The sequence below is a fragment of the Mesoplodon densirostris genome, chromosome 1 (genome assembly GCF_025265405.1).
Source record: "Mesoplodon densirostris isolate mMesDen1 chromosome 1, mMesDen1 primary haplotype, whole genome shotgun sequence".
Lineage (NCBI taxonomy): Eukaryota > Metazoa > Chordata > Mammalia > Artiodactyla > Ziphiidae > Mesoplodon > Mesoplodon densirostris.
In genome coordinates this window covers 226,842,003-226,986,181 of record NC_082661.1, presented here as the reverse complement: position 1 = coordinate 226,986,181, position 144,179 = coordinate 226,842,003, and the positions used below count along the sequence as shown (strand labels likewise).

The 144,179-nt window shown below is 38.2% G+C and overlaps 1 protein-coding gene and 1 pseudogene across 1 annotated transcript; both read right to left on the bottom strand.

The window, feature by feature from the left end:
• Positions 1-55,273: 55,273 nt before the first annotated feature.
• On the bottom strand, positions 55,274-89,595 carry USP38 (ubiquitin specific peptidase 38). Its single transcript, XM_060115739.1, has 10 exons — positions 88,404-89,595; positions 86,732-86,867; positions 80,977-81,106; positions 78,936-79,037; positions 73,929-74,087; positions 71,888-72,081; positions 69,246-69,339; positions 66,253-66,359; positions 63,480-64,839; positions 55,274-55,561 (listed from the first exon to the last, which is right to left on the bottom strand). The coding sequence occupies exons 1-10, from the start codon at positions 89,083-89,085 to the stop codon at positions 55,400-55,402; spliced, it is 3,126 nt and encodes a 1,041-aa protein (XP_059971722.1). The 5' UTR covers positions 89,086-89,595; the 3' UTR covers positions 55,274-55,399.
• Positions 89,383-107,814, bottom strand: LOC132489194 (uncharacterized; annotated as a pseudogene).
• Positions 107,815-144,179: the final 36,365 nt, after the last annotated feature.

Below are 144,179 nucleotides of genomic sequence, written 5' to 3'. Positions count from 1 at the left end.
CAATGCAGGGGGCCCAGGTTTGATCCCTGGTCAGGGAACTAGGTCCCACATGCATGCTGAAACTAAGAGTTCACATGCTACAACTGAGGAGCCTGCATGCTGCAACTAAGACCTGGTGCAACCAAATAAATAAATAATAAAAGTAATAATAAATAGAATTAAGAATGCTGCATTTTTCAGATGAAAAATAAATGTATAATGAAGCCTAGTACTCATATGGTGGTGGATACATATGATGGCTAATGAAATAGGAGTCAGATACTCTTTTGTCTTTGTCTCCATATTCAGTCATTTCCTATCATGTGGACAAATATTATCTGAGTTTTTAAGTTTGTTTTGGATGTTTAGCTGCTCCTAGAATTTTGTTTGGCATATCATTTTTTTTCGTAGCCTTCCAGTTTCTTAGCTATGGATAAGTCTAGAAATAATGCTTAAAGCTTTTATTACTTCCTCAAATTACAGTGATAAGTAAGAAAAGAAGTAATTAAAATTTAAAATTCTTTCTGAATTAAAAAAAATGACCGCTATGCAAAATGTCATCACTCTACAGTGTCAATATTTCTGATTCTTCTTACTACTGAGATAATTAAGAAATAACTAGTTACCTGAAAATAAAAAAAGTTTAAAAACAGTAAAAGTAATTGTCAAATAAAGCTAGCAAAGGCAAAATATAATATAGATGTGTGTGTGTGTATATATATGTATATATATGTATACTATATACATATGTAAATATATAAATACATATGTATATATATGTTTTCTCCAAATCCTGTATTCATGACAGAATGCTATTAATCTTGTGGCAAATTGCTCATGGGAATTATTTTAAGAGCCAATTCCTACTCTATTTCCCTGAGTAAGTGTCTGAAAAGCCAGAAAGGTTGACTCAGCCAGGGCTGGATGCAAGCATCACCAACCCATCAAATTCACTATCTAAAATAGTCTGGACAAGTTAAGTAATTTTGGCCTGAGTGCTAATGAGCTAGAGCATCCTCTGCTTGGACCACTCCCTGGTGTTAGGCTCAACGTTTAGAGTGGTCAGAAGTCACAGTGTCCTGCCTCTATGTGATGACAACCCTGGTGGTCTGCCCTCATGGAGGCCTGAGCCTCGGGTGTCTTTCTAGCAGTGAAGAGGTTTCTCCCCAGTTCCTCATATTCCTAGGTCGACCCCCTTGGGATATATGCTGTGTATTTGGGAGGCATAACTAGTGGTCAGGGAGATGTTTTGTTCCTTGCAAACCTACCTGGCCTAAAATTGAGGACACAGAAATGGTAATTTTAAAATATAACCTTAGAGATCTAAATCAAATGTGGATTCCCCCAAAGCACCTCTCTTTCTGTTCAGAGAATCTAACATAATGAAATAAAATTGTCGACACCAGATCTGCAACTTCACTGTTTTATTTTCCTTCTTCTCCAACTTTCTTTTTTTATTTTATTTTATTTTTTAAATTTGTTTTTGGCTGTGTTGTGTCTTCGTTGCTGTGCATGGGCTTTCTCTAGTTGCGGCGAGCGGGGGCTACTTTTCGTTGTGGTGCATGAGCTTCTCATTGCGGTGGCTTCTCCTGCTGCGGAGCACGGGCTCTAGGCGGGCAGGCTCAATAGTTGTGGCATGTGGGCTTCAGTAGTTGTGTCTCACAGGCTCTAGAGGGCAGGCTCAGTAGTTGTGGGGAAGGGGCCTAGTTGCTCCAAGGCATGTGGGATCTTCCCGGGCCAGGGCTCGAACCTGTGTCCCCTGCACTGGCAGGCGGATTCTATACCACTGCACCACCAGGGAAGTCCCTTCTCCAACTTCCTGTTTTAAGAATTTTCAATCCCATAGAAAAGTTGAAACAATAGGACAGCAAACACTTATTTACCCTCTCTCTAGATTCAAACATTGATACATTTTGCCTCGCTGGACCATTTGAAAGTAAGTTTCAGACATCATGACCACAATTCTTCAACATGCACCTCCTGAGAACCATGGACATTCTTCCATCATATCATTATCATGCCTAAGACAATTAACAGTAGCTCCATAATATAATCTAATATCTAGTTCATTTTCAAATTTCCTCAGTTGCCACCCAAAATGGCTTTTATAGCTGTTTTTTAAAGTATCCAACAAGTTTTATGAATTGAAATTGGTGGTTAGTCTTCAGTCTTTCAAAATCTAGACCAGTACCCTCCCTAAATCCTTTATTACTCATAACATTTATTTTTATAATGGTGCAAAACTGTATCTTTCTGGCAAAAAGATCTGCAGTACCTACATTACTTTTTAAAAGAAATTCATATTTACTCAAATATATATTTACTATACCTTTTAAATCATATTTGTCTTTGTTTATACTATGTTATTTTATATTCTCATAAGTAGCTTTATAATAGCCTTTAGTTGTTTTATGCTAATGTATTCTTCCCCTATTTTATGACTCATTTAAAACCTTATTTTTCAGGTATTCTCATGTATAGTTGCAGGTAGTATATATTGAAGTCATCTTTTTGGAGGGCAATTTTGAAAGCGTCTATCAACATTTAAAATATACATATATACCCTTGACTAACAATTCTGTACCTAGGAATTTATCCAAAAGAAATATTTGTACAAATGAATAAGGATCTATGTATAAGAATAATCATGGTAACAGTCTTTGTAATAGCCCCAAATTATCAACAATATAAAGGTAGGTTCAGAAGATGCTGATTGAATCTTGGTAAATCCATAATATGGAAAACTCCTCAGCTGAGTAAAATGAAGTAGATCTCAAAATACCCATAATGATAGTTCATATTATAGTATAGTTCATATTCATGAACTATTAAGTGGCATATTGCCTAATCCTATTTTGTTTAAAATGTTTTATATATGCATATATATTTTGCATGTTTGATGGGTACATAGATATGCATTTATGTATGTTATATACATTTGTATATGTATGGGAAAATGACTTGAAGGTAAAAATAATAGTAAAAGTAATTTTGTATACTCCAGATTAAGTTTTCTTTAAGAAACTTAAAATTTGTTTTTTTAGCTGTGGGTTTTGAGAGATGGGAAAAGGAGAATTCTTCTCTTTTTACTTTGTAAACTTCTTAATATGTTATATTTTGCAACGAGGGTATATTGTTTTTATAACAAAAAATATAACAAAGGTTTTAAACTTTCATCATATCAAAAAAATTATATCATATGTCAAAATAATTTTCAGAGAATTTAGAGATAAATGTAAAACTCCAATCTTTAAAAAAAAAATAGAGACTTTTTATAAATTCTATACTTCCATATGTAAACCACTAGCCCCTCTAAATAAAAACTCTGTGCTTATTTATATAGTTTTCAATGTTTGGTTAAGAAGTTTGTCTAATGCAAATTAAGCAATAGTTAGTTTTTAAAAGAATTTCAAAAACAACATGAAAAAGTGCTGATGACTCGTTGTATCATAAGAACATCTTTGCTAATGTTTTAAAAAGTCGAGAAGAAGGAAAGGAGGTTCTTGTTTTCCATTAGAACATCCTAAAGCTGGAAAGATGTAGAAGAGAGCCACTGTCAGGGAGACTGGGGCTGGGGGAAAGGCAGAAGGAAATATTTGGAATGCAGGTTATTGTGCTACCAAGTGGTTTCTTCCTTTTTCTGTCTGGGCACGTGCAAGAGCCTCAAGGGAGATGTGAATAGAATAGAAGTTAAAAGGAACATCTGGTAGACCAGCCACCTTCTCAGGCTTGCCAGCCTATATCACAGGGTAAAGGAAAGAGGCCATGGATGGGAGGAAAGTGCTGTGGCTTTTGCCACCACCCTGACATTGAAAAGTCCTGAGAGGGCCTAATGTGAAAAGAAAACTCAAGGTCAGTTAGGGAGAAACAAACCTGGAAAAGGTAATTAGATTTCAGCCAAGCAGTTATTAACAAGGAAGGAAAACTGAGAAAAGATCTTGGTTGCCCACATTCTTTAACTGTTATGCTGATTTTGCTTTCAATATAAATTTGGCATTTGGAAAACATAGTTCATCTTTATCCCTAGATTTTTTTTTTTCCTAAATGAAGATCTCTATTTTGTTATGGTGATGGTTTTTAGAAACATAATTGAGAGGAAGAATATACTAAGATCTTCATCCCAGTAACCACACCTGTGAATGGCCTCATCTTGAAAACCATGAGATCACAGTCCAACCATAATTCCTATCACAGATGATCTGGCTTAGGGTGGGCCAAAGGCATTCCCTCTGATTTCTAATTTCCTCTTAAACTGTACCAGGCTGATTGAATGAAGTAGCCAACACCCAAACTGTTCTGATCACACCTATATTTTGGGCAAAGCAATCAAAAGATGTGTAGATTACCCTCCCATTCTATTTCTTCCAATTCTCCTGGGCCCCATGTACACACATAATCAGGACTCTTCCTGCAATCAGGCAGCAGGAGATGGAGTGGTGAGGGGAGGCTCTGAATCAACAGGCAGTAGAGCTGCACCCAGTCTGGTTGCTATTTGCAGGAGGGACAAGAAGCAGAGTTAATTCTAGGCAAAGATTGCCATGTGCAGAGCCTGGTGTGTCTAAGTCAGCCTGCAACTTGCTTGGCTCCCACTGTATGTGTTCTCTGTGTGTTCGTGTGTGTGTGTGTGGTGTGTACAGTTACTAAACGTCTCAAGAAATTACAGAGTACTAATCATTTACAAATAGAGATTGTATAAGGTAGACTCGGTTTTATCACTGCCTCTTTTACTTTCTAAAGTTTGCACCAGCCTTCCTTAGGTCTGCCCTCTGTTAGTTTGTTGCAGTTTCCCAAAGGTTGGCTGCTGCTGAGTGGACTGTCCAGTTCAAACTGTAGGAATCCCTCGTGCTCTCTAGGCCACTCAGTCTCCAGCTGACCTCTGACCTAGGCTATGTATTCTCTCCCAAAGTGGTACACCCTGCCCCCTCTGCCTGAGAGTATGGTACTAACTCCTAGGTTATGTTCAAAATTCACATGTTGTATTCTGCACCTTTTTTTCAGTCAGTTTTTGTTTTCCTGAACACTTGAGCAGCTTTTTGTACTGCAGTGCAGCTTGGTTAAAGAAAGGTGTCATTCTTTAGCTTTATTCCCTCCTGGTCTGGCTGACAGGATTGGGAGAAGATTAATTCCTGCTTCTGCTTGTAAACCAGCACTTTTTTCTGTAGCTGAGGCCTCCAATCAGCATATTAACAATACTCCCTAAATTTACGTAATGTATGCATGATCCCGTTTCTCCATATCCTTGTCAGCATTTGATGTTGTCACTATTTTTTATTTTAGTTGTTCTGGTAGCTATGTAGTGATAGCTCATTGTGGTTTTAACTCATGTTCCCCTAATACCTAATGATGTTGAGCCTCTTTTCATGTGTGTATTTGCCATCTATATATCCTCTTCAGTGAAATGTCTGTTCTTGTTTTTTGTCCATTTCCTAGTGGGGTGTTTTTTTTTTCCTGTTGAGTTTTGAGAATTCCTTATGTATCCTAGATACGAGTCCTTTGTTGCATATGTACTTTCCAAATATTTTTCCAACTCTATAACTTGTCTGTTCATCTTCTTCAAATGGGTTTTCACAGAACAAATTTTTAAATTTCATTAGGTCCACAGAAAACTACTAGAGCTAATCAATAAATTTGGTAAAGTAGCAGGATACAAAATTAATGCACAGAAATCTCTTGCATTCCTATACACTAATGATGAAACATCTGAAAGAGAAATTAAGGAAACACTCCCATTTACCATTGCAACAAAAAGAATAAAATACCTAGGAATAAACCTACCTAAAGAGACAAAAGACCTGTATGCAGAAAACTATAAGACACTGATGAAAGAAATTAAAGACGATACAAACAGATGGAGAGATATACCATGTTCTTGGATTGGAAGAAACAACACTGTGAAAATGACTATACTACCCAAAGCAATCTACAGATTCAAAGCAATCCCTCTCAAACTACCAATGGCATTTTTCACAGAACTAGAATAAAAAATTTCACAATTTGTATGGAAACATAAAAGACCCTGAATAGCCAAAGCAATCTTGAGAGAGAAAAATGGCTGTGGAGGAAACAGGCTCCCTGACTTTAGACTATACTACAAAGCTACAGTAATCGAGACAGCATGGTACTGGCACAAAAATAGAAATATAGGTAAATGGAACAGGATAGAAAGCCCAGAGATAAACCCATGCACATAGGGTCACCTTATCTTTGATAAAGGAGGCAAAAATTTACAATGGAGAAAAGACAGCCTCTTCCATAAGTGATGCTGGGAAAACTGGACAGCTACATGTAAAAGAATGAAACTAGAACACTCCCTAACACCATATACAAAAATAAACTCAAAATGGATTAAAGACTTAAATGTAAGGCCAGACACTATAAAAGTCTTAGAGAAAAACATAGGTAGAACACTCTATGACATAAATCACAGCAAGATCCTTTTTGACCCACCTCCTAGAGAAATGGAAATAAAGACAAAAATAAACAAATGGGAGCTAATGAAACTGAAAAGCTTTTGCACAGCAAAGGAAACCATAAACAAGGTGAAAAGACAGTGCTCAAAATGGGAGAAAATATTTACAAATGAAGCAACTGACAAAGGATTAATCTCCAAAATATACAAGCAGCTCATGCAGCTCAATATCACAAAAACAAATAACCCAATCCAAAAAAGGGCAGAAGACCTAAATAGACATTTCTCCAAAGAAGATATACAGATTGCCAACAAACACATGAAAGGATGCTCAACATCATTAATCATTAGAGAAATGCAAATCAAAACTACAATGAGGTATCACTTCACACCGATCAGAATGGCCGTCATCAAAAAATCTACAAACAATAAATGCTGGAGAGGGTGTGGAGAAAAGGGAACCCTCTTGCACTGTTGGTGGGAATGTAAATTGATACAGCCACTATGGAGAACAGTATGGAGGTTCCTTAAAAAACTAAAAATAGAACTACCATACGACACAGCAATCCCACTACTGGGCATATACCCTGAGAAAACCATAATTCAAGAAGAGTCAAGCACCACAATGTTCATTGCAGTACTATTTACAATAGCCAGGACATGGAAGCAACCTAATTGTCCATCAGCAGATGAATGGGTAAAGGAGATGTGGCACATATACACAATGGAATATTACTCAACCATAAAAAGAAATGAAATTGAGCTATTTGTAATGAGGTGGGTGTACCTAGAGTCTGTCATACAGAGTGAAGTAAGTCAGAAAGAGAAAAACATACCGTATGCTAACACATATATATGGAATCTAAAAAAAAAAAAAAGGTTCTGATGAACCTAGGGCAGGACAGAAATAAAGATACAGACGTAGAGAATGGACTTGAGGACACAGGGAGGGGGAAGGGTAAGCTGGGATGAAGCGAGAGAGTGTCATTGACATATATACACTACCAAATGTAAAATAGCTAGTGGGAAGCAGCTGCATAGCGCAGATCAGCTTGGTGCTTTGTGACCACCTAGAGGGGTGGGATAGGGAGGGTGGGAGGGAGATGCAAGAGGGAGGGGATATGAGGATATATGTATACATATATATGATATACATATATATATGTATACATATATATGATTCACTTTGTTATACAGCAGAAATTAACACAACATTGTAAAGCAGTTATATTCCAATAAAGATGTTAAAAAGTTTTTTCATGAGGTCCAGCTTACCAGTTTTTTTCTATATTGGATTGTGCTTTTGGTGTCAAATCTAAGAACTGTTGGCTTAGCCCTACATCCTGAAGATTTTCCTCTGTGTAGACTTGCATTTTTCACCAAATTTGGGACTTTTTCAGCCATTATTTCTTCAAATGCTCTTTCAGCTCTACAATCTTTCTCTGGTCCCTATGGAAATACAATAGTAAGAATGTTGATTTTTTTGTTATTGTCCCACAGGCAGTTGTCTCAAGTTCACTGATTCTGTCCTTTGTCATCTTTATTCTACTATTGAGCACATACAGTGGGTATTTAAATTTGTATTTTTCAGTTCTATAATTTCTATTTGTTTTTTTAAAATAACTTCTGTTTCTTTGCTGAGGTTTTCTTTTTTTTATTTATTTCAAGAGAATTTGTTATTGATTTTTTATGATTCTGTTTTAAAATCCTTGTCAGATAATTCCTACCTTTGATTTGCCTTGGTGTTGGCATCAGCTGACTGGCTTTTCTTACTTGAGTTGTAACTTTCTTCGTTCTTGGTACGATGGTGATTCTCAATTGTATTCTGGACATTTTGCCAATTATGTTGGCAATACTCTGGGTCCCATTTAAAGCTTTTATTTTAGCAGGCATTCACCCTCTTCAGGTTTGGCATGCAGCTCCTGACCTACTTTTATGGCTGTGATTCCAATGGCAGTTTAATTCCTAAAGCCTTTGTGGTGTTATGTTAGTGGGTTTGGTTTATCAGTGCCTGGGGCTCCCTGTGCTCCCTGCTGGTTCTGGCGAAGCAGGTGGAGGCTGGTCCCCAGGCCTGGGTGTTTGGGCGAGACTTGGTGAGGAGGGGTGTGGTAGGATGCCCCTGTCAGTGTCCCCTGGCTGCTTCTGGGCGAAGGAGAGTTTTGGGCCCATGGGAACAAAGAGGCTTCTTGGACTAGGCAGCTCGCTGTCGCTGGCTCTTTTCTCCTATTTCTGCCCACTCACCTCAGTTTCTCTTGGCAGAAAAGATGTCTCAGGCCCTGCAGGAAGGAAAGTGTGTCCCCTAGCTCAGGGCTCCCAATTCATCCCCTTTGCCTGTGGAGTTGGGTTTGCCTGATGCTGTCAGAGGGATTCCTGTTCAATATGGGAGAAGAGTGAGCCCACCTGTGCTGCCTTCCTTTCGTAGGTGGGGAGCTGGGAAACAACATGTCTAGTGACCTTCTGTTGGGTAGATGGCTGGTGCAAGATGCCCTACCACTGTGCCATTCCTCTCCTCCTGGGGTCCCAGACCAGCTCACCTTCTTCTCACCACTTCTCAGAGTTCTCCTCTGGATGCCTTGCGTGCCGTTTCCAGAGTGCATAGTTGACCAGGAAAAAAATGACTCTATGCCAATGGGTCCAGACTGGAAGTCCGTGTATGTGTGTTTTATGACTTCTGTTGTCTTCCTTCAAGATGCTAGGCTGGGATATGGAGGGAAGAAAGCTGTTTGATGCAGCAAACACACATTAATTAAAGTAAGGGAAGAGTTACTTCTCATTGGCTTAGAATTTAATAATTCTTATACATTTATTTCCTGAAGATTGTCCCTTCATTTGCCTCAAAACATTATTTTCCCCAAGCAACCTTTTTTTGGTCCTTGCCTAGGTTTGTACAACTGGCAGCATACTCTTTCTGCTCACAATATCCTAGAAAACTACAGGATGTGCTGAGCAGTGAGAATTTGCCTTTCTGTCTTGTCCAACTTTACCTTTATCCAAGCTGCAGACAAAGTTTCTAGGAAGCAACAGCAACCTCAGGACTTACCAGATTTAACTGTCCCCAAACTCTGAAGTAACTACAGATCTCATAGTTATAAGATAATATACATGTAATAGGTCATCCAATAACTATTAGCTGAATGAATGATTCATAATTTCAATTTACATTTTTATTTTCTTAGATTCTCATCTGAATCCCCATTTTTCTTAAGATAATCATTTATTCATAATTTGACTGAATGTGTGTTGAAACTAGGTTGAATGCTCTGGTTGTGTGTTTCCATAGTTTCCTGCACTTCCCTTCATGCAAGAGATATCTTCTGGTCCCATTCATCGAGCTCCTCATCAATGTTGGAGCTTATACTCATGTTCACATAAGCAAACAATTGACTTTATGAATATGTAGAAAGACATTCATTAAAAGGAACAATCAGCAAAGGTGGGGATTTGGGGAGCTAGAGTTCCCTCCTCCTCACCCCAAAGCCTTGAGATATCTTCAGGGGCCCCTTCAGTTTAGTACATGTATAGTCTGGATGTGAGGCTCACGTGATTCTTCTCAATGACTAGGAACTGACATCTGAACTTACTCAGCTTCCCAAGAATTCATATTCAACGTCCAGTGGAATGCTACTGAACAAACTACACTTCATTTTACCTGTGGAATACCACCCTTGGGGCATTCATGATGCAGGCATCGAAATGAACCCTCTCTGGACACTTCAAGTCCAATCACAGGATGCATGGCATTTTGCTGTTATTGCTTATTCAATCATATCTCATATCCATCTAGACTCTAAGCAATGGGTGAAGAGAACTGTGCTAATTTTGTTATCCATTTTCTCTCCAGTAGCTAACACAATGCCTGACACACAGTGGGTGTTCTTATTTAATAATTAACTATTCCACTGTGGGTTCTCTACTGTGTACTCTTCTAATAGTGAGTAAACCAAGTTCCTTCTCTTACGAAGCTTACTTTCTAGTGGGAAAATAGGCCATAAACAAGCAAACTATGAGGTATAAAATAAGCTACAAGGATGTATTGTACAGCACGGGGAATATAGCAAATATTTTATAAGACCCTTAAATGGAGTATAACCTTTAAAAATTGTGAATCACTATATTGTACACCTATAACATATATTATTATACATCAACTATACTTCAATTTAAAAAAGTAAATAAATAATAAAAAAGTAAAAAAAAAAAAAAATTAACTATTCCAGACACTGGTAGGGGTGAGAAGGAGTCCAAAATGTGGAAGAACTGGTTGTTTCCCCAAGAACTTAGAACTTTGGTGAGGAAGATTCATGGGGAAATAACTAACGGTGGTATAAGTCATTCAAATAAATGCTAGGAAGAGATTAAAATGATCAGCCCTGATAGTCACCATCACAGGGAAGTTAATTACTGATTTATGGGATCAAGGAAGGCTTTACACAGGAAGTGGTTTTCAGTTCATCTGGAAATAATGTAGTCTGGTAGATGTAAATTCCTTCTCCAGAGTGCATCCCCCTTTTCCTGACTTCTATTCTTTTTCCTCAAAGGAGAAAATTCCACAAAGTCTTCCTGTTACTAAGGGTCTACTTCCTGTGGAAAGTCCTGAATAGCATTCAGTGATTTAAAAAGAACCTCTGTGGGATAATAGTAGATCCAGATCTGGGTGCTAAGTCTGGAGGGAAAATATTAACCAAATTTTCAACCCAAATACTATTCCAGGGCCGTTGGGAGTCACTTTATTTTGGTTTAAGCAGTTTGGTTTCGGCTCATAAGTAATCTCAGATGGTAACAGCCTTCTAATTATGTCTTAGTCCTGCTGACTGTAATTTATTTAAGGGTGTGAATTTTTTTTTCTTAATTGGATTCATAGTATTACTGACTTCTCCAATGACCAAGAGAAATTGTATAAACTTTGGTAATTGGATTTTCCAACCAAAGGGCTATTAACTCTCTCAAGAAGAGAGAATATATAACAAATCCAATTCAACTCTGTTATTTTCTTATAAAAAGACTGCACATTTTCATAAAATATTTTGCTAAAATATCACCAAATGTTTTGGGGCTGCCTCACTGATTTTTCACCAGGAACTTGATTGAAAAGGTGGGAAAGAGGCAAATCATATTGCTTTTCTTTAAATGATTTCTTCAACACAGAAAGGTTAGGTGACTTGCTGTTTATCACACAGCAGACCAGGAGCAGAGTCGTTGACTGTATCTTATATGATGTGCTTATTTTGTGGCTAGAAAAAAGATTTTAAAATCTTTGCCCCTAATAATAGTTAGGGTGTTCACTAATGACTCAGAAAATGAGGGTGTGGGACTAGGAATGAAGGAGTTAAAAATGAACGTCTTGAGGACTTCTCTGGCAGTCCAGTGGTTTAGATTCTGTGCTTCAAATGCAGGGGGCACGGGTTCAAAACTAAGCCCACATGCCTTGTGGCACAAACCAAAAAAAAAAAAAAAGGAAAAAAAATGAACACCTTGAGGAAAGCAGGAGAAGGTGGAGAAGTTGTAGTTGAAGGCTGTCTGAGGAAGCTGGATTTCTGGATGCAATCTCTAAGGCCACACGATTGGCCCTTGCCACCAGAATGGTGGGATATAAACATCGGAAGAGGCTGTGACCCTGGGGTCAGGGATGGCCAAGAAAGAGCTGTGGCAGAGCTGACTACATGAAGTTTGGTTGGATGAATTAAACATTTCCAGGCCTTTCCTTCCTCTATGTGAAGTAGCTTATATCCCGTTATCTTCAACAAAGCTTATTGGGGTCAAAACATTTATTGTCTCTACCTCACAATTAGCTCTCATCTTCTCCCCATCGTGCTGTTTGCACGGGCTTCTCTTCAAATAGATTATAGTCTCTTCAGGGGCGAGGACCAAAGCTTATAGATTGTATTCCTGCAGGGTCCTGTACAATTCCTTCTACAAGTTAGGAAGTCAGTAAATACCTTTTGATGGTATTTCATTTAACGTAGATGTAAGGGATGTCCATCGTGTTTATCTCCAGGTCAAGACAATTCCCATTTTTTTTGAGGACTGATGTTCTCCTCTTTTGCACCTGGGAATCATCAGAGGTGGCACCAGAGCTGTGCCTTCACTTTGAGATTCTCCCTAATAGGCCAAGCAGAGCCAATGGGTCTTTCTCTTAGACCTTTGGCATTTGAGAGAAGGAGGAAAAAGACATTAGAGTTTCCTGCCAATGGAAACCCATTATCAGAAGAAAGCAAGGTCCACAAACTCCCTGGTCCCTGTATGAGGCACACACTCTGGCCGTTCATCAAGAGGCATAAATTTCCATTCTTATCCATGATCAAACATCACAATTTCTCTCCGGTGTCAGCTGACGATTCCTCGAGCTCATGAAAAATGAGATTCCAGTCTAGCAATGATCATAAACCTATTAATGCTGTTCTATCCAATGATAATCATAAACTCAGTTCTGTCTAATGAGACATAGTAGGAAGTCTGCTGAGGGTCTTCTATAAAATACTTATTGTTACTTGAGAAAAAGAGAAAGAATAATAAGTTTCTCTCTGCCCTTGCCACCATCCTCACCCCCTGCTTCCTGCCTTTAAACCAAGAGCCTGGTGTTAAGGCAGCTATCTTGTGACCATGAGGCAACCAAGTACAAGAATGACTGGCACACGGAGGCTGGTAAAATGAAAGGATGGAAAGGATCTGGCTCCTTGATGACATTGTTAAGTGGCAGAACCAGCCCTGGAATATCTGGAATGTTATTTTGTCAGAGAATTAAATGTCTTTTTTTCTAAAGCCACTCAGTCATATTTTGGTTATTTGCAAAAAAAATGTATCCTAAGGTTAAACCATCTGACCCAGATCTTCCTTGAATTTCATTAGATTCACTAGTATACTTCCTATTGATTCTTTTCCCCCTTTGGGTAACCAGAGTAAATTTCTATTTTGTGAAACCAAAGAAGCATTAACTTCTTATGTCGGCTTATTAACTAATTACATAGGCTTTTCACAAAATATTTGAGGGTTTTTTTTTATATCATAGGAGGAAATCAGGAAAAATGATTGTCTAAATGTAGAGAGTATTTGTTTCCTCTGCTTCCTTGAGTATTTTCCTCTGCATTTTGACCTAACTCTGGATGAAAGCAGCAATCAACTCAAAAACTACCGTTGCTATTATACTCTTAGCTTTGAGAAAGAATTGCAAAAGAGAGATGAGAGAATTTGAGCATGGCTTAATCAAAGGTAGATGCTCTTGCTGGTAACCTAGAGAATGTAATTCGAACTTAGCATTTTATGTCACCTGCGGTGAGAGTAAAGTTTATATAAAAATTTGTAGTGAAGAGCATTTCAAATTGGCATATCTCCTTTTTAAAGAGATGAGATAACATTTAGTGAAAGCTGCAAATATATTCATGTCCTTTGACCAAGTAATTCTACACTAGAGAATTTTTCCTAAGGAAATATTTTGACAGATGTAGGACAGATGTTTCTATCTGTAATATGAAAAAAAAACCACTGAAAAAGAAAAACATTAAATATTCAACAATAAGAAGATAAGGTAGTTAATTATAATATATCAACTAGAGGGCTTACAATCCAACCATTAGATATAATAATGATGTAAGCAAGGTAAGAATATAGAAAGTGAAAAATATAGAGTAATCTGAGTGATGGAGAACTCTTGAGGAGTCTGTAGCTGAGAACTGACAGGACCACCATCACAAGGGACATGAATGTTCAGAAAAAGTTCTCCAAGGCCTTAGCAGGATCGATGATGTCTGGTCTAAGGGGTATCAGAGTGGCCTACATTCTTCCTGATCCATAATTTCTCCCTGTGGTCTACTGGGTGGCTCTTGATCTCTTATCCTTGGCAAGTTTCCTGAGCCTAAGAAGTTCTCTCCTAGGCCTTCTGAAGTTCATTCATGTGGCTGAGGTTTTTTTCAAGGCCATACCACATATATTGCCCGGAAAAGATCTCAATAAAATAGTTCCTCCTACTAGAATTTAAGTCATTCTTCCTACCAGAATTTAATAGGCCTTTTCTTGAAAAGAATGTAATTGGTAGAATAGCAACACCTAGAAAATCATTTCATTTGTCCTTTCTGATAGGAAGTACTGACATATAATGAGTGTGGGCAGGGCAGGGCTGGGCTGAGATGACCTGGGAGTGAACACATTAAATTCTACTTCCATATTTATTTGTGTCTCTAAATAAGATAAGAAAACACTGCATAACAACGGCCATGTTCAGTGATAAGAATGGACCCCTGTTAGAAGGAACCATGCCTTCAGCAGAGATGAATACAACCCTGGAGAGAAACCTTGGTCTTATGAGTAAGAAGTCTGGCGTCCCAGCCACAAGAAAGTAAATTGCCTTTGTGGGCTGTGAGACAGAGCAGTGTCCATAGAGAAACATATGTCTGAGGTATAGTGGTTCTTGGTGTTTGGAAATGTGAGGGAGAATTTGTGATGTCAGAATAACTGGGAGATATTACTCCATTTAGTGAACAAGGGCAAAGAATACTAATCTCCTATAGTGTTGTAGACTTGTCTGGAACACTGAAGAATCGTCCTCCATAAAATTTCAATAATGCTTCTGTAGGAAAACACTAGAAATTTAAAGCTGGGAAGAATTGTGAAGTTATCATCAAAAATGGAAAGAGTAGGGGGACTACAGAAGAAAAACATATTTCTCTGAGTGTTGAGTTTTGTTTTGATGGTAATGATTCAATGATTCAGGAATGCATCTAGTATATTAGGAAAGGCTTTATTGAATATCCTTATACATCATTGTCCCAGGAAAAACCAGCTGCTTTGGAATTCTCCAGTTAGGTGCTTTAGGAAGGTGGTGACATTGAGAGATTTATTTGAGAGAGAAGCTTAAAAATCAGGTTTTGAAAATATACCTGCTGGAATTTTTACCAACCTTTTTCATTTTTCTAGGTTTTATAATTTCATCTAGGCTTCTGGGATGGAAAATCTGATGACAGAGAATATTCATCAATGAGATAAAGGAAAAATATTTTTACTTACATCTTTCATTTTGAGCCTAACTCTTACTGAAAATAATCCAATAGTTTTTTGGCCTCATATATATTTTTTCTAATCTGGGGATAGGTCAGTTTGTGCCAATATGTTTACCATGCAGCATGATAGATTTTTAATTAAAACTATCACATGGTGAGCTGATTGAGCATAGGAAGTCTCTGTAACACATTCATCTATAAGCTTCATGCAAAGGTCTTCCTGCAGTCACACAACTGCAGTTATGTTTGGTTAACCTGTAGTTTTAGGGTTTAACTAAGCCTTTTAATTTTAATAGCCATTTCCCTATGACTGGTTATTCATTATTATAAAGGATTAATATAAGGAAAGGATTAGCCTAGTAGTGATCCTTCCTTAATTGCATTCTATATAATGGGGAAAAGTATAAATTGAAGCCCACCACCCATCAAGCTGAGGACAAGTGAACACACAGAAAAGAGAAATACTATCAATTTATTTTCAGTCTTTTCTATATGCTACTAATGTATTTGAAAGTGTTTGCAACCCTAAATCTCGTCTTTCTCACATTAGAGATTTCAGTTTCCCTTAAAGAAAAATGAAACCCCCACCCCCCACCCCCGCTTCCCTCTCCCTCCCTTGTAAAAAGGATTCTAGTGCTTTGGCTGGTTCTCAATGTACTTTTGTTCTCTGAGTGCTTTATCTTTACCCATCTTGAGTAATGGAACCCAGTGAAGAAGAAGTAACTTTAAAATCTTAATATGCTTTCTCACCCCTTCTCTTCTCTCCTTGAACAACTTGTGCCATGTTGATTTTAGCTGAGGTCCCAGGACAGTTACTGCTAAGTTACAGCAGAGAAGGAGTATGGATCTTGGGTTGGCCATGGGTCATCTTCCTAGGTGGCTTTTTAGCGCCTGAACTTCCACTGCACTTACAGAAGAAAAACTCTCTAGGGACTGGAGGGAAAAAGATAAAAGAGTGTTTTTCTTAGTTTCCAGATCAAAATGGGAACCTGATACTTGGTCTTATTTTTCAGCACTCTCTAACCAAGGAAAACGGTCAGAAGAGGGAAGGCAGGGTGTTTCTCTCCACTTAGGAAGCCATAATCCTGGTCCCAGAGGCATTCCTTCCGGAGCAGAACATTGCTCACAGCCTGGGTGGCCAGGGAAGCTTCCTCCTGGAGAGATGCAGTGAGAACAAGGGAGTGGCCAGAGCATGAGGGCAGGTGAGCAATTTGGGCTCATTCTTCCTTATGCCACCCAGGAGGCCTCAGTTGGGAGCTCCAGTTGGGAGGGCTGATGGAAACAATTTTCTGTTTTGTGTTGTTTTAAATAAGAGGAATATGATTATATTATTCCACTCTTGATCTTCACTTTAGCCCTACCTCTTTTTTAAATATTTTTTTATTAGTTTCTGCTTTATAACAAAGTGAATCAGTCATACATATACATCTGTTCCCATATCCCTTCCCTCTTGCGTCTCCCTCCCTCCCACCCTCCCTATCCCACCCCTCCAGGTGGTCACAAAGCACCGAGCTGATCTTCCTGTGCTATGCGGCTGCTTCCCACTATCTATCTACCTTACATTTGGTAGTGTATATATGTCCATGCCTCTCTCTCGCTTTGTCACAGCTTACTCTTCCCCCTCCCCATATCCTCAAGTCCATTCTCAAGTAGGTCTGTGTCTTTATTCCTGTTTTACCCCTAGGTTCTTCATGACATTTTTTTTCTTAAATTCCATATTTATGTGTTAGCATACAGTATTTGTCTTTCTCTTTCTGACTTACTTCACTCTGTATGACAGACTCTAGGTCTATCCACCCCATTACAAATAGCTCAATTTCGTTTCCTTTTATGGCTGAGTAATATTCCATTGTATATATGTGCCACATCTTCTTTATCCATTCATCTGATGATGGACACTTAGGTTGTTTCCATCTCCGGGCTATTGTAAATAGAGCTGCTATGAACATTTTGGTACATGACTCTTTTTGGATTATAGTTTTCTCAGGGTATATGCCCAGTAGTGGGATTGCTGGGTCATATGGTAGTTCTATTTCTAGTTTTTTAAGGAACCTCCATACTGTTCTCCATAGTGGCTGTACCAATTCACATTCCCACCAGCAGTGCAAGAGTGTTCCCTTTTCTCCACACCCTCTCCAGCATTTATTGTTTCTAGATTTTTTGATGATTAGCCCTACTTCTTGAGTATGCCATTTTTCTCAACAGATATCACTCGCTTAAAAAGGGTTTGTAATGAAAGTCTCTTGAGTGGATACAAGAAAACATGCGACGCAGTCAGGAGAGTCGCATTTTCCCCCTTCTGTTAAATTCTAGTAGAGGCTTATCACAAGCTGTTTCTGTTGCCTTGAATGCCCACTGCTTTCTCTGCTGTTGAGAGAAACGTCACTAAATTTTCAACCCTCCTGGGCAGAGCCTTCCCTGAAAGCATCCGCCCTTTCCTCCCTAGCTTTTATGCCCTCTCACTGCATCAAGTAACACAACCTGGTGGAAATGAAGCTTTATTAAAACATCATTCTCTAAGCAGTCCACAGGCAAGCTGCTCACCAGGCTTAGTCCTTTCTGCGACAGAACAAATAGGCAGTAAGGTCTATCTCATCCACATATCTTTCTGTGACGGTATCTAGAGGGATTCTTGAACTTGAAATTTTTAGGAAGATGACAATGACAACAACAACAGCTCTTCGAAAGAAGAACTTAGTCTACATGAAAACCATTTACATTTGACTAAATCTTTGTGCTGGCTTTTCTGTTGGGATTGTAGCAACCATCCAATTCCCATCTATTCCACCCACCCAGCTATTATAGGGTCTGGAAGCCTGGAAACTACATTTTCCAAACTGCTTTGTCATCAGGTGTCTAGTTTAGGTTCCAGGAATGGGAGCCCCCCTTGAGATTTAGAACAGAATAAAAAGAGAAGCTATTATTGATTCAGCAGTTGTGGACAAGCATGTAAGCTTTGGCAAAGCACAGACATGAGGTTTTACCAGAAGTTTCTAGGTACAGTACTCTTTTGAAAATCACCCACTTTGGTGCTATAGGAAGCTGAGATCACTGGCTCAGGTTTGTTCTGATCCTCAAACTTCCTGATTTTCTGAATACTATGAGGAGCTGCCCAGACCTTTATTCTCCTCCCCCCTACAGTAGTTTTGTATAAGGGCTCTCATTCTCTGTATTAAATCCCTTCCTGCTTGAAATACCTATAGTGGTTTCTGTTTTCTTGACCAGACTCTGCCTGATACAATCTATATAATCAATTACAAAAGTTAAAGGGTGGATCTTTGATATGAGATTTTAGTTCCTGTTCATCAAGGCTCAGATGATTAAAACAGGCGTCATTTTTTTTCCTCATGCTCTCCAAACACTGCTCATCCTCTTTTGTGTGTTTCATTCCTGTTTTGTCTCGTATTGTGATTTGCTTTCCATGCAAGAGCTCTTACTCTTATATGTTACAACAGTCTGGACACAGTAGGTCTACAATATTTATTTGTTGAATTAAAAACAAAATGAACTATACTTATGCCCTTGCTTTACATTCATCTTAGATACAATAATTTGTAGCTAAATGGCAAATAAAGGAGGCTACTATACTTGTAAAACATTCTGCAAAATGTCTAATGATTACATACGCCAAGGAATAGTTTATCCTTCAGTGTGAGTGATGTTGAATCATTGCCCATTCATTCTTGCATAGAGTCATTTACTCAGTAAATATTTATTGATCACCTACTACGTGTCAAGAATCATTATAAGTACTGGGACACATCAGGAAACAAAACAAGCAGAAATCTCTGCGCTATTCATCTCACTGTTTTGATTTGATCTTGAAATCTGAGACCGGTTGCTCTTTCCTTTGTTTCTTTGTGTTAAGTGTCTCATTGTGCCTAAGGCAATTATTCTTGGTGGGATAATAAGTGTCCTGATGGCAGATCCAAACAGAAACCTGATTCTACATATTAGGAAAGAGCATAGAGTCCAAGGCCTTGTCTGGGAACCTCATCTTCCTGGGACCCTTAATATAGGGATGACACTCTCTGTCTTCCTTGCTAATTGGTGTCACACGCATATGTGGATACACTTTCTTCCTGTGTGAAAATCCAAACTTCCCCCTCTTTATTAGTAGCAGTAGAAGTTAAGCACAGTTTCTCTTCCAGCCTTGGCAAGTCGTTGTTTTACTGGGATTGATAACATTTAGTAATACTCTCATTCAAGTGTCTTCTTGCCAATGGTTTATCATATTTCTCTTATTGTTTAGATTTAGACATAAAATGGTCTGGAGAGGTTTCTTATTCTCTTTGTTGTTTTTGGCATATTTCCACGAAGAAGTCCACATTATCTTTGCTCATATGCTACCTCTGAATGATTTCTGGGATGAGACTGACTCATTGCTTATGACTAAGTTTGGTAGCAATTTCCTTTAAAAAGGATAATTCTACAGTTTATTCTAATACATTATATAAATATTCTGAAATATTAAGTAATATACTTGTGGGTAAATGATGGAAATGTATGACTTCATGTATATATTTTGCCTTCTTAATAAATGGGGAGAGAGAATTCACCCAGATATCACTGAGGGTAATTTTACTTCTATTCACAAATAAAGGAGGCAGAAGCCTTCACTGTATTCATGGTGGTCCCAAAGAGTGGCCAGAAGGAAATGAGGGACCACTAGTGGTTCTGGTTGATGGAGAGTCTCAGGCCATTGAGACATGACTTCTAACTTCATTCAAGCTCTATTTCCTGCCTTACACTGAAAGGGTGGTACTCTGACCACTGCTGAGAAGGGCAGGGCTAGGAGTGGGCGTGGTCAGATCTCCTGACTGGGGGCCAGAAAAGTAATCCAGGAGGGTCCAAAAGGATCCAGGCAACAGCACTGCCTATTTCCAGCTTAAAAGGCATTTGGGCAGCTGGGATTTGGCTCTAATCAAAAGAACCTGTGATTCATCTTGGTCCATGCCCAGTTTTCACCACTAAGTGAAAATGGAATTTTATTGTTTTAATCTCCATTTCTGTAATTATGAATAAAATTGGGAATATACCTACTCACACACACATACAAAAAGAAGCTGTGATTAACCTCCTAGCATAGGGCAGCGGAACTCACATTTTTAAGATTTAGGACAATCAGTACAGCATGGATTATTTTTTTCAGAAGATGGAAAACCTATGCTTCCAGATTTTTATTCTCTATGTCCAAACATGAAGATAGAAAACAGCAAGTCAGGCCAAATGGATTCTACAGTGTGTATCTTGTTGGCTGTCTGCATACAGAAGCAGACTGAGCTGGATTGAAGAAAGAAAAAATTGCACAGGGAGTGGACGGAGAAAAAATGAGAAAAAAATGAGTGGGGAAGACTTTCAGATCAGTTATCAAAAAAATATGAAGAAAGGAAATACTGGATCCCTACTTTTAAATAATGCCTATGAGTTTTCTTAAATCAACAAAAAAACCTAGGAAATTAAGAACTCATTTTAATATCTTTTCCACCCAAGCCTATTTAAAGTGTTCCGAAAACCCCAAACCAACAAACAAAGCTCATAGGGCAGTACCCCAAGAAAAAAGTTAATTTTACTGTATGTCAAATAAAAATTATAATAATAATTTTTTTTTAAAACCTAGGGAAAAAAATTGTTCCAAGCCTGAGGCACAGCTGGGGAGAAGCAGAAAGATGATGCTTAATGGTTGTTCTCTCCCTTGCAGTGTATTTCTACTTTAATCCAGCCTGTTAACATCCTGCATGTTATTTATTTAAATGGAAGACAGTATGTAAATACACTAAATATAGGAGGGCAAAGCTGGAGATGTTCCAGCTTTGCAAATGTGGTAGGGGAAATGGCCGTGGAGCGTCCTGGCCAGCACATTCCAGCTCTGTTGGCTAACCCAGGGGCTGTCCTGCAAAGACAGCCTAAGCAAATATTTTTTCAGTTAATGGGCACAATTACTGAAATTTCACACGACACTTCAATCTTGCTCTGCAGTTCAATTTCCCTTCCACGTTCAACATCCAACCTTTTAAAAGACACATTTCCAGAGCTAAATTGGTTTTAGCATGCTTTGAAAAGTTCTACCAAATGATTGGAAACAGGCTGTGAATTTCTTCTCTTTCCCCTTTCTTTTTCTCCAGGTCCTCCTGTCCTAGTTTAGGGAATGTGTAGGGTCAGGGAAGCAGGTGGGGTCTGGTGGCAGGAAGAGGAAAGGGGGTCCATATATACTATCAGGGATATCTTTTTTTTTAAGGATGAAATCTCATCAGGGAGCAGCCACAACTTTTTACTCAATACATACCTCTTGACATAGCTTTAGTGTCTTTATCAAAATTATCATCTTTATTTCTACCAAGATTATTTCTACCAAAATTACTTCTACCAAGAAAGATTTGAGGAGATTACAATTAAAACCATATACAATGAACAGGGTAACAAGATTAGGAAGTAAATTTAAAAGTCATATATGCAGGCAAAAGAAACCCACCTCATAATGGACCTTTAATTTATATTTGAATCTTTACATAACCAAAACAAAAGAAGAAAAATAAGCCTTTATTTATGGAGTGAGTTCTTGCAATTTGCCCAGCTCTGGATTTGAACACAGAAAAGCACTAATAATAATGCATCATAATGTCCAGTGATAGCATCTTTGGTGTCTTCACCCTGGAGAAAATTTGGTGATAATTAGCTTTATTCTGACTAGGGTTGACTGTAATCAAAATATGCCTTAAGCAGAAGTCATGTCTAGAGAATTATAGACTATTTGTAAACAGTTCTAGGGATATGCAAAGGTGCTGTTACCATATGTAATTGAGGAGTCTGGCTGCAGGCCAAAATCCCATGTGTGATCTCTCAAGCCCGACCATAGGCAATTGTAAAGGCTTTAACTGGCAGGTTTTTGTGGGAAAGCTGCGCTCGGCCACACTTGGTGCACAGTCTGGGGTTAGTTATAGTCAGACTCACTTCCCCACAGGGCGGCCAGGCTCACATACAACTGCATTCCTAGTCCAAATACCTCCGTTCAGAGGCCTCCTTATCAAGGGGCCTTCCAGTTGCTTCTCTACACTCTGACACAGTACTTTTCCACTCCTTGCCCTGTCCCCACCCCCATTCCCATCCCAGGGCTTCCCTGGCAGGGAGACAATCCCCCAATCTGTGCTAATACATCTGACCCTTGCCTGGAGCTGCTCTTGGGAGGGAGAATGGAACACTGGGAGCCAGTGCTTTTTCCTGTTTTGCCTTTTGATTATACCATTGCGGTAAGTGAATAAAGGCTTAATTGTTACTCTCTGTTTGGCTTGTTGTCTTAATTGACCGCCTTAACACCTGGCAGCTCAGCTTTCTCCAGTTCAGCTCCTGACAGTAATTAGATATCAAATTTGGGAATAGAGACACAATTTACAGTTCTTACTCAGGGTTGAATGGATATTTATCCAGAACAATCAGGCATCTTCCTTGAATTCCAGAGTCCGTCAGCCCCTTGAGGGGAATTGAAAAGCATCATGGTTTCATGGACAGGACACAGAATGAAATGCCGGAAGTCTTGGGCTCTAAAGTATACCTTGCTGTATAATTTGGACTTACAACATCATCCAAATTTTCTGAGTTTTAGTTTTCTCATCTGTGAAATGAGGAACTCTGGACAAATGGGTATTGAAGATGCCTTTCACTCTATGGTGCTCATCTGAGCCATCACCTCTTCATTCCTTGATGTAGGTCAGAGTATCTCTCACTCACTTTTGCTAGGACGTGGGAGTGATGGAGGGAGGAAGCTGGGGCAAGAGCATAGTCCTCAGTGTCTTTAGGAGCAATTACCTCATCCTAGGTCGTCTACTGGGCAGCTCTAGGCCTTAGATAAGAATTTGGGCTTTCTCTGAGGACAAGCGTGGTTTGGAATGTTATAAGTTTATGCATATTTTCTAGAGCAGTTAAGCCCATGTTTTAGTTTTAGAGCATCCTCAGGTGAGTGTCTAGACACTTGGTAAAGGATACTTTTCTCTGTTTATAGACATAGGGGAGTACTTATTGTAGTATTTACTAAATAGATTTTGAATAAACATGGGTGTCGTGAGCTGAATATGTGTCCTTCCAAAATTCATATATTGAAACCCTAACCCCCAATGTGATTGTATTTGGAAATGGAGTCTTTAAGAAGGTAATTAAGGTTAAATGAGGTCCTAAAGATGGGGCCCTAGTCCTATAGGACTGGTGTCCTCCTAAGAAGAGCAAGATCTCATCAGCGGTCTTTCTCTCTCCACCTATGCACAGAGGAAAGGCCGTGTGAGGACACAGTGAGAAGGTGGCTGTCTACAAGCTAGGAGGAAAGATCTTACCAGAAGTCAACCCTGCTGACACCTTGATCTTGGATTTCCAGCCTCCAGAACCGTGAGAAAATCAGTGTCTATTGTTTAAGCCTCTCAGTCTGTGGTGTTTTGTTATGGAAGCCCAAACGGACTAATATAATGGGATAAAACAATCATCTGTATAAAACTCACTGTCTAAAAATAAAGCCAACAAAAAATGTGGCATGATATTGAGCAACTGATGGAATGTAAGAAAAGAATAGCCATTTGACCTTGACATTGGAAAAGGTTCCTTCAAGCAGCACAGCTTATCGGCATAGGATTACTTTTCACTTGTTGTGGGTCCGAAGACCCCCTCTGTTCTGCTGAGAACAGCATTTCCTTTATGATAATATTTTATATATTCAAGTTTTCCATTTTTCAGTTTTCAAGTTTCAGCCTTTAGACAAATCTTAGTACATTTAATTATAATAATTGCATGTATGCACATGTATGTAAATTACATAAAATAAAAATATTATAAATTTTAAAAGTGTAAAAATTAAAGGTAGAGCTGGTAAGCTGGAAGGTGGTAGAGGAGGAGAGTTGGAACAAAATGGAGGGAGTTAATTCCTCATTTTATAAATTGGAGAGTTGAGCAGTACGATCTGAAGTAGATGGATTAAGGAACAGAAGACACAGTTCTTTAAAGTTACAAAAATCCCCAGTAGTAGAGTTAACATAAAAAAAAGGTTAACAAGTTCTTGGAGGGAAAGGAGCTAAGTTATGAGCTAGATCCCTCATTATTTATGAAATAAGATCAACAGCTACTCGGAAAACTGACACATCAGGAAACAGAAGTGTAAGTATATTTTTTGGAACTAATCGCAGTCAAAAGAAGGTGATGTTGAACTACCAATCAGTGGAACCCCTCTTTCCCATCCAGTTTCTGAATGAATCGGGGAATAAGGCAAGGAGTAAGGCTGGTGGGAGATTCAAAGGTTACTTATTAGTAGTAAAGGCCAACTTGGAGTAGATGGCTTGCTCTGAGAGCTGAAAGCCTTGTTTAATGCACTCCAGGAAGAGGAACTTTTTCCATCAATTATAAAAGTTCTGGACCAGGGCAGCCCTTCCCACATTGCAGGAAGAGCCCACACCTGGAAGAGCAGCAGGGGAAAGCCATTCCCACTGAAGCTCCAACCCCAGGAGAAAGAAAGGAAGGAGCTGAGCCAGGCATGCACAGTTCATCTTTCTCAAATTTCCCACTCAGATTAAGCCATTCTTTAAATGAATTCCATGGTAGAATGGAGAGAGGCCAGGACTGGCACATATGGAAGGAAACTTCAGGATGAGGGAGTTTCCCCCTTCACAGTTGCCTCTAGGGAGTTGAATGTGTATTGAGTGTAGGGTGGACTGGAGAAGAATGTTGCTTGTCATTGTATGGGAAGAATAGCAGTCGAAAGTGGGAGGTGAATGAGGGCTTGGTCTGTGCCTTGCCTTCACTTTGGCCTGTTTTGGTTGCTACCTTGCCCTTCCTTCATCCCCCTGGAGATTTTGGTTGGACCACCTGAGCAGAGTCAAGGATGACAAAGTCAAAGAAGAAAGGAGCAAATGCTGGCTCAATACCATAAGTCAGTTCTCCTGAATGTTTATCTTCAACCCTCATCCTCTCTAACATGGAAGCCACATTTCAATCTACTTCCGTTGAATTACCTTTATTTTGTTCACTAAGACGTGGGCCTGAGATGACATCTCAGTCACCCTCTCCTGCTTTTGGGATGCACAATAGCCTTTTCTTTTCTTCCAGGTGAATAAATTCTAACTCAATGAGAATTCAGGGAGGACCCTTAGGCCCTGAGATCAGACTGAGGTGGGCTACTCCCATGTATACTTGTTTGACTCTTGTCCATCGACCTTCGTTCTGTTTCCTCCTCCCACTCTGTTGTGCTAAGGACACATTTCTCTAACCCTCAGATCTAAGCATCTCTTCTTCCTCCATTAGCCAGGTGATCGAGAACTTGGCATTCATGGTATCTTGATCTGGGTGGTAGTTACACAGGAAATATATGTGTGTGAGAATTTATTGAACTGTATACTTAAGGCTGGTGCACTTTATCCAATCTACTCTACGTGTGTTATAGATCAACTGGAAAAAAACCCTAGTCTTCAGTTACTTGACAGTTTCTATCCCTGCCCAAAACTGGCACAAGAAAAGGCGTGGCCCTTCCCCTAGACTTTTATTATGGCAACCCTTTGAAGGTGGGACTTTCTGAATTCCCCATAATCTGCCAGTATTTCTTAGTCTTTTAAATATTTCTTTTCCTCAAGACTTACTGAACGTTTTCAAGGCACAGTCAATTTTCTTCTTCACCAGCTCTTCTTAACCGAGACACAAAACCTACAAGCCATAGAAAAATATTGTTACATTTTGCTGCATTTAAAAAATAAACATGTGCATGACAAAAACACCATGAGTAAGATAAAAATATGGATGAAAAGATGAATATGGGAAAAATGATTACAACTCAAATCACAAACGACTGTGTCCCTAATAGAAGAGTTCCAACCAGTTTATAAAGAACCCAATAGAAAAATGGGCAAAAAATGTGAACAAAACATTCCATAATACATAAGCCACCAAGCACATTGAACAGATGCTTAACCTCACTCACATTAAGAGCAATGAAAATGGAAATTACACCAAGACACCATTTTACAAGCTATCAGATAGGATAGAATAAAAAAGTTAGATACCACATGATGCTGGCAAGCCTGGGGGAAACAGGCCCTGACATACAGTGGTTGGGAGGGCAAATTTTCTAGCTTTCATAGAGGGTCATTGACTAGTACCTATCACAATGACAAATGCATATGCCCTTTGAGCCCATAGTTCCAATTTTAGGAATTTATATGGCAGGTACACTTATGACAGGCAAAATGGTGCCTGTTCAAGGTATTGTCACTGTTTGTGCTAGCAGACTATTGAAAATAACCTAAATGTTAATGAATAGAGGTCTAGTTAAATAAATTATGATATATGCTTACAATAGAATACTAGGCAGCTATAAAAAATAAGAAAGCATTTTTCATTTTAATATTTAAAACATCTGAGTTAAAAAACCAATGATAGAACAATGTGCAGGGTGTGCTAATAGTCGTGTAAAGAAGGAGGGGATGCATGCATGAATGAATGAATGAATGAGGGGGCAGGTCCAGATCTGCCTAGAATGTGTGTTTGGGGGATCAGGGAGGTCAAGGTTAATAGGGAGAGACTCTGCAGTAGTCACGACTTGTCTTGTGTAGCCTCCCTCCCACCCTAACCCTTTTCTGGTTCTTAGTTCTTCATTTGTTTTCTTAGCCCTGCCCTTCAGTGCCAGTGCTCAGAGTCCTGCTCTAGCTCTCAGCAAGGCCAATCTCTCTGTAAACACAGTCCCATTTCATTGTTAGTGGATTGTTGTAGAAATCCTGGTTGTAAGTGAATTTCAGAGGAGGACCCACAAGATGCAAATACCTCCCATCTTTTCCATAGCAGGACCTTTGAAGTGTGGTGGTGCCTTTGGTACTTATTGGAGGGCTGTGGCTAGAAAAGTTTGAAATGAGAATGCTTAGTGATTTATGTTCTCAGAAACCAGGAAGTGCTGGAACCAAGGGTTTTATTTTGTGAGGAGGTTTTCTCCACAGTGACACTGCCTGAATGCCCACTCATTTTATCAAAATAATAAGGTTTCTGAAGGAACATAAAGAGCTCCTTCAACCTTCTACCAAGAGAGAAAGGAGGAGACATAAGGTCCTTGAAGATATTACAGAGAATGGTTCCCCCGCCCCAGAGTGAAGTGAGGACGATACAGAACAAGAGAGGGTAGGAGAACAGAGGAGGAGAAAGCCTTCCACAGAGGAAGGAGAAAGCTGAGAAATAAGAGGCCAGCTGAGAAGGCATGACAGCAGTCAGAAGCCCTGCCAGCCCTCTGGTCTTCGTGGAAAGACAGTGGAACCCGACACCCTCCGCAGTGCGCATGACCATGAGCAGGTTAACACTTCACAACCGGGCAGCGGGCAAGCGACTCAGTGTCCACCCGTGAGGACTAATGAGCCATTGTCCATCCACAAAATGGGATGATTCTAGGTCTAAAAGAGAGACAGGACTAGTTCTCCCTACCACTATAGAGTGATCTCCAGGATATAGGTACCTTAAAAAAAAATTAGGTGAATAAAATCAGGTACAGTGTGCTATCATTTATCTAAGGAATGGATACAAATATATATACAGCTTTAAAAATCAACAACAGGAGGATAAACTATGAAGTTAAACAAAATGGTTACTAATGGGGGAAGTAGTAGGAAGGGGAAAGGGGTAGAAGTTGATCTTCTTTGTGTATACCTTATTTTGTAGTTTTGATTTTGAAATCATGTATATACTTTACATAATTATAAAATAAAAATTAAATTTAAAAACAATTCCTAAAAATAGAAATTAAAAAAAAGACACATGAACTTAACTCTGTATGAAGTTAGAGGCATAACCATACAGTAAGTAACTATTCTAAGTGCCTTTAAAATGGTAATTTGATTGTAGCCCCTAGAAGGATATTCTCTATGGGAAATTATAGAACAAAGCTGTTGGTTTAGTCAACAATGAAAACAACAAAATTTGCAAGGAAAATAAGAGGAAGAGATGAGAGGGAAACCCATAGACTTAAAAAGTCTGAGGAGGCACATCTAAGTCAATTGAAATGTATGGACCATATTTAGATTCTGATTAAAACATTCTAACAGAAATTGTTCTAAGTGATGTAAAAAACAAAACATTCTAAGACAATTCCAGAAATCTGGATGCTGACTGAAATTTCATGATGTTAAGAAACTATTGTTAATTTTTTAGGTGTGACCATTTTATTCTGGTTAAGTTTATTTTAAAAAGAATTCTTAGGATTTAGTGGTACAAATGGATATATTTAAGCATGAAACGATACCTGGGATTGATTCAAAATAATCCCAAGGGGGAGGGAAAGTGAGTGACAGGTATATGGAGATTCATTATACATCTTATCTTTTTGTATCTTTGAAATTTTCCAGTCTTAAAAATAAGTTTTGTACAGGGCAGCAGGAGAGAGAAAATTCTCATTAGCAAGTTATATTAGTAGGGTATTCTTCACACAATTGGGGCTTTTTCTTAAGAGTATCTGTGACTCTGTGAGATTCAAACCTCTAAAGATAATGTACCCTTTCAGGCCACAAGAGAATGACGATGCCTTTAAGGATGTCAGAATTCAGTTTCAAGGGCCAGCTGATTTTAAAACTGACCTCAATACTCATTTTCCTCATTTATTTCCTTTTTTCTGTTGCCAGTTCCAATTCAGCCTGATACCATTGTTTTGCCAATTCATGCCAAGGCTATTATAGTAACTACTTTATTATTTCTTCCCTTAGCATAAGGCTAATAGAACAGAATTATCTCTATTGTAAACACACTTAAGACCTCCCTAAACATTGATGTTTTTAAAAGGTCTAACCAGAAAGTCATAGAATGGAGAGGCACTATTGATTAAAAACACTTTACCAGTGATCAGAATGTATTTACACTTATTGTCTGGTTAGATAAATGGCTATTTCTTTAGAAAAAATTGAAAAAATACAATTACATGATACAAAATTCAAAAAAATACCAAAAAATACTGTAAAAAACAAGTCTTCCTTCTATCTCTACCCACCCCCCTGCCCAGTGCTCTTCCTGGAAACATTAATGCTAACAGTTTATTGTGTATTCCTCCAGAGATATTGTAAATATATTTGCAGAAAACCTAATTATATATCACAAATGGTAGTAAATTAAATATAGTTATTGAGTAATCCTTAACTTTCCCTAATCTGTGATTTTTCAGGGCTCCTTTTTACTTCTGGACTATCATTTACACAGTCAGCACAGACAATTCTGAAAAGATCTTTGCCTCACGTTTATTTTTTTCTTTGGTTTTGAAAAATTCTTTCTTGATCTTGACAACTGGAGCATTTCATTTTTTCCAGATAAATAATCACAGGCCAGTGTAAATAAGAATTAAAACTATCATATGCTTAAATCCACTGATGGATTTCCATGAACATTTTGCTTTGGGTTCTAGCAGTGTCCTAAAATTGACAGTTAAAAACAGTGATAAAACTAGACAATCCTGCTTTTGCCTCTTGTCTCCCTAGTTTCAGAATTGTGAGCTCTTAGGAAGACCAAAACCATGGGGATTTTTAATAAAAAGTATCTTGACTTAAGAGACAGTGTGTTAGATCCACCACTGCAAGATGGGGAAGGCCAGAGATTGGGGAATAGGTAGGAAAGAGAGAATGGCAAAGGAGGGCGTCACTCCCTTTGCAAGCCTATCCTTCTCGGATCCTGGATTCTAGCTTCTCTTCTTAACATCTGTCCTTGGAGACAGGACTATACTGCCCACAGCCCTGCCTCACAACAGCCCTTTGAGGTTGTAGCTGCAGCAGTGCCCTCAGCAGTGGCAGCTGCTTAAAGAAATACTAATTGTTCAAGTTTTCAAGTTGGTCGATTTAGGTTCCTACCACATGCATAATACAAGATATTTATATCAACCAATAATTATGTATATCATTAGATCAATTCTCAATTATCATTAAAACTATTAAATAATATTTTGCATAAAACTGCACCTTAAGGTATGAAGTAAAATCATAAAAATCCTGCAGCAATTCTCAAGCCTGCCACTCCAATCTCTTGTTCCTTCCTTATTTCCTTTTCCTCTCCCCACTCCCTTTTTCTTTCTTCTCAGCAGTTCAGCTAGTCCCTAAGAAATTGTCATTCCATCCTCAAGCACAGGGAAGATGTAAAACTGGCCTCAGGCCCAGCCTACTCCACATTGTCTCTTTCTATGTGGAAGACCAGGTTACACTTACTAAAGAAAGTAGTTGTACCTACTCAGAAAATTCATGGGCAGAACATCTAAGCAAATTAAATAGGGGCTACAACAATGCATGATTCTAAAAGTCAAGGAGTCCAAGAATCAAATAAATGCCAAACAGAAGGCACACGAGTTTAAAGATAACTAAAATGGCTAAAAAATTACTACTCTTTCCCTATGGATTTTGACTCTGCCTTGTAATTAAACAGATTAAGGTACAACTGAGCCAAATACTTTTTCCCCATTTAATAAAAAATCTGGTGCCTACACTACCCAAATGGAAATTTTTTCACATTATCTTACTCTGTCATTTGAAGTGCTATATATAGCCTTATAAATTCTAATAGGATACAATATAATACAGTATAATATAATAGATATACATTAGTATAGTATTACTATTATCTATAAGTCCTAATTCCAAATTTCTAGGAAGGAAGTCTAATTTGTTCACCTTGGGTGGGATGTCAATTCTTGGCCCAGTTATGCCCAGGGTCTTGGTAGGGTGCACATCCCCCAAAGCATGAAGTACTTCCATCCGCTTATCCTCATGCATGCTTTCTCCTTGACATACCATCCAGACACTTCTTGACCAATTAGGTCTCTCAACTTCTCCAAGATTCATAATTCTCAGCTCTCAGAAAATGAGCCTGCCTAACACGACCTCATGTTCAGTTTCCTGTGCATCTATTTAGTGCCTACTAAATGTCAGATGATACGGTAGACATTGGGATGCAAAGGTGAAGGCATCATTTTAGAGGGAATTCAATCGATTTGCAGACAGTCATATCCCCAAATATACAAAATTAACAATAGGCTGTCTTCACGTACTTGACACTTTAACGAAGACTGTGTTAAACATACCCTTTTGTTGGAAACTGAAATGGCAAAAAATTACGTCAATCAATTTATTTAAAGTATGAAAATTAAAACCACCTCTCCACTTAGAAATGGTGTATCAGAGGAGAATAGTCATGTGGCTCCTTTTAGCAGCTCTCTTAAATTTCTATGGAGAGAGTAAAATAATTGAATAATGTGAGGCTTGGGGTTATCACTGAAGTCTTGACAACTGTAATCATACTTTTTTTTTAAAAATGAAGATCCTCTTTATAAAAAATACTATTACTCTTACTGTTCTTCTTCAAAACCACGCCTCCAGGGTACTAGGTGTTGTTAACTGACACTGCGTTGCCTAGAAAATAGAGATGTGGATTGTTTAAGGAACTTATTCTGAGTCAATAGTAGATCTGGGAAGAGAATTTATTTGCCAGATGGCAGCCAATCTATTATTTTGTCTCTAGTATTTAACACAAACTCAGCCCTTTGCATACTTATAAATGTCTACCCATGATGTTCCAACAAGGGATAGTGGAATATTCAAAAACTGTTCCAGACAATTGCTGACCCGTTTATATCGGCAGCCAGTGTCCTGGCTGAAGACACAATAGAATATTCTGGGCAGTCAGTTCCCAAAACAAGATTCTTAGTTTAGCTTGGAATTTTTCCCTAATACTATTTTGTCGGGATTCAGGGGAGGGCAGTAGAGATTGAGAGGACAGTTTTGTGTTATTACCATTATTATTACTTTTCTTTTGTGTTCATCTTAGCCATGGGTGAAGAAAGTAATAAACTTGTTTCTGACCATTGGCTGGTTTGATTGTGCAGTTGCTTCTATTATTACTGAAAGCTGAGAGGGTAGAAATTATACAGGGGAAGAAACTATTCAGCAGAGACATATAGGAGTGTACCATCAATTACAACAGCAAATTACTTTTCATGTTTTGAACCTAGATTTTAATATTTTCCTCATTAACTCTGGACCATATTTAAGAACAAACTGCTCCAGACAGAACCAAATTAAGGTCAAACCTGTCCTTCACCCCTGAAAATGATGAAGTTCTCAGGAAATATAAGCTGTCAAAATTACAGCATGAATAGTATTTATAAACATGTGCCTGGGAATTAGCCAAGTATAGGTGATCCTGTAGAAACTGAATGGCCGCAGTGCGCTCTACTGGAATATTGTGAGGTAGCAAGGTCACATACCACAAGGCAGACATCCTGAAAAATATTCACTTCTATTATTGTCTGTTTAAAGAAACTAGGGTCAGTGCTAGGAAGTAGAGGACAGACTATAACCCAAAACCCGAGGAGTAAAAATAAACTTAAAAAGAAGACAAGATGTTCTAAAAGGGCAAGTAAACATTATGAGTTGTTTCCTTTCTTATAGCCATGGACAGACTGGTTAATAAGTGGTCAACAGGAGCAGCATTAAAATAAGTCTATTGCTCTGTTGCCTTAATAATGGGGAAGTCTTTAATATTGTTACAAGTTCCCCTTTCAGAAGTCAGAACTGAGCCTGAAATTTCCAGGAAGATGGATACCCAGAAGGTTTTTCTTAAACATTTTCATTTATTTCATAGAGAATAGACATGTATTTAATTTTTTATAAGGGTATCCAGATGATGGTTAGTTAGGATGGGAAGGAAGCATAAAATTATAAGAGGTAATTTACCACCAGTATGGTTCATCACTATTTTTTAGGGTTGTACTGTTCGTTATGGTAGCCACTGACCACTTAAAATGAGGCCACTGACCATGTAAAATGTGGTTAGTGTACCTGAGGAACTGACTTTTTAATTTAATTTAAAATTTAAAATAGATACTCGATTTAGATGTATGCAAACAGTTCATTCTCATCCTCTCCAGTTTTCTTCAACTCTCTTAAGTCCATCATCCATCCTTGGGGCTCTCAGAGTAGCTTCTTAACTGCTTTCTGGCCTTTAGTTTTACACTCTGCTAGGCCAGTCTCAAAAAAATGCCAGTTATAATGAAATTTTTCAATGTTTTTTTGAAGTATAAAAGACATACAGAAAAGTACAAAATTATAAGTATGCAGTTTGATATGTTATCATATAGTGAACACAACTGATAAATGAACAACTAGGTAAGACATAGAACATGAATTATACCACAGAAGTCCCCATTCGTGATTCTTTGTGATCACTTCCCCCTCCCCTTCTCCAAAGGTAACATCCATACTTCTTACATCCACAGACTGCCTGCTTTATATTCGTGGTTTGTTTTCCTTAAATTATGCTTGTGGAATTCATCCATGTTGTGATGTATATCTGGAGTTCATTCATTTTCACTGCTGTATAGGTATTTAACATACGATATACCACAATTTATTTATCTATTCTACTCTTCATAAACACTTTGATTAGTACAAGTTTTAGGTCATTATGATTTATATTACATTAAACCTTTTAAAATGTGTTTTGTGAACACATTTCTGTAGAATCTATTCCTAGCAGTGAGTTACTGGGTAATAGAGGACTCATAGGTTCAGTTTTTGAAGATACTGCTGGTTTTCCAAAATGGTTTTATCAATCCATACTCCCGTAAGTATGAGACTTTACATTCTACATCCTCATCAGTATTTGATATTGTCAATCTTTTTAAATTGATTCATTTTATGAGCATTTAATGGTGTACCACTGTGGTTTTATTTACATTTTCTGATGATTAATGAAGATCAGTATCTTTTTGTATGTTTCTTAGAAATTTTTTGTCTTTTGAAGTTCCTGCTTCTCTTTTCCTCATTTTTCTGTGGATTGTCTTTTTTTTTAAATTTGTAGTTCTTTATATATTCACTTATGAGTTGCAAATATCTTCCACTCCACGGCTTTTTCATCCTGAATGGCGTCGTTGAGGATCAGAAGTTTTTCATTTTATGTTATCCATTTTATCATTGTTTTTCTTCATGACAGGGCTTTTTGGGTCCTTTTAAAGAAATCATTCCATATTCCTAGGTTTTGAAGATATTCTAAGTAATCTTTAAGAAGTGTTATTTTGCCCTTCAGTTTAGATTTATAATCCATCTGAAATATATTTTTGTATATAGTGTGAGGTAAGGGTTAAGTCTCTTTTATTTTATATGATTATCCAATTGCGCCACTATAATTTATTGAAAAGGCCATCCTTTCCTCACTGCTCTGAAGTGCCACCTTTGTCTGTGGTGACCAACTTATACTAATTTTCCTTGTTTTAGCTCTGAAAGTTCTATATCCTGGGAACAGCCTCAGGCTCAGGCAAACTAGGATGGATGGTTATCTTACTATTGTCATAAATCATGTGTGCATAAGTATGGGTCTATTTCTGGATTCTCTTTTCTGAACAGAATAATAAGCCCATTATGTCTTAATTAGTTTTATAATAAACCTTGTTATCCTATAAAGAAAGTCATCCTATCTTGTTCATTTCCAAGAGAGTCTTAGCTATTTTTAGAATCTTTTCATTTCTATTTTAGAATCAGCTTTTTAATTAATATAAATAAAAATTCTAAGATTGGGAGTGCATCGATTCTATAGGTCAGTGTGAGGAAAATTAGGTATTTATAATACTGAGTTTTCCAAAGCCATGAATTGTTTAGGTCTTCTTTAATTTCCTAAGTAATGTGTTTTAGCATTCTGTGTGAAGGTCTTGTGTATCTACTGTTAAGTGTTAAAAAACTGATTTTTTATATTGTTGTATGTATCATTATTTGATTTCATATTCTAATACTTATTCCTGATATATAAATATACATTTGAATTTGGTATATTGGCTTTATATTCAGGTAACTTGCTAAACTCGCTTATTAATTTTAAAATTTTATATGTAAGTTAAACGTTCTTAATTATTTTGGATTTTCTACATGAACAGATGGCTGGCTCATAGGCTGTAGTTTGCCAATTGTGCTTTAGTCCATGTTTATACTTCTTTTCCTGGAAGGGAGTCTCGTCTGTCTGTACGGTATGTTGGATGCATGGTGGATGCAGCAGGAGGTCCAAATTGCTGCTCATGGGCACAGGGTGAGTCTTGAGCTTTCCAAAGCTGTCCCTCCTTTCCTGGATATTGAGTCAATTGTGCCAACTCTATTTCAGCACCTTTTATTTCTTTGTGTAAATCCAAGTTTCCATCTAGTATCATTTTCCTTCAGCCTGAAGAATTTTCTTTCTTTCTTTCTTTTTCAATACATTTATTTATTTACTTTTTTGGCTGCATTGGGTCTTCGTTGCTATGCAGGCTTTCTCTAGTTGCGGCGAGCAGGGGTTACTCTTCATTGTGGTGCACTAGCTTCTCATTGCAGTGGCTTCTCGTTGCAGAGCACGGGCTCTAGGCACGCAGGCTTCAGTAGTTGTAGCACGCAGGTTCAGTAGTTGTGGCTCTCGGGCTCTAGAGCACAGGCTCAGTAGTTGGCGGCACATGGGCTTAGTTGCTCCACGGCATGTGGGAACTTCCCAGACCAGGGATCGAACCCATGTCCCCTGCATTGGCAGGTGGATTCTCAACCACTGCGCCACCAGGGAAGCCAAGAATTTTCTTTAACATATCATGTAGTGCAAATACTAAGAAAAAAAAATTCTCAGCTTTTGTCTAAAAACATCAATTTTACCTTCATTTTGAATGACATTTTCACTGGTATAATATAGCAAATATTCACTAGGCAGTTTTTCTTTCTGCACTTTTTAGATGATTCCATTGCTCTCCAGCTTGCATATTTTCTTGTAAGAAGACTGCTGTCTTTCTGCTGTTTTTCTATATCAGGTATCACAGACTTCTTCTGTAAAGTACTTTAATAACTATTTTTGGCTTTCCAGGATAAATGGTCTCTGTCACAACTACTCAGCTCTGCCATTGTAGTGTAAAAACTGCCATAGACAATAGGTAAACAAATAGGTGTGTCAGTGTTCCAATAAAATTTTATTTATGGAAAACAGGAGGCATGATAGATTTGGCTATATAGTGTGCTAACCTCTGTTCCATATGTAATGTGTTCTTTTTCTCCAGTTGCTTTTATGAATTTCTCTTTATCACTGTTTTTAACAAATTTGATTATAGTGTGCCTTAGTGTAGTTTCTTTTCTTCTTCTTTTAATGATTATTTTCTTTGGCTGGTTAGGTCTTTGTTGCTGTGCACGGGCTTTCTCTAGTTGCAATGATCGGGGGCTACTCTTTGTTGTGGTGCATGGTCTTCTCATTGCGGTGGCTTCTCTTGTTGTGGAGCATGGGCTCTAGGCACATGGGCTTCAGTAGTTGTGGCATGCAGGCTCAGTAGTTGTGGTGCACAGGCTTAGTTGCTCCACAGCATGTGGGATCTTCTCGGACCAGGGCTCAAACCAATGTCCCCTGCATTGGCAGGCAGATTCCTAACCACTGAGCCACCAGGGAAGCCCAGTGTAGTTTCTTCTGTGTTTATTCTGCTGACGGTTTGTTGAGCTTTTTGGATTTCCCATTTCTTTATTCATATTTTTTGTTCATTTTGTTCATATTTTTCTTTACATTCTTTTAAGCTCCTAGTTTGTCAATTCCTTCCTTTCCATAATTTCTGAGTCTGTTTCTATTGATTGGTTTTTCTTCTTGGTATGAGTCATATTTTCCTCCTTTGAATGCCTAATAATTTTTTATCAGATCCTGAATATTGTGAATTTTATTTTCTTAAGTACTGAGTTTGTCGTATTACTTTAAAGAGTGTTGGATTTTGTTCTGCATGCAGTTAAATTACTTACAGATGAGTTTGATCCTTTGAAAGTCAGCTTTTTTTCCTTCCCCAAAATTTAAGTGTTTATTAAGAGTTAAATATAAACATCAACCTATTTTTTTATAGAAAAATAGGGTCTTTGAGGAAATGTTTGTACCTGGATTATAGTTATATGTTTGTGTAACATGATTTAGTGAGGGTGCAGGGTCTTTTGCAGGAAGAGTAGAAGAAGGAGATTGGAAAGAACATCTTGTAATTGTAACAGGGAAATGATAAAAGAAAATTTCACATATTGAGATATAAGGAAGTCATTCTGGCTTATACATGAGTTAACTTGAATTTTATGCTAACTAAAATAGCCTGTTTATGTTAAGACCTGCTTTTAATCTTTGTTGCTATAGAGGATCAGCCTTTAAGGCTAATTTAGCTCCATTACTAAGCCATGGTCTTTCAAGGAGAAACACAAGACACAACCCAGGAAAAAAGGGGAGACTAGTCAGTTTGGGAGGTTTTTATGAGAAGACTTGAGCATATTGACAGGTGAGCAGGAATTAGTCAAATGAAAACAGGGAAGGAAAAGTGGGGTGAGGGGCATGGTGTGCTATACTGAGACTTGCATGTGTAAAAGCCTAGAGATGGCAAGTATATAATGTTGTCTGAATAAGAACTATGCAAGGTCCAATATGACTTGGGTGGGGGGACAGAAAAGGAGGAATGGAAAAAATAAGGCTAGTAAACAGAGATTAAACAGGTGTAGCAAATGAGTTTGCTCAGAACCATGTTTCTCAACCATACAAGTTTTAACAAAGCAGGTCTCACTTTATTGTTTTTGAATAATGTTTGGAGTGCAAAAGAATAATTGATACAGATTATAGAGATTTTATTTCATTACGTTTATTGCAAACCCTTATTAATATGTAATTTGCTTAAGTCTTTTGCTCACATTTTTCTCCTACTTGTTACTGTCCCTCTGTCAGAGCATTGACTTTGGAGTTCTGAAGACCTGGATTAAAATCTCAATTATGATTTTTAAAAATCTCAGTTTCTGATTTTTTAGCTGCAAAATTTTGAGCAAGTTCCTTAATCTGAGTCTTCACTTTCTTTACCCATAAAAGAGTAAGGGAGGGTAAAGGTATGAACTCACTTACAGAGCTGATGTAAGTTAACAAGACATATAAATATCTATCAGTATCCAGCACATGATAGACACTCAACATGTTAGTGTCCTTGGATAAAAGCCATAGAGAAAACAACTCCTTTTCTAACCCAGAAGTTCTCAACCAAGGTTGCACATTTAAATCATGTGAGGAACTTCAAAAAATATTGGTGCCCAGTCCCCATGTAATTTAATAGGCCTGGGGCAGGGCCAGGGCCAGGCATGGTATTATTTTTTAAAAGCTTTCCAAGTGTCACTAACATAATACAAGGTTGAAAACTGGTGATCTAGCCAGGAAAGATCACCTGAAATCCCTCTGAAATCAAGATGTGTGTGTGTGTGTGTGTGTGTGTGTGTGTGTGTGTGTGTGTGTCTAGCATACAAAGCAAAACTTGAAAACATGAGATTTATTAAGAGCAAAATGACTGCAGGCCATAACTGACACTGATGAGAGCTGGCTACACACTTGGCTGACTTCTTAGATTCTATTTTTAATTTTAAATCCACATTGGTTATGTAACACTGTGGCTAAAGGTTTTACATAACAAATCCCTTTGATTTTGTAAAACCCAGATAGTTAATTTGTTGAATAAAACTCTTTATTTCTTTAAAATTATTTCTATAGCAAAATTTCTCTTCATACAAGAAACCTGCAGTTTCTTTATAAGCTAAATTTTTCCTTTTTATTATTTTTTTTAAAGAACTGTTTACTTTGAATCCTTGCTTTTTAAAATCCCTCATTCATTTTGAGGCTCATTCACTTCCAAAAAGGACTCTGTAAGAAAATTAACTTAGTAAAACAAAAATAAGGCTAACATTATAATGATATGACAGTTTGGTAAATGCTTAAGAATATATATATATATATGGAAGAATTTATATTTTAGAGTTCTTTTTTAAGCTCCATTGGGTTAAATTTTTTGGCTTATCTTTTTCTTTATTTTTAAATTTTCTTTATTTTTTAAATTGAAGTATAGTTGATTTACAATGTTGTGTTAGTTTCAGGTGTACAGCAAAGCAATTCAGTTTTTCAGATTATTTTCCAATATATGTTATTATAAAATACTGAGTATAGTTCCTTATGCAATACAGTAGGTCCTTGTTGGTTATCTATTTTATATATATACAGTAGTGTGTATATGTTACTCCCAAACTCCTAATTTATCCCTCCCTCCACCTTTCCACTTTGGTTACCATAAGTTTGTTTCCTTTGTCTGCAAGTCTCTTTCTGTTTTGTAAATAAGTTCATTTGTATCATTTTTTTAGATTCTGCATATAAGTGATATCATATTTGTCTTTCTCTGACTTATTTCACTTAGTATGATAAACTCTAGGTCCATCCACATTGTTGTAAATAGCAATATTTCATTCTTTTTTATGGCTTTTTTTATACAATGGAGTGATATTCCATTGTATTGATAAATATATACCACATCTTCTTTATCCATTCATCTGTCGATGCACACTTAGGTTGCTTCCATGTCTTGGCTATTGCAAATAGTGCTGCTATTAACATTGGGGTGCATGCATATTTTCGAATTATGGTTTTCTCCAGATATATGCCCAGGAGTGGGATTACAGGGTCATATGGTAGCTCCATTTTTAGTTTTTTTTTTTTTTTTGGTGGTACTCGGGCCTCTCACTGTTGTGGCCTCTCCCATTGTGGAGCACAGGCTCCAGACACGCAGGCTCAGTGGCCATGGCTCACGGGCCTAGCCACTCCGTGGCATGTGGGATCTTCCTGGATCGGGGCATGAACCAGTGTCCCCTGCATTGGCAGGCGGACTCTCAACCACTGTGCCACCAGGGAAGCCCCATTTTTAGTTTTTAAAGGAACCTCCACACCATTTTCCATAGTGGTTCTACTAATTTACATTCCCACCAGCAGTGTAGTGTTCCCTTTTCTCCACACCCTCTCCAGCATTTATTATTTGTAGACTTTTTGGTGATAGCCATCCTGACTGGTGTGAGATGATACCCCATTGTGGTTTTGACTTGCATTTCTCTAATAATTAGCAGTATTGAGCATCTTTTCATGTGATTGACCATCTGTGTGTCTTCTTTGGAGAAATATCTATTTAGATCTTCTGCCCATTTTTTTGATTGGGTTTTTTTTCTTTTTTTTTTTGATATTGAGCTGTATGAGCTATCTGTATATTTTGGAGATTAATCCCTTGTCAGTCACACTGTTTGCAGATATTATCTCGCATTCTGTAGGTTGTCTTTTTCATTTTGTTTATGGTTTCCTTTGCTGTGCAAACACTTTTAAGTTTAATTAGGTCACATCTGTTTATTTTTGTTTTTATTTCCATTACTCTAGGAGATGGATCAAAAAGATATTGCTGTGATTTTTGTCTAAGAGTGTTCTGCCTATGTTATCCTCTAAGAGTTTTATAGTATCTGGCCTTACATTTAGGTCTTTAATCCATTTTGAGTTTATTTTTGTTTATGGTGTTAGAGAATTTTCTAATTGCATTCTTTACATGTAGCTGTCCAGTTTTCCCAGCACCACTTATTGAAGAGACTGTCTTTTCTCCATTGTATGTTCTTGCCTCCTTTGTTGTAGGTGTGTGGGTTTGTTTCTGGGCTTCCTATCCTGTTCCATTGATCTATAAGTCTGTTTTTGTGCCAGTACCATACTGTTTTGATGACTGTAGCTTTGTAGTGTAGTCTGATGCCAGGGAGCCTGATTCCTCCAGCTCCATTTTTCTTTCTCAAGACTGTTTGGTGATTCGGGGTCTTTTGTGTTTCCATACAAATTTTAAGATTTTTTTTTTTTTTTTTTTTTGCTCTAGAGCTGTGAAAAATGCCATTGGTAATTTGACAAGGATTGCATTGAATCTGTAGATTGCCTTGGGCAGTATGGTCATTTTAACAATATTGATTCTTCCAATTCAAGAACACAGTATATCTTTCAATCTGTTTGTGTCATCTTTGATTTCTTTCATCAGCATCTTATAGTTTTTACAGTATAGGTCTTTTGCCTCCTTCGGGAGGTTTATTCCTAAGTATTTTATTCTTTTTGATGCAATGGTAAATGGGTTTGTCTCCTTAATTTCTCTTTCTGATCTTTCATTGTTAGTTTATAGAAATGCAGCTGATTTCTCTGTGTTAATTTTGTATCCTGCAACTTTACAGAATTCACTGATAAGCTCTAGTAGTTTTCTGATAGCATATTTAGGATTTTCTATGTATCTGTCATCTGCAAACAGTGACACTTTTACTGTCATAAATGGATGTTGAGTTTTATCAAAAGCTTCTCTTGCATCTATCGAGATGATCATATGGTTTTTATTCTTCAACTTGTTAATATGGTGTATCAAACTGCTTGATTTGCAGAAGTTGAAAACTCCTTGTATCTCTGTGATAAATTCCACTTGATCATGGTGTATGATCCTTTTAACGTTTGTTGGATTCAGTTTGATAGTATTTTGTTGAGGATTTTTGCATCTAAGTTCATCAGTGATATTGGCGTGTAATTTTCTTTCTTTGTGGTAGCTTTGTCTGGTTTTGGTATCAGGGTAATGCTGGCCTCATAGAATGAGCCTGGAAGTGTTCCTTTCTGTACAATTTTTAGTAATAGTTCAGAAGGATAGATGTTAACTCTTCTCTAAATGTTTGATAGAATTTGCCTGTGAAGCCATCTGGTCCTGGGTTTTTGTTTGTTGGGAGTTTTAAAATCACAGATTAAATTTCAGTACTTGTAATTGGTCTGTTCATATTTTCTATTTCTTCCTGGTTCAGTCTTGGGAGATTGTACCTTTCTAAGAATTTGTCCATTTCTTCTATGTCCATTTTATTGGCATACAGTTGCTTGTAGTAGTCTCTTATTGTCCTTTGTACTTCTGTGGTGTCTGTTGTTAACTTCTTTTTCATTTCTAATTTTGTTGATTCAGTCCCTCTCCCTGTTTTTTCTTGATGAGTCTGGCTAAAGGGTTATCAGTTTTATTTATCTTTTCAAAGAACCAACTTTTAGTTCCATTGGTCTTTGATATTGTTTTCTTTGTTTCCATTTCATTTATTTCTGCTCTGATCTTTATGATATTTTTCCTTCTACTAACTTTGGGTTTTTTTTTTGCTCTTCTTTCTCTAGTTGCTTTAGGTGTAAGCTTAGGTTATTTATTTGCCAGTTTTCTTGTTTCTTTTGTGTTTTTTTTTTTTTTTTTTTTTTTTAGCGGTACACGGGCCTCTCACTGTTGTGGCCTCTCCCATTGCGGAGCACAGGCTCCAGACGCGCAGGCTCAGTGGCCATGGCTCATGGGCCCAGCCACTCCGCGGCATGTGGGATCTTCCCAGACCGGGGCATGAACCTGTGTCCCCTGCATCAGCAGGCGGACTCTCAACCACTGCACCACCAGGGAAGCCGACTTTTCTTGTTTGTTGAGGTAAGCTTGTATCACTGTAAGCTTCCCTCTTAGAACTGCTTTTGCTGTGTCCCATTGTTTTTGGATCATTGTGTTTTCGATTTTATCTCTAGGTTTTTTTTTTTTTTTTTTTTGCAATACACGGGCCTCTCATTGTTGTGGCCTCTCCTGTTGTGGAGCACAGGCTTCAGATGCGCAGGCTAAGCAGCCATGGCTCACGGGCCTAGCTGATCCGCGGCATGTGGGATCTTCCCAGCCCGGGGCACGAATCCGTGTCCCCTGCATCGGCAGGCGGACTCTCAACCACTGTGCCACCATGGAAGCCCTATCTCTAGGTATTTATTGATTTACTCTTTGATTTCTTCAGTGATCCATTGGTTGTTTAGTAGCATATTGTTTAGCCTCCACGTGTTTGTGTTTTTTACAGTTTTTTCTTGTAGTTGATTTTCACTCATAGTGTTGTGCTCTGAAAAGATGCTTGATATGATTTCAATTTTCTTAAATTTACCAAGGCTTGCTTTGTGGCCCAGCATGTGATCTACCTGGAGAATATTCTATGTACACTAGAAAAGAATGTGTATTATGCTGCTTTCAGGTGGAATGCTCTATAAATATCACTTAAGTCCACTGGTCTAATGTGTCATTTAAGCCCTGTGTTTCCTTTATTTGTTTTCTGTCTGGATGATCTTTCCATTGATGTAGGCAGGTTGTTAAAGTCCCCCACTTTTATTGTGTTACTGTCAATTTCACCTTTTATGGCTATTAGCATTTGTCTTATATACTGAGGTGCTCCTATGTTGGGTGCATATATATTTACAATTGTTATATCTTCTTCTTGGATTGATCCCTTGATCATTATGTAATGTCCTTCTTTGTCTCCTGTAACAGTCTTTATTTTAAAGTCTATTTTGTCTGATAAGTGTTACTACTCTAACTTTCTTTGATTTCCATTTGCATGGAATACCTTTTCCATCACCTTATTTTCAGTCTGTATATGTCTCTAGATCTGAAGTGGGTGTCTTGTAGACAGCATATATATGGGTCTTGTGTTTTTGTCCATTCAGCCAGTCTGTGTCTTTTGGTTGGGGCACTTAATCCATTTACATTTGAGGTAATTATTGATATACACGTTCTTAATGCCATTTTGTTAATTGTTTTGGATTTGTTTTTGTAGATCTTTTTTCTTCTTTCCTCTTTTGTTCTCTTGCCTTGTGATTTGATGACTATTTTTAGTGTTGTGTTTGGATTCCATTTTCTTTTTTGCGTGTATATGTATTATAGACTTTTGGTTTGCGGTTACTGTGAGGTTTTGATATAGCAGTGTCTATATATACATGATTATTCTAAGTGGCTGATCTCTTAATTTCAAATGCATTTAAAATATCCTGCATTTGTACTCTCCTGCTCTCATGGTTACTGGTTTTGATATATTTGTGTGTGGATGATTTCCTACCTTTACTGTATATTTACCTTTACTGGTGAGCTTTCCCATTTCATACTTCTCTTGTTTCTAGTTGTGGCATTTTCTTTTGCACCTAGAGAAGTTCCTTTAGCATTTGTTGTAAAGCTGGTTTGGTGGTGATGAATTCTTTTAACTTTTGCTTGTATGTAAAGCCTTTGATTTCTCCACCGAATCTGAAAGGGAGCCTTGCTGGGTAGAGTATTCTTGGTTATAGGTTTTTTGTTTTTATCACTTTAAAAAATCATGTCACTCTCTTCTGGCCTGCGGAGTTTCTGATGAAAAATCAGCTGATTTCCATATGGGGATGAACTTGTATGTTATTTGTTGCTTCTCCCTTGTTGCTTTTAATACTTTCTCTTTGTCTTTAATTGTTGTCAGTTTGATTATTATGTGTCTTGGTTTCTCCTTGGGTTAACCTGCCTGGCACTCTGCACTTCTTGGACTTGGATGACTGTTTCTTTTCCCATGTTAGGCAAGTTTTCAGCTGTTAACTCTTCACATATTTTCTCAGGCCCTTTCTTTCTCTCTTGTCCTTTTGGGACCCCTATAATGCAAATATTGGTGCATTTATTGTTGTCTCAGAAGTCTCTTAAACTGTCCTCATTTCTTTTCATTCTTTTTTCTTTATTCTGTTCCGAGGCAGTGATTTCCCCCATTCTGTCTTCCAGCTTAATTATTCGCTCTTCTGACTCATTTATTTTCCTGTCGATTCCTTCTAGTGTATTTTTCATTTCAATTATTGTATTCTTCAACTCTGCTTGGTTGTTCTTTATATTTTCTAATTCTTTGTTAACGATTTCTTGTAACTTCTCACTCTGTGCATTCATTCTTTTCCTGAGATCTTGGATCATCATTACATCCAGTACTCTGAACTCTTTCTTGGGTAGACTGCCTATCTTTACTTCACTTAGTTGTTCTTCTGGGGTTTTATCTTGTTCCTTCACCTAGAACAGATTCCTTTGCCATCTCATTTTGTCTAAATATCTGTGTTTGCAGACTCAGTTTCGCAGGATGCAGGATTGTAGTATTCTTGCTTCTGGTGTCTGTCCCTGGTGGGTGAGGTTGGTCTAGAGGCTTGTGCAGGCTTCCTGGTGGGAGAAGTTGGTGCCTGTCCACTGGTGGGTCTTGGCAGTCTGGTGAGCAGGGCCATGTCAAGGGGTGTGTCTAGAGGCAGCTGTGGGCTCAGGAAGTTTTTAGGCGGCTTGTCTGCTGATAGGTGGGGCTGTGTTCCCACCCTGTTGGTTGTTTGGCCTGAGGCGTCCCAGCACTGGAGTCTGCAGGCTGTTGGGTGGGGCCAGGTCTTCATGCTGATGACACAAGCAAGACGTCTGCCTCCTCAAGTCCACATAGCTGAACTTTCCCTGAAATCTCTACCACCAGTGTCCACATCCCCAGGGAGAGTCATAGTCACACCCTGCCCCCCCCAGGAGACACTCCAAGACCAGCAGGTAGGTCCAGCCCAGGCTACCATGAAAACTCTGCTTTTGCCGTGTCCTGGTATGTGCGAGACCTTGTGTGCTCCCTCCAAAAGTGGGGTCTCTGTTCCCCCCAGTCCTGTGGAGCTCCTGAAATCAAGCCCCACTGGCCTTCAAAGCCAAATCCTCTGTGGGCTCCCCCTAATGCCAGACCCCCCAGGCTTGGGAGCCTGACGTGGGGCTCAGAGCTCTCACTCCTGTGGGATAATTTCTGCGATATAATTTGCTCCAGTTTGTGGATCGCCCACCTAGGGAGTATGGGATTTGATTATATCACAGGTGTGCCTCTCCTACCATCTTGTGGTTTCTTCTTTATATCCTTGGATGAAGACTATATTTTTTGGCAGGTTCCAGTCTTTTTTATTGATTGCTGTTCAGCAGTTGTGATTTTGGTGTGCTCATGAGAGGAAGTGAGCCCAACATCCTTCTACTCTGCCATCTTGTCCCAAGCTTTTCTCAGTTAGTTCTTATTCCAGCCCTGGTATAGCAAGAAACTTGGGTCATGAGGACTGGGTGAAGTACAGTCAGGACTCCAGCACCATTTCTCTACAGTTCTCCTGCTTTGCTTTGCTTTGCCCTCCTTCGTGTGTAGGCTTTGTCTTCAAGGTGACATCCTTCACTACTGAAAGAAGACCATGAGCAGCAACAATGGCAACATGCTTTCTGATTCCCTTCCAGTGGAAGAGAGTCATTGGGTTAACTTCAATTCAAATTTCCTTGCCTTCACTTTAACCTGTTAGTTACAAGATCACATTATCCAAGGTTTAACCTTATTCCTGTAGATTGTTACTAAGTTATTAATCATAGTTAACATTTCCTAATAAGTTTTCCTAAGATGTGAAAAACTTATCCATTATTTCAGGACTATTTAGTTTCAGAAATCTAAACTTATTAGAAAAAACAGAGGGTAAAAATATATACAAAGTACAACACTTATGAAAAAAGATGCCATATATAAATATATTATTTTCTCTGAAATATTAATTTAAAAAGCTCTCTTTGTATAGTGCATATTATGTGAAGTGCATAATCATAGGAAAAGATGTACTGGGAATTAAGAACTGGAACTAAGAATACAACATCAAAATGGTGATTTCAATTAAGGTATATGTACTGGACAGATTATGCCGATTATGTTTTCCTTAAACTGTGCTGGGTGCACAATAAGCATTCAATCCCCTTTTAAAAGAGGTAGCAAAAAGTTTTTGAAGAGGTAGTCTATGAAAAGATAACTGCTTTTGTAAATAACATTATCATAAAAAGAATGGAACTAAATGACAAAGAACATTATGGATTTGAGGTTAAGACTTACTTTTGAAATATTTTTGTTCTTTCCAAATGTGAGTTAAAAATATAATAGGCCTTCTGAACCTGCCACAAAGTCCCACAATACCTGTAGACATTATGAGAGATCTTTACTTCTACATCCAAAGGATTCTTCTGGAAACTTAAGGTATGGAAATGAAAGTCAGGGATCTCTAACACAATGCTGCCCTGTTTCTCTGATTATTCAGCTGGAAGAGAGGTGATGGGAAGATACTTGGGGAATGAGCTACATTCCTTTCTCCAACGTGAGCTATGTAAATGTCATGAGTCAGAGGTGCACAGGCATTTTCTTAGTGGATGGGTTACAAGGGCTTACATATCCAACAACATCACATGTATTTTCTTCTTTGTATATCTCTCTGGAAAAAAATTCTACTTTTCTCAATGTGTCAATAAACATCCTTGAAAGAATGTGCTTAGATTTCTAGTTTTTTATTTTTGTTAGTAGTGAGGCCTAATGTGCTCTTCTCGGCAGCAATAAGCAGCTTCATTTAAACTGATCACCTTAGGCTGAGCTAAAGAGAAATAGTAGTTCTCTAGTCAGCCCTCAGTCAGAGCTTATAACATATGCAAGAGGCAGAGGAAAGTACAAGGGTTAGGAATATGGGAGAAAGAAAAGACCTAATATGACAATCAATTAAAGCTGCACGAAAGCAATGGAGATGCTAATTACTGAGGAATAAAATGATCCTTAGCAATATTGCTAAGTAGCAATACTTAGCAATCCTAAGTATTAGCTTATTGAAAAGGGTCAGTTAGATGAGTTTTTGAATGAAGTGTCTCCTTATTCTGGTTCCAAATCTTCCATAGGTATAAATACTTCAAATTCAGCAAATAAGGAGAGCAATCAAGATGGCATAGTAGCAGGACATGGAGGTCACCTCCTCCCACAAATACATCAAAAATATATCAACATGTGGGACGATTCTCACAGAACATCTACTGCATGCTAGCAGACCTCAGACTTCCGAAAGGACAAGAAAATCTCCATGTAACCAGGTAGGACAAAAGACAAAAAAAAAAAAAAAAAAAAGGAATCAGGATGGGACACGTGGCCCTGGGAGTGAGCTGTGAAAGAGGAAAGGTTCCTGCACCCTGGGAAGTCCCCTCACTGGTGGGGAGATCAGCCTGGATGCAGAAGGAGCTTTGGAGCCTCGGAGGAGAGTGCAGCAACCTGTTTCTGGGAGGCAGAATGGAGAGAGACGAGCAGATTGTCAGTGCTGCTGCCCTGTGATCCCCAGCCTGAGATGCATGTCTGCTGGTTCAGACAGGGGCTGGGTGCTGAATCTCAGGCTTCAGAGGTCAGGCCCAGGGAGAGGACTGGGCTTGGCTGCGAGGAGACAGCCTGAAGGGTCTGGAGTGTGGTGTGGCTGTAACTGAGCGTGCAAGCAGACGAATCCTTGGCCTGCCATAGAGGTGAGGCACCATTGCTGGGGGGCGGGTGAGGGGAGGGCCCAGCCCTGCCATAGGAGACTCTTTCCCCATGTGTGCACTCTCAGGTAACAGGACACTGCTGTCACGAGCCCTGGGGGTGGGTGTGAGCTGCTGCCACCAATGCACACCACTGCTGAAATATCAGGGAGCAGGTGCCAACTGCTACCTCTGCCGTTGCAGGCTCTGGAGCATGTGTGAGCTGCCACCACTGAGAGATCCAGGATTGTGTGCCAGCCACTGCCACCAGTGTTGTGGGATCTAGGAGCATGCACAAGCCTCTGCTGTTGAGATCTGGGAGTGCATACTGGCCACCACTGCCCTGTTGAGGGCTCTGGGAGGGTGCACGAGCCACCACATCTGTGTATCCCCTATCAAGGGGATAACAGCCAGAACACGCTGAAGAAAGAGGTGGCAGGCATCCATACTAAAAAGAGCCCTTGCGCCAAAAATAATAAACCTACACAAGCTGCACAGGGACACTCCCATGTATAAATAGCTTTCCAAGACCACAGTAGATAACTGTTTCTCCTAAACTCAGAGTAAGAGAAATATAAGTAAAATGAAGCAGAGGAACCACTCCCACTTAAAAGACCAAGAGAATTCCCCTGAAAGAACAATGAAAGAGACCTTTTCAGTCTAATAGACACCAAGTTTAAAGTGGAGATAATGAAAATACTGAAGGAATGAGAAAGGCTGTCGACAGAATTGCAGATTACTTTAAAAAGGAACTATAAAATAGGAGGAGGAGCCAAGGAAAATTAGAAAAGTCATTTGCAGAGGCAAAAGCTGAACTAAAGGCAATGAACAGCAGTAAGAATGAAGAATGAGTAAATGATCTGGAAGATAGAATAATGGAAATCACCCAGTCAGAACAGCGGACAGAAAGCCAAATGAAAGCAGTATGAGAGACCTACGGGATAATTAAAAGCCCACCAATCTACGCATATTAGGGATTCCAGAAGGAGAAGAAGGAGAAAAGGGGATTGAAAATGTATTTGAAGAAATTATGGCTGAAAACTTCTCAAACCTAAAGAAGGAAACAGATACCCAGGTACAGGAAGCACAGGGTTCCAAAGAAGATGAACCCAAACAGATGTACACCAAGACATATTATAATTAAAATGGCAAATGTTAAAGATAAAGAAAGGATTCTAAAGGCAGCAAGAGAAAAACAAAGTTAATTACAAGGGAACCCCCATAGGGATATCAGCTGATTTTTCTACAGAAATGTTACAGGCCAGAAGAGAATGGCAAAATATATTCAAAGTCTTGAAAGGGAAAAATCTGCAACCAAGAATACTCTACCCAGCAACATTACCATTTAAAAAATAGAAAGAGATAAAGAATTTCTTAGAAAAGCAAAAACTAAAGGAATACAGCAATACTAAACCTATCCTAAAAGAAATATTGAAAGGATTTCTCTAAATAGAGAAGAGGCAAGAAGCTATAGGAAAGAGGAAATCACAATAGGAAAGTAAATCACTTAAATGAGCCAGTATACAGATTAAAAAGAAAAAAAAATCAATTTGTGAAAGTGATGATAACCACAAGGAACAGCAAAATGATGAACATGAAGCTGTAAAAGAGGACATCAAAATCACAAAATGTGGGGGAGGAGAGAAAGAAAATTTAGATTCTTTTTTTTGTTTTAATTTTAAAGAATGCATTTGAGCCTATATGACTACCAGTCTAAGGCAAAGTAGATGTAGGAAGGGGTTAACATACTTGAAAAACAGGGTAACCAAAACAAATCAAAAACATACAATAAAGTCACAAACACCAGAGAAGAGAACATAAGTATAATACAAAAAAAATAATCAAATCACAAAAGGAAAAGCAAAAGAGAAAATGAGACAAGGAAGAAATATAAAAACAACAGGAAAACAAGGTTTAAAATAGTAATAAATACATATCAATAATTACCTTAAATGTCAATGGACTAAATGATCCAATCAAAAGACATAAGAGTGGCAGATTGGATAAAAAAACAAGAGCCTATAATATGCTGCCTACAAGAGAGTCACTTTAGGGTAAAGGACACACATAGATTGAAAGTAAGGGGATGGAAAAAGATATTTCATGCAAACGTAAATGACAAGAAAGTAGGGGTCGCAATACTCATATTAGACAAAATAGACTTTAAAACAAAGGCCATAAAGAAAGATAAGGACACTATAACATGATAAAAGTATCAATACAGGAAGAGGATTTTACACAAGCAAGTGGTATTCATCCCATGTTCACAAGTATGGTTCAACATATGCAAATCAATCGATGTGATACACCACATCAACAAAAGAAAAGACAAAAACCACACGATCATCTCAACAGATGCAGAAAAAACATTTGACAAAATTCTATACCCATTCATGATAAAAACTCTTATTAAAGTAGATATAGAAGGAACATACCTCAACATAAAAAAAGCTATTTATGACAAACCCAGAGCCAATATAACACTCAACGGTGAAAAGGTGAAAGCCTTCCCACTAAAATCAACACAACATGATAAAGATGCCCACTCTCATCACTTTTATTCAACATACTACTGAAGTCCTAGCCACAGCACTCAGGCAAGAAAAATAAATAAAAGGTATCCAAATTGGAAGGGAAGAGGTAAAACTGTCATTACATGCAGATGACATGATACTATATATAGAAAACCCTCAAGATTCCACACAAAAACTACTAAAACTGATAAACAAATTCAGCAAGGTAGCAGGATACAAGATTAACATACAGAAATCAGTTGCATTTCTTTACACTAACAACGAAATATCAGAAAGGGAATGTAAAAAAAAGACTACCTTTTATAATTGTGCCAAAAAAAAAGTACCTAAGAATAAACCTGGCTAAGAAGGCAAAAGACTTAAATGCTGAGAACTATGAAACATTAATAAAGGAAATTAAAGGTGATTCAAAGAAATGGAAAGGTATCCCATGCTCTTGGATTGGAAGAATTAATATTGTTAAATGGCCATACTACCCAAAACAATCTACAGATTTAATGAGATCCCTAACAAATTACCCATGACATTTTTCACAGAACTAGAATAATCCTAAATTTTGTATGGAACCATAAAAGACCCAGAATTGCCAAAGCAACCCTGAGGAAAAAGAACGAAGATGGAGGCGTAACCCTCCCAGACCTCAGATAATACTACAAAGCTACAGTAATCACAGCAGCATGGTACTGGCACAAAAACAGACATACAGGTACATGGGACAGAATATCGAGCCCCAAAATAAACCCACACACCTATGGACAATTAATCTTAGACAAAGGAGGCAAGAATATACAATAGGAAAAAAGACAGTTTCTTCAGCAAGGGGTGCTGAGAAAGCTGGACAGCCGCATGTAAATCAGTGAAGTTAGAACACACCCCGACACTATGCATAAAGATAGACTCAAATGGCTTAAAGACTTAAACATAAGACATGACACCATAAAAATCCTAGAAGAGACAATAAACAAAACATTCTCTGACAGAAATTGTACCAATGTTTTCTTAGGTCAGTCTCCCAACGCAATAGAAATAAAAACGAAAATAAACAAATGAGACCTAATGAAACTTACAAAGGAAACCATAAACAAAATGAAAAGACAACCTATGGAATGGAAGAAAATATTTGCAAACAATGTGACTGACAAGGGCTTAATTTCCAAAATATACAAACAGCTCATACAACTCAATAACAAAAAACCAAACAACTCAATAGAAAAATGGCCAGAACACCCAAATAGACATTTCTTCAAAGACACACAGATAACCAATAGGCACATGAAAAGATGCTCAACATCACTAATTATTAGACAAATGAAAATCAAAACTACAATGAGGTACCAACTCACACCAGTCAGAATGGCCATCACTAAAATCTCTACAAATAACAAATGCTGGAGATAGTGTGGAGAAAAGGGAACCCTGCTACACTGTTGGTGGGAATGTAAGTTGGTGCAGCCACTATGGAAAACAGTATGGAGGTTCCTCAAAAAGCTAAAAATAGAATTACCATATGATCTAGCAATCCCATTCCTGGGCATATATCTAGACAAAGCTATAATTCAAAAAGATACATGCACCCCTATGTTCATAGCGGCACTATTCACAACAGCCAAGACATGGAAACAATGTAAATGTCCATCAACAAATGAATGGATAAAGAAGATGTGGTACATATACACAATGGAATACTACCCAGCCATAAAAAAGAATGAAATAATGCCATTTGCAGCGACATGGATGGAACTATAGATTACCATACTAAGTGAAAGAAGTCAGAAAGAGAAAGACAATAAGATATCACTTATACATGCAATCTAAAACATGACACAAAGGAACATATCTACAAAACAGAAACAGACACACAGACATAGAGAACAGCCTTGTGGTTGCAAAGGGGGAGGAGGGGCGTGGGAGGGATGGACTGGGAGTCTGGGGTTAGCAGATACAAACTATAACATATAGAAGGGATAAACAACAAGGTCCTACTGTATAGCACAGGGAACTATATTCAATATTCTGAGCTAAGCCAAAATGGAAAAGAATATAATAATGTATATATATGTATAATTGAATCACTTTGCTGTACAACAGAAATTAGCACAGCACTGTAAATCAACTACACTTCAATTAAAAAATTCACATACAGAGTGAAGTAAGAGAAAAACTAATACCGTATGCTAATACATATATATGGAATCTAAAAAAAAATTGGTTCTGATGAACCTAGGGGCAGGACAGGAATAAAGACACAGACGTAGAGAATGGACTTGAGGACATGGGGAAGGGGAAGGGTAAGCTGGGACAAAGTGAGAGAGTGGCATGGACTTATATATACACTACCAAATGTAAAACAGCTAGCTAGTGGGAAGCAGCCACATAGCACAGGGAGATCAGCTCCATGCTTTGTGTCCACCTAGAGGGGTGGGAGGAAGACCAAGAAGGAGGAGATATGGGGATATATGTATATGTATAGTTGATTCACTCTGCTATACAGCAGAAACTAACATACCATTGTAAAGCAGTTATACTCCAATAAAGATGTCAAAAAAAGAGGAAAAAAATTAACAATTTTCTCTATAATAAATAAAGTTCAGCAAATAATTAATGTTACTATATTTTTAATCTTAAAAGGAAATCTTTAATTTCCAGTCTTTGGTAGTGGTATGAAGTTATCTAAATATGCTCAGTATTATTATATAACTAGAGTTTCATCTTTCTCTTATCATTTTGAAAATTCAATATGTATTACCTTGACACATAAAAATCTTTGAATGACTTGCTATTTTCATAGATAAAAGTTTGCGTAGGTCTAATTGTCTTTATGGAAGTTCCTAGTAGAAGCAGCTGAGCCCACCATCAACCCACCAAGTATTAAATGACTTTACCAATTTCAATAGATGTTAAGACTGATACAAGCTGACTATAAATCGTTATCTAGCCAGTGGATAACTGAACGCATAGCTTAGACATTCATTATTAGAACAATAGGAAGTCCAGAGGAAAGAAAGTTGATAAAAAAAACTTTCTGGTTCAGTGATTTGTAGGGAAGAGAAATCTCAATCAATTCTGCAAAAGATTTTCCAGTTCTTAACTAATCCAATCAGTTTTCCTAATCTTCCTGGTGACTAGAAACAGGTTAGGAGTGGAAAGTAGTAGAATGAAGATGAGGAGTTCTGTTTTTAACCACTGCCATTAAAAGCTTGGGAAAAAGATAAACCCCAAATCACCAAAGAACATTCTTTCCTTAAAATGTTTTCAAAATAAATATGTGACCAATCTTCAGAACAATGTACACCATGGATAAGTTAAAACTTTTAGGAATGGGGACAATTGGGATAACTCCTAAATACGGTATAATCAAGACCCAGGAGAAGTGACTTGTTTCCAGTTTCCTGGCAAAGGAAAATGTGGGACCATAGGGGCTGACATTTCAACATTTTATCTGAAACTGTGAAACAGAAACAACTGTGCAGAACACGACTCAAACGAGAAAAAACAAAAAAACCCCACAAATGTGTAACTCTAAAAATATGTGATCAATGTTTAATATTCTGAGGATTAGGTAACAAAATCAAAAAACTTTTTTTACTTGACTAGGTTGATTTCCTCTGAATTCTTCTAAGAGTTAAAAACAAACTATTACACTTATTGATTTAGAACCATCAGATTTTACTTCAGGAAAATCTAATACCTTTCAAAAAGTTATAATTTTAATGTTAGCACAAAAAATTACTTCCTAACGTTTCATTTGTAAAAAACTTTTCCGCAGCCAAAGACTCCTATTTTTGAATTACAGTACTGCAAGGCACATACAGAACTCACCTCCTTCAAAACACACAGAAGATATACTCCCTGAAATAGAATTTTTAAAATCCTCAAACAATTAGAAACACTACAAAGTTAGCAATTTTTAGGTAAAAATGTGGCTCCTACAGGATCATGCACCTTTCTTAAAATCAACTCAGCACATATGTATAAATAATCCTTTTTTAAAACATTTGTAGTTGAAATGTAGATACAGTGATGCTGAAGACAGCACTGAACAAACCTGAAAAGTACTACAGCTCGATAAAGTTTATGTTATTGCCTTCATGAGAGACTATATCATCTCTAGTATTCTCAAAGACTTGAATTTAATAATGGGGTAACTACACAGAAAATAAAAGATTTTCTTTCTTTCCTTACTAACAATATTTCCTTCACCTCTAACACCAATTCTTTTATAAAGGATGCTAAGTGAAATCTATTTTTTGTTCAGTAAAACTGAGGACAGGACCATTTAATTGCCTCTACTAAATTTAATGCAGCTTAATTAGGGACCAGGTACATATTTGCCTCTGAAAATTTTTGGTCAAGCATGTCTAACCATAAAAGAAAATGGAATTTTAAGAGGTAGATTTTTTCCCAATGATGCATTTTGTTAATAAACGTATTGTCAAGAAAATAAAAACAAGCACTGAGTGTGTTTTCTTGTATAACGGTCTAATGAAAAGAAAAATAAAAGATAGATATGATATTTGTTACAGTCTGACATTTAAACAGTCATAGTATTGGATGTTTTGTGACCAGTGCAGTTTGGACTCTCTCAGCATCAAAATACGAGCCTGCCAACTGTATTAAACCCTCCTCCACCCCCACCACCAGTTGGTCCACAGCTTCCTGGTGGATCATTGTCGTCAAATCCATTGGGCCGAAATGAACAGGATGCAGATGCAGCTTGTAGGGCCCGGGCTCGAGCATTCAGCTCTTGTTCCTAAAATTAAAAATAGTTTTTATGAAATTAAAATTCTAAATACAGTGGATGAGTATCACCTACACAAATATTTTTAAATTGCCTTAATCCTTAATAAGCATCCTTCAAATCTCAGTAACTTTAAAAATACTGATTACACTAATCTTTACCAAATCTTACTAAAGTCGAGTACCTAATCACAGATGGAGCGAACAAGGTAGAGAGCAAAATCCTAGTATAACTCTACAGAATGACAGATCCTAAAGGCCATTCTCTTTCAGTACCCCCCTTTACAGAAGATGAAACTGAAGCTCCACAGCCTTAAAATTTCTCTATAGAAATATCACAGTTCTTGCAACACTCATCACCATATACAAGAATGGATTTCCTTTCTAATACACAGAACATAGAATTCAAAGGTTACACTTTCTGTCAAGTGGAGCTATTTTGGAAGTGGGTGATTACAGTAAAAGTGTAAATAATGAAAGAAGGCTGAATTTTTTTTCCTACCCTTTCCTCAGAATATTTCTCAGTAAATAACAGAGCTCAAAAACACTGCTAAGGGGTCTTCCCTGGTGGCAGAGTGGTTGAGAGTCCGCCTGCTGATGCAGGGAACACGGGTCCGTGCCCCGGTCTGGGAGGATCCCACATGCCGCGGAGCAGCTGGGCCCGTGAGCCATGGCCGCTGGGCCTGCGCGTCCGGAGCCTGTGCTCCGCAATGGGAGAGGCCACAACAGTGAGAGGCCTAAGTACCGCAAAACAAACAAACAAACAAACAAACAAACAAAAAACAACACTGCTAAGGAGAATGGAGCCTGTCTCCTTACAGTATTACTTAAAACTTTCCCCTACCAGATTATTAGAACTTTTATAAGGAACCATATTCATCTATGTGCCTGACACATATTAAGTGCTCAGTAAATATTAATGATTTCAGACTAGAACACTGTTAGGCACTTGGCCACGAAAGGAACAAATGTGAATAAGCACTTATTTATTTATTTATAAAGAAACTGCAAATTCATTTGGCAAGGTGTAGAACTGGATTCTAAAACTGGCACAAACTCCTAGGAAGAAAATATTCTGATATATGTCCCTGTTCCTGGGAAAGAGTCTGTAACTTTCAAGTGAGGTCATCGGTGTCAACAAGGTCTAAAAGCCACTGGCAACAGCACAACCCTTAAATGGTTAGGTTTAATCATCCTGAAGAACTTTCATAGTACAGTCAACATTAATAACAAAAACTGTACTACTTTCAATTTTTCAACTAAAAGCCCAATTACTTTGCTCCTCCTGGCAAGGTAATTTTATTTTACAATTTCTAGCTAAATTTTCTTGGTTGACTATTCTACCCCCTTCATGAGATGCCCAATTTTTATTATGGAGAAAAAATCCCCAGGCTTAACCTGACATCTATCCCTCATATTACGGAAACCCTGTTTCTCAGTAAGCATACAGCGACTGCTGTGTGATTCTCAACACACAAAATTATCAAGAACCACATATTTTTAGGGCTGAATGTGACCTAAGATAAGAAATCCTTATAGCAGAATGGCCTAATTAACCAGTCTCTGACAGGCTTTAGAGAGGCTTTTAAAACTTAATTTGCAGGATATTTCTCAAAAACATTTTTTTCATTAACTCTATCATTCACAACATTTATAACTGCTGGCTCCTCTGTATCATGTCCAACCACACAATATTTTTCAGGAGCTATAGTAATTTATTCTTCAATTTGTAAAATTAAAGTAAGAATTACATACATTTTACAGATAGAAAATAAAAGCAATGGATATATCAGAAATACACACAAAAATAAGAAACAAAAATCCTCTATTCTGGCTCTATAATCTATTAAGCTATCTAAACAAGCAATGAAAATATGACTCTGGATCTAAGAAACAATATCTGGTTTAGGATACAGATCATGTTCCCCAATGAAATAAATAACACTGAGTAAATATGCAAGGCAGAGTTCAAGAAGTTCTGCTCCCAAAAGATATGGCAAATTTTGCCTGGACTTTGTTAAAAAGTGACTTCTCACCAGAAACTATGTTGAAGGACCTACAAAATACAAAACTTAGTAACTCCACTGCTTCTGAGACACCTGAAACCTATATTATATTTTAAGATAGAGAGCTTCCCAAGAAAGAAATATTCCTTTTTTACTTTCTTAGCTATTTATATAAATACATGGCTCGAATCTTAAAAAAAAAAAAAAAAAAAGAAGAAAGAAAAAAGAAAAAAAAAAAGGTGCTGAAGAACCTAGGGGCAGGATAGGAATAAAGACACAGACTTAGAGAATGGACTTGAGGACACGGGGAGGGGAAAGGGTAAGATGGGACGAAGTGAGAAAGTGGCATGGACATATATACACTACGAAATGTAAAACAGATAGCTAGTGGGAAGCAGCCGCAGAGCACAGGAAGATCAGCTAGGTACTTTGTGACCACCTAGAGGGGTGGGATAGGGAGGGTGGGAGGGAGACGCAAGAGGGAGGAGATATGGGGATATATGTATATGTATAGCCGATTCACTTCGTTATAAAGCAGAAACTAACACACTATTGTAAAGCAATTATACTCCGATAAAGATGTTAAATACATACATACATACATACATACATGGCTGAGGGAGAAAAATGTATGATATTCTGTTTTCAGAAGATAAGCTTAAACTATGGATAAAAGTAGGGGAAACTGCTTTTCATTTTATTTCTTTTAATACAGATGACAATATTACGTAAATGTCACAAACTATGAATCTCAGTGCATATGTAATTTATATCCCAAATTTATATCAAGTATTAAAATTAATTCTTATTTCAGCAGTGGACTGTAGGTCTAGTGACAAAAAGGAGTTCCTGTTGCTTTGGGACAAAAACCTTTCAGTATACTTAGATCTCTCATTTAAATAAATCTGTAAACATTAAATTAATCCATCTTTTTTTTCCTTTACACAGGTATAATGTATACTCTTCTGTATGTATGATGAAGAAAAAAATTAAGACAAACTCCCACCTTCTCCAAAGAAACAAAGGAAAGAAATTGAACACGAAAGGAGAGAGCTGTCTGCAGCTGGTGTGGGACACATGGGGATAGGTGGTGCGACTCACACAGCTTTTCTCTCACTGGATCCTAACTGAAAGCATGGTTTTGGTAGTCCAGACACTAAAATAATGAAGATACTCCTAACGGAAGTTGGGGAGAGAAATATATATGAAGAGATAAGCCCTTTCCAAAATTTACTTTAAGATCCACAATTCGCATTGCTCTCCTATGTGTCAGGCTATGATACAGAGTAGGAAATACTTTGTCAGAATTTTTTTGCCTAGGCTTTTCACAACCACTAATCCTGCCAATACTATAGAAACAGCAAGAGTCTTTCTAACACTTGTAAATCTAGTTGTGACTTTACTCAACTCCACACCCTTATTTTTACTAAGATCTGATTAAGTTTTTTACAACTGTTTTATAAATAGGTATAATGCTGTTTCTTAAAGCCAAAGTTGTATCTTAGACATAGCAATCTATCACACAGCATTATTGCTATGAAATGGGCACAAACTTTTAACTATACCCCAGGAATGAATGTAAAAACAAAACTGAGAATAAGAGCAAAAACATACACATACAGGTTCCACGTGTTCAAAACTAAAAAATGATAGCTGAAAACGGCTGTATACAAAAATCTCAACATCATATTCTCACTGCCTGGCAATTATGAGAACATGTTCATGAGTAGAACAAAAGAAACACTATAGTCTCCTAATACAAACTTAAGATGCCAGTGATTCAGTTACACAGTATGAGAAATATCACAATTCAAACCTTATCAATTACATTACTGTATTTAAAGGTAAATTTAAAGTCTAAATATACTTAAGTTTCCAATTAAGAGTTGAGTATGTTTTTGTAATTTGCTTTAAAAAAGCACTTTGATAATGAAGCTTTAACAGCCTAAGAGTCTTAATACAGGTAAATAAATAAATAAATACCCTTAATGTAAAATTTAGTGATATCTTTTTTGCATTAAACAACTGGCCTATCTGAGACTTAAAATGGAATTCAGAACAACTGCACAACACTGAGAAACTGAATTAACAAAGTACATAATGGTTTTCCTTTATAATGACATAAGGGTACTAAAATAATAATGAAAAGAATGGCTCATCACATACAAACATTGTAAAATCAGGATGTAATGGGGTAAATGGCAAGATAGAGAAAATCATGTAGAGCCGGGTTGCAATACAAGTAGTTGTTATGGTTAAAAGAGCTTTTGGAATTACAATTACATAAATTAGAGTAGTTTCTGCATATTTCCAAAAGTCAAGATTGCACTGGGCCTTATTTCCATATTTTATACTGTAGAAAATTTCTATTTTAACCTAACCTTCTTACCCTCACTCCACCTCTCCAATCTTCAGGAATCATGGTGAGTCCTACCTAAGTGCTTATTTGATATGTAGCAAGGAGGACATGGTTGAGTATACTCTATTACCTTGAACATAAGCCTTCTGACTGGATGTTAGAGTCTTTGGTAGTGAATAATGAATATTCTGAGTTTCTAATTTTTTTTCTGTAAAATGTACTGTTTTTGTGTGACTCTGGAACATTGCCATACTCCTTTAAAAATGTATCATTATTATTTGAGTATTGTTTAATACAGTAAATTTGAAAACTTTTGAGTAAACTTCCCTCTGAAAATCAGTACTATTTTTTTCTCTTATTCTGTATACTTTAGGAGTCTGTAACACAAAATTTTTAGAAACTTACTTATTTAAACTCATACAATCATTTGGACTACCCAATTAATACACCTACAATTTTAACTACAATTTACTGCTGGTCCTTTATGTTGATAGCAAGTTGGCAGGTTTCAAAGAAAAATGCTTTCAGCAAGGTCTTTATTAACTTTAAAGTAAGAAAAAGCACTAACTATTTGCGAAAAGTATAAGTAAATTCAGCTCATATGAAACCTTTATTCCATAGTTTTTATTTACTAATTGTTCTATTATTGCCATGATTCTACTGATCAGGTCCTTAAAGAATACAAATATCCTTTCTTTATGTATTCTACCTTTTAGTGTCCTTTATTTTATCCACCTGACTGTCAATAAACAGTCCTTAAAATATTTATACAAAGGTCTAGAAGGAATAATTACAAATTTAGCAGTTGTTTCCCCTGGCAGGTGGGACTGAAGGGAAGAGGAAAATACTTCCATTTTATTAAACTTCCTATATTTCTGTATGGCATGATTTTATAATGATCGCAACTTTTCTAATTAAAAACAAACGAGGTTATTCAACATAGATTTGCAAGTTTTAGCCACAGCAATCAGAGAAGAAAAAGAAATAAAAGGAATCCAAATTGGTAAAGAAGAAGTAAAGCTGTCACTGTTTGCAGATGACATGATACTATACATAGAGAATCCTAAAGATGCTACCACAAAACTATCAGAGCTAATCAATGAACTTGGTAAAGTAGCAGGATACAAAATTAATGCACAGAAATCTCTGGCATTCCTATACACTAATGATGAAAAATCTGAAAGTGAAATTAAGAAAACACTCCCATTTACCACTGCAACAAAAAGAATAAAATATCTAGGAATAAACCTACCTAAGGAGACAAAAGACCTGTATGCAGAAAATTGTAAGACACTGATGAAAGAAATTAAAGATGATACAAACAGATGGAGAGATATACCATGTTTTTGGATTGGAAGAATCAACATTGTGAAAATGACTCCACTACCCAAAGCAATCTACAGATTTAATGCAATCCCTATCAAACTACCACTGGCATTTTTCACAGAACTAGAACAAAAAATTTCACAATTTGTATGGAAACACAAAAGACCCCGAATAGCCACAGCAATCTTGAGAACGAAAAATGGAGCTGGAGGAATCAGGCTCCCTGACTTCAGACTATACTACAAATCTACTGTAATCAAGACAGTGTGGTACTGGCACAAAAACAGAAATATAGATCAATGGAACAGGATAGAAAGCCCAGAGATAAACCCATGCACATATAGTCACCTTATCTTTGATAAAGGAGGCGAGAATATACAGTGGAGAAAAGACAGCCTCTTCAATAAGTGGTGCTGGGAAAACTGGACAGCTAAATGTAAAAGTATGAAATTAGAACACTCCCTAACACCATACACAAAAATAAACTCAAAGTGGATGAAGTCCTAAATGTAAAGCCAGACACTATCAAACTCTTAGAGGAAAACATAGGCAGAACACTATGACATAAATCACAGCAAGTTCCTTTTTGACCCACCTCCTAGAGAAATGGAAATAAAAACAAAAATAAACAAATGGGACCTAATGAAACTTAAAAGCTTTTGCACAGCAAAGGAAACCATAAACAAGACCAAAAGACAACTCTCAGAATGAGAGAAAATATTTGCAAATAAAGCAACTGACAAAAGATTAACCTCCAAAATTTACAAGCAGCTCATGCAGCTCAATATCAAAAAAACAAACAACCCAATCCAAAAATGGGCAGAAGACCTAAATAGACATTTCTCCAAAGAAGATATACAGATTGCCAACAAACACATGAAGGAATGCTCAACATCTTTACTCATTAGAGAAATGCAAATCAAAACTACAATGAGATATCATCTCACACCCATCAGAATGGCCATCATCAAAAAATCTAGAAACAATAAATGCTGGAGAGGGTGTGGAGAAAAGGGAACCCTCTTGCACTGTTGGTGGGAATGTAAATTGATACAGCCACTATGGAGAACAGTATGGAGGTTCCTTAAAAAACTATAAATAGAACTACCATACTACCCAGCAATCCCACTACTGGGCTATACCCTGAGAAAACCATAATTCAAAAAGAGTCACATACCAAAATGTTCATTGCAGCACTATTTACAATAGCCAGGACATGGAACCAACCTAAGTGTCCATCAACAGATGAATGGATAAAGAAGATGTGGCACATATATACAATGGAAATTACTCAGCCATAAAAAGAAACAAAATTGAGTTATTGGTAGTGAGGTGGATGGACCTAGAGTCTGTCATACAGAGTGAAGTAAGTCAGAAAGAGAAAAACAGTCCGCCTGCCGGTGCGGGGGACACGGGTTCGTGCCCCGGTCCGGGAAGATCCCACATGCCTCGGAGCGGCTGTGCCCGTGAGCCATGGCCGCTGAGCCTGCGCATCCGGAGCCTGTGCTCCGCAACGGGAGAGGCCACAACAGTGAGAGGCCCGCGTACCGCAAAAAAAAAAAAAAAAAAAGAAAGAGAAAAACAAATACTGTATGCTAACAGATATATATGGAATCTAAGAAAAAAAAAGGTCATGAAGAACCTAGGGGCAAGATGGGAATAAAGACACAGACCTACTAGAGAATGGACTTGAGGATATGGGGAGGGGGAAGGGTAAGCTGTGACAAAGTGAGAGAGTGGCATGGACATATATACACTACCAAACGTAAAATACATAGCTAGTGGGAAGCAGCCACATAGCACAGGGAGATCAGCTCGGTGCTTTGAGACCACCTGGAGGGATGGGATAGGGAGGGTGGGAGGGAGGGAGACACAAGAGGGAAGAGATATGGGAACATATGTATAACTGATTCAATTTGTTATAAAGCAGAGACTAACAAACCATTGTAAAGCAATTATACTGCAATAAAGATGTTAAAAAAAACCAAAAAAAACAAACAAGGGCTTCTATACTGCATCTACTTGTGACTTTTCATAACTAATTTGCAACATTAGAAAGAAAATTTAGCTATATAGGTTGAACCCATTTCATATAAACCCAGATTCAAATTTCAAAATCACCACTTTGTAAATTCCTTAAAAATGCAGAAGTTGGATTTCAAAATTAAGGCACTCCTTTAACCACCTGTCAATTGTTTAAATATTTTCCACAAATGATGAAGCTTATATTTCCAACTTACCTGTAAATATAGTTTATTGTCTTTTGTTATAGCATCCATTAGTTCTTTCTGTAGAGGTGGGTCTCCATTTACCCAGAGTCCAGTGGTTGAATTATTCCCACTTAAACCATTAGTGCTGTTCTGTTTTTTATACAATAGCACATAAGCTGTGTCCTTGGGAAACCTACTTGTAATTTTCTGGACTGACTGAAATGAAGTAAACGTCACTCTGCTGTCATTAAATAAAAACCATTCTTTTGACATTTCCTTATTTTCCAAATCCTGTTCAATAACTGCACTGGGACTATCTCTCCCTAGTAAATGACTCTGGGAGGAGGCTAAGGCCAGAGTTTCGGGCTGGTGGCACATCTGGTATGAGGACTCTGTACCTGTGATGTTTCTGGCATAAGAATAGTAATGCCCGCTTTCAGAGGATACACCAGAGTGAACGACAACAGAACTCAATATATAGGGCACCAATTTTGGGGAGAAAGCTTCTTCAGTCCCAGAAGGCTTTAATTTTTTAGCTAGATTCTCACTAATATCAGTGAAGTCAACATCTAGAGACCAACTTTCTGACAACGAAGAGAAAGAAGTAGTTCTTTTAACTGGCAACTCCAAAACCAGTGGCAGTGACACATTGTCTAGGATTTTTCTTCTCACGTGATACTTCTGATCATATGAAAATCTTAGGAGAGTAAGAATAAGGTATTCAGGTTCCTCTGTGATTTGCATAGTTTTCTCGGCATTCTGCAGAGAGGCACAGCTTTCACAATAATATTGGTTGTCACCAGTAAGAATCTCTGGAGCCAAAAAATAATTTAGTAAGTCAGTTACTGAAGATGTGGTTTCACCTCCTGGTTTCTGAGGTACATCTTTATTAACAAGCATCTTGCTAGAGTCATTAGGGACAGAAGTGTCTTCAGTACAGCGCAACTCATCAGGACTGTCCACCATTCTTTCATTCACAGCTGAGTAACTGGCAAAGGCAGCTGTTGATGGATTACAGACTCCTGGTTCTTTTGAAGGACCAGGTACACTGGCCTGCATTAGACCACCATCTTGTGTACTGGGTGATGATGCCGGATCTTGAAAAGACAAGTTTTCCATAGAAGAGGAAGGACAAAAGGCAAGTGAAAGATCTGTAAAGGCTTCCACTTTTTGTGAGGTACTCCTGCAGTTCAAACAACATATGTGAGTTTGTAGTTTTCCTCCAAACATTTTTTCGATTAATGTCTTCTCACTATCACTTGTGCAAGGGGTCTCTGTTGGTACAGCTGCCTTATTGGCTACTTCTTGTAAAGAAGTTTCACTGCACCCCAGACTTTCAGAAAGCTTGTGTGAGGACTGAACTTTCAAGATCTTTTCTTCTTCATGGAGCCTGTAGAAGAGTATATCATTATATAGCTACTTTGCTTAAATTTAAATGTCATTTCTACTTTAAAATATTGGTTGCCTATATAAATAGCCAAATTATTCTTATCAAATATAATGCTTAACTAAAAAAAAATCAAGTTTCTCCTCCTTTAATCAAGAGGAATATTGAACAGTTTGAGAAGGTAGATCAGAAGAGAAGTTAGGAACTGTTCCTACCCTATATTCTCATTACACTTTCTTCATACTGCTATTTTATAGCACTTATTGTAGTTAATTATATATGTCCACTAACTGTCTTATACATCTTTGTTTGCCTGACACCTCACAGAAAGCCTGGCACAAAGAAACCACTCAACACATCCTTGGTGAATGGAAGGAAGGTTGAGTTCAACTAACTTTACTAGTCATTCACATAACAGAAGGGAGGCAAAGACAGGGAAATACAGGAAGATAATAGGTTTTATTAACTAAGTGGTAAGAAGACAATACAGGGCCTCCCTGGTGGCGCAGTGGTTAAGAGTCCGCCTGCCGATGCAGGGGATACGGGTTCGTGCCCCGGTCTGGGAGGATCCCATATGCCGCGGAGCGGCTGGGCCCGTGAGCCATGGCTGCTGGGCCTGCGCATCCGGAGCCTGTGCTCCGCAACGGGAGAGGCCACAACAGTGAGAGGCCCACATACCGCAAAAAGAAAAAAAAAAAAAAAAAAAAAAAAAAAAAGAAGACAATACAATTTACCAAACCCACTGAATTATGAACTGGTTTAAAGAGCAGTTATTAAATTTTTTTGTCTCAGGATGCCTTTATACTCTTAAAAAAATTGAGGAACCCAAGAGCTTTCATTTATGTGGTTATACCTATTAATATTTACTGTATTCAAAATTTGAGAATCAAATAATGCATTTAAAAACAATAATAAACTCATTACATGTTAATATAAATAACATTTTTAAAATTAAAAAGTTTTATTTTCTAAACCCCAAAAAACTTAGAAGAATGGCGCTGTTTTACATTTTGCCAATACTTCAAGTATCTGGCTTAATAGAAGACAGGCTGGATCCTCATATCTGCCCTGCATTCAATCTATCGTGATATGTTGTTCTGGATGAAGTATATGAAGAAAATCTGGCCTCAACTACATATACACAGATATGCAGTTCGAAACGGGAAGAGCCCTGAAAGTGTTTTGGGAACCCCTAGGGGTCCTTGTACCACACTTTGAGAACAGCTGGTCTAAAGTAAGAAAATTTAAAAAAGAAACCAAATTGAAAACAAAAGAACACTTTAAAAAATACAATAAATGCAAGGTATTTTAGGGATTAACAGTCAAAATATGTCTTTAAAGGTAAAAACAATGTTTTGTAGAAATAATGTTATGAAAGAACATAATTCAAATCATAGCTTTAGAAATACTTTTTACCTGTCTAGTAGAAACCTGAGGTATTCAGAACAGTCTTGTTGTGATCTGGGGGTAAACCATGGAGGTCTGGAAGCCTCAAAGAATATCCGAGGTGCATATGCTTCTCTCTTTTGATAGAGAAACACAAGGGAGTGATTCTCACAAATAACTGAAATCTTAATATATGATGCTGAAAGTTACATATATAACTTAATATATAACTGAAAGTTATTTGAGCCAAATAACTGAAATCTTAATATATGATGCTTAATAAAGATTACTAAAATTATACTGGCTTAACCTTTACCACAAAGTGCCAAACATGGGGGCACATAAAATTAGTTAGAAATAAATTTAGGTAACCTTCAGTTATAACTTCTTATTCTGCAGATGAAAATTAAGATCTAGAGAAACTATGTGACTTGCCCAAGGTCATACAGCTAAATTAATGGCAGAGGGGATTATATCAGAACCCAAGTCTCTCTAAATTAATATAATGCTCTTGGCATTACCCTCTATGTGCTCGAGTCCACAATTAAAAAAAAAATTAAATCTGAAAAAAATGTTAGTGAATATATATCCTGGCTAAAGTAATAAGGGGCATACTCTACAGAGCCATGTGTACTTATTTTAGGTGAAAATTTCCTTGACTGGGTACACATGTCATAAGTGTACAGAATATGAACACACTGGTTAGGGACTTTTCACTGGTTGCTTTCTTTTTTTTTAGTACAGAGGCAGTTTAGTGAAGTGGCTGCTAGTGGACTTTAGAGCAAGCTAGGTTGAAATCCTAGATTTTGCCATGACAAAAAAAAAGAACTGAAAAAGGCATCTGAAGAGTTGTGATTATAACTTGAAAATTTATAATTTATTTGTGGTATATGACAGAGTTCTCAGTTAAGGAAATTTTTTATCAAAATAGGAGTGTTTATGGCATTGAAGGAAAGGAATTTGGTGGACTGGTTGAACATGGGTTCCAGAATCATTTGGTTTACATTCCAATCTTGCTGTTTGTTTGCATGACCATGAAAGCAAGTAATGTAAGCCCCATTTCTTCACCTGTAAAATGGGTATGCTACCTTATTACCTCATAGATTTTGAGGATTAAGAGATAATGTATGTAAACCACTTAGCACAGGAGCTAGACAAATTTAAATGCTCAATAATGTTAATTTTATTAATTATAAGAAGAAAAGCCTTTTAAATTATATAGGGAAAATCTACCTAAAACAGTCTTGTCAGGCTGCTATCAGATAGGGTCTCAACTATGACAGAACTTTAATTAGGTTCTCTTGTTAATTCCTTTCGTCTTTTGTTGGGAGTTTGGAAGCCTCCTAAAATTTTTTGCCAATAGCTCTGACTTAATAAGTTAATATAGTATATATAATGTATTTATATCTACATGTATACGTAGAGATACACACATACATATATTATAGCTGACCACTGCACAACATAGGGGTTGGGGTGCCGATCCTCTGCTTAGTCAAAAACTTTACAGTATACTGAAAAGTTATACTGTAAAGATATACTGTGTACCTGTTCACGTATCTGTGGTTCCACATCTGCTGACTCAAACCACCATGGATTATGTAGTACTATAGTACATATTTACTGAAAAAAATCCATGTGTAAGTGGACCCCTGCAGTTCAGACCTATGATGTTCAAGGGCCGATTCTATACAGTATACAGTAAATACAGACTAGTGATAAAGCAAGTGCATAAATCCATTTACTAGAAAACAATGTTTGGGAGTTGCAGGGGGTAGATTTCATCTCCCTTGGTGTTGAGATGTTAAATTTAATTTATGAATATATTTCCCCCAGATAGAGAATAGTATAAATGATCCTTTGAGTATCTCATAGGCCATCACTAATCATCACATATGTCAATCTTGTCTTGATTCTTTCTATTTAAGAAGTTATACTTGAGATATTTCTCAGCTTGTATACATGAAACAAACCATTCCTATCAACTCAATTCCACCGATTCTGAATCTATCTTCTCTTCTGGCTGTAACTACCTACTCCTTTAGACCTCTGTGAAACTAAGACAATCAGAGTATAACCAGAAAATAATATGTATTATTTATAAATGATATATATTATTCATATGTATTACTCAAACCTTAAAGTAAAAGTTCCTCGAGCATAAGGATTCCTTTTTGAATGCTTATCAGACTGCACATTGTGTCTCTCAATAAATGTCTGTTTACTATGTGATATTCTTTCCATTAGCATAAGCTCATTTCCTTGGATTAATCTGTGGACATAAATGATCATCACAAAATTTTAAGCTCTAGAACTTAATAGGTAAACAGTTTATCCATTAAGTTCTAGAGCTTAGAAGTTTAGTCATAATTAAAGGGTACATATGTTAGAAATGGGATAAAAAAGAAGCCAAGATGCCACAAAATTATTTTAATTGTTCATTTTTAATTGTTCATTACTGTGAAGATCTACTGATTAGTATATATAAACTTAATATTAAAGATTCATTTTTAACGATTTCTTCATGAAGGAGCTTAATTTTTGGATAAAAAATCAGATCTATAATAATCAGCATAATGAGTCAGTAAAATATTCATCTACAAGAATGTAAAGCAGAAGGGAGAAATAAAAACTTAGAGCATGGGCTTCCCTGGTGGCGCAGTGGTTGAGAGTCCGCCTGCCGATGCAGGGGACATGGGTTCGTGCCCCAGTCCGGGAAGATCCCACATGCCGCGGAGCAGCTGGGCCCGTAAGCCATGGCTGCTGAGCCTGCGCATCCGGAGCCTGTGCTCCGCAACGGGAGAGGCCACAAGAGTGAGAGGCCCGTGTACCGCAAAAAAAAAAAAAAAACTTAAGAGCATATCCTGATTTTAGGCAGTATCTTTTTAGATTTCTATGCGGATTTGCTGTGCTAGGAGGATATATATTATTTCATCCGTTAAAAAGGTTCACCAAATTTGGTATAATGTGAAGTTTAAAGATTTTCAATGCAATTAACATATACACACTACACACACACTCACCTGTGTATGAGCCAAAAAGGCAAAAAGATGCTGTAATTTTTTCATTAATGAATTGCACCCATTTAGATTTAAAGATAATACTTGTCTCCTGAAACTGAAAGATAATAAAATATAATGATTTTTGTATACATGTATACACATGATGCATTTTTTTAAAAGCTAAAGGGAAGTAAGTTCAAGAACTTATTATCCTCAAAGTAAAATTTCACTTACCTGAAGGCCCTTTACCTGGCAAAGTCACTGCCTACAATGTAGTGAAGAAGGAAGAGAATGACGGTAATTGAACTCTTACTACGTGGCCTGGCAATGGCCACGTGCAGTCACATATTATTCCTATCTTCTGGATTAGCAAATAGAAATAGATTAAGCTATTAACTAATAACTTAAGTAAACAACTTTTGAATTCTTTCACATCTGCATGAAATAAAAAAATATGCCGTAATCAAAACTACTATGAAGTTAGAGTGATTTAAAGAGTGTGGTACTAGTGCCAGATGGGAAAAGAAGCTATACAAAAAACAGTATAGGAACAAATGGGTATCCATTTGGAAAAAAATGGAATTAGATTAAGATTTCACATCATCACAGATGCCACAGAGGAGTAATGAGCTAAATGTAAAATACAAAACTACTGAAGTATTTAAAAGAACAAAACAGGTGGGGAAGGAGTTTAGAGGGGAAGGCTTCCTAAAATTCAGACACTATAAATGATAAATAGCAGATTTGACTACATAAAATAAAAAAAATTGCAAACAAAACACTCCACAAATTTGAATCATACTGACTGGAAGAAAGCATGAAACAAAGGATTATCACCCATAGTATATATAAATCAGTATGAAAAAGAAAAGGACCCAACAGAAAGGTGCACAATGGAAAGAATAGGTTATTCAAAAAAGAAACACAAATGAACAAAGAAAACTAGAGAGGGAAAAACTCTGTAATGGTCAGCAATACACATTTTCCTCCAGATTGGAAACATTTTTAAAGACTGATTATATCAAGTACTGCTAAAGCCATGGGGTCATAGGTACAATCATGTAGTAGTATGCAAGTTCAAATGCTATAGCCTTTCTGGAAGCAATTTGGCACACCCTATTCAAAGAATATCCTCTATAACTGCATATGGGCAGAAAGATATTAATTATAAGCAAAACAATCTAATATTCAACAGTAGGAATATGATTAAATAAATCATGGTACACCTATTTACTCAGAATGACACAGTTCTGTCATTTGCACTAACGTGGGACTCTTTCCAACACAAATCATTAAAAGAAAAAAAACAAGTGGCTGGAAAAGAATATATAAACAGGATCCTTTATAAACATATTTAAAAAAATTCATTTGTTCTTGTACTAGATAAATCTTATCTCTGTACAAAAAATAGGTTTGGAACAATACAAGCAAAACTGTTAACAAATTACCCTTGGGGATGGGAATGTCTAATTTTTATTTTATGTACTTCTAGATTTATTTTTTTAAAACCACAAGGAATTTACATATTACCAAAGAAATAAAATATCCTGTCTGCTTATTCTGAGATAGTATTGGCCACTGTACAGTAAGATGTGCTCTTTGAATTGTGGTTGCCAGTTATAACTGCTTTGGTCCTCTGCTTTATCTATCATGTGTAAAATGAGGCAGCTGGATTAGGTGACCTCTGGTGGTGATACATGGATTACTTTAGCTTTATGCCTAGTATCACTTGTGTCTAAGAGTATATACATTTTCTTAAAAAACAAACAAAAAAATCCCTAATACAAACAAACCGAAAGACAAAAGAAAACACTAGACCAAGTGAAAAACACCTTAGTGTTGACAGTATATTCTGAGGCCAGGAAAGAAAATAAAGCTGAACTCTTTATCTTTCAGTTTATGATTCCTCTAGGTAGGCATAAAAACTCACACAGGCTTAGAACTCAATTTGTAAACATCTTTGGTCAAGTCCCATGAATACTCTATTGGTACAGAAGAGAAAAATTCAACCATGCTTTGGCCTTCAGGAAAAGTTTATCGTTATTTTGTACCTTTACAGATTGTATTCACATAGCTAACAACCTCTGATTTCCTATTTGCTTGGCTGCAAAAGAAAATGAATTTGAAAGTAAATCTGTAAGACGGCAAAGAAACATGTCTGTTTATACAGTTGTTCAGTATCTATCAACTTGGGGTGGGAAGCAGAGCTTGAATTTCCTTAACAGCAACAAAGGAGTTATTGATCTGATAAAACAGCAAAATATCTATAAGCAGAAAAAAACATGACCACCTTAAAAGATATACAGGTTAAAAAAAACAGGATAATAACAAATTAGTACTTGAGGACCCTTAAATTCTGAAATAAGCTCAATCAATCCCTCTGTTACATTAATAAATATCAACTCGGAGTAATTCAAAAGACTCTAAATGCAATATATAATATAAACATGAAGTAGAATTTATATAAATTAACATTTTAAAAGTTCCTGAGCAGTAAAAGCAATTCATTTCTGAATAAGGTAATTATATGAAAATATGAATATTTCTGCCATATTTAGGAAATAATGTGAAGATAATCCCCACCATTTACATTTCATCAACATGCATCAATTTCTACAGTTAAAATGAAAACAAACAAACAAAAAGCTCAAATTTAAACTTACTCTGTGGCCATAAACAATGCTTGTATAACACTGTTCATATAACATGTATTCCCTAGATTAATAAGACCAGTTTTCCCAGTTTCAGATTTTCCAGAAAGTCTAGACAAGCAAGATGCCAAAGAATTGGATTGAGAAGTCCAGGCACTTTGACTGAGAATCAGTTTAATCTTCTCTTCACTGGGCTTAGGAAAATCCTGTAGATCATAAAGAGGAAAAGTAGTGTAAACATATAAACTATTTTTTGTTATTAAGTTAACACCATAAAGAAGATTCTTCCACTGACATTTAACCTTTGTTTTCTCCCACTTAGTTTGGAAATCACTGATAATACTTGAGCAGTCATCAAAAAATCAAATTACACTACATGGCAAAAATAATTGTCTCCTAAAATGAATAAGTATCTCCTAAGGTAGAGTTTATCAAGCTGAGGAATACTCAAGAACCAGGAATTCAAGTCACATTTGAACTATTTATGTTTCCTATTTGCCAGCAAAATGTTTTCAAAATAAACCTCTGACATCAGAGAGTATATTGCAGTGCTATTCAAAGGCAGTAGAATGAGGACTTAAATTAGTACACAATTGAATAAGCTTAACAAACAATTTGCTTTCAAATTTTGTAGTGAAAATAATATCTCCTTTTCATTCAATACTAATATTTACCCAGTATTAACCCTTAGAAATAAAAGCTCAAAGTAATCAGGGAATGAAAAATGCAAGCAGCTAAGCACAATGACCTCTGACTTTAAGAAATAAAACTCAATCTCATGTTTAACCATATAGATTATTCTGAGCCTATTTCAGTTATCAGAATTTTCAACATTCAGCAGTGAAGAATGACATTTAACAACAGCAATAGCTTTCATCTATGGACACAGCGACACTGCAGAAAGAGATTAACATTACTATCAAATCCATGACAAAAACCAGTTTGCAGGGCAGAAATAGAGACACAGATGTAGAGAACAAACGTATGGACACCAAGAGGGGAAAGTGGCAGGGGGTGGTGGTGGTGGGATGAACTGGGAGATTGGGATTGACATGTATACACTAATATGTATGAAATGGATAACTAATAAGAACTTGCTGTGTAAAAAAATAAAATTCTAAAGTTAAAAAAAAAAGTAAAAAAAGAAAACAAAAAAACCCTTTTATACATAAAGACATTTACTTCTTAAGTGTCAAACTGTCATACCAGTAGTACACAATAATTGCTGAACAGTCTTGTGTTCTGGGCTCAGTGTGATTTAGCTAACTCTACAGTAAAAAGAGCATGCTCTGAATTCACTTCAGATACATAAAAAGTAAAGATAATGAGACCTTATATTTTATTTCATATCTCAAAAAGGAACACTGTTAATAGAAATGATTTCTAATAACTTCTGAATACACCTAGCTGAGGCAAGTTCTTCAATTCTTTTGCTCTACCCTGATCACGCAATAAATCTACTAAGGGGAAAGTGTGCTTACTGTGACCCATTTTTCAAGACAAACAGAATCAATGCTTTTTAGATCCAGTTATCTATACAAAGTTGAAAACCAGTAAGTTCACAAATAATTCAAGTAAAGATTCTATGAAATATGGACATTCATGAACAATCCATAGCAAAATGAAATAAAAAACAGAAGAAACATAAGTCAAATATTTTATTAAACTGTCTTTCCTTGATACTAAGACGTATCTTACATATTTTAACATTTCTGATATTGGGATGCAACTCTGATGTATGTATTAACTTAATGTAGCATTTTTTAAATCAAATCTCCCCCAAAGGTATTACAAATTTACAGGGACACCTTATCATTGTTGGCATTGTAGAACTGAAGAAATATGGTTATTAATTTAGATTAGTTATAGTAAATAAGAGATTACTCCCTAAAAATTAATGAACCTTGATTCCAATTGCATATTTTATTACATATAAAAGGTATATTTCCATAAAATAGTAAAATGAATAGCTGCTTATAGGAATGTTTCACCGCATTCATCTATCACATCGTGGGCTGCAGCTCCGCAAATACTGGTGCAACTATTATCATACCTTTATTGCTTCCAGGATAGGTTCGTAGAGATCTGGAAATCCAGAATAATGATACATCATACAGTGTATCAGTTCTGTTAATTGCACTAGGAAGGTTGTACTGGAAGGCAGACCATCACTTTTGAAGGAGTGAACCAAATTGACTACATGAGGAACAATCTGAACAGAAAAGAAGACAAACATTCCTCTATTTATACAAATTGTCAACAAATCCTCTAGCCTACAAATGGAATGCAAATGTTACACGATCAGCAAATGCTTTTCTGTATGTTTAGTCACTGCCTTTTTCTAAAAAAGTTATGAAGCTAAACATTTCTTGAATATCAAGGTAAATCTAGGTTTAAATCACATATAATTGTAATTCCATATAAGACCCCTCTCCTCATTCTTATACTCCATCTAAAACTAAGGTACAAACAAATTAAGGTACAAAATAGGAGCCTTAGTCACTGCCGCCATTCTAAAAAATGGCTTAAGTTGAAAAATGTTAGGGCTATTATTTTTACCAGATTGTTCAGTAGGGAGAAAGTTTTAAAAGATAAACCCAGAATTAGCTTAGGAGCTCCATCTAGTGTGAATTTTAGATTTTTCACTTGAAAGAATTATACAGGAGTGTGCACGTTAAAGTCTACTTCAAAAAACCTTCAAGATAATTTATGCATGTAACTAAAATTACAGATCAGACTTCCCCGGTGGTGCAGTGGATAAGAATCCTCCTGCCAATGCAGGGGACACAGGTTCAAGCCCTGGTCCAGGAAGATCCCACATGCTGCAGAGCAACTAAGCCTGTGTGCCACAACTACTGAGCCTGCTCTCTAGAGCCCATGAGCCACAACTACTGAAGCCCGCGTGCCTAGAGCCTGTGCTCTGCAACAAGAGAAGCCACCGCAATGAGAAGCCTGTGCACCGCAACGAGGAGCAGCCCCCACTCGCCGCACTAGAGAAAGCCTGCGCGCAAAGACCCAACACAGACATAAAAAAAAATAAATAAATAAATTTATAAATAAATAAATAAAAATAAAATTACAGCTCAGGCTACAGCAGTACCTCTCTTTAACATAAGGGACTACCTCTATTTTAGGGATGGTGTGTTATGTAAGCATGGTTATCCTTGTTAACAATCCACATGCCCCACCTCCAAAAAGAAGAGACAGTTCTAAAACTAAAGTGAATTAGAAATTTCTCGTATTTTTAAAGAATTGGGGTTAAAAATGAAAGCGAAATCTAAAATGCTCATTGCTCATAAATATGTAGAAAACTATTAATACTGATAATAAGCACAACAATGTCCTTTCATTATAAAATTAGAATAAAAAGTCAATACAGGGGCTTCCCTGGCGGCGCAGTGGTTGAGAGTCTGCCTGCCGATGCAGGGGACACGGGTTCACGTCCCGGTCCGGGAAGATCCCTCATGCCGCGGAGCGGCTGGGCCCGTGAGCCATGGCCACTGAGCCTGCGCTCCACAACGGGAGGGGCCCCAACAGTGAGAGGCCTGCGTACCGCAAAAAAAAAAAAAAAAAGCTCTAGTTTTATTTGGGGCTTCCCTGGTGGTGCAGTGGTTGAGGATTTGCCTGCTAATGCAGGGGACACGGGTTCGAGCCCTGGTCTGGGAGGATCCCACATGCCGCGGAGCAACTAGGCCCGTGAGCCACAACTACTGAGCCTGCGCGTCTGGAGACTGATAGTGAGAGGCCCGCGTACCGCAATGAAGAGTGGCCCCCGCTTGCCACAACTAGAGAAAGCCCTCGCACAGAAACGAAGACCCAACACAGCAAAAATCAATAAATAAAGGATTTCATTTAAAAAAAAAAAGTCAATACAGAGCCAATCACATATTTAAGAGGTTATTAACAGAATAAAATAAATTCTATTTTGCAGTAATGGCTCTTTCCATTAGTACGGTGCTATACGTGTCTCAACTAATCATTAATTATATAATCTGATACTACATATTTACAGTTCACATGCAAAAAGCATCTTCTTATTTTCTACTTGTAGAACTTTTCTGTGTAGCAACATGGGAAAATATTTATTATGTAATGTTAAATTTTAAAAGAAGGATACAAAAACTGCATATAGATTACAAATATAAATACAACCTTGTTAAAATATATAGGGAAAAAAACATCATGATGGAAAACATAAAAATTGTAGTGTAGTGAGATTGCGGGTAATTTCACTAACTTCCTATATTGTTATATTATCTTTCTGTAAAAGTTTAATTTTGTTGTAAATGAATTATACACTTATTGTAAAAAAAAAAAATCTAACAATACAAACTTGTATGAAGTAAAAGAAAAAGTCTCTGTCCCACTGTCCAGTGAAAGACACTGCATGCTGTATATCACTTCATATAACATATAACATGTCATGGCATATACCATATATACCATCTAGAACTTTTCTTATTTCAACTGACAATCGCCTCTTGCCTCAATTCATGCAAAACCTCCCAACTGGTCTCCCTGTTTCCACCTTTGCCCTTCTTCAGACTATTTTCAAAGTAGCTAAACGAACCAAATAAAAAGCAGTGTAGAACATTTTTTTGGTTGCTAACTCATGATAAAAGTGAAGCTATAGCTCTATGGACTTATCATCAAACAGCAGTGACAATTATAGTTATATCCCAACCAACTCCCTTCCTTCCTGTAGAAAGAAAATCATATTCTTAAATTAACACTGCTATTCTCATTCTGCTGTCTCTGGTTTTACTCTTATGCTTTGAGGACTTAAATCACACTTTAGCTTTTGCACCACTTTCTTTAATCTTACCTCCAACAAAGGTATTAATATGACCATAAAACTATCAGTTCCTAATGGTTCACTCTACTGCTATCATCTCTACATTTCAAAGCAAATCTGAATTACAATTTTGCTCCATAAAGCCATATCTATCAGATACTCTCTTGCTAAAATAGTCAGAAATCCAAATTATTGTTTCCTCAGAGGTGACAGGAGAGACAGAGATGGAAGAGAAGAGGAAAGAAATTTTTAAATGATTGTTTAATTTACAAATACCAAATCTTCTAAAAGCTAGCGTACAATCTTCCTAGTGTAGACTGGATCTCTGCAGTCAGATAATACACGTAATTGTATACTACTACACCCTATGTGGTCAAAATGATCACTGACGTAAAAATAAGACTAAGTTCTTCACAAGCATATAGATAAACATCCAAGCAGGTTATTACCTTCTAAATATCTGAAAGTTGATTTTTTTTCTGAATGAGCAAATCTAAATATTTGCAGATATTGTGATACTCATTAAACTTAAGTTACTATTTGAGAAAATGTGTATAACTTATTTAATTAGAAGCTTTAATATTTTCTCTTTTGTTTAAAAAATTTTTTCCACTTATAAAAAGCATACAAAAAGCAACTTGCTCCATAATAACACACACTATAATTTCAATCTCAGTTTGCTCTAAAATATTCTAAGTGTATAATACAATGAATAATGATGCTGGTGATTCCAGATTATTGTTTATTCTTAGCAACTCCTAAACCTGAGTCCTTCGCTTAGTTATTTAGAGTTATAGGTGATTTAACTACTATATGACCCACTACTAGATGCCCAAGTTAATTTTAGTTGAGTAGCAGGTCAGGCTACACACAGAATGTAGAGTTAGTAGGTCTTTGTTTTTAGACTTTACTAGGCCAGATCACAATTTTCTACTTTAGATCTAACTGTTCTTTAAATAAATGATTTAATATTTACTTATTTCAGTAGCCAAATATTTCAAAGTCAACCATTTGCCATTTCAGTTACTTTTTTCAGGGAAAAAATAAGCAATACAAGGTAAGGAGATATCTTCTATCTTTTAAAAAATTGAGCAAAGAAACAGGTTTAGAGTACAGCAAAAGTGACTTTTCAGAGAGATTACGGAATGTATGGAGAGCAATAAATATTAGAATGGATGATTTCCTTCCCAGAAATTCTGAAAATAAACCTTTTCTCAAATGGCCTATACATGATCATGCCTGAAGACAGGGAAAAATAGTTGTTTTTTTTCCCTTGGAAGATTTTGCTAGTATAGCTGCTGTATTAGCTCAAGTGTGAGTTTTGTTTGTGTAATGGATACAAGGTTATTAACTGATGATCAAGCTCACCAATTAGGGCAATGAACTGCAGAAATCACTCACCCTAAGAGATAATGTATAATGTAATTACTTGTTAGTAAGGTTTACTTCTATTAAGCCTGAAGATTTTGGAAATGAGGCACCAAGTAGCCTATGTGAGTATATAATTCTCTGAGGCTAGTTACATTTCTAGCTGACAATCAACAACTGAAATTCTGCACTTTATCAGTCTCCTTTGAATTCGTTTGTGGTGGGTCAGTATTCCTAAGATTTTTAACATTGTGGGTGTGTTGATAATGAGTTTCTAGTACTGTAAAACTGACGATCAGACCTTGGAGGAAGCAAGTAACCACATACACCACTGCTTTCCTGTGATCCCCTAGATAGAAAAATGGACAGGTTCCCCAAATAACATTTTGTCATTTTTCACCTGCAATAACTGATAATCAAATAATCAAAATCAAATCAAATCAAAAGCAGTGATGTAGCTGGTTAAAAGTGGTAGGATTCTGGATATATTTTAAAGGTGGAATCAACAGAATTTGTAGGATATGGGCTGAAAGAGAATGAAAAGCCCTAATTCTGGGGCAAATAAAAATGACTTATGGTTTCATGCTTCTTGTGCAACACACAACCAACAGTGACACTGACATGTGACATCTCTCATGTACAAGAGTAACTTTTAACTTTCAATTGCTGGTTGTGATTGCAAGTGGAGCAATTTTGGTGAGACCCAAAACATTCTAAAAACATATTCTTTGGAAGGAAATCTCACAATCTCAATTTTAAAGGAATCATAAAGCCACATGAAAATAGTTAGATTTAGGACCAACCTACAATCTTTTCACAAATACAAATGTGACTCAATATTAAATTGAAATTTTAAAACAAGTCTTTTCGGTGTAGAAAGCTTGTGTCATAACTTACCAAATGGAACGCCTCTGGAGAATGCTGAAAACTAAGCAGCATGTGAGAAAGAACTGTGAGAGCACCGGGTCTCACAAGAGGAAACCAAAGCCGATTAAAAACCTGCAGAAAAGACAAGACATCCACTTTAAGAGTTGGTAGGGAAATAATTAATCCAGTCAGTGATTATTTTCCTAGGGCCAAAAATTATTTGTGTGAACATCCCCTTTCCTGAGAAGTTCTGTCATAACATATGCTATTAAATTCTGGGAAAGGGAGAAAGTTGGGAAATAATATGACAGAGATCAAGAGAATAAAATGACCTAACCAACTCTGAAAACTCCCTCATCAAATAAAAATCTGTCAAACCATGTTTACAAGGTGATAGCTCCCTGGTCCTTTATTCATTCAGCAGATACTTATTGACCACCTACTGCTGCTTGGCACTATTCTAAGTACTGGAGATACAATGGTAGATTTTAAAAAAAGAAATCTCTGATCTTACAGGGCTTACTGTCTAGAGGGTGAGTAGAGATAATAAAAAGTAACATGGGAGAGAAATGCTATGAAAGCAGGGTATGTTGAACAGGGAGTGCTGAGTGGCAAAAAGATCTGCTATTTTATATATGGAATTTAAAAAATGCATCGTGATGAAAGTGATACCTGACTTCAAAAAACTGAAAGGAATGAGAATAAGTCTGACAGATAACTGGGAGAAGAGCGTAATAAGCAGAGCAAAGGCCCTGAGGCCTCCACCCTGGTGGACTAGAGTTATAACAACTAGGGCAGTGTAAGTAAAGCACAGAGACTGAGGCAATAATAGTGGGAGACCGGATGAGAGAAGTAGCAGTGGGCTAGATCAGGTAGGACCTTGTGTGACACCTGAAAAGGACCAAGGGCAGGAGCTGCAAGGCTACTGCAATCAATATAGCAAGGGGTGGGCTTCCCTGGTGGCGCAGTGGTTGAGAGTCCATCTGCCGATGCAGGGGACACGGGTTCGTGCCCCGGTCTGGGAAGATCCCACATGCCGCGGAGCGGCTGAGCCCGTGAGCCATGGCCGCTGAGCCTGCGCGTCTGGAGCCTGTGCTCCACAACGGGAGAGGCCACAACAGTGAGAGGCCTGCGTACCGCAAAAAGAAAAAAAAATATATATATATATATAGCAAGGGGTGATGATTACTTTGGACCAGGGTGGTAGTGATGTAGCTGGTTAAAAGTGGTAGAATTCGGGATATATTTTAAAGGTGCAGTCAACAGGATTTTTAAGATATGGGCTGAGAGAGAATGAAAAGAGACAAGAATAGCTTCAAGGTTTTAGGCCTGTGCATGTAGAAGGATGAAGCAGTCATTTAAGATGGGGAAGAACAGGTCTGGGAGGGAAAAATCAGGGGTTAGATTGTGGATAAGTTGAACTTGAGATCCAACTGTCTAAGTTGGATAAGTGAATATGGAGTTCATGGGAGAATAATGGACTAGAAATATAAACCTGGCAGTCATTAACTTAGAGACATTATTTAAAGCCATGGGTCGCTATAAGTATGAACTGAGAAGAAAGTGAACCAGAGATGTGATTCTAAGGCACTCCAAAGTTAGAAAGATCCACTACAGGAGACTGAGAAGCCAGTGAACTAGGACAAAAATCAGGAGAGTATAATGTCCTGGAAACTAAGGCAGGAAAGTGTTTCAAGAGGGAGTGATCAACTATGTCAAATAACTAACAGGTCAACGAGAGAAGGCTTGAGAAATAACTCCTGAGTTAAGCAACACTGGAAAGCACTGGTGTCAAAGATAGCTTTGACAGAATAATGGTGGTAAAAGTTTGATTAGCTGGGATTCAAGAGATAACGGGAGGAATGTGTTTTCATAATAAATATTTGAAAACAGCAAAATTGTTTTAATTACCTAATCTTAAGTAGCATTTTAAATTTCTAAAGCCCATTCAAAAGAAAACCAAAAACAAGACCATATTCAAAATTAGACACTTTAAAGGGGACAACCCAAAGATAAAAAAACTTATTATATGGGTCCATATATTCCAATAGATTTATACACTCCCACTTACCAGTTCTATCTTCAGTAAAGTAACATCTATCAAAATAGTAAACTTCTGGACAGCTGCCAGTCCTTTCAGGAGTGCAATCACCCATGTGTCTACATGCTGAGCCAACGGCCAGGACAGCCAGTCAATCATTCTGAAAATTGAAGGAACACAAAACTATCAGCCTTGAAAATATCTTTAACATTATTTATTTAGGAATAACAGGAGTTATACTAGATAATCACTCACTTTGTGACTCAAGTAAACTGAGCTTGCTTGTGAAAAGTACTATTCAAGATGTAGAAATGACTACAATGGGTGCTAGAACTCAAGGAGTTTCCAATCTTGTAAGCTGACAGTTTCTTATATAACATATTTGCATAAAAAGAATTTCTGATAAACAATCATTTTGCATAAATGCAAAGTTTTAAACATGCTATATAGTGAGTGGTATCAATAATTTATTAGGCAAATTTACTCTAAGGAGAACAGTTAAAATACGGCTATCTGGGACTTTCCTGGTGGTACAGTGGTTAAGAATCCATCTTTCAATGCCGGGGACACTGGTTCAATCCCTGGTTAGGGAGCTAAGATCCCACATGCCGCGGGGCAACTAAGCCCGAGTGCTGCAACTACTGAGCCCACACGCCACAGCTACCGAGCCTGCACCACAACTAGAGAGAAGCCCGTGCGCTGCAATGAAGAGCCCGCGTGCCGCAACTAAGACCAGATGCAGCCAATAAATAAATAAATAAATATTAAAAAACCAAAAATATGGCTATCTGAACTGAGACATATGGATATGAACCAAAATATGTCCTTTCTGGTGATTACAGTCTAAATATGAAATGCAGTGTTAAAAAAGACTATATTTTGAATTGTAAAACAGGTCTCTTCATCCCTTTCAAAATCTTACCATACAAAGACAACAAAAAGAAATTTCAAATAGACAAAAGGGCACCAAATGTGTAAATACTGGAATGGCCTCATTTTGTAATAATGAGTGTTTTTCTTTTTGAGTACCAATCCCGTTTAATGGAAATAAAGATAAAGTAATATGGGGTATGATGGAGACTATCCTTAATGTTAAACATCAACCACAATGAAAAAGACTGCTATGACTCTTTTGGAAAGCAACTGGGCCAAATGTTCATATTATTTGATCCAGTAATCCATTTGGGAGGACTATATAATAAAAAAAATAGTAAAACAAACCAGGTTTTTAAAGTCAGAATGATATGGTTTAAAAATCTCAATTCACCATTTATTAGCTGGGGAACCCTAAATACTTATGTAAGTTATTTAACTTCTTTGTGTCTCAGGTCCTTATCTATAGATTACGGATAAATTTTACAGGACCGATGTGAAGGTTAAATGAGTTAATACACTGGAAATACTGTGAATGTCTTTCTTCCAAATATTTACACATGTGGCAATAAATAAATACTTTGATTGTACAAAATGTAAAATATAAATACTAAGTACATAAACACGTGACCAAAAGAGCAACTAACATGTCAAAAGGACTGACTTTCATATTGATATGTTATAAACTATCTATCAATACATTAACATTGGAGTGTTATCTTTATTAAGGTTTTTGCTCTTAAGATTAAAATGTTCCATCAGACATTAAGAGTGGCTCCAAAGTTCAAACTCATTTTCCTACAAGTTATCTGTATGTTCCCTCTGCTCCCTGCACACATTTTGTCTCCCTTCTTGTTTTTCTGGCCAACAATGATGGTTGTAAGTCATTAAAGTAGTCCCTAACAGCTGTTCCACGTCTCTCAACTATTGTTAGCCTGGTTTTCACAAGTCTGTGGCTACTCTAAGTACGTGAAGTAGAAAGCAGAGACACTTGCATTTGTGTACAAAGAGTATATTCACTGCAGCACTACTTATGATACAGGAAAAATGCAAATTATCTAAATGTCCATCATAAGGAAATGGCTAAATATACTATGGTATTGATAGTATGAAACATTATGTTGAGTTTTAAACGATGAGATAGATGAATATGAATCTATCCACAGGGATCTAACACAGAAAGATCTGAGATATTGTTGAATTAAAACAGAAAAAAATGCCGGTAAACCTTTTTAAAACTGTTTTTTGTTTGTTTAAAAGAAAACATATGAGTATATATTGTATATATTTTTTTAGCGTAAATATGTACACAAAAAAACATGTGGTTTAGAGAAGGAGTATATGTGAACACATCTCTTTGGCTGTAGGGACTCTTCCATACAGTGGGGAGCAAAGTCCCGGAGTAGAACCAGGTTGGGCTCCCTAGCACACAGGGCCCAAGGCCAGAACTCCCTTTAGCTCAGGTCTAAGGGGAGTACTAGTAAAGAGTGAGGGGGCAGAGTAGAAAATTCCACTTGGCCACGGCTTTCCATTATCTCTAATCACCCAATCAGCCTTTTCCTCCATCCTCTCCATGTCTAGCTTCCCATCTCATAAGCCTCTAGTCTTTATCTTATCCCATGTGTACCCAATCTCCTAACCACCCTAAAGATACTTCAAGTCAGAAGTAACACAAATTAGAAGCCACTCATTCAAAAAATATTTGAGTATCTATTATATAATAGGCACTGTGTTAAGTGCTAAGAATATAATGGTAAAATATGGTTTCTGCCCTCAAACTGGTAACGAAAGTTAGGAAATTTTCAACAGTCACACAATTAATAAGTAGTTGTACTGGTATCTGAACTAAGCTCTGCTGGCGTATAATGCAACACCTTTGGCTACACTTTAATTATATTCTAGTCTTGCTTCAATTTGATTGGACTTACATATGCTCAAATCCTCTCAGACAAAGGCACTATAGAATCAGTTATTTTTATGGTTACAGTAATCTTATCCACCATGTATTGGTTACAATTTGAATTTTAAGGACACTTACCTCTGATAGGCTGGTTTAATATCTTACTATTTAAAGAACAGTTAGCTGTACTTGTAATAAATCTTGTTTCCTCCATTAGATTGTGGGCTTAAGAACAGCGATCTTGTTGTTTTGTTTTTTAATCTTTAATCTTTGATCTGCATTAAAATGGAGCTCAAATTTGTTGAATAAATGAAACCATTTCTCTCTATAGCCAAAAAAACGTACATGCAACTTGAAAATCTTAAAATTGGCAATATTATGAAAGGCCACAAAATAGATTTAATCAATTTGTAGAGAATAAAGCCAATTTTCACTTTATTGTTGGCAGCAGCTTAAGGGCTAGATCCAGCCTTCAGTTTTATTTGTCCCAATGTTTTAAAAATTAGAAAACTCCACATAAAAACTGAATTTCAGTCTCCTTTTGAAATATCAGATTAGCAACACTGAACTCAAATTTCCCTGTGATAATAAGACAGCTGGAGTTGAGGATCAGCTTTCTCTTTTAGAAAATGCTTGTGTACCCCATTCCCTATTATTTCAGTTAACCCGGCCTATTTCACACTTTAATGTTACTATCTGGTTCTTGTACAGTATCTCCATTTGCATTTCTTTGGATTACAGAAAATGACAGTAAAGCATGACAAGTGCTATGTGTAGGGAAGCATAGAGTATGGGGGAGTAGAAGGTGGGAGTGTGATAAAAGTAAACATTACTATTCTTTTCAATTACATTTGCAATAAAGAATAATTACTCCAGGTATATTATAAGCTAAACAGGATCATGTCAGATAAATTGGAAATGCAACAGAAACTGAATCACAACTTTCCACAGAAACATAGGTAAAAATTAATTTCCAAATATATCTTAAAAATAAATTCGTAAATTGGACACTATGGTTGTTTTGAAGAGGTTAAAAAATTAAGAGTGCCATACAGAACATTATAAATCAACTATAAGAAAAAAAAGAGAGAAAAAAAAAGACTAAATGCTAGAGAGCGAGAATTGTACACATGTAGCTTTCTGAGAACCCAAAATAAATACTTAAGTTTACCTTATGAGTGTAATTTATAACAGGTACACAGAAACCACTGTTCTAAATCCTTACATTTTAGGGGACTTCCCTGGTGGTCCAGTGGTAAAGAATCTGCCTTACAATGCAGGGGACGCGGGTTCCTGTCTTCTTCTTGAACTAAGATCCCACATGCCGCAGGGCAACTAAGCCTGCACACCACAACTACTGAGCTCATGTGCCTCAACTAGAAAGCCCGTGTGCCACAACTACAGAGCCCACGTGCCACAACTAGAGAAGAGGAACCCCACATACCACAACCAGAGAGAAGCCCACACACCACTAGAGAGAAGCCCACGCACCACAACTAAGACCTGACACAGCCAAAATAAATAAATAAATCCTTATATTTTATTTAAATGTGCTATGCATACACACATATATGTGCACACAGGAAAAAAAATAGAAAAAAATTATAAAACAAAGCCAGACAGATATGAAACAAGAACAGGAAGATAGAAAAAGCTCAGTTAGAAAAATACAGTCATTGAAATAAAGAAATTCAATAACTGGAATAATCTCTATAAATGGTACCTTTGAAGGAAAAACCAGTAAATTATAAGACAGTATTGATGCTCCTCCCCTTAGATCCCCACAAGGTCTGCACCGTCATTTCCTTCATATCTTTACTTCATGGTCACCTTCTCAGTGAGGGCTTCCTCATCTATCTTATTTAAAATTGCAAACCATTCCCCACGCTTTCTTGCTTTCCTATCTACTTTTTTCCAAAAATGCTCATCACTATCCAACATACGAAATTATTTTACTTACCATACATAATGAAATCTAAAACAAAATCAGTTTTAGGATGTAAAACTTAGTTTATGTACCACTAAGGCAAGAAAAGTCCTGCAATCTAAACTAGAACACCAATTATTGTACCTTTCCACATTTTAGCATCTCTGAGATCAGGATGAATCTCTTCAAATATGTTACTGATATTGCCTGCCTTCCTCCCCAGCTAGAAGCCTGTTAGGATAGATATTTCTACTCATTTGTTCAATGAGGTTTTTAACACTGCTTGGCACTCATGGTAAGTGACCAATAAGTGTGATTTGAATAGTTGAAAGAACGAATGATTGAATTAATAAAAGCATAAGAGTTCTGAGAAGTAAAAATAACACTAAGTTTACACCTAGAAATATAAGAATAAAACTGCAAAACATCAAGATAAAGAGAAAAGCATAAACATTACCAGAAGACCCTAACTACTCACAAAGGAACGATAATCAAATTGACTGCAGACTCCACATCAGCAACAATAGATGCCAGAAGACAATGCAGTATTATTTTCAAAATGCTAAGAGATAATGACTATCAAATTAGAATCCTGTATCTTGCCAAATCATCTACTTGGGAATAAGCAAGAAAAAAAACACATTTCAAACAAAGGCTAAGAAAGTATTACCCAGAAGTCCTGGTTGAAAGAGAAAGTAAAAGTATGTACTAAGGAAAAGTATATACTTAGCCAGAAAAAAAAAGATCCCAGAGGGAGGAAATAGGTTGCAGGCAACAATACTGAGCAAAGAAATTAGTAAAATATATTGATAATCCAACCAATTCCTGACTGTACAGTAAGTGTATGTGTGCTATATTTTTGGAATTTAAAAAAGCTGAATTGGAAACAGATTTGTGAGTTACTGGATGCCTGTCAAGCCTATAGTAAACAATTCATTTCAATTAATTTGGAGAGTCTTTATATATTTGATTCCACAATTTCAGTTTTAAACATTTCCCTAAGTTTTTCATTACCCACAAAATACAGCAAAATATCTCCTCCTCCCAAATCTACAATTACCATCTACGGTGTTATGAAGAAGTACCTGCAAAGAGCTTGGGTCATACTTGCATCTTTCACATTTGGATCTGTAGTAAGGCTCCTGATGAGAACTGTTATCATCTGAAGAGGAATGTGCTGCACAAGGCTTGCCAATGCCACGGAAGGTTCAAATGATGCATCTATTTTTTAATTGAAAAGAAAAAGGAACATGGCAAGAAGGTTCGAGGGAAGTATTTCGAGAGAACAACAATTTACCACCCCTCCACCAAGCAGTTGTTACACCCCATCTCACGGGTAGACTCTAACATACAAGGAATGTTAAACTGCAGAAACGAGAGATTAAGAGTAGGAGTTCGACAGCACTGCAACATAAAAACTATTCTTCACTATGGCCATATTTAGTCCGTAAATTACTTTATTTTCTTGCATTCTTTAATACTGTGATTGTCGTGCTAAAATATTCATTTGTAAAGCAGTAGTCAGAAAAGAAATGCAAGGTATCTTTTAAATTCCCACTTTAGATCCTCCAAAGTAACTTACCCCTATTAATTATAGTAGTCATCACATTGTTCTAAGGAAAAATATTTAAATCCCTTAAAGAAGTAGAAACTGAGATGAATTTGGGGGGGGACTTTGCTTAAACTACATGAAAATTAAGCAAATCCAAGATGAGCAGCTTTACTGCTACAGTTGAAAAAGTTCTGGGGAAATCGAACTGTTAGAGCCACACAGGCAATACATGAAAAATTACAATTAAAAAATAAACCAAAACTCAGATAATGAAAGTATATAGTTGGTAATTCTTTCATAAATGTACTTAATTCATCAGGAAAGCATGGAGCCTGTTAAAACTCTACTCTTATTTCTTATTCTCAACATAAAAGGAGGATAGCTCCTTCACAAGTTCAATTTCGAACAACAGCCAGAGAACGAATGTACCAAGCAGAGAGGGAGTGAACACAGTTTTGGATCTTTTGTTTCACAACTTACAGAGCTGGAAGCTCCATGTCCGAACAAGGAATGCAAACATACAGGTAAAATTCCCGGGTGAGAAAGCATTTTCCTGCTAAGTATCACCTGATCCCTCCCGGATTTCTAAGGACACGATCCGTGGGCTATTGACACCTGGAGCGCAAAAACACCTATTTAAGTCTTCATACTCTTTCCCTCCACTCGTCCACCTGTATCTACTCTCACAAACTACTGAAGACATAAAATGTCAATATTCAACAACGACACAGTTAACTAGGATAATCTAATAATAAATGGCACACAGTCCATGAATTAAAAAAATGGAAAAATTCAGAAACTAAGGAAAAACTCATGTCGGCAAGACGACAGACTCACAGTACAATAATGATACGGTAAACATTATTATGCGGCCATTAATCACTAATGAATAGAAGCTTTTACATAGTAGCTGTCATCTTCAAAGCATTCCATAACTTGAGCAGAAGCTCGGTAGTTAAGCAACTTGTTTGCTGCCAAAGGTCTTAGACCTCGACGTTCTCAACCTCTAAACTGGAAACACTGCCCGGTTTTTAATGTCCAAAGTGACTGCCTGAATAGGGCAGTGGATAAGAATTTGGATGAACGTGTTAAGATCTCCTCTCCCATTAAGATGTTTTCAGAGCAGGGAAACAAACACGGTGTGTACGTAAGAGACACACACTAAATTTCCAAGAGAGAGTTTCTCGGAATGTAATGACCCTTACCTGTGGAAGAAATGCTTGCAAAAACTTCTTGCAGGGAAGGCAGCAAGGTGGAGGGCTCGGCCTTCCAGATGTTCTGGAGCAAGTTACTCACTTTTGTCACCTGCGAGACATATTCCCGCAGCTCTTTCTCCTGGGTGGACACGCACTGGAAGTGGCCTATCGTTCGAACCAGCTGTTGGCAGAAGGTGATGGACAATTTCCCCTTGGGGATGCACTGCACGAAGTCGGCCAGGAGGTCGCTCAGTCGGGCGCAAAGCTGTGGCTCCGGCCTCTCACATACCATCCGCAGCACCTCCACCTGCAGCAGGCTGAAGAGGTCCAGCACCGACGGGCAGCTCATGATCAGCTTCAGGCCGTTGTGAATGTAGTCCAGGATGGCTACGTCCTTCCTGTCCAGCGAGTGGTAGCCCTGCTGGAGGAGGCCCAGCACGAACGTCTTATTGAAGAAGGACTCGAACTCTGGACGGTGGTAGCGCGCGTAGGCCTCCAGCACTTGGTGGCCCACCTGCCGCTGAAAGGGGTCCTGGCCCTCCAGGATGAGGCGCGTCGTCAGGTCAAACATGGCCTCGCACTGCGCCTCGTCCAGCCAATGCTCCGCCGACTCCACCACCTTCCGCACGATCACCCGCTTGAGGGGCAGCGGGTGCGAAGAACTCACCAGGCCCTCCAGGATCTTGTCCATTGTCGCCACGCTGCAAGGCCCGGCCCAGTGGGGAAGGAGCGGACGGCCACGGCCCCGAGGTGGGCCAGGAGAGCCCCGGGGCGGAGGTGAACTTGGAGCGCAGCAGCAGCACCGGGACCGACCACCGCCACCGCCGCCTCAGTAGCCACATTTATCGGGCAGGGGGGCCCATCCAAGCCCGGGCGGGAGTTGGCAAGCCTGGGGCGCGTAAGAACCAGCACCGCCCGCGATGGGCCTAAGAAGCCAGAGGCCCGCACTCCGCCGCCGCCCCGGGCTCGCGGGGCCTCAGCATCAGCTCTAAGGGGCCAGCGGGGTCCCCCGGCGGCTACGGGTGCTCAGGGGCCGGGGCTGCGAGCCGGTGGGTGAGGAAGCGCGCCTCCGCGTTCTGCGGCAGTTGTGGGCGTCAGGGCTCCGGCAGGTCGTGGGATGAAAACCACCCCGGGTTGAATCAGGAGCCGCTGTCACGGACGTTGCCGGATCAGCCGGGGAGAAGAGGAGGTTGACACCCTTGACCCGGATTCAGAAGATCCGGCAAACAGGAAGTGGAGGACGTCGGAACCTCCGGAAAGGCCCGCCCCTCCGCCCCTTCGTCCCTTCGCCCCGCCTCACTCCTTTTCTCCCTCCCCTCTCACCGTCCTCCGCCCACAATCGCCTCCTCTCTCCCGGGCCGCGCTGGAATCCCCTCTCTGACCCGCAGCTTAGCTGCTGCGCAGGCGCGGCTACCTCTGGCTGAGTGGGGCGGCTACCGTAGTGTCAATGGGGATCGTGTGTAAGTCACAGGAGGCTTCCCGGGAGAAGCGGCCGGGAGCGGACGCGTTGGAGGTGACTACGACTCTAACGAGTTCCACCTTCCTATCTCTATCCGTTCTGTCCGAGTCAGGTTACTTGTGAAAGGCCGAGAAAGTTTTATTTAGGTAAAATCTTGTGAATGGGAAAGTTTTGGAAACACGAGTAGAAGAGCATTTGGGGAAAAAGTAAGGAAAATAACTCAAAATCCGGATTGAAGGGAAATCGTTTGAGGTCGTGGCTTATTCATCAAGAAATGAGCTAGGGTTCCTAAATGAGATTGCCTTTCTCTTGCGTGTGGTTATTAAAGTAAGGGCTGTACTGGTGGTCGTACGCATTTAGAGACGCTTCGTTATCTTTAGCAAATATCTTTTTTTTTTTTTTTTTTTTTTTGTGGTACGCGGGCCTCTCACTATTGTGGCCTCTCCCGCTGCGGAACACAGGCTCCGGATGCGCAGGCTCAGCGGCCATGGCTCACGGGCCCAGCCGCTCCGCGGCATGCGGGATCCTCCCGGACCGGGGCACGAACCCGTGTCCCCTACATCGGCAGGCGGACTCCCAACCACTGCGCCACCAGGGAAGCCCACAAATATCTTTTTAATGAGCTTTTGTGGCATGTCGAAAATTTATGTTGTCCGAAAAATGGGAGGAGAGTAAGGAAAATGACAGGTGAGAAAGAATGAAAGAGTACTTTGAAAAAAAAAAAAAGGTGAAATTTTCACAGTATTTACGTGTAGGCTGACACTGAAGATGGTTTACAATAAAGAATAATAGATGGAGTCATCATGCTTGTACTCTTTCAAGTTAAATTCCAAAGATTCACCATAAGAATTTAGGCTTTATTTGGAGGCCTTTAAATTGGAAAATATTGCCTAATTATAACTCCGTTAAGACTTGACTAATATGATTGTGAAATCAGACGTTAACGGCCTGTAATACAGACGAAACTTTAAAACGGTTCAGTTGAAATGTCCAGTAGAAAAAGGAACAAAATTGTAAGTTGTTTACTTTGCTTAATAGTGTTTTGGTTTTTACCAATTTACAAAATGGTTACACCAATATAGTTAACACATCAGTAAGGATAATCTTGAAAAGAATGGCAGTTTAGACAAGATAGGAGCTGGGTAGAGGAAACTTGAGACCGAGTTAGTTTGCAGGAAGAGATTGAAGATAAAAGAGAAATGACGTAATTGATGGATCTAAGCCAGTCATGCTAGAACACAGGAATAGCTTTGGAACTTTTCCTTTCCCAAGAGATGGAAGTAAAACTATAGAGAAAAGTTCGCCTTTACTGGGAATGGTACCACGCTGGAAGACAAAAATAAGGTAGAAAGTAAAGCATTAAGAGGACTGAGTGGTAGGATTGTGGATTTGCAGATATCCTGTAACTTAAATGCTGAGATGTAAAATTAACAATACTTAATAACTATCTGTTACATCCTATGTTATGTGACAAGGGAATAACAGAGGAAAGAAAACAATATTTGTTACTTTTGTTATATATATTAATATATAGTCTAAGCAAATATTTTTGTTATATATACTAAGCAAATATATTACACATTCATAACGAAAAAAGGAGGAAATACTTATGACAAGTCTGTAAATGGTCATGTGGTTATAGTTTATATTTATAACAGCCTTTTCCCACTACTATTTTGTATTTCCTTTGCCTTCAGCAAGTACCTCAGCTGGTTGTAGTTCTTTGCTTGGTGGAGTGACCCAAACCTTCATTCCTGAAGAATCTGGGCCATTACTAGTCCTACCTGGATTGGATTGTTGTAGATTTCCATTGATTTTAATCACAGAGCATGGTAATACTAAGAGATGCCCTAAGGGATCTCTTGTATTCCAGACAATTCATTCCTTATCTCCATTGTATTAATAGTAGAGTTGCTGTCCAATTTCCTCTTGATAGTGAGGATTAATCACCCCAGCCAGCACACTAATTCCCTTCTTTGCATGTTTTTTTAAAAAATAGATCTTTATTGGAGTATAATTGCTTCACAATACTGTGTTAGTTTCTGTTGCACAACAAAGCGAATCAGCCATATGCACACACATGTCCCCATATCCCCTCCCTCTTGAGCCTCCCTCCCATCCTCCCTATCCCACCCCTCTAAGTCATCGCAAAGCACCCAGCCGATTTCCCTGTGCTCTGCTGCTGCTTCCCATTCTGTAGTGTATGTATGTTGATGCTACTCTCACTTGCCCCAGCTTCACCCTCCCACCCCATGTCCTCAAGTTCATTTTCTATGTCTACCTCTTTATTCCTGCCCTGCAACTAGGTTCATCAGTACCGTTTTTTTTTTTTTTTTAGATTCCATATGTATATGCATTAGCATACAGTATTTGTTTTTCTCTTTTTGACTTACTTCACTCTATATGACAGACTCTAGGTCCATTCAACTCACTACAAATAACTGAATTTCGTTTCTTTTTGTGGCTGAGTAATATTCCATTGTATATATGTGCCACATCTTCTTTATCCATTCATCTGTTGATGGACATTTAGGTTGGTTCCATGTCCTGGCTATTGTAAATAGTGCAGCAATGAACACTGTGGTTCATGTCTCTTTTTGAATTATGTTTTTCTCAGGGTATATGCCGAGTAGTGGGATTGCTGGGTCATATGGTAGTTCTATTTTTAGTTTTTTAAGGAACCTCCATACTGTTCTCCATAGTGGCTGTATCAATTTACATTCCCACCAACAGTGCAGGAGGGTTCCTTTTTCTTCACACCCTCTCCAGAATTTATTGTTTGTAGATTTTTTGATGATAGCCATTCTGACGGGAGTGAGGTGATACCTCATTGTAGTTTTGATTTGCATTTCTCTAATGATTAGTGATATTGAGCATGTTTTCATGTGCCTCTTGACCATCTGTATGTCTTCCTTGGTGAAATGTCTATTTAGGTCTTCCACCCATTTTTTAACTGGATTGTTTGTTTTTTTGCTATTGAGCTCCATGAGCTGTTTGTATATTTTGGAGATTAATCCTTTGTCTGTTGTTTCATTTTCAAATATTTTCTCCCATTCTGAGGGTTGTCTTTTTGTATTATTTATGGTTTCCTTTGTTGTGCAAAAGCTTTTAAGTTTCATTAGGTCCCATTTGTTTAGTTTTATTTCTATTTCCATTACTCTAGGAGGTGGGTCAAAAAAGATCTTGCTGTGATTTGTGTCAAAGAGTGTTTGTCCTATGTTTTCCTCTAAGAGTTTAATAGTGTCTGGTCTTACATTTAAGTCTTTAATGATTTGGAATTTATTTTTGTGTATGGTGTTAGGTAGTGTCCTAATTTCATTCTGTTACATGTAGCTGTCCAGTTTTCCCAGCACCACTTATTGAAGAGGCTGTCTTTTCTCCATTGTATGTTCTTGCCTTCTTTGTTGTAAATTAAGTGCCCATATGTGCGTGGGTTTATCTCTGGGCATTCTATCTTGTACCATTGATCTATATTTATGGTTTTGTGCCAGTACCATATTGTCTTGATTACTGTAGCTTTGTGGTATAGTTTGAAGTCAGGGAGCCTGATTCCTCCAACTCTGTTTTTCTTTTTGAAGATTGCTGTGGCTATTTGGGGTCTTCTGTGTTTCCATACAAATTGTAAAATTTTTTGTTCTAATTCTATGAAGAATGCCATTGGTAGTTTGATAGGGATTGCATTGAATCTGTAGATTGCTTTGGGTAGTATAGTCATTTTCACAATATTGATTCTTCCAATCCAAGAACATGATATATTTCTCTATCTGTTTAGGTCATCATTGATTGCTTTCATCAGTATTTTATAGTTTTCTGAGTACAGGTCTTTCACCTCCTTAGGCAGGTTTATTCCTAGGTATTTTATTCTTTTTGTTGCAATGGTAAATGAGAGTATTTCCTTAATTTCTCTTCTGATTTTTTGTTGTTGGTGTATATGAATGCCAGAGATTTCTGTGCATTAATTTTGTATCCTGCAACCTTACCAAATTCAATGATTAGTTCTAGTAGTTTTCTGGTGGCATCTTTAGGATTTTCTATGTATATTATCAGGTAGTTGGCAGAAGGTGACAATTTTACTTCTTCTTTTCCAATATTTATTCCTTTAATTTATTTTTCTTCTCTGATTGCTGTGGCTAGGACTTCCAAAACTATGTTGAATAAGAGTGGTGAGAGTGGATATCCTTGTTTAGTTCCTGATATTTGTGGAAATGCTTTCAGTTTTTCACCATTGAGTATGATGCTTGCTGTGGGTTTGTCATATATGGCCTTTATTATGTTGAGGTAGGTTCCCTCTATGCCCATTATCTGGAGAGTTTTTATCATAAATCAGTGTTGAATTTTGTCAAAAGCTTTTTCTGCATCTACTGAGAGGATCATATGGTTTTTATTCCTTAATTTGTTAATGTGATGTATCATATCTATTGATTTGTGTATATTGAAAACCTCTTGCATCCCTGGGATAAATCCCACTTGATCATGGTGTATGATCCTTTTAATGTGCTGTTGGATTCTGTTTACTACCATTTTCTTCAGGATTTTTGTATCTATGTTCGTCAGTGATATTGTCCTATAATTTTCTTTTTTTGTGATATCTTTTTCTGTTTTTGTTATCAGGGTGATGGTGGCTTTGTAGAATGAATTTGAGAGTGTTTCTCCTGCAATTTTCTGGAAGAATTTGAGAAGGATCAGTGTTAGCTCTTCTCTGAATGTTTGATAGAATTCACCAGTGAAGCCATCTGGTCCTAGGCTTTTGTTTGTTGGAAGATTTTTAATCACAGTTTCAATTTCATTACTTGTGATAAGTCTGTTTATATTTTCTAATTCTTCCTGGTTCAGTCTTGGAAAGTTGTACCTTTCCAAGAATTTGTCCATTTCTTCATGGCTGTCCATTTTATTGGCATATAGTTGTTTGTAGTAATCTCTTATAATCCGTTGTATTTCTGCAGTGTCAGTTGTGATTTTCCCTTTTTCATTTCTAATTTTATTGATTTGTGTCCTCTCCTTTTTTTTCTTGATGAGTCTGGCTCAGGGTTTATCAATTTTGTTTATCTTTTCAAAGAACCAGCTTTTAGTTTTATTGATGTTTGCTATTGTTTTCTTCATTTCTATTTTATTTATTTCTGCTCTGATCTTTAGGCTTTCTTTTCTTCTACTGACTTTGGGTTTTCATTTTTCTTCTTTCTCTAGTTGTTTTAAGTGTAGGGTTAGATTGTTTATTTGAGATTTTTCTTGTTTCTTGAGATGAGATTGAATTGCTATGAACTTCCATCTTAGAATTGCTTTTGCTGTGTCCCATAGGTTTTGGGTCGTCGTGTTTTTGTTGTCATTTGTTTTAGTGTATTTTTTATTTCTTCTTTGATTTCTTCAGTAATCTCTTGGTTATTTAGTAGTGCCCTGTTCAGCCTCCATGTGTTTGTGATTTTTACAGTATTTTTCCTGTAATTGATTTCCAATCACATAACATTGTGGTCAAGAAAGATGCTTGATATGATTTCAATTTTCTTAAATTTATTTAGGCTTGATTTGTGACCCAAGATGTGATCTATCCTGGAGAATGTTCCGTGTGCACTTGAGAAGAAAGTGTATTCTGCCACTTCTGGGTGGAAGTTTTATAAATATCAATTAGATCTACCTGGTCTATTGTGTCATTTAAAGCTAGTGTTTCCTTATTAATTTTCTGTTTGGATGACCTGTCCATTGGTGTAAGTGGGGTGTTAAAGTCCCCTACTATTATTGTGTTACTGTCAATTTCTCCTTTCATGGTTGTTAGCATTTGCCATACATATTGAGGTGCTCCTGTGCTGGGTGCATAAACATTTATAATTGTTATATCTTCTTCTTGGATTGATCCTTTGATCACTATGTAATGTCCCACCTTATCTCTTATAACAGTCTTTATTTTAAAGTCTATTTTATGTGATATGAGTATTGCTACTCCAGCTTTCTTTTTTTTTTTTTAAATTTTTTATTTTTTTTTATTTTACAAATTTAATCAGTTATACATATACATATGTTCCCATATCCCCTCCCTTTTCCGTCTCCCTCCCACCCTCCCTATCCCACCCCTCCAGGCGGTCACAAAGAACCGAGCTGATCTCCCTGTGCTATGCGGCTGCTTCCCACTAGCTATCTACCTTACATTTGGTAGTGTATATATGTCCATGCCGCTCTTTCACTTTGTCACAGCTTACCCTTCCCCCTCCCCATATCCTCAAGTCCATGCTCTAGTAGGTCTGTGTCTTTATTCCTGTCTTACCCCTATGTTCTTGATGACATTTTTTTCTTAAATTCCATATATATGTGTGAGCATACAGTATTTGTCTTTCTCTTTCTGACTTACTTCACTCTGTATGACAGACTCTAGGTCCATCCACCTCATTACAAATAGCTCAATTTCATTTCTTTTTATGGCTGAGTAATATTCCATTGTATATATGTGCCACATCTTCTTTATCCATTCATCCGATGATGGACACTTAGGTTGTTTCCATCTCCGGGCTATTGTAAATAGGGCTGCTATGAACATTTTGGTACATGTCTCTTTTTGAATTATGGTTTTCTCAGGGTATATGCCCAGTAGTGGGATTGCTGGGTCATATGGTAGTTCTATTTGTAGTTTTTTAAGGAACCTCCATACCGTTCTCCATAGTGGCTGTACCAATTCACATTCCCACCAGCAGTGCAAGAGTGTTCCCTTTTTTCCACACCCTCTCCAGCATTTATTGTTTCTAGATTTTTTGATGATGGCCATTCTGACTGGTGTGAGATGATATCTCATTGTAGTTTTGATTTGCATTTCTCTAATGAGTAAAGATGTTGAGCATCCTTTCATGTGTTTGTTGGCTGTCTGTATATCTTCTGTGGAGAAATGTCTATTTAGGTCTTCTGCCCATTTTTGGATTGGGTTGTTTGTATTTTTGCTATTGAGCTGCATGAGCTGCTTATAAATTTTGGAGATTAATCCTTTGTCAGTTGCTTCATTTGCAAATATTTTCTCCCATTCTGAGGGTTGTCTTTTCGTCTTGTTTATGGTTTCCTTTGCTGTGCAAAAGCTTTGAAGTTTCATTAGGTACCATGTGTTTATTTTTGTCTTTATTTCCATTTCTCTAGGAGGTGGGTCAAAAAAGATCTTGCTGTGATTTATGTCATAGAGTGTTCTGCCTATGTTTTCCTTTAAGAGTTTGATAGTGTCTGGCCTTACATTTAGGTCTTTAATCCATTTTGAGCTTATTTTTTTGTATGGTGTTAGGGAGTGATCTAATCTCATACTTTTACATGTCCCTGTCCAGTTTTCCCAGCACCACTTATTGAAGAGACTGTCCTTTCTCCACTGTACATTCCTGCCTCCTTTATCAAAGATAAGGTGACCATATGTCCGTGGGTTTAACTCTGGGCTTTCTATCCTGTTCCATTGATCTATATTTCTGTTTTTGTGCCAGTACCATACTGTCTTGATTACTGTAGCTTTGTAGTATAGTCTGAAGTCAGGGAGCCTGATTCCTCCAGCTCCATTTTTCGTTCTCAAGATTGCTTTGGCTATTCGGGGTCTTTTGTGTTTCCATACAAATTGTGAATTTTTTTGTTCTAGTTCTGTGAAAAATGCCATTGGTAGTTTGACAGGGATTGCATTGAATCTGTAGATTTCTTTGGGTAGTAGAGTCATTTTCACAATGTTGATTCTTCCAATCCAAGAACATGGTACATCTCTCCATCTATTTGTATCATCTTTAATTTCTTTCATCAGTGTCTTATAATTTTCTGCATACAGGTCTTTTGTCTCCTTAGGTAGGTTTATTCCTAGATATTTTATTCTTTTTGTTGCAATGGTAAATGGGAGTGTTTCCTTGATTTCACTTTCAGATTTTTCATCATTAGTATATAGGAATGCCAGAGATTTCTGTGCATTAATTTTGTATCCTGCAACTTTACCAAATTCATTGATTAGCTCTAGTAGTTTTCTGGTAGCATCTTCAGGATTCTCTATGTATAGTATCATGTCATCTGCAAACAGTGACAGCTTTACTTCTTCTTTTCCCATTTGGATTCCTTTTATTTCCTTTTCTTCTCTGATTGCTGTGGCTAAAACTTCCAAAACTATGTTGAATAAGAGTGGTGAGAGTGGGCAACCTTGTCTTGTTCCTGATCTTAGTGGAAATGGTTTCAGTTTTTCACCATTGAGGACGATGCTGGCTGTGGGTTTGTCATATATGGCCTTTATTATGTTGAGGAAAGTTCCCTCTATGCCTACTTTCTGCAGGGTTTTTATCATAAATGGGTGTTGAATTTTGTCGAAAGCTTTCTCTGCATCTATTGAGATGATCATATGGTTTTTCTCCTTCAGTTTGTTAATATGGTGTATCACGTTGATTGATTTGCGTATATTGAAGAATCCTTGCATTCCTGGAATAAACCCCACTTGATCATGGTGTATGATCCTTTTAATGTGCTGTTGGATTCTGTTTGCTAGTATTTTGTTGAGGATTTTTGCATCTATGTTCATCAGTGATATTGGCCTGTAGTTTTCTTTCTTTGTGACATCCTTGTCTGGTTTTGGTATCAAGGTGATGGTGGCCTCGTAGAATGAGTTTGGGAGTGTTCCTCCCTCTGCTATATTTTGGAAGAGTTTGAGAAGGATAGGTGTTAGCTCTTCTCTAAATGCTTGATAGAATTCGCCTGTGAAGCCATCTGGTCCTGGGCTTTTGTTTGTTGGAAGATTTTTAATCACAGTTTCAATTTCAGTGCTTGTGATTGGTCTGTTCATATTTTCTATTTCTTCCTGATTCAGTCTTGGCAGGTTGTGCATTTCTAAGAATTTGTCCATTTCTTCCAGGTTGTCCATTTTATTGGCATAGAGTTGCTTATAGTAATCTCTCATGATCTTTTGTATTTCTGCAGTGTCAGTTGTTACTTCTCCTTTTTCATTTCTAATTCTATTGATTTGAGTCTTCTCCCTTTTTTTCTTGATGAGTCTGGCTAATGGTTTATCAATTTTGTTTATCTTCTCAAAGAACCAGCTTTTAGTTTTATTGATCTTTGCTATCGTTTCCTTCATTTCTTTTTCATTTATTTCTGATCTGATTTTTATGATTTCTTTCCTTCTGCTAACTTTGGGATGTTTTTGTTCTTCTTTCTCTAATTGCTTTAGGTGCAAGGTTAGGTTGTTTATTCGAGATATTTCCTGTTTCTTAAGGTGGGATTGTATTGCCATAAACTTCCCTCTTAGAACTGCTTTTGCTGCATCCCATAGGTTTTGGGTCGTCGTGTCTCCATTGTCATTTGTTTCTAGGTATTTTTTAATTTCCTCTTTGATTTCTTCAGTGATCAATTCGTTATTAAGTAGTGTATTGTTTAGCCTCCATGTGTTTGTATGTTTTACAGCTCTTTTCCTGTAATTGATATCTAGTCTCATAGCATTGTGGTCGGAAAAGATACTTGATACAATTTCAATTTTCTTAAATTTACCAAGGCTTGATTTGTGACCCAAGATATGATCTATCCTGGAGAATGTTCCATGAGCACTTGAGAAAAATGTGTATTCTGTTGTTTTTGGATGGAATGTCCTATAAATATCAATTAAGTCCATCTTGTTTAATGTATCATTTAAAGCTTGTGTTTCCTTATTTATTTTCATTTTGGATGACCTGTCCATTGGTGAAAGTGGGGTGTTAAAGTCCACTACTATGATTGTGTTACTGTCGATTTCTCCTTTTCTGGCTGTTAATATTTCCCTTATGTATTGAGGTGCTCCTATGTTTGGTGCATAAATATTTACAATTGTTATATCTTCTTCTTGGATTGATCCCTTGATCATTATGTAGTGTCCTTCTTTGTCTCTTCTAGTAGTCTTTATTTTAAAGTCTATTTTGTCTGATATGAGAATTGCTACTCCAGCTTTCTTTTGGTTTCCATTTGCATGGAATATCTTTTTCCATCCCCTTACTTTCAGTCTGTATGTGTCTCTAGGTCTGAAGTGGGTCTCTTGTAGACAGCATATATATGGGTCTTGTTTTTGTATCCATTCAGCCAGTCTGTGTCTTTTGGTGGGAGCATTTAGTCCATTTACATTTAAGGTAATTATCGATATGTATGTTCCTATTCCCATTTTCTTAATTGTTTTGGGTTCGTTATTGTAGGTCTTTTCCTTCTGTTGTGTTTCTTGCCTAGAGAAGTTCCTTTAGCATTTGTTGTAAAGCTGGTTTGGTGGTGCTGAACTCTCTCAGCTTTTGCTTGTCTGTAAAGGTTTTAATTTCTCCATCAAATCTGAATGAGATCCTTGCTGGGTAGAGTAATCTTGGTTGCAGGTTTTTCTCCTTCATCACTTTAAGTATGTCCTGCCACTCCCTTCTGGCTTGTAGAGTTTCTGCTGAGAGATCAGCTGTTATCCTGATGGGGAGTCCCTTGTGTGTTATTTGTTGTTTTTGCCTTGCTGCTTTTAATATGATTTCTTTGTGTTTAATTTTTGACAGTTTGATTAATATGTGTCTTGGTGTATTTCTCCTTGGATTTATTCTGTATGGGACTCTCTGTGTCTCCTGGACTTGATTAACTATTTCCTTTCCCATATTAGGGAAGTTTTCAACTATAATCTCTTCAAATATTTTCTCAGTCCCTTTCTTTTTCTCTTCTTCTTCTGGAACCCCTATAATTCGAATGTTGGTGCGTTTAATGTTGTCCCAGAGGTCTCTGAGACTGTCCTCTGTTCTTTTCATTCTTTTTTCTTTATTTTGCTCTGCAGCAGTTATTTCCACTATTTTATCTTCCACCTCACTTATCCGTTCTTCTGCCTCAGTTATTCTGCTATTGATCCCATCTAGAGTATTTTTTATTTCATTTATTGTGTTTTTAATTGATGCTTGATTCGTCTTTAGTTCTTCTAGGTCCTTGTTAACTGTTTCTTGCATTTTGTCTATTCTATTTCCAAGATTTTGGATCATCTTTACCATCATTATTCTGAATTCTTTTTCAGATAGACTGCCTATTACCTCTTCATTTGTTAGGTCTGGTGGGTTTTTATCTTGCTCCTTCTCCTGCTGTGTGTTTTTCTGTCTTCTCATTTTGCTTATGTTACTGTGTTTGGGGTCTCCTTTTTGCAGGCTGCAGGTTCGTAGTTCCCGTTGTTTTTGGTGTCTGTCCCCAGTGGCTAAGGTTGGTTTAGTGGGTTGTGTAGGCTTCTTGGTGGAGGGGACTACTGCCTGTGTTCTGGTGGATGAGGCTGGATCTTGTCTTTCTGGTGGGCAGATCCACGTCTGGTGGTGTGTTTTGGGGTGTTTGCATACTTTTTATGATTTGAGGCAGCCTCTCTGCTAATGGGTGGCGTTGTGTTCCTGTCTTGCTGGTTGTTTGGCATAGGGTGTCCAGCACTGTAGCTTGCTGGTCGTTGAGTGAAGCTGGGTGCTGGTGTTGAGATGGAGATCTCTGGAAGATTTTCGCCGTTTGATATTATGTGGAGCTGGGAGGTCTCTTGTGGACCAGTGTCCTGAAGTTCGCACTCCCACCTCAGAGGCACAGCACTGACTCCTGGCTACTCAATTTGGGATGATTTGTTGTCTATTCATGTATTCCACAGATGCAGGGTACATGAAGTTGATTGTGGAGCTTTAATCTGCTGCTTCTGAGGCTGCTGGGAGAGGTTTCCCTTTCTCTTCTTTGTTCTCACAGCTCCTGGGTCTCAGCTTTGGATTTGGCCCCGTCTCTGCGTGTAGGTCGCCGGAGGGCGTCTGTTCTTCGCTCAGACAGGACAGGGTTAAAGGAGCAGCCTCTTCGGGGACTCTGGCTCACTCAGGCCGGGCGGGAGGGAGGGGCACGGAGTGCGGGGCGAGCCTGCAGCGGCAGAGGTCGGCGTGACGTTGCACCAGCCCGAGGCGCGCCGTGCGTTCTCCCAGGGAAGCCGCCCCTGGATCCCGGGACCCCTGCAGTGGCAGTCTGCACAGGCTCCCGGAAGGGCGGTGTGGACAGTGACCTGCGCTCGCACACAGGCTTCTTGGCGGCGGCAGCAGCAGCCCCAGCGTCCCACGCCCGTCTCTGGGCTCCGCGCTTTCAGCCGCGACTCGCGCCCGTCTCTGGAGCTCCTTTACGCGGCGCTCTTAATCCCCTCTCCTCGCGCACCAGGAAACCAAGAGGGAAGAAAAAGTCTCCTGCCTCTTCGGCAGCTCCAGAGTTTTCCCGGACTCCCTCCCGGCTAGCTGTGGCACATTAGCCCCCTTCAGGCTGAGTTCTCGCCGCCAGCCCCAGTGCTCTCCCTGCGCTCTGACCGAAGCCCGAGCCTCAGCTCCAGCGCCGCCCGCCCCGGGGGAGCAGACAAGCCTCTCGGGCTGGTGAGTGCCGCTCGGCACCGCTCCTCTGTGCGGGAATCTCTCTGCTTTGCCCTACCCAGGTATGTGGGGAGTTTCTTGCCTTTTGGGAGGTCTGGGGTCTTCTGCCAGCGTTCAGTAGGTGTTCTGTAGGAGTTGTTCCACGTGTAGCTGTATTTCTGGTGTATCTGTGGGGAGGAAGGTGATCTCCGCGTCTTACTCTTCCGCCATCTTACCCGGAAGTCCCAGCTTTCTTTTGATTTCCATTTGCATGGCATATCTTTTCCATCCCTTCACTTTCAGTCCTTATGTGTCCCTAGGTTTGAAGTGGGTTTCTTGTAAACAGCATATACATGGATCTTGTTTTTGTATCCATTCAGCCAGTCTGTGTCTTTTGGTTTGGGCATTTAATCCATTTACATTCAAGGTTATTAAATTCAATATGTATGTTCTTATTACCATTTTCTTAATTGTTTTTGGTTTGTTTTTGTGGATCTTTTTCTTCTCTTGTGTTTCCTGCTTAGAGAAGTTTCTTTAGCATTTGTTGTGAAGCTGGTTTGGTGGTGCTGAATTCTCTTAGCTTTTGCTTGTCTGAAAAACTTTTAACTTCTCCACTGAATCTGAATGAGATCCTTGCTGGGTAGAGTAATCTTGGTTGTAGGTTTTTCTCTTTTATCACTTTAAGTGTATCCTGCCACTCCCTTCTGGCCTTCAGAGTTTCCATTGAAAAATCAGCTGATAACCTTATGGAGATTTCTTTGTATGTTACTTTTTGTTTTTCCCTTGCTGCTTTTAATATTTTTTCTTTGAATTTAGTTTTTTTAGTTTGATTAATATGTGTCTTGGTGTGTTTTTCCTAGGGTTTATCCTGTTTGGGACTCTGTGCTTCCTGGACTTGGGTGACTATTTCCTTTCCCATGTTAGGGAAGTTTTCAACTATAATCTCTTCAGATATTTTCTCAGATGCTTTCTTTTTCTCTTCTTCTTCCGGAACCCCTATAGTTTGATTGTTGGTGCGTTTAGTGTTATTCCAGAGGACTCTGAGGTGGTCTTCAATTCTTTTCATTCCTTTTTCTTTATTCTACTCATCAGCAGTTACTTCCACCATTTTGTCTTCCAGCTCACTTATTTGTCCTCCTGCCTCAGTTATCCTGTTATTGATTCCTTCTAGTGTATGTTTCATTTCAGTTATTGTGTTGTTCATCTCTGTTTGTTCTTTAGTTCTTCTGGATCTTTGTTAGACATTTCTTGTATTTTCTTAATCCATACCTCCATTCTATTTCCAAGATTCTGGATCATCTTTACTGTCATTATCTGAATTCCTTTTCAGGTAGATTGCCTATTTCCTCTTCATTTATTTGGTCTTGTAGGTTTTTACCTTGCTCCTTCATCTGTGACATTTTTTTGCCATCTCATTTTTTTTTTTATGAGTGGGATGGAATCATTACGTTACGTTTCCTGGTGGAAGCATTCTTCTCTTTGAAACTAAGACTTCTAAAGCAGCAGAACATAAGATCACAGGAACAGGGAGCAAATATTTTGCAAAAAACATCACTAGGAGAAATAGTGAGTGGTACCCCTCCCATTTCTATCCCTTGGTTTCTGTACCTGTGAATCCTGGCTATGAGAGAAATAGCACCATGTATTGGATGCTGATTCAGAGCATATACAGCACTCTGGAGAACTTTGCTACAGTCCTGCAGGTTCTAGTCACCTAGTGGCATCGTAACTGAGTCTTCAAAAGGCTATTCCACCATTCTGTCAAGGCATCTGCTTCAGGATGGTGGGATACATGGGAAGATCAGTGAATTTCATGAGCATGGGTCCATTACCTCACTTCATTTGCTGTGAAGTGAGTTCCTTGATCAGAAGCAATGCTGTATAGAATACTATGATGGTGGATAAAGTATTCTGTAAGTTCATGGATGGTAGTTTTGGCAAAAGCATTGTGTGCAGGGGAGACAAATTTATATCCAGAGTAAATGTTTATTACAGTAAGAACAAAATATTCCCCCTTCCATGATGGAAGGAGTCCAGTGTAATCAACCTGCTGCCAGGTAGCTGGCTACCACCCAAGGAACTGGGGTCATGGTGTTGGTCTCTGCTGTTGACAGGTTGGGCACTCAGCAGTGGCCATAGCCAGGCCTTGGTAAGTGGAAGTCCATGTTGCTGAGCCCATGCATAACCTCCATCCCTGTCACCATGACCACTTTGTCCATGAGAACATTGGGTGAATACAGGGGTGGCTGTGGAAAAAGTGATTCAGTATGTAATCATATGTCTGGCCATTTCTCCTTCCAGTTAAAGTGAACAACCAGGTTCACTGCTTGTAATTCACCCGCTGGGAGGAGTTCCCTCACTACTGTCCTTCAGGGATGTTCCAGAACAAGGGGCTGTAGTGCTATAGCCATCCACTTTTGGGTGATGCTTGCATATTGTCCAAAATCATCTGTAAACCAGGCCAGAGTCTTCTCTTCCTCTGTCAACTGATTTAGGGAACTCCCATGAGGCCACAGATGCAGATTTATTTCTCACTGTGGCATGCAAATGTCTTACCATTAAGTCTAGAGTAGTTCCTATTCCAGGTCCATCTTTTGCTCACCAGGTCCAATCCGTATACTGTCATCAATGTAATGGAGCAGTGTGATGTCTTGTGGAAGAGAAAGGCAATCAAGATACTTGTGAATTAAATTACGATCCCCTAAGTTAGGACTGGAGAGTTTAGTCCCCTGAGACAGGAAAGGGAAGGTGTATTGCTGCTGGCCTTGCTAGCTGGAAACAAACTGCTTCTGGTTGTCCTACCAATAGGTATAGAGAAAAAACATTTGTCAGATCAGTAGCTGCATACCAGGTACCAGGGAATGTGTTAATTTGCTCAAGCAATGAAACCACATCTGGTAGAGTAACTGTAGTTGGAGTCTCCACCTGGTTAAGCTTATGATAGTCCACGGTCATTCTCCAAGATCCATCTGTCTTCTGAACAGGTTAAACAGGTGAGTTGAATGGGGACGTGGTGAGAATCACCACTCCTGCATCTTTCAAGTCCTTGATTGTGACACTAATCTCTGCAGTCTTTCCAGGAATATGGTAGTGCTTTTGGTTTACTATTTTCCTAGGTAGAGGCAGTTCTAATGGATTCCACTTGGCCTTTTCCACTTGAATAGCCCTCACTACACAGGTCAAAGAACCTTTGTGGGGATTCTGCTAGTTGCTGAGTATATCTTTTCCAATAATTAATTCTGGTATTGGGGAAATAACCACAGAATGGGTTAGGGGACCCACTGGGCTCACTCACTGTGAGACAAACTTGAGCTAAAATTCCATTGATCACTTGACCTCCACACATTCCTACTCTAACTGGTAGATCATAATGATGTTTTTGATCTCCTGGAATTAGTGTCAGTTCTGAGTCAGAGTCCAGTAGTCCCCCAAATCCCTGAGTATTTCCTTTGCCCAATCACAGCTACCCTGGCAAAAAGCTGTAGGTTACTTTGGGGAAGGCTGGGAGAAAGATTAACAGTATAAATTTTTGGCAGTTCATCCAAGGGGTTCTGGGTCTACAAACTGGCTCAAGTCTGGGAACTAAATGAAGGACCATGACTCTTACTTTTCATGATTCAGGTTAGACTTGTCTTCATTTGGCCTAGAACTTTCCTGCTTATGCAGATCAAGTAAGAATTTAGTAGGCTTCCTATCTATTTCATTTCTAGGAACACCATGATCCACTAGCCAATGCCTTAGGTCTAGGCAAGTCAGACTTTTCTGATTGCTACATCTCTGCTGTCCATTATGGTAACCAGAGCACCTTACCTTTGGCAGTTAAGGGCTGCCACTTGATCCCTGCTCTCTGAGATTCAATCACTCCCATTGCATTTAGGTTTTCCAATTCAGTGACTGCAGTCCCTGCTATAAGGCCTGGCCTATAAAGAAGAGCAATAACAGAGTTCTTCAGAGATGTTGGGGCTCCTCTCACAAGTTTATTTCTCACAGTAGTGGTGAAAGATATGTTTTCTGTACCCTTCCAATATGAATACATAGGTCTTAAATGACAAATCCACTCTAACATTCCAATCTCCTTAAGCCTTTGAATCCCTTCCTCCATATTAAACCGAGGCAGGTCTAGCATTTCTAAGTTGCCCACTGGTGGATGATTGAGATCACTGAGGGAATTAGTGTAGATGGGAGAAGAGAAGTAGCTCTAAGTTGGGCTCTATAATATTAAGATATTTGGAAGACTATGAAGAAACAACAGAAGGGGCTATGAAGAAGCTACTAGCGTGGTGGAAAGAAAACCAAGTATCCTGGTATCCTGCATGAAGAAAACAATTAGCTACACTATATATTGCTAAGTATTATAATAAGATGAGGATTGCTACTGGAATTAACAATGTAAAGATAAGCAGTTGGATGGAGTGGTGTGGTGAGTGTTAAAGCCTGTAGGAGACTGAAGAGGAAATGGGAAAGAAATTGATGACAGCAAGAATAAACAACTCTTTCAAGGAGGTTTGCTAACAAGAAGGGAAAAAATGGGGTGGTAGCTATAACACAGAGCAGGGTAAAGCAAAATTTTAAGAAAAGAGAAAAAGCATGTTTGTTCATTAATGGCAAAAAAATATAGGAAAGGAGAGGAAATTATTGATACTGGAGAGAGAAGGAAGAATCACTGAGACAATGACTTTGAGTAGATGGGAAAGGATCTAGTGCACAAATGGAAGGGTTTCCCTTTGCTAGGAGCATGAAAGAGTTCACTCGGTAACGGGAGAGACAGCAGCTGCAGGTAGGTGGGTGAATGTGGTTGTGGGAGTGTGCAGAAGTTCTCATCTGATTGTTTCTGTTTTCTCGGTAGAATAGAAAGCAAAGTCGTCAGTTGAGAGTGAGCCTGAAAGAAGAGTTGGAGATTTTAGGAGAGAGGTAAAGCCATGTAATAGTTGTTTAGTGTTGAGGAGAATGGAAATACAATATGATTCCAGGCAGCATTAAGGGCCCCTTGAAGTTAGAGGTCATGAATATAAGTGAAACCAGTCAGTTTGTTTATTTGTTTCCTCCAGCCATGTGTACATGCACAAGTACAACCATGGAATAGGCAGAGAGTTGGACATTACCAAGGTTGTGATTTAGCCATGTACAGGGAGACAAGAAAAGAGCAGGAGAGTGAAGAGTGTATGCAAAGGAGAGATTATGATTGACTGTGCCATTTAAGCTGGACAAGGACAGAAGTTAAGATATGAGGGGTGGGAGACGAGAAAAAGACGTTAGAATCAATGAACTGTAGGTTCTGGTGGGGTCAGAGGATTGTTGGAATTTTCCAGATTCCAAGTAGAGGTGGTGAGCTGGAAAAATAGGAGATGATAGTCAAAGTGAGATAACCTCAAACTGAGATGATCAAGAGGCAATACAGTCGTCCTTTGGTATCTGAGGAGGTTGTTTCCCGGTGCCCTCATGGATACCAAAATCCGTGGATGCTCAATCCCTTATATAAAATGGCATTGGATTTGCATCTATCCTATGCACATCCTCCCATATACTTTAAGTCATCTCCAGATTGCTTATAATATCTAATACAATGTACAGCTGACCCTTGAGCAGTGTGGGAGTTAGGGGCGCTGACCCTCTGTGCAGTGGAAACATCCGTGTTTAACTTTACAGTCGGCCCTCTGTAGCCTCGGTTCCACATTCACAGATTCAATCAACCGTGGATCATGTGGTACTGTCGTATTTAGTGAAAAAAATCCACGTGTAAGGACCTGCACTGTCCATGTTGTTCAAGGGTCAACCGTAAATGCTATATAAATACAATGTAAATGCTGTGTAAATAGTTGCCAGCGCGCAGCAAATTCAAGTTTTGCCTTTTGAAACTTTCTGGATTTTTTTTTCCTGAATATTTTTAATCCACAATTGGTTGAATTAGAGGATGTGGAACCCACAGATATGGAGGGCTGACGGTAGTTATTGGGAAGGACGAGGATTGAGGTATGGCCATGCGAGTAAGTAGCTGAGGTAAGGTGGAGAATAAAAATCAGTGGAGGAGGGGAGGTCAAGGCCCTGAGTGACACTGTATTGGGTAGATCATCTATGTGGACACTGAAGTCCACTGAGAATTATGACAGGAATGCGGTTTAAGACAGTGTCAAGGAGTTCAGAACTAAAATCTCCAAGGAATGGGGTGGAGGGAGACTAGCCTGGGGATTGTTTGAGAACCGCAGCAGGGAAAGGGAGTTAGTGCTGTCGTTTGATGTCATAAAATTTAAATGGGCAGCTTTGTGGAGGAGGGAAGAAGAGTGGTCTGGAAGGAGCTACAGGGAGCAGGAATGTCATCCTCTCCACCTCCAGGCTTCGTAGTGGAGGAATTTGGGAGTTTGGGCTGCAGAGGGGAGGGTTGGTCAGGTTTTAAAGCAAAAAGGTGAAGGACATGTTTAGAGAAGGCGATTTTGCTGATGACTGAGTCTCAGAGGGCCCAGTGGAAAGTTTTCAGGTGTCCGACAGGGATAAGAAATGGGTCAGAAAAGGAGACGTTCAGAGTCTTATAGGAATTAGAGTCCTGGAGGTGAGAGTTAACTTTGGCTTTTTGTGGCAACTAAAATCAACAGGCATGAGGTGCGTAGTGAGATTCATCTTGATGAAAGTCTTTGAAAAAAGCTTTAAGTTCAGAATGGAAACTATAATTAAACAAATGTGCAACCTCAGTGCCTACTCAAGGACAATCTTGGGCTTGGATTAGTCATGAGTGAAATGCCTGTTGGCCAAATGTCTGCCTTGTAAAGGGTGCAGGGTGGTTTTTGGGGTTACAAGGAATCTGAAGACCTTGGAGATAATCAGGTTTACTATTCATTACCTTCAGTTTACATCATACAGCAATTATTGCTGCTATCTCAAAGACTTTCATCATCATAAGAGGATCTTTCTCAAAATCTAGGCAGTAAGTTTCTGCCCTCTTGCCTGAGGGGAGTTGGAATATCAGTATCATCTTGTTGATTTATAGACATTTTACCCGTTGTTACATTCAAACAAAATTTGAAACTTGAAATTTGATGTTTTAAAAATCCCAAAAGATCAAAACAGGCATAACTGGCTGAACATGAATTCAAAATAAAGAAATGGTGGGCAGATTCCAAACCTAGAAAATGGACATAAATATTTATAGGCACATTAAAAACTGTAACAGTTTTTCCTATTCTGCCTAAAATAATCAACATGTGCTACAGGAAAAAACACTGGGTGGGATTATTAATTTTCATCTAAGTCTTATTTTGGTCAACTCACTTATCTTCTCCCTAAGACTAGATCTGTGTGTCTCTTCTTCACTTATTTATAACAAGAACTCACAACTATCATTGCTACTTTTGAACGTTGAGAGGTGAAAAATTTTCTGGTCAGGGAACAACCGAGGCTTTGACTGGCTCAGAGAGGGCCATGTAATCACAGGGTGATGTAAGTAGGAATGAGGTGGAGAGCAAGAAAGTAGATGGCTATGGCATAGCTGCAGTTTTACTTGTTATGTGATTGGGGTGTTTACAGAGTCTGAAAACTCAAGTTTGCTAAGAAGGGGAGAGGGCTGGAATGGATAATTATGCAGTGTTTGTGTACAGGTTTAAGATTTAGATAGAAGGCAGGACAGAAATTTATCATTTACTCTTTAGGTTCTTTTTAAAGTTTCTGCTGTGACAATCAGTGTGCAAGGCACACTTTGGCTTGGCAAATTGTAGAAGGAATAAAACCAGGGCCTACAAATAGCTACCTCATAATTTTGTCGAAAGAGTAAATTAAATGAAATATGCAAGGTACAGAGCCCAGTGCTTGGCTTAAGTTGCATCTCCTTTCTTAAAAGTTTTCTGGAAATTATCTCATTAGTTTTGGAATGTTTTGCAGAAATAAAATAACAACTTCTGGTTGCAAAAAACCTCTGTAGTTATTTTGATAAGCTCTTTAACCTTGTGCTAGCTGTACACATATGTATGTGTGTGTGTGTTTAATCATAGTAGATCTTCCCTGCTGTGGTCCCTTTCCTCAAGTATCACTAACTCATTCTTTCAGATCTCAATTTAAATGTCCTATCTTCAGGCGAAGTTTTACCTAACTTCACAAAATAGATCAAGTATTCTATAAAATATCCTCAGAGTATCCTGTATTACTCTCTAACACCTATCACAATTATAATTATTTTTTCTGTAATTTTTGAATGTCTGTCTTCTACCTGAGGCATTAAGTTCTTTGAGGCTAGGCATCATGTTTATCTTTCTTCCTGTTCCTTGCCCAGCACCCAGCACAGTGTCTCCCAGTACTCAGCACTCAATCATTATTAATAAATTATTAATAATTATTAGTGAATCTAGGTTTTAGTAAAAATACTTTTGGGGATATGCTCATTTGGCATATATCAATATTTTTAAAGAGAAATTTGACAGGAAATAAGTTCTTTAGTGGTATCATAAATCTTTAGGGATTATGCATGTTAGCTTCCTCTACTGTAACTGGAAAAAATGTATATAAAATGTTATATATATTATTATATATATGTTGAAGAGTTTTCTTAAGATGATGTGGACATTGCCAACATGTAGGTTATTAAATGTTTCAAGTAATGTTTTATTGCCTTACTTCTGAGGCTTTGTACATACTCTTTCTCAAATGTATCACCAGGGAATTTTATTTCTTAGATGAAACAAGATGTGAGTCTTTGATAGGCTTCAATGTAGAAGAAATTATTTGCATTTTAGGAAGATAGTACTTAAGTCAGTTTTAGTTATAAAGCATTTTCACATGAAGAGCAATCTAGAATGTTTATTTGAAGTGGCCCTTTTAGCTCTAAAAAGTAGACTGTTGTGGTAGCAAACAAAGAACCAGAGAATTGGTAACAAAGCAGGCCAAATAATCTTTCTGGTTTTTAATATGTTGTATGCTTTTTATTTTCAGTTGCAGATTAGTGAAGAAGAAATATTAACTGTTTTTCAAAACAGACCTAAGTAGATTGACTGTACCTCCCTCTTTTATGTTGTGGCCTTGGGTGAGATACATACTTGGACCTCAGCTTTCCCATCTGCAAAATGAGAATATCACCTTATTGCCAGGGATGTTGTAAGGATTAAATAATCTAGTGTACATCAGATGTCTCTCAAATAATGGCACACAACAAATACTTCTTTCCCCTCATTGGTGGTGTTAAAGAGAAAAATTACAGGCCCAAAATGGTGTCACTTGTGCTAACATTTATGATACCAAACCTAGATTTAGTATCTAACCTCATTACAGTTTTGCCCTTAATCTTAATCAACCAGTCTGGAGTTTTCTGGTCAGTACCAATCTGACCAGAGGTAATCTGCCACTGTGGGCCTTCTCCATCCCCCAGAGGAAGAGAGGCAATCTGCATGATAAAACCCTTGTAGTTCCCTTTCCCCCAAAAGATGTCCTCCAGCCTAAAATAATCCTCTCCTTTCTTTTGCTAATAGCTCCTTTGCCCCACCCTTCTTCCTGTAAAAACCTTCCATTTTATACATCCCCTTGAAGGGCGCTTCTAGTTGCTAGATGGGATGCTACCTGATTCATGACTTACCTAATAAAGCCAATTAGATCTTCAAATTTATTTGGTTGAATTTTTGTTTTTTAACAGTTTTTAGGCTGAGAAAAAATAGCCTAAAAACTTTTATCTTTTAACATATCCTCTGACACTTCAAACCAGCCCCCTCCTTCCCTCTCTTCCTGTTTTTCTTCTTTCCTTTTTTTTTTTTTCAATAGAAAAGGAAAAGGTTGTAGTTTGGATTGTCATTTGTAATTATGATAAAGTTCTTTAGGGGATGAGGAGAATGGAGGGTATATACTTTCTCAACTCTCCATGTCTGGATCTTGGATTGGGTTAGAAAACTCAGAAAACTGGGGAGTTGTGTAAGTTTATTGGGAAGAAAATGTCTAATAAAAGCATTGAAGAAAGCAGGTGACGGATTATTAAATATATTTATTATTCTTGACTTCATAATATAGATGTAAGTACTATTTACCGAGTTTCTGTATTACAAAGGGGCCCATGAAAAGAGAAGTGTGGTATTGGTAGGAAAGCTAGAAATTGTTTTTTGGCTGTTTATTGGCTTGTTTGAAATGAAAGGATAACAAGGTATTTTTTTCTAAGCTTTTAATGGTAACTGAACGTAATCCACAAGTCTATTGTCCCAAAGCTAAAGAAAGCCTGTTCCCTTTTAATGGCATTTATAGAGTAAAGTCAGTGCTTCTGTATTTGTCTAACTCCAAATTTTTCTGTCTTAATGTATCTCATAATTAGGTCCCATATTATGATTCTGGTCAAATCATCTGGGAGTGATGGATGACCAAGATAAATTACCAATCTATCTAGTTTAGCTTATAGCAGATGCAAATTCTAGTTATTTAAATGATTCATTTGTTCTACTCTAAGGTTTCTTGATTCTTACCAATGATATATATACCACAGTAGCTTGAACTCTGTAGATTTTTGTAAGATTAATAAAAGATCTTCCTTACAGAAAGGAAAGAGTTTCAACTAATTAGTAGTCATAGGCCACAGGCATTACCTAATTCAATTAAATTTTTATAGTTGGATTCTAGTGCTGGGTTAACCCTATAATTCAATTCTCTTACTCCAGTTCCCCAGTTGCTGAAATATTATTAAGAGTAAGTCAGGGAACCAGACTAATTGATTTTACTGCTAATTCATGTTATCCACCCTCAGTGGTGCCATTACTGTTGTTAAATGAGTTTCATATTCATCTCTAAATATTTCATATCCCCCCAGAACCCAAGCATCCTATCCCTGCCTCTCCTTGGTAACATTGTTCATTCTAACTCCACTAGGAAGATTGAGGACTATCACATCAACTCTCTTAATTTCTCTCTTCACTGGAAAAAAAAAATTTTGTATATTAACACACATTTCCCATCTTCCTTCTAATCTCAGAGAAGAAAATGTCCTTCCCCTTTTTAATTTTTTTATTTTATTTTATTTTTTTTTTTGTGGTACGTGGGCCTCTCCCTGTTGTGGCCTCTTCCTTTGTGGAGCACAGGCTCCGGACGTGCAGGCCCAGCGGCCATGGCTCATGGGCCCAGCCGCTCCACAGCTTGTGGGATCTTCCCGGACTGGGGCACAAACCCGCGTCCCCTGCATCGGCAGGTGGACTCTCAACCACTGCGCCACCAGAGAAGCCCTCCTTTTTAATTTTGATGCTCATACGTTTCATCCTTTCTTGCCTTTTGTGATATTTTGCTTCATCTATTACATCATTATATTATCAATCAATTGCTTTACCTCAAAAGACAGACATACATGTTCCTTTCCTCAATCTTATCATTTTATCTATTTGCCCTTCAGTAACTCACAATATTTTAATAACACTTCGTAAAATAGATGCCTTACACTATTTAAACTGTATGTAAAAGAATGTTCATTTGACTCTCGTAACTCAGGAGTCCTGCCTTAGTTAGCGTCAGTGAGAATTACTAGCTAAGCTAGCCTTAACTATGTGGTTCACTTTGGCATATATGCTTTTAAATTGTCATAAAAAGGTTTTATTGATTACTTATATGATTAAAAGTATGATCTAATTTTAGTAATTGAAATCAAAATTATTTTCCTATATTCACATTTTAATCAGATTGTACAAAGATGATATTGTTCAGGAAAAATTGGATATCATTATTCTTGCTGGAAGAGCTACCTCCTCTTGGGTACTTTTGTATCTTTATGGGTTTATAATATCCTACCCTGAAAAATCACTCTCATTATTTCAGTGACTATTTTTCAGTTATACAGCTACTAAAATACTTTGCTATCCCAGGAACTAATAAAGGCCAACCCTACCCTACCAAATCTAGAAAGAAAAGCAATATAACCTTTTGAAAAACAGTTTTTTAAAAAACCCTCAAATTGCTCACATCACTTTTAAATACCACGGTGTCATAATGAAATAGCCAAATAACTATCTTTTCATTACATGGCAGAAGTATCTGTCTCATGAGATTATGTTTGTTTAATAGAACTGTTATGATTAAAATACATCACTAATACAATCAGCAAAGCATTATTACCAAAGGCCATTTGTTGATGTATAGGAACAGCATCATTATATAGAACCAGATAGTAAATATATTTGTACCTAAATGTGTACTTTCAAGAGTTAGAGAAATAAATGTGCAAAAGATACATAGTAATAAAATTCAAATGATGTACATGAAATCTAACATGAATGTTAGATTTGTAATACAATTTATATTATTGTTTGAGGCATTTTGTGGGGAAAAAAATCTATAAAGTTACTAAATGTTGAAAACACATTATAGAGAATTCTGGGAAGATGGTGGAATAGGAAGTGCCAGGAACCTGTCTCTCCATCTGGACAACAATTACACTGGCAGAATCTGTCTGATGTAACTATTTTGGAACTCTGGAGTCTATTGAAGTCTTGCAATTTCCAGGGGAAATATTGGATGGTAAATGCAGTTAATTTGGTCAATTTCAGCTCTTAGCACAGGAGCAAATACCTATTCCCCACCCCCAGCCACATGGCAGGCAGATGTGCACATGCTCCTGGAGAACCTTGCACACAGCTTGCAGGAGCCAAAGTGGGTTAACAAAAAGACTCTGTCCTCCAAATGTTGAGATCTGATTGCAGAAATGCAGAAAAAGAGGTGGGTGGTCATTGTTGTTACACCTCCCATTGTTGTAAGCCCCTCCCCCTCAAGTGACTTCCAGAAGATTTAAAGGACTGACCCTTTTCTCTCCCATCCATTTCTCTCTTTTTACCCTTTTGGAAGCCAGACATTAAAAACTAGGACATTCAAAAACAACTGTATATACGGGGAAAGTTAGAAAATGACTATGCATGCTCAGGGGCAGGCTCAGAAAAGACCTGGGAAGACCTTAAGTTTACACCTCAGACTCATTCTTGGCATAGAGACAACCTACAACAATCAAGAAAACAAAAACAATAAACAAAAATCACAAAAACAAAACAGCAAACCCTGGGGAATGGGGAGAATTGGATTTTTAGAGTTGCCCCATTATTAGATGAAAATATTGTTTTCAACAATAACAACAAAAAAAAAATCACAAGGCATACAAGGAAACAGGAGAATATGGCCCATTCAAAGGGGGAAAAAAATGAACAGAAACTGTCCCTGAAAAACACCTGATAGCAAAAACAAACAAACAAAAAACTGCCCTAAAGATGCTAAACTCAAGAAAATGACATACGAACAAAATGGAAAAATCAATGAAAATATAGAAAACCCAAAGAAAAATTCTGGACCTGAAGAGTGCAGTTATTGAAATGAAAATTCAATAGAGGGATTCAAAGGCAGATGTGAGCAGGAAAAAGAATCAGCAAACCTGAAGATAGGACAATGGAAATTATTGAGACTGAGGAATAGAAGGAAAAACATTAAAAGTGAGCAGAACCTAAGGAACATGTGTGACATGATCAAGTGGATCAACATATGCATTGTGGGAATCCAGATAGAGAAGAAAGGGACAGAGAGAACATTTGAAGAAATAATGGCTGGAAACTTCCCAAATTTGATGAAAGACATGAATATTAACATCTAAGAAGCTCAGTGAACTCCAAGTAAGATGAACTTACTTGAATTCATGAACTTAAGATGAACTCAAGAGACCTATGCTGAGACACATTATAATCAAACTTTCAAAAGCCAAAGACAATGAGAGAACCTTGAAAGCAACGAGAGAGAAACAACATGTCACAAGGATCCACAATAAGATTATTTTTCATCAGAAACTTGGGGGACCAGAAGGCAGTGGGCTGATATATCCAGAGTGCTAAAAGAAAAAAAAAAAAAAAAAAAAAAAAAACCTTTCAACCACGAAGCCTATATCTGGCAAAACTTCCTCAAAAGTGAGGATAATTTAAGACTTTCTCAGATAAATAAAACAAACACTGAGAGAGTTCATCACCACCAGACCTACCTGCAAGAAATTCTCAAGTGAGTCCTGCAGGGTCAAATAAAGGTTGCAAGACAGTAACTGAAAACCATATGAAGAAGTAGTGATTGCAATAAAGGTAAATATATGGGCAATTAGAAAATTTAGTATTATTGTAACAACAGTTTGTAAATCCTTTTTTGTTGTTTTCTACATGATTTAAGAGACTAATACATTAAAAGAACGAGTATTATTGTAACTTTGGTTTGTAATTCCACATATTTTCTACATAATTTCAAAGACTAATGTATTTAAAAGAATTATTAATTTATGTTTTGGGGCACATGATATATGAAGAAGTAATTGTGTGACAACCAAAAGGGGTGAGGATGGAGGTGTAAAGGAGGACAGTTTTATATGTTATTGAAGTTAAGCTGATACAAAATCAAATTAGAATGTTGTAACTTTAGGATGTTAAATGTAATCCCTATGATAACCACAAAGCAGGTAGAGAATATACACAAAAGGAAATTAGAAAGGAATTTAAGCACTTCACTACAAAAAAAAATCACAAAAGAAGACAGTAATAAAGGAAATGCAGGACAAAAAAGCTGTAAGACATAGAAAATGGAACAATATGACAGAAGTACAACCTACCAAGTCTGAAACATGAAGACGTAGAAAATTTGAACAGACAAGTAAGGAGATTGAATCAGTAATCAAATACCTCCCAGTCAAAGCCCAGGACAAGATGGCTTCAGTGGTGTAATCTACCATTTAAAAAAGAACTAATGCCAATCCTTCTCAAACTCTTCCAAAAAATTTAAGAGGAGTGAACACTCCCAAAATTCATTTTATGAGGCCATCATTACCCTGATGCCAAAGCCAAGAGAAGAAAACTAGAGGACAATATCTCTGATGACTGTGGGTGCAAAAATTCTCAACAAAATCAGAACAAATCAAGTGTAACAGCACCATAAAGGGATCATGCACAGTGATCAAGTGGTTTTTATCCCTGGGATGGAAGTATGGCTCAATATGCACAAATTAATAAATGTAATACACCACATTAATAGAATGAAAGACAAAAGTCATATGATCACCTCATTAGATGCAGAAAGAGCATTTGACAAAATTCATTTTTTTCATGATAAAAACTTTCAAAAAACAGTATAGAAGGAACGTATCTGGGGAATACCCTGGTAGTCCAGTGATTAGGACTCTGTGCTTTCACTGCTGAGGGCCCAGGTTCAATCCCTCATTGGGGAGCTAAGATCCCACAAGCCATGCAGCTCAGTCAAAAAAAAAAAAAAAAAAAAAAGAAGGAACATATATCAGTACAGGCTGTACATGAAAAACCACAGCTAACATCATAATCAATGGTGAGAGATAAAAAAAAATTTCCCTATAAGATGAGGAACAAAACAAGGATGACCACTGTCACCATTTCTATTCAATATAGTACTGGAAATACTAGCCAAAGCAATTAGGCAAAAAAAGAACTAAAAGGTATTCATATTGGGAAGGAAGAAATAAAATTGTCTCTGTTTGCTGGTGACATCACCTTGTATATAGAAAATCCTAAAGACTCCACTGAAAAACTTTTAGAACTAATAAATGAATTCAGTAAAGTTGCAGAATACAAAATCAAAATACAAAACTTAGTTGTGCTTCTATACTCTAACAATGCAATATCTGAAAAAGAAAACAATCCCATTTATAACAGCGTCAAAAACAATAACATACTTAGCAATAAATTTAATCAGGGAAGTGAAAGATCTATACACCAAAAACTATAAGACATTGATCAAAGAAATCGAAGAAGACACAGGGAGACCTTCAAGATGGTGGAGGAGTAAGATGTGGAGATCACCTTTCTCCCACAAATACATCAGAAATACATCTACATGTGGAACAACTCCTACAGAACACCTACTGAAGGCTGGCAGAAGACCTTAGACTTCCCAAAAGGCAAGAAACTCCCCATATACCTGGGTAGGGCAAAAGAAAAAAGAAAAAACAGAGACAAAAGAATAGGGACAGGACCTGCACCTCTGAGAGGGAGCTGTGAAGAAGGAAAAGTTTCCACACACTAGGAAGGCCCTTCACTGGCGGGACTGGGGAGAGGGGAAACTTCAGAGCCACGGAGGAGAGTGCAGCAACAGGGGTGCAGAGGGCAAAGTGGAGAGATTCCCACACAGAGGATTGGTGCTGACCAGCATTCACCAGCCCAAGAGGTTTGTCTGCTCACCCGCCGGGGCGAGTGGGGGCTGGGAGCTGAGGCTCCGGCTTCGGAGGTCAGACCCCAGGGAGAGGACTGGGGTTGGCTGTATGAAGACAGCCTGAAGGGGGCTAGTGCACCACAGGTAGCCAGGAGGGAGTCCGGGGGAAAGTCTGGAGCTGCCTAAGGCCATTGTTTCAGGGTGCGTGAGGAGAGGGGCTTCAGAGCACCACCTAAACAAACTCCAGAGACAGGCATGAGGTGTGGCTATCAGCACAGACACCAGAGACAGGCATGAAATGCTAAGGCTGCTGCTGCAGCCACCAAGAAGCCTGTGTGCAAGCACAGGTCACTATCCAAACCTCTCCTCCTGGGAGCCTGTGCAGCCCACAATTGCCAGGGTCCCATGATCCAGGGATAACTTCCCCGGGAGAATGCACGGTGTGCCTCAGGCTGGTGCAATGTCACACCGGCCTCTACTGCCACAGGCTCACCCCGCATTCCGCATCCGTACCCCCCCCCCCCCCGCCTGAGTGAGCCAGAGCCTGCTAATCAGCTGCTACTTTAACTGCATCCTGTCTGAGCAAAGAACAGATGCCCTCAGGTGACGTACACACAGAGGCGGGGCCAAATCCAAAGCTGAACCCCAGGAGCTGTGCGAACAAAGAAGAGAAAGGGAAATCTCTCCCAGCAGCCTCAGGAGCAGTGGATTAAAGCTCCACAATCAACTTGATGTACCCTGCATCTGTGGAATACCTGAATAGACAACGAATCATCCCAAAATCAAGGTGGTGGTGGGCTTTGGGAGCAACTGTAGACTTGGGGTTTGCTTTCTGCATCTAATTTCCGGTTTTATGTTTATCTTACTTTAGTATTTAGAGTTTATTATTATTGGTAGATATGTTTATTGATTTGGTTGCTCTCTTCCTTTTTCTTTTAATACATATATATGTTTCCTTTTTCTCTTTTTGTGAGTGTGTATGTGTATGGTTCTTTGTGTGATTTTGTCTGTGTAGCTTTTACCATTTGCCTAGGGTTCTGTCTGTCTTTTTTTTTCTTGGATAGTATTTAGTGCTTGTTATCATTGGTGGATTTGTTTTTTTGGTTTGGTTGCTCTCTTCTTTCTTTCTTACTTTTTTAAAAAATAACAAAAATTTTTTTATTATTAATAATTTTGAAGTATTTTTATTTTAATAACTTTATTTTATTATTTTTTCTTAATTTTTTTCTCCCTTTTTCTGAGCTGTGTGGCTGACAGGGTCTTGGTGCTCTGGGCGGGTGTCAGGCCTGTACCTCTTAGGTGGGAGAGCCGAGTTCCAGACATTGGTCCACCAGCGACCCCCAGCTCCACGTAATATCAAATGGTGAAAGCACTCTCAGAGATCTCCATCTCAATGCTAACAGCCAGCTCCATGCATGACCAGCAAGCTACAGTGCTGGACACCCTATGCCAAACAACTAGCAAGACAGGAAAATAACCCCAGCCATAGCAGAGAGGCTGCCTAAAATCATAATAAGATCACAGACACCCCAAAACACACCACCGGACGCAGTCCTGCCCACCAGAAAGACAAGATCCAGCTTCATTCACCAGAACACAGGCACCAATCCCCTCCACAAGGAAGCCTATGCAACCCACTGAACCAACCTTAGCCACTGAGGGAAGACACCAAAAACAACAGAATCTACGAACCTGCAGCCTGTGAAAAAGAGACCCCAACACAGTAAGTTAAGCAAAATGATAAGACAGAGAAATACACAGAGATGAAGGAGCAAGGTAAAAAACCCACCAGACCAAACAAATGAAGAGGAAATAGGCAGTCTACCTGAAAAAGAATTCAGAGTAATGATAGTAAAGATGATCCAAAACCTTGGAAACAGAATGGAGAAAATACAAGAAATGTTTAACAAGGAAAAGAAGAACTAAAGAGCAAACAAACAATGATGAACAACACAATAAATGATATTGAAAGTTCTCTAGAAGGAATCAATAGCAGAATAACTGAGGCAGAAGAACAAATAATTGACCTGGAATATAAAATAGTGGAAATAACTACTGCAGAGCAGAATAAAGAAGAAAAGAATGAAAAGAATTGAAGACAGTCTCAGAGACCTCTGGGACAACATTAAATGCATGAACATTCAAATTATAGGGTTCCCAAAGAAGAAGAGGATGAGAAAGGGACAGAGAAAATATTTGAAGAGATTGTAGTTGAAAACTTCCCTAATATGGGAAAGGAAATAGTCAATCATGTCCAGGAAGCGCAGAGAGTCCCATACGGGATAAAGCCAAGGAGAAACATGCCAAAACACATATTAATCAAACTATAAAAAATTAAATAAAAAGAATATTAAAAGCAGCAAGGGAAAAGCAACAAATAACATACAAAGGAATTCCCATAAGGTTAACAGCTGATCTTTCAGAGAAACTCTGCAAACCAGAAGGGAGTGGCAGGATATATTTAAAGTGATGAAAGGGGGCTTCCCTGGTGGTGCAGTGGTTGAGAGTCTGCCTGCCGATGCAAGGGACATGGGTTCGAGCCCTGGTCTGGGAAGATCCCACATGCCGTGGAGCGACTAGCCCTGTGAGCCACAATTACTGAGCCTGCGCATCTGGAGCCTGTGCTCCGCAATGAGAGGCCGCGATAGTGAGAGGCCCGCACACTGCGATGAGGAGTGGCCCCCACTTGCCGCAACTAGAGAAAGCCCTCACACAGAAACAAAGAGCCAACACAGCCATAAATAAAAATAAATAAAATTAAAGTGATGAAAGGGAAAAACCTACAACCAAGATTACTCTACCCAGCAAGGATCTCATTCAGATTTGATGGAGAAGTTAAAACCTTTATAGACAAGCAAAAGCTAAGAGAATTCAGTACCACCAAACCAGCTTTACAACAAATGCTAAAGGAACTTCTCTAGGCAGGAAACACAAGGGAAGGAAAAGACCTACAATAGCCCAAAACAATTAAGAAAATGGTAACGAGAACATACATATCAATAACTACCTTAAATGTAAATGGATTAAACGCTCCAACCAAAAGACATAGACTGGTGGAATGGATACAAAAACAAGACCCATATATATGCTGTCTACAAGAGACCCACTTCAGGCCTAGGGACATACAGACTGAAACTGAAGGGGTGGAAAAAGATATTCCATGCAAATGGAATTCAAAAGAGAGCTGGAATAGCAATTCTCATATCAGAAGACTTTAAAATAAAGACTATTACAAGAGACAAAGAAGGACATACATAATGATCAAGGGATCACTCCACAAAAAAGATATAAAAATTGTAAATATTTATGCACCCAACAAAGGAACACCTCAATACATAAGGCAAATGCTAACAACCATAAAAGGGTAAGTTGACAGTAACACAGTCATAGTAGGGGACTTTACTTAAACTTTTTTTTTTAACAGCTTTATTGGAGTATAATTGCTTTACAATGGTGTGTTAGTTTCTGCTTTATAACAAAGTGAATCTGTTATACATATACATCTGTTCCCATATCTCTTCCCTCTTGCATCTCCCTCCCTCCCACCCTCCCTATCCCACCCCTCTAGGTGGTCACAAACCACCGAGCTGATCTCCCTGTGCTATGCAGCTGCTTCCCACTAGCTATTTTGTGTTTGGTAGTGTATATATATCCATGCCACTCTCTCACTTTGTCACAGCTTTCCCTCCCCACTTCCACAGTAGGGGACTTTAACACCCCACTTTCACCAGTGGACAGAAATGAAAATAAATAAGGAAACACAAGCTTTAAATGATACATTAAACAAGATGGACTTAATTGATATTTATAGGACATTCCATCCAAAAACAACAGAATACACTTTCTTCTCAAGTGCTCATAGAACATTCTCCAGGATGGATCATATCTTGGGTCACAAAGGAAGCCTTGGTAAATTTAAGAAAATTGAAATCCTGTCAAGTATCTTTTCCAACCACAATGCTGTGAGACTAGATATGAATTACAGGAGATAAGTCTGTAAAAAATACAAACACATGGAAGGTAAACAATGCACTACTAAATAACCAAGAGATCACTGAAGAAATCAAAGAGGAAATCAAAAATTACCTAGAAACAAATGACAATGAAAACACGACAACCCAAAGCCTATGGGATGCAGACAAAGCAGTTCTAAGAGGGAAGTTTATAGCAATACAATCCTACCTTAAGAAACAAGAAACGTCTCAAATAAACAACGTAACCTTACACCTAAAGCAATTAGAGAAAGAAGAACAAAAAAAACCCCCAAATTTAGCAGAAGGAAAAAAATCATAAAGATCAGATCAGAAATAAATGAAAAAGAAATGAAGAAAACTATAGCAAAGATCAATAAAACTAAAAGCTGGGCTTCCCTGGTGGCACAGTGGTTGAGAGTCCGCCTGCCGATGCAGGTGACATGGGTTCGTGCCCCGGTCTGGGAAGATCCCACATGCTGTGGAGCGGCTAGGCCCGTGAGCCATGGCCACGAAGCCTGCACATCTGGAGCCTGTGCTCCACAACGTGAGAGGCCACAACAGTGAGAGGCCCGCGTACCAAAAAAATAAAAACAGAGTAAAGTAAGTCAGAAAGAGAAACACAAGTACTGTATGCTAACACATATATATGGAATCTACAAAAAAAAGAAAATGTTCTGAAGAACCTAGGTGCAGGACAGGAATAAAGACACAGATGTAGAAAATGGACTTGAGGACTTGGGGTGTGGGAAGGATTAGCTGGGACAAAGTGAGAGAGTGGCATGTGCATATATACACTACCAAATGTAAAATAGATAACTAGTGGGAAGCAGCCGCATAGTACAGGGAGATCAGCTTGATGCTTTGTGACCACCTAGAGGGGTTGGATAGGGAGGGTGGGAGAGATATGCAAGAGGGAGGAGATATGGGGATATATGTATTTGTATAGCTGATTCACTTTGTTATAAAGCAGAAACTAACACACCATTGTAAAGCAATTATACTCCATTAAAGATGTAAAAAAAAAAGAAGAAGAAATGGAAGAAGACACAAGTAAATGGAAAGATAGCCTGTGCTCATGGATCTAAACAGTTAATATTATCAAAATGACTACAGTACATAAACCATCTATAGATCCAGTGCAATCTCTATCAAAACTTCCAATGGCATTTTTCAGAGAAATAGTAGGAACTCTCCCAGATTTCATATGGAATCACAAAGACCTCAAATAGCCAAAGCAGTCTTAGAAAGCTGGAGGCATCACACTTCCAGATTTCAAATTATATTAGAAATTTATAGTAATAAACACAGTATGGTACTCGTATAAAACAGACACATAGACCAATGGAGCAGGATTGAGAGCCCAGAAATAAACTCTTGCATACCGCCAACTAGGGAGCCAAGAATACCCAATGGGGAAATGATAGTTTCTTCAGTAAATGATGTTGGGAGAACTGGATATTCATTTGCAAAAGAATGGAACTACACCCTCATCTTACATCACTCACAAAATGCAACTCAGAATGAATTAAGGACTTCAACATGAGTCCTGAACTTATAAAACTTTTAGAAAAATATATAGAGAAATAGCTGATTGACATAGGTGTTGGCAATGATTTTTTTGGATATGAACCCTAAAACACAAGCAACAAAAGCAAAAATCAACAAGCATTACTACATTAAACTAAAAATCTTCTGCACAGCAGAAGAAACAATCAGTGAAATGATAAGGCAATTAATGGAATGGGTAAAAATATTTGCAAACCATATATCTGATAAGGGGTTAATACCCAAAATACATACAGAACTCAACAGCAAATACCCAAACAATTCAATTTAAAAATGGGCAAAAGACGTGAATAGACATTTTTTCCAAAGAAGACATACAAATGGCCAACAAGTACATGAAAAGGAGCTCTATATCACTGACCATCAGGGAAATGCAAATCAAAACCACAACGAGATACTATTTCACATCTGTTAGCATGAGTATTCTCAAAAAGACAAACAATTAATGCTGAAAAGGATGTGTAGAAAAGGAAATCTGGTGCACTGTTGGTGGGAATGTAAATTTGTATCGCCACTATTGGAAAAGTATAGAGAGTTCTCAAAAAATTAAAAATACAACTATAATATGATTCAGCAATCCTACTGATGGGTGTATATTGAAAGGAAATGAAATCACTATCTCAAAGATATATCTGCACCTCCATGTTTACTATAGCATTCTTCACAACAGTCAAGACATGGAAATAACCTAAGTGTCCATTGACAGATGAATGAATAAAGAAAATGAAGTATATTTATAGAATGGAATATTATTTATCCATATAAAAGAAGGAAATCTTGCCATTTGTGGCAACATGGATGGACCTTGAAGGCATTTTGCTAAATGAAATAAACCAGAGAGAGAAAGACAAATGCTTTATGAACTCACATGTGGGATCTAAAAATATCAAGGTCATAGAAACAAAAAGTAGTATGGTGGTTGCCAGGGGCTGAGGGATGGGGAAAATGGGGAGATGTTGATCAAACAGTACAAGCTTTCAGTTAGAAGATAAACAAATTCTGGGGATCTAAGGTGCTGCATGGTGACTCTAGTTAACATTATTGTATTGTACACTAGGAAGTTGCTATGAGAGTAGAGTTTTAACATTCTCATGCTAACAACAACAGCAACAACAGCAACAAAGTTAATTATGTGAGATGAGGAATGTTTTAATCTTATTTCAGTTATTTCACAATATATATGTGTATCAAACGATCAAATTGTACACTTTAAACCTACACAATGTTATGTCAATTATATTTCAGTAAAGCTGGAAAAAAGCGACAGAAGTCCCTCCTTATTAGTACTTATATGTGAATGACAAATGAGACAGGTTAGAGGAATGGATTAAAAACATATCCAACTATAAGAGGTTCACTTTAGATCCAAAGGTGCAAATAGATTGAAAGTGAAGGAATGGGGATAGATATTCCATGAAAATAGTAACCAAAAGAGAGCAAGGGTTGTTATACTTCTATCAGACAAAATAGACATTAAATCCAAAAAAAAAGATTACAAGAGACAAAGAAGAACATTTATAAAAGTTTAAATACATCAAGGAGATCTAACAAACATTTATGCACCTAATGACATCATCAAAATATATGAAGCAAAAACAGACAGAACTAAAGTGAGCTATACATAATGCTAAGTGGAATAAGAGAAAGAAAAAGCTGTATGGTTTCATTTATATGTGGAATCTAAAAAACAGACTCATAGAAACAGAGAACAGATTGATAGTTGCCAGAGACAGGGGGTGAGGGGTAGAGAAAATGGGTGAAGGGAGTTTAGAGGTACAAACTCCCAGTATAAGGCAAGTTCTAGAGACGTAATGTACAGCATGGTGAATACAATTAACAATACTGTATTGTATATTTGAAAGTTGCTAAGTATTCATCATAAGGAAAAAATTGTAACTGTATGAAGTGATGGATATTAACTACACATACTGTCATAATCATATAGCAATACATATGTCATTATGTTGTACACCTTAAACTAATACAATGTTGTATGTCAATTATAAAACCAGAAAAAAAAAAGGGAGAAACAGTTCTATAATAATCATTGAAAGACTTCAATACAGTCTCAATAAGGGATAGAACAGGACTTCCCTTGTGGCACAGTGGTAAAGAATCCACCTGCCAATGCAGGGGACATGGGTTCAAGCCCTGGTCCAGGAAGGTCCCACATGCCATGGAGCAACTAAGCCCATGCACCACAACTACTGAGCCTGTGCTCTAGAGCCTGTGAGCCACAACTATTGAGCCTGTTTGGCACAACTACTGAAGCCTTCACGCCTAGAGCCTGTGCTCTGCAACAAGAGAAGCTGCCATAATGGGAACCCCTCATACCACAATGAAGAGTACCCCGGCTCTCTGAAACTAGAGAAAGCCCACACGTAGCAACGAAGACCCAATGCAGCCATAAATAAATAAATAAATAAATAAATAAATAAAATAATGGATAAAACAGACAGAGGTAAGGGAATAGAAGACTTAACACAGTACACTAACTAGATCAAATATATATATATATATATATATATATATATATATATATATATACATATATATATATATATATATATATATACACATAACACTGTACCCAACAATAGCACACACATTTTACTCAAGGTCACATGGGACATTTTCCAGGATAGACTGTATGTTACACAACACATTAAGTCTCAATAGTTTAAAACAGATATCATACAAGTATCTTCTCTGATCACAAAGGGCTAAAATTAAAAAGAAATGAGAGATTGGGTTCAAGATGGCAGAGTAGAAGGACATGCTCTCCCTCCCTCTTCCGAGAACATTGGAATCACAACTAACTGCTGAACAATCATTGACAGGAAGACACTGGAACTCGCCAAAAAAGATACCCCACATCCAAACACAAAGGAGAAGCTACAGTGAGATGGTAGGAGAGGTGCAATCACAATAAAATCAAATCCCATAACTGCTGGGTGGGTGACTCACAAACTGGAGAACACTTATACCACAGAAGTCCACCCACTGGAGTGAAGGTCCTGAGCCCCACGTCAGGCTTCCCAACCTGGGGGTCCGGCAATGGGAGGAGGAATTCCTAGAAAATCAGACTTTGAAGGCTAGTGGGATTTGATTGCAGGACTTCAACAGGACTGGGGGAAACAGAGACTCCACTTTTGGAGGGCACACACAAAGTAATGTGCACATTGGGACACGGGAAGGGGCAGTGACCCCAGGGGAGACTGAACCAGACCTACCTGCTAGTGTTGGAGGGTCTCCTGCAGACACGGGGGGTGGCTGTGTTTCATCGTGAGGAGAAGGACACTGGCAGCAATAATTCTGGGAAGTACTCCTTGGCGTGAGCCCTCCCAGAGTCCACCACTAGCCCCACCTAAGAGCCTGGGTAGGCTCCAGTGTTGGGTGGCCTCAGGCCAAACAACCAACAGGGAGGGAACACAGCCCCACCCATCAGCAGATAAATGGATTAAAGTTTTACTGAGCTCTGCCCACCAAAGCAACAGCCAGCTGTACCCACCACCAGTCCCTCGCATCAGGAAACTTGCTCAAGCCTCTTAGATAGCCTCATCCACTAGAGGGCAGACAGCAGAAGCAAGAAGAACTACAATCCTGCAGCCTGTGGAACAAAAACCACATTCACAGAAAGATAGACAAGATGAAAAGGCAGAGGGCTATGTACCAGATGAAGGAACAAGATAAAACCCCAGAAAAACAACCAAATTAAGTGGAGATAGGCAACCTTCCAGAAAAAGAATTCAGAATAATGAGAGTGAAGATGATCCAGGACCTCGGAAAAAGAATGGAGGCAAAGATCGAGAAGATGCAAGAAATGTTTAACAAAGACCTAGAAGAATTAAAGAAGAAACAAAGATGAACAATACAATAACTGAAATGAAAAATACACTAGATGGAATCAATAGCAGAATAACTGAGGCAGAAGAACGGATAAGTGACCTGGAAGACAGAATGGTGGAATTCAGTGCTATGGAACAGAATAAAGAAAAAAGAATGAAAAGTAATGAAGACAGCCTAAGAGACCTCTGGGACAACATTAAATGTAACAACATTTGCATTATAGGGGTCCCAGAAGGAGAAGAGAGAGAGGAAGAACCTGAGAAAATATTTGAAGAGATTATAGTTGAAAACTTCCCTAACATGGGAAAGGAAATAGCTACCAAAGTCCAGGAAGTGCAGAGAGTTCCATACAGGATAAACCCAAGGAGAAATACATTGAGACACATAGTAATCAAAGTGGCAAAAATTAAAGACAAAGAAAAATTATTGAAAGCAGCAAGGGAAAAATGACAAATAACCTACAAGGGAACTCCCATAAGGTTAACAGCTGATTTCGCAGCAGACTCTACAAACCAGAAGGGAGTGGCATGATATACTTAAAGTGATGAAAGGGAAGAACCTACAACCAAGATTACTCTACCCAGCAAGGATCTCATTCAGATTCGATGCAGAAATCAAAAGCTTTATAGACAATCAAAAGCTAAGAGAATTCAGCACCACCAAACCAGCTCTATAACAAATGCTAAAGGAACTTCTTTAAGTGGGAAACACAAGAGAAGAAAAGGACCTACAAAAACAAACCCAAAACAATTAAGAAAATGATCATAGGAACATACATATCGATAATCACCCTAAACGTGAATGGATTAAATGCCCCAACCAAAAGACACAAGCTTGCTGAAAAAAAAAACAAGACCCATATATATGCTGTCTACAAGAGACCCCCTTCAGACCTAGGGACACATACAGACTGAAAATGAGGGAATGGAAAAAGATATTCCATGCAAATGGAAATCAAAAGAAAGCTGGAGTAGCAATACTCATATCAGATAAAATAGACTCTAAAATAAAGAATGTTACAAGAAACAAGGAAGGACACTACATAATGATCAAGGGATCAATCCAAGAAGAAGATATAACAATTATAAATATATATGCCCCCAACATAGGAGCACCTCAATACATAAGGCAACTGCTAACAGCTATAAAAGAGGAAATCGACAGTAACACAATAATAGCGGGGGACTTTAACACCTCACAGCAATGGACAGATCATCCAAACAGAAAATTAATAAGTAAACACAAGCTTTAAATGACACAACAGACCAGATAGATTTACTTGATATTTATAGGACATTCCATCCCAAAACAGCAGATTACACTTTCTTCTCAACTGCGCATGGAACATTCTCCAGGATGGATCACATCTTGGGTCACAAATCAAGCCTCAATAAATTTAAGAAAACTGAAATCATATCAAACATATTTTCTGACCACAACGCTATGAGAATAGAAATCAATTACAGGGTAAAAAACGTAAAAAAACACAAACACTTGGAAGCTAAACAATACATTACTAAATAACCAAGAGGTCACTGAAGAAATCAAAGAGGAAATCAAAAAATACCTAGAGACAAATGACAATGAAGACACGACAATCCAAAACCTATGGGATGCAGCAAAAGCAGTTCTATGAGGGAAGTTTATAGCAATACAATCCTACCTCGAGAAACAACAAACATCTCAAATAAACAATCTAACCTTACACCTAAAGGAACTAGAGAAAGAAGAACAAACAAAACATTTCTCCAAAGAAGACATACAGATGGCCAAGAAGCACATGAAAAGCTGCTCAACATCACTAATTATCAGAGAAATGCAAATCAAAATTACAATGAGGTATCACCTCACACCAGTTAGAATGGGCATCATCAGAAAATCTACAAACAACAAATGCTGGAGAGGCTGTGGAGAAAAGGGAACCCTCTTGCACTGTTGGTGGGAATGTAAATTGATACAGCCACTATGGAGAACAGTATGGAGGTTCCTTAAGAAACTCAAAACAGAATTACCATATGACCCAGCAATCCCACTCCTGGGCATATACCCAGAGAAAACCATAATTCAAAAAGACACATGCACTCCAATGTTCCTTGCAGCACTATTTACAATAGCCAGGTCATGGAAGCAGACTAAATGCCCATCGACAGACAAATGGATGAAGATGTGGTACATATATACAATGGAATATTACTCAGCCATAAAAAGGAACGAAATAGGGTCATTTGTAGAGACGTGGAAGGATCTAGAGACTGTCATACAGAGTGAAGTAAGTCAGAAAGAGAAAAATATCGCATATTAACGCATATATGTGGAACTTAGAAAATGGTACAGATGAACCAGTTTGCAGGGCAGAAATAGAGACACAGATGTAGAGAACAAACGTATGGATACCAAAGGGGGAAAGCCGTGGCAGGGATGTGTGTGTGGTGGTGTGATGAATTGGGAGATTGGGATTTACATGTATACACTTATGGGTATAAAATGGTTGACCTGGTCTTCTAGTTTTCCCTTTCTCAGGAATGGCACCACCATCTAGCTATGCAAACCAGAAATATAGGAGTTGTCCAAGACACTTTCCTCCTTTCCTCTTCTTCACCTTCATATCCAATACCCCATAACAAATTCTGTTGTTTTGACCTCCTAAATAGGTCTATAAATAATTTACTTTGCTCCACTTTTTCTGCCTCCCATAGTCTAAGTACTATCTTCTGTCTTCTGAACTACCACAATAATAAATTTCCAGGTAAGAAACTAGCCTATACCAACACACTCTTAAAATATTGTCTCCACACCACTTGCAAACTAATCTTTGAAAATGTAAATCTGATTATGTCATTCCTCTACTTAAATGTATTAAAGCTCCCCATTCTTAAAATAAGAACAGAAGTTTTTATTATGGTCTATGGGGCACAACAGTCTAGCTCTCAACCATATTTCTAGCCTCTGTTCACACTATGCTTCCCCACGTTCTTTATATTCCACCCACAGTGGCCATTTTGCAAACTCTTCTAATTTCAGTGCTTCATCCTTTCAAATAGTTTTTGCATATGCTTTTCCCTTTGTTTCCTCCCCCTTTTGCTTAGTGGTTCTTAAAGTTTGTCCTGCTGACCTTAGTTCAGTTATTGTTTTCCTCGGTGAAGCCTTCTATCACCTGTTTGACAAGGCCAAACTCCCCAGTTCTAAAGCATGGATTTAGGTAATTTCACTGAAAAACAGTTGACTTAGAGCCAGTTCCATGCATTACAGATTTGCTAAAAACAAAGTTGGCAAATGCCAACTTACAGGAGACCAGTTCATCACCGTGGTCTAGGGTAGTTCTCTGCAGCAATCTTTCTGGAAGAGGCTTAAGTCTAAAGACAGTAAACTGCATTTAAGGAGAAGCCCACCATTTGCTTACATTAGAGTACTGGATCATTGGGCTTTAGAGAAGGACTTGGCATCTAAAATGTGAAATTGATATACAGCCCAGACAGTCAAATTTGGATTTAAAGAGCCATCATGAAAGGACTGCATTGCAACGTCTGTGAAATGAAGTCTTTGAAAAATCCTTAATAATTCAGTAAATTAGTCATTTGATGAAATGATAATTTGGCAGACTACTTTTCATCAAATTGATTTTCTAGAAATTGGTTTTTGGTGAACTAGCTTTCAGTGATTTGTCTGTTAGGGAATTCAGTGAATCAGTCATTTGGAAAATTGACTTTTGGCAAATTGACTTTTGGCACATTGGCTTTCTGCAAATTGATTTTTCGCAAATTGGCCTTCTTACAGCATCATGTACCTCACCTTGCAACATTTTTCATACTTAATGTTTTCCATTTGTTTTATGATTATTGGATTGGTGGTGCTCTCCCCCACTGTATGTAGGCATCACCAGGGGAGGGACTATATCTGTTTTCATTCACCACTTTATTCTTAGCTCCTGGTACAGTGTCTGGCACATAGTAAGTACTCAATAAATATATGTACAATGAATTACAAAATAACACATTGCTATAGATCAAAATGGAATAAAAATGGATTTTGGGCATTACTCAGTGGGGCTTTACTACCAAATATCTAGATGAACTGATTATGAGGCAGTTGCTTTTATTTTTAAAAATTTTTATTGGGGTATAATTGATTTACAATGTTGTGTTAGTTTCATGTGTACAGCAAAGTGAATCTGTTATACAAATACATATATCCACTCTTTTTCAGAGGCAGTCACTTTTAGATAAGTGCCCACAGGAATGCTGTATATATAAGATGGTACCATTTTAACTTAGCAATAGTAATAGCTAACCTTTATATATCACTAACTTCACAGCAAACTTTACAGTGATTAACTCATTTCGTCCTTGCCACAATTCATGGGATAGATTACTACTGTTATCCTCATCTTGTAGATGAGGAAGCTGACACAGAGAGAGGATAAGAAACTTTCCCAGTGTCACACACCTGCTTGAACATAGGCAGTCTGGCTCCAGCACTAGCCAGTACATTGCAGTTTTCTTGACTGAAATTTTGGTCAAAGTTAGGTGATGAGCAATGAGCAGTTTGTAACTTTGAATATTTCTTGGGATAGGCATGGAGCAATGAAAAGGTTATAAGAAAGGAAGAGTATTTCAGGTGTAGTTACTAATGTGATCTAAGAATTTTGAAACGTGTCATGGAGGGTAATGTTTGACGATGGGCTAAGTGATGGCTGGACACAATAGGAGAAGGCGGATTTTTAAGGTCTTTTGTATCTCCGCCTCCTGAAAACTCCCCAAACATGCAGCATGTATAAAAACAGGGTGCTTGCTTTGTATGCACAGCATCAATGCAAAAATCCCTCTATTTACTGGAACCAAAACAGTGTCCTTGCTGTGCAAATTCAGCTTCAAGACAATTTTTCTAATGTTTCTTTCTTACCAGATTTTTGCCCTAGTTCCTTCTATATAGAAGTTCTGGAGCTGACTCCAGTTCTTATAGGGTCACCTGGGTAGGAGTGAAAGCAGCAGGGGTGGGAAATGGATCAGTGATAACTATGGACTGCAGGGAGTGAAATTAAGTAATTCATGGAGGCCTTGTCATCATTATTAAAATAGTAATACAAAGCATGACCTTGCTCTTCAGAAAGATAGAGAGAATGAGAACTTATTGCTTTAATGTAAGCCTTCATATCTATCATTTGCCGGGGAGGGGTACTTTGTATATATACTACATTTAATTTTTACAACTTTGCAAATGAAGTATTATTCTTCCTATTTTGCAGGTGATGAAACAGATTCAGGGTGAGAAATTTTCCCAAGGACATATGTCTAGTAAGTGATCTTGGGATTCTAACCAAGATCTGCCTTATTTCAAACTTCATGTAATTTCCACTACACCACACTGCCCTTGTAGGATATTGTAAGGTAGAGACAAAAATGATGGTGTTGATAATTGGATGTTTGTTCTCAAGCACCTATTGCACAGAATGTGAAGAAAAGCAAAGTTTATGCTAAAGAATGAGTGTTGGTGAATGATACAAAGGAAAGACTTAGATGCATTGATGAATAGGGCCTGTTTAATTAAATTGAGTAATATGTTACTGCAGCCATCTGTCAAAACATAACAGCAATATATTGGTGGTACAGGCATCTTTGGTTTGAAAATAGGACTGGCTGAGAGGCTGTTCTTGAGATCATGCCATTGAATTTACCTCCAGAAATTGAGCATATGCTTGAAAGAGCCTTGATACATCAAATGAAAGAGAAACTACTGCTTCTTTCAAGGTTTCTTTTCTCAGTAAGATGAAAATATTGATTATTGCTAAGGATTTTTCTGAAGAATATAATAGCTGCAGGCCAAAATTGAAAAGTTCAAAATGATTCATGCAATCTCTCAGAAAGTTTCATCAGTAGTTTTAATTGGCTTTGTAGGGAATTGTTAATCTCATCAAATTCTATAGAGGAAACAGGAATGAATTCATGTATATTTCTTTCATCACATTTTGCTTGCTGTTTTTCTCCTATTGCCACCTATGGGAACTGCTGTTGTTAGACTAAAAGTTAAATACGTTATTAGTCCTATTCACTGTTACAATTTATTTTGAGTTAAATACCAGTTTTTTTTTTATATGTGCTAAAAGCCTGACTGCCACAAAAAAAGAAACTATTTTTTAAGTTTATTTATTAATTTACTTTTAAAATTTTATTTATTTTTGGCTGTGTTGGGTCTTTGTTGCTATACGCAGGCTTTCTCTAGCTGCGGCAAGCGGGGGCTATTCTTTCATTGTGGTGCATGGGCTTCTCATTGTGGTGGCTTCTCGTTGCAGAGCATGAGCTCTAGGGCGAGCAGGCTTCAGTAGTTGTGGTGCGCAGGCTCAGCTGTTGTAGGCCTTAATCCATTTACATTTAAGGTAGTTATCAATATGTATGTTCCCATTACCATTTTCTTAATTGTTTTGGGTTTGTTATTGTAGGTCTTTTCCTTCTCTTGTGTTTCCTGCCTAGAGAAGTTCCTTTAGCATTTGTTGTAAAGCTGGTTTGGTGGTGCTGAATTCTGTTAGCTTTTGCTTGTCTGTAAAGGTTTTAATTTCTCTGTTGAATCTGAATGAGATCCTTGCTGGGTAGAGTAATCTTGGTTGTAGGATTTTCCCTTTCATCACTTTAAATATGTCCTGCCACTCCCTTCTGGCTTGCAGGGCTTCTGCTGAAGGATCAGCTGTTAACCTTATGGGGATTCCCTTGTATGTTATTTGTTGTTTTCCCTTGCTGCTTTTATTATTTTTTCTTTGTATTTAATTTTTGACAGTTTGATTAATATGTGTCTTGGCATGTTTCTCCTTGGATTTATCCTGTATGGGACTCTCTGCACTTCCTGGAGTTGCTTGACTATTTCCTTTCCCATGTTAGGGAAGTCTTCAACTATAATCTTTTCAAATATTTCCTCAGACACTTTCTTCTTCTCTTCTTCTTCTGGGACCCCTATAATTCGCATGTTGGTGCATTTAATGATGAATCCCAGACAGTTTCTGAGACTGCCCTCAAATCTTTTCATTTGTTTTTCTTTATTCTGCTCTGTGGCAGTTATTTCCACTATTTTATCTTCCAGGTCACTTATCCATTATTCTGCCTCAGTTATTCTGCTATTGATTCCTTGTAGAGAATTTTTAATTTCATTTATTGTGTTGTTCATGGTTGTTTGATTGCTCTTTAGTTCTTCTAGGTCCTTGTTAAACATTCTTGTATTTTCTCCATTCTATTTCCAAGATTTTGTATCATCTCTACTATCATGATTCTGAATTCTTTTTCAGGTAGACTGCCTATTTCCTCTTCATTTGTTTGGTCTGGTGGGTTTTCATCTTGCTCCTTCATCTGCTGCATATTTCTCTGTCTTCTCATTTTCTTTAACTTACTGTGTTTGGGGTTTTCTTTTCACAGGATGTAGGTTTGTAGTTCCCATTGTTTTTGGTGTCTGCTCCCAGTGGGTGAGGTTGGTTCAGTAGCTTGTGTAGGCTTCCTGGTGGAGGGAACTGGTGCCTGTGTTCTAGTAGGTGGATCTTGTCTCTCTGGTGGGCAGGGCCATGTCCAGTGGTGTGTTTTGGGGTGTCTGTGAATTTAGTATGATTTTATGCAGCCTCTCTGCTAATTTGTGGGGTTGTGTTCCTGTCTTGCTAGTTGTTTGGCATAGGGTGCCCAGCACTGGAGCTTGCTGGTCATTGAGTGGAGCTGGGTCTTAGTGTTGAGATGGACATCTCTTGGAGAGATCTTGCTGATTAATATTATGTGGGGCTGGGAGGTCTCTGGTGGTCCATGTCCTGGACTTGGCTCTCCCACCTTGGAGGCTCAGGCCTGACACTCGGCCGGAGCATCAAGACCCTGTCAGCCACACGGCTCAGAAGAAAAGGAAGAAAAAAAATAAAATAAAATAAAAAATAAAGTAAAGTAAATAAATAAGTAAATAAATAAATAAAAGAAAAGAGCAATCAAACCAATAAAGAAATCCACCAATGATAACAAGCACTAAAAACTAAAGTAAGATAAACCTAAAAATCAGAAACAAATCAGTCACAGACAGCAAACCCCAAGCCTACAGTTGCTCCTAAATTCCACTGCCTCAATGTTGGGAACATTTGTTGTCTTTTCAGGTATTCCACAGATGCAGGTACATCAAGTTGATTGTGGAGCTTTAATCCACTGCTCCTGAGGCTGCTGGGAGAGATTTCCCTTTCTCTTCTTTGTTCGCACAGCTCCTAGGGTTCAGCTTTGGATTTGGACCCGCCTCTGCATGTAGGTCGCCTGAGGGCGTCTGTTCCCTTCCCAGACAGGAGGGGGTTAAAGCAGCGGTTGATTAGGTCTCTCTTGCTCACTCAGGCTGGGGGGAGGTAGGGGTACAGTAGTCATAATTCGAATATGGGGCGAGCCTGTGGCAGCAGAGGCCAGCGTGACATTGCAACAGGCTGAGGTGCACCATGTGTTCTCCCTGGGAAGTTGTCCCTGGATCTCGAGACCCTGGCAGTGGAGTGCTGCACAAGCTTACAGGGGGGCGGGGGTGTGGGTAGTGACCTGTGCTTGCACAAAGGACTCTGGGACAGAGGCAGCAGTGTTAGTGTGTCATGCCCATCTCTGGGGTCCGAGCTGATAGCCACTGCTCAAGCCTGTCTCTGGAGCTTGCTTAGGCCATGCTCTGTGTTCTGTGGGCACATAGGGAAGGAATCTCCTCTCCTTGCTTGAACAAGGTCTCTTGTTTCTTCGGCAGTTCCAGGCTTTTTCCCGGACTCCCTCCTGGCTAGCTGTGGTGCACTAGCCCCTTCAGGCTCTGTTCACGTAGCCAACCCCAGTCCTCTCCTTGGGGTCTGACCTCCGAAGCCCGAGCCTCAGCTCCAAGCCCCCGCCCCGGCGGGTGAGCAGACAAACCTCTCAGGCTGGTGAGTGCTGGTCGGCACCAATCCTCTGTGCGGGAATCTCTCCGCTTTGCCCTCTGCCCCCTGTGGCTGCACTCTCCTCCATGGCTCCAAAGCTTCCCCCCCCCGTCTCCGCCCACGAAGGGGCTTCCTAGTGCGTGGAAACTTTCCCTCCTTCACAGCTCCCTCCCTGTGATGCACGTCCCGTCCCTATTCTTTTGTCTCTGTTTTTACTTTTTTCTTTTGCCCTACCCAGGTACATGGGGAGTTTCTTGCCTTTTGGGGAGTCTGAGGTCTTCTGCCAGCGTTCAGTAGGTGTTCTGTAGGAGTTGTTCCACATGTGGATGTATTTTTTATGTATTTGTGGGGAGGAAGTTGATCTCCACATCTTACTCCTCTGCCATCCTGAAGGTCCCCCCTAAAATATCTTTTCTACCCTTATACTTATTTAATAGACAGGTTGGATGTAGCATTATGGGTAGAAACTAATTTTTCCTCAGAATTTTGGAGGAATGCCTCTTTTGTCTTTTTCCTTCCAATACATACCATTTCCCTCCTCCAATTTGTATGCTGAATAAATAATGAACTTAGATTTAGCCACATGCCTTCAAGGAGCTCAGAATTTGGAGTGGGCAGAATTTAGAAAGAAAACGTTAATATTTGTATGTTTACTGTATGTCAGGCAATATTATAATATACTGTCTAATTTAAACTTCATAACGTTTAACTTTGTAGTAAAGCAACTGAGGCTCAGAGAATTTAAGTAATTTGCCCAAGATTACTCAGAGATTTTAATACAAGTGTTGTTGGAGTATGTGTTTTTCCCATTCTATAAGGCTGCCTTCCAACTATACTAATAACATATTATTTTATCTCATTAAGCAATTTGCTTATAGTAGTGCCTAAGGACATGGATCCTGGTTTCATACCTGCCTCTTTTTAGCTGAATTAGGGGTTGATATGTGTCAAATGCTTAGAGATGTATAGGAGATGCTGTATAATGTTAGCTGATGTCATTATTAAAATTGATTTGCATCCTGCTCTCCCCTCCCCCCATTCTATTTGCCCACTTAACTTGTTATTCTTAAAGTTATCAGTTTCAGTTTCACTTCCCCAGTGAAACCATTCCAAGTAGAAAAGCCTCACTCCTTCCAAAGCTAGACTAATTTCCATCTACCTCTTACACTGTAAACTTATGAGACAGTAATTTTCCTAATTAATCAGTTAGTTTGATTAGTTTCCTACTAATCAAAGTTAGTAATTATATGTTTTTGTGAGTATTTGTTTCAAATCTGTTTTCCCTATTGAAGTCTAAGCTCCATGTCTATTTTGCTCACTTTTATATCTACAGAACCTGACAAATACTCAGGACATATGTATTACATAAACATTTGTTGAAGTATTGGTTGCATCAATGAATATTGAGTGCAGGGAAATCTATGTTTTTTCCCTTACTGCAAAAATATATTTTAATAGGAAGTTAATAAATAACAAACAGCAGTACTGTTGTCATCTTTTCCATGTTTATCATGTATCTAAGTGTAGGGAGAAACCATTCTCCCTATATGTCTGCCTCAGAGAGGGTGCAGTTTGCAGGTCAGTTTAGTGGGTTGTGACAGCTTTAAAAAATGTCATGGAATAGAAGATATCAGAGTACATAACATATAGTAAGGGGTAAGTATAGTCCTATGAAATCATATATATCTATATATCTACACACACATACATATATATATGAGTATATGAAGTGGATTGCATTATAATAAAAATAGTTTTTATTGTGAGTATGGTCAAAAAGTCTTGCTGAGTCAATTGTTCCAGAGCAGAGATTGGCAAACTTTTTCTGTAAAGGGCTAGCTAGTAGATATTTTTAGTTTTGTCATCCATATGGTCTTTGTCACAACTACTCAACTCTGTCATTGTAGCATGAAAGCAGCCATAGACCATAAGTAAAGAACTGGACATGGCTGTTTCCAATACAGCTTTATAAAAACAGAAGTCTGGATGGATTTGACCCAAAGACCATAGCTAGCCGACCCCTGCCCTTGGGGGATGAGTTGGCAGGGAAGCTTCTATCCCTCTCTCCACCTTGTTAGTTGAAGGAGATAATTTGATTAACTTGGGGGTAATCTGATAATTCTCATTAATCTGATGGCTCTTGCTTAGTGGATGGGAGAAAAGGGAAATAGTCTGCACCCTGAGCTAAGCTACCTCAGACTCTTATTCTCTTTACTTTCCTCATATTCCTGACTATGTGGTAGAATTGAAAGAGATTGGGCAGTGCTTTCCTCTGCGTAAAGAGGAGCTTGCCACTCTCTTCACAAGGCTCTTGCCTATGCCTTGCATGTTTGTTTTTGTTTGTTTGTTTGTTTTGTGGTACGCGGGCCTCTCACAGTTGTGGCCTCTCCCGTTGCGGAGCACAGGCTCCAGACGCACAGGCTCAGTGGCCATGGCTCACGGGCCTAGCCGCTCCGCGGCATGTGGGATCTTTCCGGATTGGGGCACGAACCTGTGTCCCCTGCATCGGCAGGCGGACTCTCAACCACTGCGCCACCAGGGAAGCCCATGCCTTGCATGTTTTGCACTACATAATAGTGCATGTAACCTGAGCCCCCTAGAGTTGTGTCAGCTGGCAGCTCTGACTGCCTGGCAAGTGGCTTTAGAGTCTACTCTAAGATTCTGCCTCTCTTCCTGAGTGGGTCTTAAGGACCAGGGTTAGAGTGTTAACAGGATGCCCACTGAAGTCTGAAATCCAATTCATGTTCTCAAATCCAGCTGTTAATAGAAAACTGAATTGTAAAGTGATTGGCTGTTTGTCTAGATTGAATCGAATGGACTCTATGGTTACAAGTACTTTGTAAGAGTACTTTATAATTTAGAACCCAGAGAGGTGAGTTTAAGTTCTCTGAACTTTCCACATTAAGAATTGGGTATTCACACTATATTTCAAAAGCAAAAAAAAAAAAAGGAAATTAGACTTCCCTCTATCTCTCTCCAGAATAATATATGTCTTTCAGACTTTTCTCAACTAACTTCAACTAACCTGAGAAATTTGACACCCTAAAGTGATTCTGATTTAGAGTGAGAGGACTTGTGGAGGGATTAAAAAATATTGAAAATAGCTGCTTCAGAAGAGTGTGGCTGATATTATAGATTGGCTGCACCAGATTCTTTTGTAATCCCTCCCTTTCTGTTCTTCTACTACAATCACTGAAAATCTTAAAGATTCATGTTCCTTGGACTTTCTTGAAGCTAGGATGAGCCATGTGATAGAGATGTGTTAAATGAAACAGAAGTGTTTCTTTTCCCCCTTTCTTTCTGGATGAGATGGTTCCTAGCAGGTTCCTGCAGGTGCAGCACCATCTTGCACACATGGACTCCCTGCCAAGGATGCTGGCACAGGAGATGGAAGGAGTCTGCTTGGTAACATTACTGAGGCTTTCAACTGCCAACACTTAGACGTCTTGTTGCATGATATAAATTCCCATGTTTTAAATAACTGTTAGTCAAACTTTTAGTTATTTAGGGGTAAACACAATCCTAACTGATACCAAAAGAAACTCAGCTTGTTAGATGGAAATTCTTATTATAAAATAATGTTAGGGAGACATTACCCTAGGTAATGAAAGGGAAAAAGGAAGTGGTTTGAAATTTAATAGTTAGAATGAATAAGTTGTAAGTTGTTTATAATGCTAAACCTTTATTTGTTTAAATGCAAGAAGTCATCATGGGGCTCTTAGAACTTTATAATTGTAGGTTTTCCAAAGTAGAGAAAATTTAAGATCTCTTCATTCACAATGCCCATCAAATACCTAGTATATATTATGTATGTCCAATAGGTACATGTTAAATGAATAATTGAAAATGTCATCTAAGGAATAAATGAATGTGAAGGATACTTCCTGAAGGAAGTATCATAGGTGACCTCACCAAGAATATTTAAAAACACAAATCAGGAAAGGTGGAGAAGTTTTTATACTCATTTCCATTGATGTCAATAACTTTGAAAGACATGTAGAATCTAACATCAAAAAATTTTAATATTTCAAAAAGATATGATCATGCCTAATGTGAGATGGGGAAGGACAACTTATTTAGTCTGGGAGTGTATAAACAAATGGAAACACGACCTTTAGATTTTATTATGAAAGTTGAAATTAATTTCTAAGAAGTCTATACTTGCCAAGTTATTTTCTGGAACTGAAAGGGAAACACAATGTAACAGAATATTAGGAAGCACAATGACATTTTACAATATAAAATGATGAGTGATACGTAGTTCTGACTCTCTATTTTACAAGTTTGGGAGGAGTCAGAGTTGTATCCTTTATTATAAAACTATAATTGTAAGTATAATGCTTTCCTGAGTTCTGTGAATCATGCTAGTGAGTTATAGAACCTGAGGGGGTCATGAGAACTGTTGGATTTGCAACCAGTTGGTCAGAAGTGCGGGTGTCCTGGGGACCCCTTGAACTTGCAGCTGGCATCTGAGGTCAGGGCAATCTAGTAGAGGACTGAGCCCTTAACTTGTGGGGTCTGCGCTAACTCAGGATGTTTTGTGCCTGAATTGTATTGAAGTACATGCAGTTAGTTGAAATGGAATACTGTCCCTAATAAATGACTGGTGTTTGCAGCCCAGTAGCATTCTCAGATTTTGTCCTGTCTGCCATTAAGTTGACTTTCTTAGGAAATGCACTCTTTGATGGATTTTAGTGTGCAGGAGGTTAACTGGGTAGTATTCTTTGGATCAATACTTGTTAAAGGGAAGATAAGAGTAGGACTGGGCCAGGGGAGAACTCAAGCTGTGATGCAGTCTTAACGGAAGACTCCCCTGTCCCTACAGAGACTTCTAAAGGTAGGATGACTCCTCAAAGCTACTCCAAGTTAAGGTAATGGCTCTGGAATATGTGGTAGTTAGTTTTTATGGACTGCGTAATTTCATATGCTAATGAGTGGGAGGATTATTCCAACTATTTTGGAGAAGGGGTGGGGATTAACAGGAATGGGGCCACTACCCACTTTTTGGCCTTTTATGGTGGGCCTTGGAACTGTCATGGCACCTGTGGGTGTGTCGTTTAGCATATGCTAATGTGTTACAATGAGCATATAATGAGGCTCAAGGTCTGCTGGAGTCAAATCTTCCACCATCTTGGGCCTAATTTGTTCTAACCAGTTTTTGTTGTATCCTCAACAGCTGTATCATTCTTTTAATGGTTATGCCCTTTCCCCCTCCCTCCTGTCTCAAAGCCAGCAGGGGAAAGGTTCTCTCTTTAGGAAGGGCCCATTCCCTCTTTTAAAGGCTTTCACTTGATTAACTTAAACTCACCTGGATAACAACCCTTCTCTTTTTTGCTTTTGTCATCTAATGTTACCTAGTCATGGGAGTGAAATCCCATCATATCCACAGATCCTGTCCACACTTAAGAGGAGGGGGTTATACAAGGCTGTACTTCTGTATCAGGGGATGGAAATTTTAAGGGCCAGCTTAGAATTCTGCCTACTAGAGTCTTTAAATTCTATTTCCCCCCTTCTAAGTTGTTCTAGGGAAAATGGCACAGGCCCAGAGGTAGGAAGCCAAGGTTAAGTCCTGGCTCTGCCACTGACCCATTAATAACTTTGAACAGGTCATTTACCCTTTTAGGAAGGACTAGATTTCCTCTGCATTTCTATTCAGATGCTAATATTTCAAAATCCCATGATTCTATCTCTAAGTTTTTTGTAGGAAGGAAAGATACAATATCAGACACATTGTTGCAATTTGATAAATATTAATTTAGGGAGGTAAAAAATTCAACCTACATTATAACTTGGGTGTGCAGAAAAATTATAGTTACTGAATGTAGTCTACAACTAATTCGGCCTTTCCATATAACCTCCATCAACTAATTGGAAGGGAGAAAAACCAACTTAATATCCAGTGTAAAGCTTATCTGGCTCAATAACTTAAAACTGGCTATTTAAGCAGTGTTTATTACCTCTTGGATAAAAATGTGGAGCCTTTCATGCAACTTTCTCCTTTTCCCTGCCTTCTTCCTAAGACAGTGTCAGTGTCTATGGGGAAAGGGATGATGATGAGGAGGAGGATGGGTGGGGCTAAAACATCCTTATCAAGGTGGGGAAGTGCTGGCATCTTCAAGTGCCATCATTGGCCTTCTCTGGTCTCCAGGTGATATGACATGAAGCTAATTGAGAGTAGAATAGGAAATATAATTAGTTTGGCTTTTAGTGCATAGTACTTGCATGGTTTGTAGTCATTTCTATATTACTAGCTATCACATTGTAGGAATGGATTCTAAGAATATGCCTACTAATCTAGGGTGGCCTCGGCCTGCAGTGCCTTGAAGCAGCATTTTGGTTCCCTGGCCAGAGACTGAAGTCAGGCCGTGGCAGTGAGAGCACTGTATCTTAGCCACTAGACCACAAAGACCAGTGGCCAGTGACAAGGCCCTGGCCCAAAGGCTTTGTAGAAATGAATTTCCACAAAGAGACGGAAAGTAGTGAAACAAGTAAAGTGTTTATTAGGAGGAAGAGTTTGTGACTTACACTGGCAGACTCAGAGAAAGAGTTGCACCCTCGTGGTAGTTTGAATCACTTATATGCGGCATTCCTTCTGGGTTTCCTCTGGCCAATCGTCTTACTTTGCCTGGCTCTGAGTCCATATTGGTTTATGTCAGGGTCCTCCCCTGTGTGCGCACGCATCTCTTAGCCAAGATGGATTCTGGTGAAGAGGCCTATGGGTAGGTTGACATCACCTACTATGGGGTGGCGTCCCCTCCCTTTTTGGCTCCCCAGGAACCATTCTGAGCATGTGTAGTTGGGAAGGTCTCCTTGACCTCAAGAATGAGAAATATGTGGTCTCTTTATCTTTTATCTGGACAGGGCTCAGCTCCTCTTCGCTCCTGCCGTTTTCTCTATCTTGGAGTATCTGTCCACAGGGGACAAACTCCAGCTGCTCAGCCTGGGGCCCATCTATCTCCTGCCTCACTACCACTTGCTGTGTCAATTAACCAATTGTTATGGTATGAAGGTACGGGACTAAAAGTCTTATTGTGATATGAATGTGTCCTGTGGGGCCAGGAGTAAAAGTAAGTGGTTAGTGGATGAGAAGCAAAGATTAAAATGTTTGGGGCCAGAAGCTAGTCTGTGGGAAAATTCTTACCTTCATCACTCCATCTCAGAAAAAGAATTGTCTCAGTTTCTCCAGAGTAAACCTTTACATTTGCACTGGATTCCATCCCTTCTCACTTCTTCCAGAACCTCTGTCTGTTGTTTGTACTAGTGTGTACTTTTGGTATGGTATCTGACTGTTCAGACAATAAAAAATAAATACGTTCCAGATTTAAACTAGACCATGTTGAAGGATCAACCTAGTCACTAGGCCACGGTAGCAGTATGGAGTATCAGTTCATTTATTTATTCACACAGTAAATATTTAATAAGCATGTATGTATCAATTTTCTATTGCTGTGTAACAAACCACTTCCAAATTTAGTGGCTTAAAACAAAAACAGTGACTTACGTTGTTCATGAATCAGGGCTCAGTAAGGATAGCTCATCTTTGTTCCACATGTTTCTATCTGGGGTGGCTTTGTTGGGAGCTGGAGAACCCACTTTCAAAATGCTCACCCATATACCTGGGAGCTCAGCCAGCCTCTGTGCCAGGGACTTTGGTACCTC

Bases quoted from the DNA above. Each gene is read 5' to 3' on its own strand.
- USP38 (XM_060115739.1), bottom strand. From the start codon at position 89,085: ATGGACAAGATCCTGGAGGGCCTGGTGAGTTCTTCGCACCCGCTGCCC. The intron at 79,038-80,976 runs GTAAGTGGGAGT...TCTTTTCTGCAG, and splicing joins CTTTACTGAAGATAGAACTG to GTTTTTAATCGGCTTTGGTT. The intron at 72,082-73,928 runs GTATGATAATAG...TATGATCTACAG, and splicing joins CTATCCTGGAAGCAATAAAG to GATTTTCCTAAGCCCAGTGA.